Source organism: Lytechinus pictus, chromosome 3 (genome assembly GCF_037042905.1).
Source record: "Lytechinus pictus isolate F3 Inbred chromosome 3, Lp3.0, whole genome shotgun sequence".
NCBI lineage: Eukaryota > Metazoa > Echinodermata > Echinoidea > Temnopleuroida > Toxopneustidae > Lytechinus > Lytechinus pictus.
Genome location: NC_087247.1, coordinates 45587071 through 45731249, shown reverse-complemented (window position 1 = coordinate 45731249; position 144179 = coordinate 45587071). Strand labels below are relative to the sequence as shown.

General features: G+C 34.7%; 4 protein-coding genes across 4 annotated transcripts in view; 3 read left to right on the top strand and 1 right to left on the bottom strand.

Annotated features, from left to right (window-relative positions):
* Nucleotides 1–6947, top strand: part of LOC129257154 (beta-glucuronidase-like) — a 13918-nt gene extending 6971 nt beyond the window's left edge. The window contains exons 8-13 of the mRNA XM_054895415.2: nt 1–83; nt 1381–1468; nt 2079–2255; nt 2618–2753; nt 3241–3376; nt 3784–6947. The exon at nt 1–83 is cut by the window's left edge and continues 67 nt beyond it. Of these exons, the coding sequence (XP_054751390.2) occupies nt 1–83; nt 1381–1468; nt 2079–2255; nt 2618–2753; nt 3241–3359 (603 nt within the window). The 3' untranslated portion in view covers nt 3360–3376; nt 3784–6947. The remainder of the gene's footprint in view (nt 84–1380; nt 1469–2078; nt 2256–2617; nt 2754–3240; nt 3377–3783) is intronic.
* A 34394-nt stretch (nt 6948–41341) lies between these two features.
* LOC129257155 (uncharacterized) lies at nt 41342–46261 on the top strand. The gene is made up of 4 exons (XM_064095990.1): nt 41342–41361; nt 41810–41892; nt 43855–44052; nt 46134–46261. Exons 1-4 carry the CDS (start codon nt 41342–41344, stop codon nt 46259–46261), a joined length of 429 nt encoding a protein of 142 aa, XP_063952060.1.
* Nucleotides 46262–59324: 13063 nt separating this feature from the next.
* On the top strand, nt 59325–113542 carry LOC129257156 (bromodomain adjacent to zinc finger domain protein 2B-like). Its single transcript, XM_054895417.2, has 31 exons — nt 59325–59529; nt 65463–65767; nt 66061–66327; nt 67236–67331; nt 70652–70687; nt 76569–76934; nt 78152–78365; nt 78945–79103; nt 80723–81006; nt 81269–81440; nt 84333–84425; nt 89669–89796; nt 90995–91060; nt 91547–91591; nt 93845–93910; nt 94571–94714; nt 96378–96489; nt 97281–97432; nt 99491–99598; nt 99962–100146; nt 100463–100760; nt 101080–102571; nt 103115–103273; nt 104087–104250; nt 104719–104879; nt 105262–105297; nt 105613–106150; nt 107272–107418; nt 108653–108894; nt 110456–110599; nt 111105–113542. The coding sequence occupies exons 1-31, from the start codon at nt 59325–59327 to the stop codon at nt 111256–111258; spliced, it is 6738 nt and encodes a 2245-aa protein (XP_054751392.2). The 3' UTR covers nt 111259–113542.
* A 4090-nt stretch (nt 113543–117632) lies between these two features.
* LOC129257157 (acyl-CoA-binding domain-containing protein 5-like) lies at nt 117633–142606 on the bottom strand. Its single transcript, XM_054895421.2, has 10 exons — nt 142491–142606; nt 140350–140422; nt 138847–138894; nt 137555–137741; nt 136381–136605; nt 133498–133637; nt 125069–125195; nt 123999–124151; nt 123125–123387; nt 117633–122125 (listed from the first exon to the last, which is right to left on the bottom strand). The coding sequence occupies exons 1-10, from the start codon at nt 142583–142585 to the stop codon at nt 121910–121912; spliced, it is 1527 nt and encodes a 508-aa protein (XP_054751396.2). The 5' UTR covers nt 142586–142606; the 3' UTR covers nt 117633–121909.
* Between the last annotated feature and the right edge of the window lie 1573 nt (nt 142607–144179).

The window sequence follows — 144179 nt, the reverse complement described above, 5'->3', positions numbered from 1 at the left end:
GATAAAAACCGTCCATCAGTGGTCATGTGGTCAGTGGCTAATGAACCTTTCACAACTCTGGATGTTACTGGACCATACTTTGAGTAAGTCACAAATCATCTGTCTGAATTTACATTTAGATACCTGATATTGTTTTAAAGGCAGGCTGCTAATCATTTTTATCCTAAAACCATATAACCATTTAGGACTTGAGATGACATTGGGATGTTCTTTGTGCAAGTCCCAAATATTCCAGTGAATGAACACTTCAGGGTTGAAAATATACATGAGCGACATGCGATTTCTCTCTGGTCTGCTCGAAATTGCTCTTGTAAATGCCTAGGACTGATTGATAGCTAACATGTAAAATCAGTCCTGGAAAGTCGGTGACTCAGCTGGCCTGGTCCACTCCAATTATGCTGTAGATATAGAAATGAAACAGAGGATTATCTTTAATGATTATGAATGAATAATTAATATTTGAGAAAACTTGGAACATCCCTGTATTATGATGCACATTGCACACAGAGAGTAAAGAAAGGCTACCAAATTGTGTACATGATGTTATTGAATAAAATAACTTAGACAAAATGTAATGTTGGTAACAACACTTATTCCAAAAACAGTGTGGTTGCATCATTATGACTCACCCCCTTCTCCTACCCCTCATCTTAAAAGTCCTCTCAATTTAGATAACATGTTTTTGAGATAACTCTATAAGCCAATAATGATATATGTTGGGGGCAGAGACTAGCCTACTTTCCATTTTAGATTTTTTTTTTGCCATGTATGTTTGGCTGTCTAGAATCCAAACAGGATATATTAATGAAATAGCTTTGACTTTTAGTCAAATTGAGGCGGGATAAAAAGATGTCAAGTGAAGCATTTGAACTGAGTGTGAACATATTCCCTGTACGTGCGGTTGACTCAGAATTAAGGAGTAGAGGTGCTGTGGCTCAGTGGAAAAGTCTCTGGACTTTGAACCACAAAGTCTGGGGTTCAAGCCCCACCACAGCACTTTCGTCCATTGGCAAGGTGTTTATCTACATTTGCCACTCTCCACCCAGGTGTAGTGGGTAATTGGTAGGAAGAAATTCCTTGAATACTGGAGCATCCAATCATGGTAGCCTGCTAAAGCCATGGTAATAGTGCTGATGTATGAGGTTAGCATATAAATATAAATTATGGTTACATCTAGATTCATTTAAGAATGTCTTTACTGATTAATTTTTATATTTACAACCATGTCAGTCATAATTGATATCATTTGCCTTGCTTGTTTTGATTGACAAGTGAAATAATTTGATTATAATTCACAAAAATTTTGTAAGCAGGATATCCTATTGAATATCTTGAGCAATCAGAATATGTTAACATAACCCATATGTATTCTGTTTGCAGGAATGTGATTGCATACACAAGAAAATTGGATCCTCATCGACCTGTTACATTCGTTGCAAATGGACACCCACCAGAAAAAGATCATGCAGTATGTCTTCTTATTTTCTAAATAGTTTAAAGGGTTTATTTTGCTTTTACTTTAAATCAATGTCTTCTCTCATATTCACTATTTTTCTCAACAATTACAGATATTACATTTGAAATTTATAATATATGTATATGTGATCAAGCAAGGGACCAATCCCACTGTATACCAGCATTCTCAAGTAGATTATACACACAAATAGCAAGTACTTTGTGTTTTATGACTCTTTGTAGTAAATGTATATATGCAAGTTCGAATGATGTGCACTTTTAGTGATTTAATATTTGTTGGCTGAATAATGATAATATGTATGTCACTAGTCAGCATTGTATTTTCTTTGGTACACCCAATGATAGAAAGAAAATTCTGCAAATTTCCTAAGATGAAGGATGAACTTTCAAAGATTATTAGCACATCATTTCTTATATTCACACCTTAAGGCTACCACTTTTAGTGATTAATGATCAATTCAAACTCAAAATGCACAAACTAAAAATGCACAACTTGTTCGACAAAGAGTCGTAAAACACCATAAAAATGTTTGGACGTGCTATTTGAGTACAAAGTGAAACAAAGTCTCAATAAACTATCTTTTTTCTGTTTTGAACTATAGGCCAAGTTTGTGGATGTTTTGTGTCTGAATAGCTACTTCTCGTGGTACAGTCATCCAGGTCATCTAGAGGTCGTGACCCTTCAGGTCAATAATTACCTGTCCACCTGGCATGATTACTACAAGAAACCTGTTCTACAAACGGAATATGGAGCAGGAACCATTGCTGGATTTCATATGGTGAGTACATCAAATTTGAAAATTCAGAATGTAATTCATCAATTTTATCAAGAAATGAATCCATGTGGAAAAAGTACAGACTCATAAAGCTTTATTTGCCCCCACAAGCTATCAGGTTTAATATACTAAACAAAATGTAGACATAAATCATCTTGTACAGGTATATAATGCATGAGTATTTATCTGAGGTTTAGCCAATTTTCACATTCTTTTATCCATAATATATTTTGATCTGGGGGGAAATTTTTTAAGTATATCTGAGTTTGGCCTCTTGCATCTCATGAGATGGAAACAAACAAATGTGTTCACAAAACTGGACATTTATCTAATGAGAATATCATGGTTTATCTTCTTTAATGCAGTCTCCAGCAGTCATGTTCACAGAGGAATATCAGGTAGAGATGATGGGAAACTATCACATGTCTTTTGATAAGCTTCGACAGGACTTCTTTATTGGTGAATTGGTATGGAACTTTGCTGACTTCAATACACAACAAGGTGAGAAATCTCTTTGAAACGTGCACTTTTCTATGCATTAGACTAGTGCAAGGTATTATCAAAACATGTCAACAGCTGATTTTGTAGTTACTAAAATTGGAGGTCTCATTTTTAAGAATGAACCATGAAATAGTGTAAATTGTAGTAATTTGTTACCATGATTTGTTGTCAGGTGATTTCTCATCATATTCAACAGTCTGAATTATAAGATTCAAGCAGTTATGTGATCAGCTGGTCATATGTGGGTATAATTTCTGGCAATTTAATCATAATGAAACCCCCTTCTATGATTGATAATGTTTTTACTTTTACTTTTAAAGAATTCCATTTTACTTTGATAGCAGGCTCAACTATCTTAATGTAACATCTTAATATCTTAGATGTTTTTATATATTTGTAAGTTCATGGAAATGAAGTAAATCTTCTTTATTGGCTTTATTGGAAGAATGTAAAGACAATGATTCATTTGTTCCTTGGGTTTTTTTAGGCACAAAACGGGTAGTGGGAAACCGGAAGGGGATTTTCACTCGCCAACGGCAACCCAAAACAGAGGCACATATGTTGAGAAAGAGATACCATGATCTTATTGAGACATTGGGTTGCTGAGATGACATCAATGAAATGTGAGTACTATATTCTATGAAGCTGAACTCTTAAAGACAACTTACCTAAATTGGATATTCTTGATAGAAAAAATAACTGAGTTTATGAATTTTGAATTATAGGTCTGAAGAAAAATTGACTATTTTTTACTTCTATAATTTAATAAAGTCTAAACTTATGATTAAGAAAAATGGGAAATCAAAATACTGGTCTATACAAAACATTCATATCTTGTACTTTTAAATGTGATAATGGAGTCTGTCTCTAGGTTTATAATGTGTGTGCTTAGGACTTGTAAACATTGGATAACAGTAAGGTTAATACCGCTGTGTATATAATATGAGACTCCTCTATCATGAATGCCCCCACCATCTTCATACTTTGTCACTGTACATTAAAAAACATACTTCTTTTATCTTAAATCCAGATATTGACCTATACCAGGATGCATTGAACAGAAAGAGGATATGTACTCATCAGAGATGATGAAATTGCTTCTGCTGTCCTCAATAAACGTAACAAAATTGGCAACCTGCAGACGTTGTGAACACATCAATGGCTTCATCATAGTACTTGGCCCATGAATGATAGGGCAGGGAATGCCTCTGAATAACCGGTGTGAGCTAGGTGTTTTCTTTTCAGATACTGGGTTTGTATCCAAGAAGTATTCATGTTTACGTTCTGGAAGGATAAATTGAGGCCATTATCTTTGATGGAATAACAGGGTATTGATATGATAATGATCTTATATAAAGGGGTTTGCAAATAGTGAAGAACATGTTACAGCTGGTACCTTGCATAAATCAGTAAACACAGGCTTGATTTTCAGAAAAGAAAAATACTCCTGGTGGGTTTTTGTCTCACCTGCATAGCAGAGTGAGACTATAGGCGCCGCTTTTCCGACGGCGGCGGCGGCGTCAACACCAAATCTTAACCTGAGGTTAAGTTTTTGAAATGACAGCATAACTTAGAAAGTATATGGACCTAGTTCATGAAACTTGGCCATAAGGTTAATCAAGTATTACTGAACATCCTGCCTGAGTTTCATGTCACATGACCAAGGTCAAAGGTCATTTAGGGTCAATGAACTTAGACCATGTTGGGGGAATCAACATCAAAATCTTAACCTAAGGTTAAATTTTTGAAATGTCATCATAACTTAGAAAATATATGGACCTAGTTCATGAAACTTATACATAAGGTTAATCAAGTATCACTAAACATCCTGCATGAGTTTCACATCACATGACCAAGGTCAAAGGTCATTTAGGGTCAATGAACTTTGGCCGAATTGGGGGTATCTGTTGAATTACCATCATAACTTTGAAAGTTTATGGATCTGAAACATGAAACTTGGACATAATAGTAATCAAGTATTACTGAACATCCTGTGCAAGTTTCAGGTCACATGATCAAGGTCAAAGGTCATTTAGGGTCAATGAACTTTGGCCAAATTGGGGTATTTGTTGAATTACAGCCATAAATTTGAAAGTGTGTTGGTCTAGTTCATAAAACTTGGACATAATAGTAATCAAGTATCACTGAACATCCTGTGCGAGTTTCAGGTCACATGATCAAGGTCAAAGGTCATGTAAGGTCAAAGAACTTTGGCCACGTTGGGGGTATTTGTTGAATTGCCATCATATCTCTATAAGTGTATTGGTCTAGTTCATAAAACGTGGAAATAAGAGTAACCAAGTATCACTGAACATCTTGTGCGAGTTATAGTAGTTTTCAAAATCAGCACTGCTGCTATATTGAATCGTGTGATGCAGGTGAGACGGCCAGAGGCATTCCACTTGTTTCATAAAGCTGTTTGTTAGTTAAGAACGACTTTAAGAACGACTGGTGGTAAATGGTATTTTCATTGGCAATGCTTTAGCGCGTAAGAAAGGATCACCCGTCGTTCTTAAAGTCGCTCTTAACTTACGAACAACTTTATGAAACAGCTTTCTGATATATTATTGCTGACTATGCTCTAAGAAATTTTGTAACACTCTTCAAATGTGATACTGTAAACGCTGTTATTTTCCCGGGATCAATTTTCTGCTTGGCGGCTTCAAAACATATTCGCAGGTTCTTGAATATGTGCTGCACACTCCATAATCACAGTCACTTCCTTCTTCCCCATCTGTGAATGGTTTTGATTAACATTTCAGCAACCAAATTGCATTTTCTGATCATAATTCTAACTCTAAAGCGCCGTAATTCAGCATTGTTTTGAGCCAATCATGAGCTTTTGTTACATTTATTGTAACTTTTCTTTGCGGAGCGGACATTTGAGAAAGCCGATCCCATTCGTTTATAAGGCGGCGTGTGTCTTTGTTCAACCCCTCCTTCTGGGAAGTCATTGGATTTATTCCCCTCCAGAAGAATTCCAGAACTTTAGAATTTACTGGATCTTGACATTGTTCTCTCTCGAGATCCTCTGCTGAAATGCTTATCACTATTGGGTTCCCACGCAGGTCTACCTTAATTCCACAGACTTGGCCTTCTTACTCATCTTCCATGCTATCATACAGATATGCCCTGACGATGCTTTCATCCTGCGTTTCACATCCCCCTTTGGCTCCTAATGGGGCTCCAGACGGGAAAGAATGTCTTCATTTGTGTTGAGGCGTCCAGGTTTGTCGTGAATTGCTACCCATCTCTACTCTGTCACACTGAGAGATGCAATTTCCAGATGCACCAATGGGTTGTGATCAGTGAAATCATCTCCCACAGATCCAAGCAAATAATCCTTTAAAATTTTCTCATTTCAATGCCAGTAGCTCAAGCTTGAAAGCACTGTAGTTGACATTATTCCTCTCTGCTTTCCCAATTCCCTGACTTGCATATGCAATCATATGCTCCTTCCCATTGATCTGATGTGAGAGGACTGCCCCAGCCCTTTATTGCTGGCATCTAAGGTTTTGTGAAATCTAGGTATGCTAGTACTGGTGGATTGGTCAACCACTGATGAAGTTTGCAGCTTCTTAAAGCAGAGGGTAGGACTTTTAGTGGTAGGACTTGGTGGTGGTGTTTGTGACTGTATCTTGAAATCAGTATGCTGCATGTAACTTATTGAGACACGATCGACAGATGTAGTTGGCTGTGGTTAGACTTGGAGCTGGTGTATCTGGAGTTCCAGCATATACAGGCAGGCCTGACCCAGCGGCAGGGGCGGGAAGATTCAGTCGTAAGAGCTTTTCTTCAATATCTCGATCTACTTTCTTGTAATTCCTACAAGTTACAATATCTTTCTGACAAAGAAAATAGATCCTGGTGTTCAAAGTCATGATGTTTACTAGCTAGGTCTTTTCCATTGGGATCACATGTCGAGTTTCTCTCTCGTACCCCGGAACGAATTGTTGTGGTCCCTTGGAACAGATAGGCTAGAATAGTGCGTCATTATGCACATTTATAATTTGTAATAGCTATCAGGTACGCACGTCATGTATTATAACAGATAAGTAAATGGCTACAGACTTGCAGAAAGACTATATTCAGTAACTACTTCGAAGCGGATACAAGATGTGAGAGAAAACAAATAATTCTTCAATTAAACTCCAAATAAAGTAGATTGTTTGACACAAGAGCTTATTTATTCATAAAAAATTAAAAGAAATATAAGGAAACAAAAAATTTATTAAATTTTTGATCTTCTAAATCTACCCATGTATGATCTACCAATAAAATTGGAGCTTCGTGATAATATTTGATTGGTTGAATAAATACAGTTGATCGCCACATGAATCATGAACGATGCATAATAAGAAGTATGTCACGCATACGATAACCATATATGCATAATGATGACTTTACCAGTGATGATAGGTGCTCGGGCTTTGCCCTCGCCCGTCAGTCTCCTTCATGCGATAAGTAACTTGCCCACTAGCCGACGCATATCAGATAGGCTAGTCGATGGTTGAAAATTAACTATTTTCCCCCAATTTCCCCTATCTATACCTAGATTTATTCAAATGGACCTCTTGCCATTCCTGGCAACAATATGATATAAAATATAACATTATAAGGTGAAAGACCTTCCCTTTGAAACTAAAATTGACTCCTCAAATATTTACATCTCAGAAGGTCTCAAGCATCCCAACCCAAGGATGCTTCACCTAACTTCTGCTGACCAGTAAAAAAACATGATTCAAAATCTGGTCAGAACATAAGATGAAATATCAGCATGTAATTATAATTGTGACAGGTTGATAGCCTAGAATTGACATGGGACCTGTCATGTCAGAAAACAACAGGTGTCATGCACTACTCCCCACATTGCATGTGAAAGTAAAACCTTCTTGTATTATATACACAAGTGACATACTTTGTCACATTTCAGGTCAAACGGCAGTGAAGCCTTCAGCATCCAGTTAAACTGCTGCCACCAATTGCATACCTGCCAACATTTTGAAACCCAAAATCTGGACAACCACCGGCTGGGGGTCCAGGAGCAGCGCCCCTTGCGGGGGTTCAGGGGGCAGGCCCCTTGAAGCTGTTGGATTTTAGCAACTTTAAAGGCCAAGGGAACACAATTTTCATACTTGAAATGAATGTATTGAAGGTTGCAAAATCTTTTGAAATACACTGTGGTGTAATCAAAGTGGGCTTGTACATTTTTATCATTTGTAATTTATTTGTATTTATTTGTAATTTATTTGTAATACAACAGCAAGTCTCTTAATTTTGATGTCACCCAACATTTTGCACTATTTACACTACACATATACCTACCTTTCAACTGAACTTAAATATTATTATGTGGAACTTGAAGCACCTTCCTTCTGATGGAGTGCTTTGTACGTGGCTGTCTTTGCATTCTTGAGCACACTTACACTGTAAGAAGCGGCGTAGCATGTAATGTCTCTGTTTTGCATGGCAAGCTTGTGTGTCATAATTGAGCTAAGTGTGGCCGTGGTCATACTTGCTCGTTCCTTGTTTTTGTTCTTGGTCACCATGGAAAAGATTCTCTCACAGTCCAAGTTACTATGGTAGATAATCAGCACACTCTTCATTATCGAACGCAGTCCAAGTAGGTAGGATAAAACAAAATGGCGACTTGACGACAAACACAATAACATGTTCCGTGCGTGACGGCCAAGTCACTTTTTTTTTCGTAGTGCGGTTCAGCAAACCATACTACATGTATTACGGTAATACATGTAGTATGGTTTAATTTCTTTTGATGCCTCCTTTTCCTCCCAGATAGCCTTTATTAGGGAAAGAGGCCCATGCTTAGGCTTGCTCTAAACACTTCCCTATACAGATAAGAGACATGCAACCAATTTAATTCCCTTTTTCATTGTCCTTTGACAAATGTCACAGGAGATACAATATCAGCAGACATCTTCTTGAAAAGCTTTGCTGTTGGCAGAAATGATTTTGCTGTTAAAGGTGACCAGCCATGATGCCATCATTGGTCAGCGCCGGAAGTCCTTTTCTAAATGCTTGCATATTTTTTAGATATCCCCAGACCTCATCAAGATGGTTCGCTGCCATCCACCTATAAAGCTCTATACAGGAAGGTTTTCTTTATCAATATGGGAAGCCTTGTCATTCCAAGTAAAACTTTTTAGCTGTATAGATCAAGGTTTTCTCTATCAATGAAGGAAGCCTTGTGTTCCAAACAAATCTTTATAAAGCATATCTTTGAAATGATCAACATATCCTAGATGGTAAAATTAAAAAATGAATACAATGATGATGAGCATGATGTGAAAATTAGATGACCTAGCTATCCGCTCTTGATGCCAGCTTTCCGAGGTCATTGTTTTTTAATTGTGTTGCAACCAATTCTGGCTTGCCTACATGGGACACTATGTACAACCAATCCTGGCTTATGTCCATGGGACATGATATCCAACTATTCCTAGTTTGACTTCAAGGAACATATCTGACCCGTGCTGGCTTGCTATAAGAATCCTACTTCAAGATCAATCCAGTCAGGAGCTTTTATTCCTTTGAAGGAGGTTACTATCTTCTTCCTCTCATTTTTAATGAATTCAAATTGGCATATCTTGGTATGTCTTCTGAACTTCTTGCTGTCATATTGATATTTTTCTGAAGAATAATTTTTCCCACATTGTACTTCCTAATACTCATTACTACAAATATCTTTATTCAGGCTAAATAAATAGAAAGAAACACTGAGAAAGACTCACTTTGCATGGATCCATAATTTGTAAGAGCTGCTGAAGGTAAGACTTTTCATGAAAGAAAGAGGTAGATTGCATCACACAATCAGTTGTATGACAGCCTCTGTTATCTGACTTTGTTTCAGGTTGTTGGGACTGTACTTTACAACACACATCTGACTAGGCATAACAAAATTATCAATCTGAGCAGGGTTCAAATGTACCCTCTATCTGAAAAGCCTCATCAAGGAATCTGGAAATGCTTTTTTTTGGGGGGGGGGGTTGAAAACTACCCTTAATATCTTGTTTGGCTTGTGAGTTGTGATGGTGTTGAACTGAATGATTTTGTAAATAAAAACATTGGATTGGTAAAACCTCAAAGCTTATTAAACATCATCTGGAGTGTCTGCTCCCTTTTTGTGATATTAGGAAGTTTGATACATTGCAGATGTGGCCATTTCCTACTATCTGTGATGCAGGACTTGGATATGAGAAAATTTGCAACCGTCCATACCTAAGGCATGATTATGTTTTCAATGTCACAGACATTTTTCTCATAGATAAAGACTTACCGCCAGATCAGTCTTGGTGGAGCCTACATTGTCTATTGTGATAAACTGGAAGCTTCTCTTGCTTCCATGTATTCCTAGTAAGTTGACTTTATACTGGGCTCCAGGTAAACCCTTATCACTTTGTAATTTCCTGGCTATGCTTGAAAGTTTCCTGATTCATGCACATCTGAAAAATTTAATTTAAGTGCAAAAATACAACGTACCCTCTTTCTTGCATCTTTTTTTTTTATGTTGATGCCTCATCCTCCATGTCGATGTCCTCATCCGTCATGTCGCCATCAGAGTCATCCATAACCTGTCCCCTCATCAATCCTGGTTGTGTTTAGAAATTCTCTTTCTTTTTTTAGTACAATAGCTCATATTCTGTAAGGGACAGACACATGAAGAACAGACCTAAATATTTAGAGTAATTTCAGTGAGCCATTTATGAGATCTGTTATAAAATATAGTGTTTTAGCATTATCACTTACATGGTATCAAATCAGAATTCAGAAATTAGTTGTGAAGTTATAGACGTAAATAATTGTATCTGAATTCTGGTGATAGTATGTTTACACAACCTTAAATAATTACATATTGGGTACAAATCTAAATTTATTTACCACTGGCCACTAACACATTGGCTTTGTACACCTCCCAGCCATGCTCCAGACACTTCTCCTCAGTGTTCCTCAAGTCCACAAGCCCCTTGAGTTTCGAGTCCATCAACTCTTTTTGTTGGTCGCAGACTCGCTGGATGTCACAGTTATCTCATTCGTTTCAACCCAGTGAACCAAATTCAGCATGATTGATATCCTCTCCTTTAAATTATGATAAAATCAATTCATGAAGATCAAAGTGCAGTAAGATCATTTTAAACACATTCTAACATGTGTAGATATTGGATGAAGCTGTCAACGGTCAGCGAGTGATATGTGCAGCATGCCTCGCCCCTTGAGATTTGGGTCCACCAACAATTTTTTTGTTGGTAACAAACTCACTGGATGTCACAGTTATCTCATTCGTTTCAACCCAGTAAACCAAAACTAACATGATTGATATCCTTTTCTTCAAAATTATAATGAAATCAAAACAAGAAACAAGATGATTTCAAAATCAGCTCATCTTCATTTTCTTTATTTTTGTGACTGCTGTCAGAGTCACACTCCTTTTTCTTTCATTTGATGACCCACTCCTACTTTTTGACTCAGCATTGGTCTTTATCCGTCAGGTCCTCTTAATGCCGAACGCCACATGCAAGCTATTCATCCTTGAAGTGGTTATGGCTTAAAATAGCTCCAACTGCTCCAATTTGCTTTTGTCAACTTTACTTTCAAACTCCATATTCTCCTCAAATTTGGTTCTTTCGGAAACATACAAATGCTTTTAATATACCATTTTGGGTAGCATTACTTTAACTCCCAGCGATGCATCTTGCTGGCATCTTGGTATTTTTTTTTTTTAATAATAACTTAAATCCCTCAACAATCGCTATCTTACTGCATTACAGTACTAAAATATACTAGGATCAATATTTCAAAACTTTCGCACACAGTGCGTGAATTATAGAGTTTGCAGATTTCCTGTGATAACGTATAGTCACTTGACCTACAAGCTCTTGGGTTTTAGATTGTTTTCTGGAGGTGAGGCTTGAGAGTGTGGGAAAACATAAATTAGTTGGTTAAATCAGCTAAAACTAATACAAAGCAATTAATTAAATTATGTCAAGTGCTTTGAAAAACAATTCAAACTTAATAGATGTATTAAAGTGCTTAGTATAGTTGTATGACTCAGAGACCTACTCAGAACCTTTTCAGATATTTTTGTTTGTTATCATAATCTGTTACTTAGTTTTCATTTGCTCTGAAACTATAAATGTTGACTCCCCAAAATGTCAAAAAATTGCTTTGGTGTTTTCAGTACTTGTTCTATGGTATTCATACAATGTATGTGACCTGAATGTGAGTTAGTCAAACAAACCTTGACATAATGTGCCTTCTTTAGCTGATGATCCAGTGTTTTATTGCAATTATTCTTTCCATCTCTGTCATTAATGTCATTGTTCAATGTAATTGATTGTATATATATATGTATGTTTTTATCATTGTTATTTATACAGCTCTGATGCTGGACATAGTTGTACTAAGCAAACTCTTCTGTTATCAAACTCTTGTTAAAATCCCACTCATTTATGTTACATATTTTAAATGATATTGTACAAATTAATTGAACCATGCCTTCTTGAAAATTCTAAACTCAAAATGTAAAGTTTCTTGTGCAATCATTCATGCATTTATTTTGTATTATAGATAGGTAGCATAAGTGGCGATCATTCAGTTGATTAACAACTTTATTACATTGTCCTTGTAATGTAAAGAGGTATGATCAATCTAAGTCTACCTGTATTACATCTTTTACCATTGACATCAATTATTGAAATATTTGAATTGATTATATATCCTATATGTTACAGGGTATTGGCCTTGTTATTAGTAAAATCATACAGAGTAGTTTGATAATTCATTATGTATTTTTGTTGTCACCTATGGGTCTTGGAAGGATAGGTTTAGGAATTAGGGTGTCTCACTGAGGCCTATGCATTACAAATATCCAACAAACTACAGCAAAGAACAAGGAGTCCTGTTACCAATGTTTGAACCGTGCAATGAGACACTATCATTATAAATATTCCATAAATTATTTTCAGACTTATTTATTTCTGTAATTCATTTATCTAACTTTCTATCTGTGTTTGTTAGAGTACAGACTTCTGTATTGTCTACATTTAACTGTTATGGTTGCCTGTTCTTGCATTTGTTAGTGATTTTTTTTATTCATTCGGTGCTGTTGATATTCTTGCATTTTAGTTTTTATATCAAATGCTAATATTTACTTTTATATTCAACATACCATGTGATATGTCAGATACTGATAAGAAAATACAGAAATAAATCTTTATTTTGATTTAATGTGATATATCATCATGTTCTTTTCTTAATGAACATTGAGTGTGATTAAAAAAATTGTAAAATAATAAACACTATATCGTGATATACTGACCAAGTATAGAAAATGTGGGTCAGTACTTAAATGCATGTGGGGGCATTGTGGTCTAGTGGTTATGACTTGTCTTTCAATCTGAGGGATGTGGGTTCGTTTCCAAGCCATGGCGTGTTTTCCTTCAGTAAGACATTTACCCACATTGTGCTGCACTCGACCCAGGTGAGGTGAATGGGTACCCAGTATAGGAAGAAGTTCCTCAAATGCTCGAGTGCGTGATCAAGGTAGCTGTGCTAAAGCCCTGCATGGTAATAATAACATAATCATGTTAAGCAGGGCCTGATGGGAGAACAGTTTTTCGGAACTGAAGTGACTGCCCTGGGTAAAATATGATGTTATTTATTATTATTAACCGTATCAGACATCTGAGCAGGGCAACTTTAAAACATTGTTGCCTGCTTAAGACTGGGATCAAATGGCCGGTCAATAAAATTCCAATTGTTTATCCACGGGCCCAATTTATTGCCCGCTCAGGAAAGTCAATGAGAAAATGCGTGGAAATGTAGCGGGCAATAAAAGGCAGCGCTAATATCCGGGTATTCTACGCGTTTTTGCACGCGTCCTTGAACCGCGCAGTGCTATACGTCATAATGGTAATCAAGTTGAGACAACGCTGGATACTGCGTCCCTAGGCCAGGGACGCGTCATTTCAATTACGTCACGATGGTAAAGTTCAGAGGCCCAGTCTGCTCAACATGATAAACTAGATTCTCATTCTAAAAATTTAAAATATCTAAATTTTAACGATTTTTGCTCTAGATGTCTGATTTGGTTAATAATAGCAATATTGACTGGCCTGGGGGCGAAAGGACATATATCGCCCTCACTAAATTGATACCACCCTCGTCTACGACTCGGCCGATATAAATCTAGTTTGGGCGATATATGTCGTATCGCCCCGAGGCCAGTCAATATTGCTTTATTATTAACCATATCAGACATCTGAACAGGGCAACTTTAATACATTATTGCCTGCTTATGACTGTGATCAAACGGTCGGTCAATAAGTTTACAATTGTTTATCCATGGACCCAATTTATTGCCAGCTCAGGAAAGTCAATGAGAAAATATATGGAAATGTAGCGGTCAATAAGACAAAGCCAACATCCGGGTATTCTACGCGGGTTTTTTTACGCGTCCTTGAACCGTGCAGTGCTATACGTCACAATGTTAATCAAGTTGAGACAATGCTGGATACTGCACACCCTCGTCTACGACCCGGGCGATATAAATCTAGTTTGGGTGATATATGTCGTATCGCCCCGAGGCCAGTCAATATTGCTTTATTATTATTATTATCATCATTGTCGTCGTCATCATCATTGTTATTATGTGGCAAATTGATATGAAGTTGAACCAGTATTTATAGCCACAAGAACTTCTGTCAATACAACATTGTTTAATAATTTACAGTGTTGAGAGAGGGGGGAAGAGGCAAACCAGGATATAAAGAGTACATAACAGGTGAGAGAGTGGTGTTAGAAATATAGGTATGGGGAAAGAAAAAATACAAGGCAATTGGGGAGTAGGTGGGGGAGTGAAAAGTTCAAAGATATTTAGGTGGAGATTGAGATTACTTATAGAAGGCACATGTCCAACCCCCCTCCACTTCTCTAATGAAATGTCTTTACAGGAAAGATAATTGGATTGTCAGATATTTTGTTAGCAGATAAACACCATTTGTGTGAGTGATGCCTTTTCCCTTTTTAAGGGGGGCAGTTAGTTTTGCTGAGAATTTTCTTTGCATGTCAAAACTTTCAATTTACTTCAACTGAATTCAATGTTTATAATAATAATCTGCTTTTATATAGCGCTTAATACATCGGAACGACGTGTCTAAGAGCTTTACAGATATGTTATTACCCGGTCATGGGATTCAATCACTCATTCCCGCACACAATGTGTGCACATCCTCCACTCCCTAGGGAGTATTCCAGTCAGTCGCCGGTGAGACGCACACAGTACTGGGTACCTATTTAGCACCTGGGTCAAGATTAGCAAAGTGTGGAATAACGCCTTACCGAAGGACGCCAGACGGCAGTGGGATTCGAACACATGACCCTCTGTTTACAAGGCGAGAGTCAGAACCACTACGCCACGGCTCCTCCACATTATAGACAATTAGAGTCACACTGTAATGGCTGCACTGGTCATATTCCCAATTTTTCATTATTAAGCGCATTTGAGCACTTAATTATCTTACATTTGTAGTGATGATAAGTGATTGGATAATGGAAAACTACAGACAGAGTTTCTATGGATTTTTTTTGCCCATTCCATGATTCTGAAGTAGTTTCATATATGGAAAAAAAAGAAGAGACAATATGCACATATCTTATCAATATCAAACACCCGATGATAAAATGTTTAATGTAAAATCTTAAAGCACATTCTTTTATATCCTCCACATCATAAATGTTTTAAATATTTAATCGAGTTGGATTCACTTTTACAGGATTTATAAGTGTATATGCCAATAAATAAATTACCAAAACTTCATAAGAAACATATTTTGGAAAACATTTTTTTTAGATTTCAATTATATTTTGTCCCAAACTGATAAGCGTTAATAGGTCCCCGTAAAGGAGAAAGTTTTACCCGTTTCATTTGCTTGTCTGAATTTGCTTCGGGCTGTCTGCTTTCAAAATAAATGTTAGACAAACGTGCTTTTCATTTGCATTACTTTAACAAGAATATCAGCGCTTGATAGTACTTTGTAAATTCTGTTACATTTACAGATAATATTAATCAATGAAATGTTGAATAATCGGTTACATAAATGTTTAATGAACAAATCTTTTATATTGATTTTTTTTACCATCGTGAGGTGTTGTGAATCAGAACAAACTATAGGTGACGCTATATATACCTTAAGTCTTGCTCTGAGTCGGAACCAATGTCAGAGCCATACCTCTCGCAGTCTTCGCGAAATACCGGCTCTGAATAACATCACGCCGTCAAAACAAGAAATATTCATAGATTTATTATCTGAATGATTACAAATGCATGCCTGTGGTCAATGGATATTAATTAGAAACTTCTGAGGTTCTATCTCCTCCGTTTTCAGGGGAGGGGAACTTACATTATAAGATTTAATTAATCCTTTGTAATTTTCTTTCATTTTCTTTTGGCCCATCTTATTATAATTCTACTTCAAGTTCCTCTTCCTACTCTTCTTTTCAGTACTGATTTTTTGTTGAAGCTTTTTTTATTATCACATCACTTCAATTTCACTTTCCCTTCCTTGAAAAAGAAAAAAAAGCAATACAAAATAACAGGGATTTTTAAATCATTAACATATAACGAAATTTCAAATGATTTTAACACAAATCTTCCATACCAAATTCGTGATTTAACTGGTCACGATCCACAGCCGATATGGAATAATTTTAGTTAATTGAAATAAAATTCAGAAGGCAAAGTAATCAACTAAAGGGGAAAAAAAAAACCAGATTATTGCTCCCATATATCCGTGGTTTTGGAGCAATGACCTTTTTGTGTGTGCTTGTCACCTTTTTTTTCTAGGGGATGCTGCCTATGGTAAAAAACATACGCAGCACTCCCGCTTCCCAGGGCCATGCAAACCTCTTTATTCAGTCCCCAAATATCGATATTACAAAACATGATAATCTTGCGATGTGGTTTTTATTTTTCCTACTGCTTTACATTGTTCTATAACAGGGAAAGTTGACTATTCGTGTAATTGAAGTGTCATTTTGAATCTTAAATGATGACACACTAAATACTGTTTTGCCACCAATGAGAAACTTTAATGTCATAATGGATGTTTTCAACAACAAGTCGGATCATCATGATCATGTTATGTTTTGAAATATACTAAAAATATATGGACAAGCGGTGTTTGTGATTTTAAAGCAATTCTGATACGTTGGATCACGATGAAAAAATTGAAATCATTTGGAAAATAAGAATGCTAGAAAGATAATAAATACAGTATATAAATGAACAAACGATGTTTGTTTGATACCACGATACTTAAAAATGGTGCTGAGTGATAACTTGCTCAAAACATGAGCTCTGTTTTCTTTCATTTCAAATTGTCTTTGTTCATTCTCTCTTGTATTTGGTTTTGACATCGTAAAATTCGGAAAATTGAGAGCATTACTCCACTAAGCGCCAAAATAGATAGATTAATAAAGATACAAAGATGTATCATTCATTAAGATATGATAAATCTTCAATTCTCTTTTTATCTTTCAGTAAGGGATACACCATATAATGAACTTGGTTCTTATTTTCTTTATTGGTAAACTATATTAGATACAAGGCATACAGTTCTCATTTATATTGCATTCCTCTGCGTGTGATCCATGACTCATGCGATATTTGTAAGATGAATGCAACATAATAATGTACATGTAGACATAATTATACCACATTATGATAGCCAATATCATTCATATAAATATTACCTACATTATATTTTTCTTAGCCCCTCCCCCCCAAAAAAAAATAGATGAATAAATAAATAGATAAATAAATAAATAATTGAATGAATAAATAAATAAATAAATTGACCGTCAAGTTGGTATGCATATTTTTTTCTCTCATAGCGGAAGTATAGGGTATCTACTTAAAAGAAAATCCGAAGGGTGACGTTATAAGCCAGGCCCATTTTTCATGTTCCTCCGAAATATAATATTTCTATTTTACAAAATAAACATATCATGTTTGGTATCAAAATTATAGCTATTTTCAATGCAAATATATTGATCGCCAGGCACTCAAAACATGCAAAACATGTGTAAGTCATGCAAAGGTCAATTAAGGTCAAATTGGGGCACAAAATATATTTCAGAACATTCCGAAAATTTTCAAAATCGGACAATGATGATCATAATAGAAATGACTATGACCAGACGTTGACAGCAATGATGAGAACGATGGTAATTTGATCTGATGATTAAGATCCTGCATAGATATTAGTAGTGATAAAGGTGATGTGCTCATGATAAAATGGTGCATGACCGCGCATGGTGATGGTGATGCTGATCATGATATTAATAATGATGCTGAAGATGATGACAGTGTTATAGTGATAAGCGCGAACTGAAATGATTTTATATACTTACCTGGAAAATTGGAAAGGACATTTTAAAGGTCAAGTCCACCCCAGAAAAATGTTGATTTGAATCAATAGAGAAATATCAAACAAGCATAACACTGAAAATTTCATCAAAAGCGGATGTGAAATAAGAAAGTTATGACATGTTAAAGTTTTGCTTATTTTTCACATAACAGTTATATGCACATCCTGGTCGGAATGCAAATGAGAGAGTCAATAATCTCCCTCACTCACTATTTCCTTTGTTTTTATTGTTTGAATTACACATTATTTCAATTTAAACATTGACCAACTTGACTGACCATAAAATATTAAAACAATGGTGATACCACATTTAAAATTAAACTTTGTTTCAAAGGACAATGGGGAGAAAATTAGAATATTTCATATGTCATATAATAAAATACAAAAGAAATAGTGAGTGGGTGACGTTATCAGTCCCATTATGTGCATATAACTGTTTTGTGAAATTAAGCGAAATTTGAAAATGTAACTTTCTTATTTTACATCCGATTTTGATGAAATTTTCAGTGTTATATAATTTGATTTTTCTCTTTTTATTCACGTCAATTTTTTGTTTGGGTGGATTCGTCTTTTAACCCTTATGTAATCGTGAATATGATATACATGGCACTGAAGAAAAAAAAAAGACGCGTCTTTTAAAGAAAAAAATCAATGTTAAACAAAAATGCGAGCGCGACACGCGAGCGTAACTTTGTAATATTTATACCTGGGGAGTGTTTCATCAACATTTTCATCCGACAAGTTGTCAGATCTGACATCTTTCTCTGATGTTGATTGGCTGAGTTTAAGTGCCATGTAGGCCTAATAATGTATATGACTGGCCTCCCATACAATGACTATTATTATTTTACCATGAAATATTATTAATTCTTTTTATGTTGTACGTTCAATTGTTGCACGGAAATAAGATAATCCATCCACCAATCAATACTGGATGTATATCATGTTTGTATAGAGTCTGTGTGGGAAAGCGCAAGCGGATTTTTGGTTTTGTAAGTGATCTGACATTTTTGCTATTTGCCAATCATCCCTTCCTCTTATGTTTAAAAATACTTATATCACATATTAAAACTTTTAAAGTTTTCTTGTTTCTCTATTACTGCAACCTATACCTGTACCCTAATAATCCTTACTGCATATCTGATACAATCTTTATACACAAAGCTCACATTTTCGCTGAATTGACTTAATTTGTATTTCCAATTAAAATCATTAATTGATCTTCTTCTTGTATGTCCAATTTATAAGTTTTAGAATATCGATTGTAAATTCAAAAGGCAATTAAACCCTCAGACTGCAAGCGTCGAATAACAAAATCTTAATTTTTTGTTGTTTCAATATTACAAAGAAGCGTTTTCACACATGGTAAAAAGATGGCAGTACGTGGTGATGTTGCTGATGTATGACTGATGATCTACAACGGTGGTAGTAAATACGATTGTTGGCATGATGTAATGAATACCAAAAGTTAATTGATGAGCTTCATAAACGTCATTGTTCTATGTTTTGATTGCCTGATGATGGCAACGATGATGAAGATGAATAAAGTGATTATTAGGATGACTGTCTTGTACCTATACGTAATTATAGTTCATAATGTACATCTATTTTTGTGAATTCCACTTAATAATCTTATTCCGATTAACAAGTAAGCATCTGAAGCCATGATTACAACGTGTGTTTTTTTAAGACCGATCTTTTTTCTTTCTTTCAAGAAGGAATAAACAACGTCCGTGATCTTGATAGGTAAGTGCAATGCATTTTATCCCTCCGCCTGACCTGCGGGGACTATAATATGAAGCGCTTTTATGTCCTGTAAACGAATGAGATACAATCTTACCGGAAAAACAGGCATCTCCGAAATATCGCTATGAAAATGAGCCCTGCCCAATCTAGGTGTTTTTTACCTCCAGATATGCTAATGAGCTAAGCAAATGTATCATGACGTTTATTGATACTGCGGCGTGATTGGCTGAGAGGCGGTTGACAGCGGGCAATCCATGAAGATGATTCGAAGACTGTTGATCTCCGTGTAATCGCGTCATTTGTGTAATTTAGAGTTGCACACGACCCACTTGTACCGAACAGTTCGCACAAAGTGCACCTTTGTCTTCGGAGATATAATATTCTCTTTCTCTCTATTATCCCCTCCCTGTTTCCGATTGAGAATATAATTGACAGCGGTAGTAGATCGGAGTGTAAGACCCACGGCCGTCTCGTAAGGTGTGGAAACGGGAAGGGGGGGGGGGTCAAAGGGGACAATAATGATGACGATGATGATGATAATAATAATACTAATATTAATAATAATAATGATAATAATAATGATAATAATAATAATTATACTATACTACAACTACTACTGGGCGCGACAGCTCAGTCGGTTGAGCGGGAGTTTCCGGTGACCCGGGTTCGATTCCCACTTGGTGCACTAGTGCCCTTTGGTAAGGCATTAATCCTCATTACCAGGTCCCTCGAAGAGGAAATTTAGTCATTGGTCCTCTGATTGCTTACTTACAAGCATTCATGCTTTCTTAGCAATCATGTAAAATCATCACCATTTACTGATAATAATAATGAGGCGCTGCTTGTAACGCGCACAACACTCAAGTTAGTTTTATTATTTAGTATTGTTATTATTATCATTATTATTATTATTATTACTACTACTATATACTACTACTACTACTACTATACATGTAGTACTGCTACTATTACTTCTACTACTACACTATACTACTACTACTGCTGCTGCTACTACTACTACTACTACTACTACTACTACTACTACTACTACTACTACTACTACTACTACTACCACTACTACCACTACTACCAATTACTACCACTACTACTACTATTACTACTACTATTTCGGGAATTTGTTTACCCTTCATAATGCAATGTTATAATAAATATGACGAATACACTTAGTAGTGAAAAGGCTAGAATAAAATAGAATTTGAATCTGAAACTGCCCCTAAGTTTTCAATCTCACTTTCTGCGCTAGCTCGCATTTCCTCATCTTTTTTCCTAAAATCCCTAATTTTCCATTATATCTATAAGAAAAAAACGCTCCCCCCCCCCCCCCGCTTTCCCCACATGCTGCCGGATCTTATATCTTTCAACAAATATTATTCTTATGAGATGAACTTGACAATGTTAGAATGTTGATTTCAAATAAATATTTTTTTTGGTACAAAATGTCCACTGGAATATCAGAATTGTGGAGCTGCTGGGGCTTTGCTCCCTGGACCCAACCGCCGCGGGTTTTGCACTACGCGAAGAAGAAAAGGAAGGGGAAAACGGAAGAAGAGAAAAATTAGAGCAAGACAAGAAGAAAAATGTGAATGAAATAAGGGAAAAGGAATAATTGGAAAATGAAAAAAAAATCGGGTCATTACATAAAAATAAAACTTTCGCTCGCGGTTCGCGCTCGCATTCCGTGTTCAGGGAAATAATCTGCTCACGAGGATAACGAGCTTCAAATGTCTCGAGATTCGAGTTTTTATTATTTTGTTTGAAAAAGGTCTGCATTCTGTTCATGATTACCAAGAAGTACTGAATATAAAAAAAATCAGCTTGCGCTCCACGCTCACATTATTTGACATGCAAATTTAGTGAGATACGGATTCTCTTCATGAATTACAGCAAACAGTCCCCTTTCCAAATCAGTATAATCATACACGCTTAAGTCACATACGCTTCCTGTTAAATACTGCAGAGAATATTACACTTTATATGTCTATTTTGCCCCCCCCAAAAAAAAAAAAAAAAAAAAAATTCAGCTCGCGCTTCTCGCTCGCATTATTCATTTAGTAAGATATGTAAATATGTCTTTTTCACAATTAGATAGATGTTTAAAAGTGCTTAAAGGAAAATATTTAATCTATCGCTTTGCGCTTATATTTATTGTTTGTTAAGATACACAGTTTGTACTTAAATTTAAAAACGTGTTTGAGATTGGAATAATAATTAAAAAAATCAGCTCGCGCTTTGCGCTCGCATCATTTATTTAGGAAGATACTCGTCATTTCATGATTACAAAAAGTGTATAGAATTTCCGTTGTAAGGTCTTAATCTAAATAAATATCAGCTCGCGCTTAGCGCTCGCTATATACATAATGTTTATGATTACCAAAAGTGGTTAGAAATTCCGGTTTCAAGGTTTAAATCTGAAAGAATTCTCAGCTCGTGCTTCGCGTTCGTATACTTTGTTATTTATAAAAGCATGCTGAAACTGTCTAGGTTTTCATGTCAAAATATTATAAAAAATTCAGCTCTTCGTGATTGCCAAATGTGATTACCGTAGAATGTCCCTTTTAAGATCTACATTAAAAAAAATCTCAGATCACGCCTCGGGCTTGCATACTTAACTGTAAAAACGCTGTTTGAAATTTTTAAGCACGTTGTTTAAGCCCGTCATTCTAACAACTACTGTTTAAACTTTTAAGCAAGTTGTTTAAACTTTGTGTAATTGTTAAACTTTTTAAACAACTTGTTTAAAAAGTTTAGAATATTACGAAAAATTTTTAACAACTTGTTGTTCGAGTGTCAGGCTTAAACAACGTGTTTTTTTTAATTATTTTTTTTTTATAGTTTGTTTGTTCCTATCGAAAACTTGTTTAAACCTTTCCCCTTTTCAGGTCGAAATATCTAAAACTTCGCGCTTGCTATAATTCTTGATTTATATACATAATGACCCTGGGAAGCGGGGGTGCTGTGGCATTATTCTCCATAGGCAGCACCCCCAGGTATTCTGGAAGATGTGCAAAAATGATTTAAAAATGACCTTCATTTTGTAATGAACCCCCCTTTTTTTGCTTTTCAAATTTCTCGTTACTAATTTTACCCACATTTTGTAGTGAAAACTTTTTTTTTTGCTTTTCAAATGTCTCGGGACCAATTAAATCTTGATCTCCAGTTTGTGAAAACCGTTTTTTCTATTCAAATTTACATCAGCACCCCGAATAAATACATATCATGTTTATGATTACCAATAGTAAATAGGATGTTGTGTTTTAGGGTCTTAATGTGCTTAAAAGGTTCTCTATCGGATCAATTATCAGAAATTTCAGCTCTCACTTTGCACTCGAATTACTGTATTAATTGGTTATCAAGTTATACAGATTGTTATAAATTCAAAAACTTGTTTAAGATTAGCATATGATAATATTCAGGAAGATACATATCATTTTCATGATTACAAAAAGTGTATGGAATGTTCCGCCTGTCTTAAGTTATTAATCTAAAAAATGTCAGCTCGCGCTTTGCGCTCGCTATCTTATTACCAAAAGTGATAACAAAGTCCCGCTTCAAGGTCTAAATCTCAAAATAAAAGCTTAGCTCGCGCTTCGCGCTCGTATAAGCCCTATATTTTGTTCTTTATCAAAATCGTGCTTAAACCAGGAGCTGCGGAATCGGGGTGGTGGGGGAGGGGGCTGGACGGGCTTCAGCCCCCCCTTTTTTTTTTTAGAAAACCGTGTACAAAATTACCATCTGATTTTTATTTTTTTTGCAAATCGTTCCGCGGCCCCTGTAAACTGTTCATTTTTTAAGGTAAAATCATCAAAAACTTTCAGCTCGCGCTTCTCAATCGCATCATTAATTTAGGCTTTAGAAACATCTAATCTTGTTTGCAAGAAAAGAAAACAAAACAAACTAAGATGTACTTAAAATTTCGGACTTTAGTGGGGACTACCCCTTAATCAAAAAACAAAAAAAGCTTTTAGCAGCCGACTGGGAAAAATGTGGATGAAAATATTATTTCCCTCCCCCCTAAATTTTGATGCTCCCGCCGCCAATGATATTCAATGTGATTATATTACCTAACACTAAAAATGAGATGACATTATAACAGCCCAGCAACCAAATAAGCTTCTTGCAAAAAAAAAGGTGTAAATGAAAATAGTAAATAAAGAAAACTAATTGAAATAGCGTAGCCCCCAAAGAAAACTGCATAGACAGACTTTATAATCGATATGTGAGATTGCCCCCCCCCCCCACTTCTCCATTGGTATAATTGCCACTTTTCTCTCCCAAATCAATGCTTTTCGGTGGATATCACTATTTACACATACCTTCGTGCACCTATATGAATATCATATTGTGTATTACAAATTTTTGCGTGAAAAAAACAATGTTGTTCTGTATACTTTTCTCAGTTATTCTATGCAAGAAATGTGTACTATGTAATTATTTTTTTTAATTTTCTGTGGATATTAATAAATGCGAATTTCAAATGTAGTCTAAATACAGTAAAGGGGGAAAGAGGACTAAGATATGCCTGCCAAGAATCACCCATGTTCGAAATTTCTACATATTTCTATAAGCTGAGCGTGAGCGAAATTGCTGTAAACAAGGGAATATGACCCGCCCACTGATATTGTCCCGTCTATGGCCCCGCCTCTATTTATCCAGGGACCGCCCACAACAAGCGCATCCATAAAACGGCGCGCGCCCTTGCGAGGAGCGCGTATTGTTAGTACACAACAAACTGCACGTGCTTCAGGAGCACGTGTGCAAACCCCGCCCCGTTTCTTACAAAACGTAAACAAATGTCGTTGATTGTGATTAACTACTAAAACAATGCTGCACCCCAAAAGACGTGCACTGTAAAGAAATTAGCTCTTCATAAATAATTAATCTACATGTATATCCTTATTGTATATATTATAGAAATAAAGTAGATTGAGCTAGTCATTTCTGTTTATTTTTAATTGATTAATAGTTTGATTAATTAATTGATCTAGATTACCTATATGAGCGTTTATGTTATATCAGTTATTACTATCAATAAATGATGTCAATCACAAACTATGTATCGATCTATTGACAATCTAAAGAAAATCCACCATCCTCCAAAATTGTTAATTTATTCACAACTTCATCTTATTGCTTGTTCATGAAGAAAATTAATTTCCTTAAGAACCCTCACTCATTGTGTAATTCTGAAATAAAAAAACATCTGAAATTACCTATATGTACGTTTCTTTAGGTCGGTTTTCATGTTTACATCAAATTATATATGTATAGATTCGATTATGACCTCTGTAAACAATTCAATGTATTTTTTTGTTATTTACACTTACGAATGCAGTTCATTGAAATTGAAAATATATTTCTCATAACAGATCTTTTATTAAATATAACGCGAAAGGCGCGACACGTCCGAAATATCAAATTGATTATGGGGGGGGGGGGGCGTAATTTGTGCTTAAAACGACGAAAATAATGCACCCCATTGTCAGAGAACGCGCCACGCCATGTAATGCCTGACACATGCTCTCAATACGTCCACAAATTTTCATTCATGCCGATTTTTTTTTGTTATTGACTCACGAGCGTGACGTCACGCACATCCTACAAACCCACATGTAGTAGACAAAATATAATTCACTGCGAGAAATCCCCAATTCCTCGGATAGCCAACCCCACTCAATTGGTCCCCGAATTCATTGGACTTATATTGGAATAAATACTAAGGAAACCAAAGGGTTGACCTTTGGTATTATCAGGCTTCATGAATGAGTGAGTAAAATAGAGATATTAATTCAATATATTGTTTTATTTCAATCTAAAATGTTTGACTTTTTTGTTTCTCTCGCGACTTGACAGTCCTCTCGCGAATGATCGCAAGATTACTTTGTTCTGAATACCCCGGTGATTATATTGACTCTAAAAACCCTCACAGTAGGTGGATCAAACACATTGATGGCTTTATACCATTGTGTTGAATCTAAATAAAGAGAAACAAAACATATATCAAAATTTACACAAGTTCAATGATAAACTATGATGGAATAATAGGGTATAATTTGCTGCTAAATTGGTTCAATTCTAATTGTAATATCCGAATGTGTATACTTCTAATACAAAGAAATCTCGGGGTCATTATATCGATGTATTCTCCGTTAATAGAACCCCCGATTTCGTCGCAACATTTGCTAACGTTCTTGAGGTTTTTGTGTGAAATATTTGGACATTAATAACAACAAACACCATGATATACCAACTGTACTAGTGCCTAGATGATTGCGTAACTCTGGAGCCGTGATTTGGGTCGAATGTTGTGAAATTTGGACGTAAGTTTACCAAATTTTTCGTCAAGCCGCGGGGTGCGAAGCCGTCATGTTACGCGCAGCTGCCGTGTAGCTGTAGACGACTCATGCATAAATTGACTCCTCATATATCCTTTTACCTATTTATACGAAACAAGGGCAAACAAAAAAAATGGTGTCCGTTTCTTATACAAAATCGTTGCTCGATTTGTGACTGGATTTGACAGAATTTATCCCAAGTTTCCATCCATTCACTTCTCCACAGGCCCAGGTAAGTAACATACGAGTGTGTATGGGATACATCAATACACATTCAATCGGATTTATCTGTGTTTTCGTTGCATTTCCTTACGGCTTTATCTGACCTTCCAATATGTCGAGCTGGTGGAAATCTTTCGTTCTTTTATTAGAAAACAACCACAGGGATCTCTTTATTCTAAATTGCTATATCGACTGGCGTTTTCACCTACGATTTACGGTAAGATTTCATCCAAAAAAAAAATCGGAATTATCACATCGTGTCCGCATTGACCCCGAACACACGTGTGTGTGTTCACTGGGGGCTATCAGTGGTCAATTTGTACGAATTTCGGCCAAATTTTCATACTTGTTTGTCGGCGTTTCGGATCGTTCTAATTTATTACTGCTGTACTTGTTAAAATATGAAAGGTCGTTACACACTGGGTGTGGATTCACTATCGTTCGTCTGCCATCTTTATTCCCCTTCAATTGGCGATGATTTACTTGGCCGTTCTAATCGCATTGAGAAAATGTTCTGCTCAATGTTGTGAATTGCTTGCGCATTGCACATAGTGCAGTGTCTTTTGAAATGGGATTTAGGGGTCATTTTTGCAGCATCTTTCTACCGACTTCATCAATTTCACTTTCTTAAGTGACAGATGCCTTGAGCAGTTGTTGAAACGATTACCCAATTGCATTTGGCTTTGTTCTCAACACTTAGGCCTACCCAAGTAAAATGGTGGAATTATATTTTTGCCCCTGATCTTCATGATCTTCTCTTCCATTCCAGATTTAAAAAAAAATTGGAGAACCTAGAATCTAGATCTATAAAGTCCAAGACATCCCACTCCCAGGATAACTTGTCCATTGCCTGCCTTTTTTTTCTCGAAAATGTGACAATTTTAAGCAACTAACTAAAAGTTTTGCCTTGTTTTGCTTAGCCCCCCCCCCCATTTATCTAGGCTTAGAATGTTATGAATAATACTAGGCCTATAAATATCATTAATGATATAAACATGGACCTGTCTATAAATGTTAAATGATATATCAAAGAAACAGTTCTTGTTGACTATTTCATGATGCAATTTTTTGTAAGATTAGATCCATTAATTTGCTATTACTTCACAATCTTGACAATATACAATTACAATTTCTTGTGAGGCTACCATATTCCACTCCTAATACCAATGGGGTCAAAACATAACAGTATAACCTCATAGGCGGCAATAGCATATATACGGTGTGCTGCATTTGTAGAAAGTGGGCACCTGCGGTAACACACAAATGCACACAATTACGGCGACAGCGAAGTGAATTGTCTAATGATTTTTTTTTCGCTTATAGTTTTGAACTTTTTTGAATGAAATAAGTTATTGTTTATTGCAGTTTAGATATCACAAATGATATCTTAAGTGTAAATTTTGATTAAATGTCTGTGGATTTTGCACAATGCAATGGTTCTTAAAATTCTGGCTACTCTCAGTACTCTGGCAGCTTTTTAAAAATATTATTGAGGTCCCATTGCCCCATAGAGCGCCATATATTCTGATGTTAGTGCTACTTCTAGGTTCTTTAAAAAAAAAATTTGAATAGATTTTCACACATACTTGATTTATAAAAATTTCAGTTTTTTTAAATGAAACTGTTGACCATATCTCCTCCCAGTTCCTTAAGTTTGAGCCTTTATTGACATCAAGAGTTTACAAATGACACTTTTAGGTTTTGAAATACATGAAAGATAAAAACACTTGTTTTTGTTCAATTTGAAATTGATAGACCCTAACATACAGTTTGTTATTAAGAATTTGAGTATTGGCATGGTTCATTATGATAAGGGGAAAATTCAAAATGTCTGTTTAAAAATCCATTCAATCATCATAGTGCCCACGTATGAGATTTTACTGAAATTCTACTGAAAAAAAAACTTAAATAGCTATTAAGCCGGCCTATGACCCTGTTTTTTTTGTGGCATTTCATTGCTCAGTTGTATGTTATCAAAGTTGATTAAGAATTCCCCACCACAAGTATAAAGTACATGTAGGTATGTTTATGGGAGTAATTGAGTTTTTACAGACATGAATCAATCTGTTATCATTTTTTGTTATTGATGTCTGCAACTGACCTTTAACGTCATCATCCGAAGGTCAAGATATGATTTGGGAATCACTGCAGAAAGAGTACAAGTCATGTTTAAATGCAACTTTAGAAATATGTGTGTTTCATTGGTTGAAAATCAAGTTGCGTTTGATATTTGGAGTCGTGTTTGATCACAACTCTTTCTGGAACTGGCCTGAGACTCGAACCTCTCACTTCTGCATCAGTTGTAACTTCCATATGAAGCTTGGATTGCAGATGCATGCCACAATGAAAATGAAGCAAGTAGTCATTGTTGCTATAGTTGGATTTGAACCCAGGACCTTAAGGCTTGTGGTTTAATCTAAAACTACAATACCTGTACTGATGCAATTAGTGATATGTGTACTTGGCTATGCATCTTGAACTTGCCCCATTTGTGTTACGTCACCCAAATCTAATGATAGCGTATCTATAATCTATCAGTATAAAAATGGTCATAACTTTGAAAATATTCACCCTATCCATACAAAAGTGTACATTTTCTGATAGGAAATTTCATGAGGATTCCAAAAATGACATTAAAGTTAAGGTAGGTTGAACTCACATTTTATGAATAAAAATGTTCAAATTTTTAGGACCTCCAATATACAGGGGTGTGAGATTTCAGATTTTTTTGTTTTGATTTTCAGCTTAATTTCAGCTTATTTTTGGCCTTCCTCCGTACAAAAAGTATGGGAGCTCTTTCTATTTCAGACTTTTTCAACACTCTTCAGCTTTTTTTTAGATCTTTTTATTTGTGACCACTCACACCCCTGAATATACTTTATTTCAGACATCCATTTTTTGTTTTCTCTTTGCCCATCAAATTTATTAGTTATTAGATTTGTATTGCTCAAGAAATTCCCTTTCAAATGATATATAATTTTAGGGGATTCAATAATTTCATCAAGGTAATTTCTTAATAATTCAAATTCATGTTAATTTCAAATATTGAACACTAACATTAAATTAAATTTCTAATGAATCATAATGAATTGATAATTGTATGATATGTATAGAGGTGTATTATTATACCTGAAATATTTAGCTGTAAAATGAGACCAATTCAAAGGTCCAGCCCCTTGGAAACCAAACAACAATGCCATAGAGTTGAATGTCATATGTACCGCTTTCATGACCCCCCAACAACCCTTGTTTTCTTCATTTTATTGAGCAAAATTACTCAAATTGATATATGCATATATAAGCACTATCACCCCTAATACAACTTATACTCAGCTTTCAAATGACACCAATTTCATAATAACGGGTCTCCATTAAGCCAAAAATCACGTCATAAATTGTTCCTATGCGAGAATTTAAATTGTGTTTTTATGTTGAATTTTAAGTTTTTCAAAACTAAGTATTGCTAATTAAATTTACTTGCCGGTAATTGAAATAAGTTGTAAACGAGTGTTGTATAATTATTATACTACATATACTCACTTCAAGCTTTAAAATGAGACCAAAATGAGGTCTCTGGCCCCCTGTATATACCAAAGTTATTAATTTTAAAATCTGAAATGTGCCTTTCCCATAGACATTGTGTGTACCTCTTTTCCCCCTCCTCTCCCCCCCCCCCCACCACCCTCTCCACTTTTCGTTCTATCAATCGTGGTGTTGGAAATTTACATGGTATTGTGCTCATTTTATATATTTAGCTTTATAATGATACCAATTTCATGACAATATCTCTCCGTTCAACTGAGATATTGTATGTAAACCGCCTTTTTGTGGGGCGAGTTCAAGACGCATGGCCACTGATACATATGCCTTGTGTACTGATTTAATACATGTAGTTTCAACTTTCACCAAGAAATGTCTAATTAACCAATTCATTGGTGTTTATATTCTATAGAACAAGAGAAAGAAGAAGGAAAGGTAGGAAGAAAGAAAGATGTTTAAAGGAGAATGAAACTCTTGGAGCAAGTTAGCTTTTGTGAAAGCAGAAAAATCAAACAATAAGATCAACAAAAGTTTGAGTAAAATAGGACTAGCAATAGAAGAGTTATGAGCATTTGAATGTCGAGATCACTAATGCTATGGAGATCCTCCCATTGGCAATGCGACCAAGATCTTTGATGTCACAGATGAACAACTCTCCCCTTTCGGACATTGAAAATATACCCCAAAACATCTCTTTTTGCTCATTCTAATCATATGACAAATGATTCATCAATGATATAATGTTGTGAAACCTCTGTACTTGTCCTCTCATAAAGAGAACACCTCACCTTGTGATAGACTCTATAAAAGTGAGAATATAATTGAAATAAGTACTAAAGTAATGAGGGAGTTGTACGTGTGTGACATCACAGATCTTGGTCGCATTGCCAATGGGAGGATCTACATGGCATTAGTGATCTCAATATTCAAATGCTCATAACTTTCTTATTATTCATTCAATCTTCCTCAAACTTTCAACAATATGTTTCTTTGATTTTTCTCTTTGATATGGATTCAGCTGGTTTCAAGGGTTTCATTCTCCTTTAAGAACAATTGAATTCAAAAGATACCAGGTTATAAAGAAAGATAAGGAGGAAGAAAGCAAACATGCAAGGGTTGAAAGAAGGACAAGAGGAAGCAAAGGGGGAAAAGAAATGAAAAGAAAGAAGATTCAAATCAGATGCGTTTGTTTCACATCATTTTCTGATCCTGAAAATGACAGACAAACATTATTGAGCATCAGATGCTTCTTCCTCTTCTGTGAATTACCAGAAATTCCCCTTTTGTTTTTTCTTTTGCTTTTATGATAATAATTGTTTGATCCTGGCATATTATAAATACATGAAATTTGAGTTTTCAAATCTGCAGTATCTGGGCCAGTGAGTTGTGAATGGCATTTAAACTACATTTTGTGAGAATGGTGGAGAAATTCAGTTTGTGAATGGGAACCCAGCTGTTTCCCCCAGTGCAAAGGGTATGCTGTTCTTTCCCTGATCATTCACATTCATATAGAGTGTCTACTGGATACGTTTTATTATGGAAATCTTACACAGACTAGATTTCCTTTTTTCCACTGCAGGAGTCTGCAAATAACATGTAATTTGATTGGATTCTGCTGAAAGTCATGGCTACAGTATGTCAATTTGGGAGGGAAGGTCGAGGAAATTTGCAAAGAGACAGCTCAAATGCATTGATCCCTATCCTGCACAGACTCTAGAAAGTTGATAAATCATTTATTGGAAAAGATGGACAAAAATTTAGCTACATGTACATTGTATTTACATATTATTTTATTATATCAAATTGATTATGTAATGTGTGCATTTTAAACTGCAGGTTTTTGTTCTTAAATTGCTCCATTATAATAAGCACTACATACATGTAATTGTGTGATAGTGATGTGTTGTCACCTCATTTAATGTAGAACTTATGCATGAAAACATTAAAGGCAACACTATTTTCAGTTGCTTAGAGTTGCTTACTCTTGTGGAATATATTGTAAATGCTCAGTTTAGTTCAGTTCAGTTGAATCTATTTTCTCAGCATCAAAATGATACAATATGTAATTATGTACAGTAATAATAGAGCAAAACAGAAACCACAGAAAAGTAAAAAAAAATATGTGTAGTAATTTCCTATTTAACCAGGTTCATTTAACCAGAAACCTAGTATTATTGCACTTCGTGATTTACGTGTAGCATAGAACAATCATTAAAAGGCTTTTGAAAAGCAATAGGGCATGTGGATGGAGATTGCATTTTTGGCCTTGTCTGTACACCCGGATATTCATCTTATGAAATTCCTTTCGTATTTACTTTGTACTTTTATGAAACATTTTTGTAGCTTTACTACTCTTGTTAAATTTCAGATGACATGTCTTTCCTGCTGTTTTGATCTTTGTTATGTGTTGAAGGAATACATTTAATACCCATATATTGCATAACTACAGTATATACCCCTGAAATTGATCATGATTAATACTTACATGTACATGTAGAAGAAACATGATATGCAACTTGTAAATGTTTATACCTAAAAAGAAGTAAAACATTTGAAAACAAAAGTGCTTGTATGATACCAGCAGATTTTATAATACAAGTACTTAGTTCTTCGCCTCAGAAGATGTTGACAAAGATAAAAAGCCCAATCCATAATCTGCAGAAAAAACAAGATATATGCACACAGTTTAACTTGAATACCTTTTTAGTAATTTCAATATCCTGCCTCGGTTTCAGTTTCTAATTATTTTCCACCATGGCAAGTATAGCTTGTAGAAGGAGACAGAGTTAAAGAAAAAGTAGAAATAATACTGCACTTCCCTTTTATAGCCAGCATGTATGAAAGACATATGTCAGAATTCATTGGGCGTGCGAGAGAAAAGCAAGCAGTCTCAATTACCGCTGAATGGAATATTTTATGACCAGGTGAAAAAAACATGCAGAAAATTATTCTTGTTCAAGCTCTCTCTTTCCCAGCCCACAGTCTCACCCAAATATGAATAGATAAGCCAACATTTTGATGTGCATTCTTACGTTGTCGTGTGCGTTTTCTCCTGGAGTAGCTGTGATTATAATAAGCCATGACAATTGCTTTTCACTTTTAACCTCCATGGGCTGTGTTATTTCATGAGTGCATAACAACGTTCATTGCACAATTTCTTTTTTCAATATTGCCTATGGATACTCTTTTGCTTGACTTGACCTGACTAGCGTGTTCAATCATTTCTTCGCCATTATTCAGCAAGGAATGTGAGTATTCTTTTGATAATGATTTAACTACTGTATGACTGTTTATGAGTCAGTGTACATGATACAAAGATAGAGTTTCCGCTTTGTGGCATTAACAATTTTTCTTATATGACTGTAATGCATTGGATGATATATGTACAGTAGCTTTATATAGTGTTTAATGTTTTGTGTATGAAACCTTACTGTTCCAACAGTGAAGGGTTGATACATGTAGTTACGTATGAATTCATTTCCACAAGATCTTTTGGAGGGCTTTGCTCTAGACGATTGTTTATGGAGAAGAAACTTATTACAGGAATTTTTAACTTAATATGTTTGAAAATATGAGTAGCTCTTTTTGGGTAGATACTGTTGGAAATGTTGCACCCTACACAGTATACATGTAGGCCTACTTGTAGAACATTTCCAGATGTGTTGTAGTGTCTTTATGCATCTCCCTGGCTCCCCCTGTAGTGTAAGCTTATAGAAGTGACTGAAAGAGATGGAGGGACTGGCAGTAAAGTCTACCCACATGTTGAATGGACAAGTCCTGAAACTATAGACCAATGGGAGGAGAGACTGAGCCTAGGCTATTGTGTTAGTGTATTTCTTTGCTTAGGAGTTAGGATTGTACATGAAAGCTGGGTTTTATATTCTGTAAGTTCCCATTAAAACTATAACTTGCAGTATTTCATGTGCATTCCTTTTCAAAGAAAAGACATAAATTTATGATTAGTAAGTACTGTAGGCCTACTGATGACATTAACACAAACAGGTACATGTACTATGAGGGTAGTGAAGTGGCTATTTTGACTCTTTTATACTGTACTACAGTGTAGTTGCTTTTTGTGGTAAGAATCATAGAATTATATGTGTTGTAGGCTTTCCTTTTAATTAGTTATTCAAGTTATATAGATAGTTTAACAATCTGGGAAGTCTAAAGTAAATAGCAAATGGAAGAATTATGAATTTGTAAAATCTATTATTGCAAGCAGTGTTCTGTTTTGGTTTCATGGGCTTGCTAGCATATGGACATAATATTTCAAGCTGACTCTCAACTTGGGATTTAACTATAAGTGTAACAAAATGAGTATGTGAATATTTATGTCAAAGAATGATATAGGCCTATATATATACATGTATATACATATATATAATGTGCAGTAATGTTGGAGGGTGAAAGGATTAAGGATAAGATTTGATTAGAATTGATGTAAATGACATGGGGTGTGGGTGTAGATTGCTGTAGTGAAGCAATTGGATGCATTCAGGAGATGAGAAGACAAGGATTTGTGTGCTCAGATATCAGTCAAGTGAAGCGGAGAAAATACGCTGATGAATTATTACCAGAGCTCTCTCTGTTGAATGATATAAACATGCACTGGTGCGATTGGGGGAGCCTGTTTTATTGTGCATTGTGTATTTGATAATGTATAAAGCAAATTGGACTCGTCTATCGCTCTCTCCTAATTATGAACGTGTAGGGTATGGACAGATATATCTCATTATGCGCAAACTTACTGCATTCTGCCTATTATGTAAACATCAATTGGCATTCTTCTCAGGCTGTGGCTGCTTGCAGCATATTTCATGAATTACTTATTGCGGAAAAGGAGAGGGGTTATGGATTTGATGTATTTATTTGTGATCAAGGCTTCATAGATAATGCGTGCATAGAACTCTGTTTTTTTCTTGAATAACACCTGACCCCTAAGGCTCACAAAATGGTCTTGTATGGGGAATTTAGGGAATTATGTTTTGCTGCTGATTAAATTTAGAAGATTCAAAGCTGTATTTTAATATATATGAAACCTTTTGTGTAGGTGATACTATAGAACTAAGGCCATGGCTTGTGGTTGTGATCTTATTTGGCTACAGTGAGTGTTATCATGGAGCTAATAAATTGGCTACAGTGTAGGTCTTTATCATATTTCTTCAGTGTGCTTTATCAAGAGGCTAATTTTATGAGCCTTACTAGTTCTAGTTATTAAAAATTTAGTGTTGACTTCTTGTTTTTGATCTTTAGGGTTATTGACCAGATGTTTGATTATTGATAGGGTTGCTATTTTAATCCCTACAGAGTACAGATGTGTCTTAAATATGGGAGAAATGGTGGCAATCATGTAGTAAACAATCTGTATTTCATCTTCATGTAGCCCTAAACACATAATTAAGGACAATGAAGCTTATTCACAAACAGTGCTTACTAATCAAGCATTGTTGCATATTATGTGACTGTTAATGTTAGACTCGTAGATAACATCTATTGAGTCAAATCTATGGAGAATAAATATGTAAAAACTGTGCCAAATAATCATTGAACAACAAAGAAGTTATTGAATTAATTCTGCGCTCGCTTTTTTCATTGAATAAATTTACTGTTTCCTCCCTTGCTCTGCTGTGTAATCATTTATGCCTAAAGCTTCGTCTACAGGGTGCATGGCATAGCAAAGCAAATTATTTGGGCTGCAGCATTTTAACTCCCATTTATTTTAACATTGAAAGCAAGACACACACGGAATAACACACCATGGTAGGGTCTGTAAAGGGCAAAGTGGACTATCACATCCTACAAGATATAAGCTTTCCAGAATGTCTGTAATTTATATTCGCAAGGTTACCCCTTTGTGCTGTGTGTTCAAATCTCGACTCTAGCTCCATGTTTATTTTATGTGACCTCTCTGATCCCACATATACATAGTGCCTTAAAATAAAAACCTTCATTTTGTTCTTCAATGTTCCAAACATGCACCTTTCATGTGATAATATTAGTTCTGAGTGGTTGAATTGTAATATATCTGAAGGTTAATGTAGGAATGGTTGTTTTGTTATTTGTGTCAATACTCACTGAGCAGTTGTAGTCAATACTTGAGCTTGACTGTTTGTCTAATTTATGGAAAGTGCTTTCAAATGGAAATGACTTGCATTGCAGATCATCATGAATTGACCTTTTTTTGAAGGGAGGATTATATTTGATCGTTAGTCATTAAAGTATGGGTGTAAGTTGTTTTCTTAAATTCTTTGCATCATGGGTACTAAAGTGTGTGATATTTCTTAAAATCAAAATATAGGCCGACATGTTTTTTGGGGGATTGGAGCAATACTTTAACTTGAAAGTTTTTGGAAGCAAACTATACAAACTATACAAAAGATAGAGAGTTAAAAGAAAAGCTTAATATCCAGTTAGCAGTCATATTACAAGTATTATGTCGGCCTACATGTATGCTATAGTGAGACATTGTTCATATTGGAAAATTGTTTACATAATTTGGATCTACTGAGTAAAATTATGAAAAAAATGATATCGTTGGTCTATGAGTCATGGATAACAATACACACAAATAGGTTGGCATTATTCTGGAGTGCAATTTAAACAGAGATTTAGTTCACAAGAGGATGATATAGTAATTGGAAATATGGCAAACATATGGCATACATTTCAAATTATTTTGTACCCAAGTTTTACACATTTATTTACTACAGTACACTGCCCCTTTTAAGCTTAAAGAGAAATTCCAGTATTTGCAGTAAACACTGATTTCATGAGAAAGTCTGTAAAACAAGGCTTAATTGTCAGTATATCATCGAGGATCTAGATCTGGTACAGTTACATAAACTGAACTTTGTGAAATCTTGAAATCTACGCTGAAAAATGTTCACACTGAAGATCACCAACACAGATAGGCACACGTGGGACACTGTATTATTATTGCTAAAATAAAGACCCGACGGAAGTGACCGAATCCGCGCTTATTTTGCTTATTTCTCAGCAATTACACAATTTCTTCCAGAATCCTTTGGCACATATTTTTTATTCATACAAACAGACATTTAGGTGGTCATTATATTAGATTCTGTAAAAAGTCATTTTTAGATCGTTACCAAAACTGGAATTTATCTTTAATTACTAGAGGGATACATGATCAATTCTTTGATGAATGAAAACACCTATTATTTTCAGAACTGCAAAAACCTCCAGGTGGTGTGCAATGATATTTCATGATGATTCATTTGGGTTTTTTTCCCCCTTCTTTTTTTTGCCCTCTTACACATCATCATCTTTGTCTCTGTGTGAAGTTGAATCGAGAGGTTTCTTTCTTGAGTAAGATTGATTGCATGATGATGATTGTAGCCAGTAATATGCCTTAGTTACAATACAAGCATTTCCTATCATGAGTCATCCAGCCCCTTGCTTCTCTGTATAGGGTTTGTCTTAACACTGTAAAAGAAAAAAAATTCTACAAGTAACTTATGCAGTGTCACATACAATTTTAATTTGTTTGCAAATTCCAAGCTCGCAGGGATTATGTCGGCTTACTGCACACTCATACACATCACATGAAGTGTACTGAGAAAAATACTTTACTGTATATCGCACTTTAAGCCTTTTAGGTTTGCCTCGCTTGGATAATGTATAGCTGCACATATCTTGAAAAGTTCATGCTTGTCGAATAACATTCTTCCTTGTATTATAAACTTCTTGATTTCATTGTGCTTTTATGCTCATAACTGTGTCAAATATGTTGATAGGTCCTTTGATGTTGGTCCATACTACCCTCTATTATATCTTCAACCTTAATGCTTTGTAATTTTGTTTCAAGAGCTTTTTGAATGGATTTTTTAAACTGGGAAATTTGTTTATAAAGTTCTTTCATGTCAACAATTTTATAGAGTTTGGTGATGTGACTGCTCTCTTCAAATTTAATTTTTCATCTTATGTTTTTTACCAGATATAATGACAAATTAGATTTATCTATTGGACCTCAAGCTGCATAGATTCTGTCTGTTGACTTTAGCTGCACTAGCTTTTTGAAAAACTAATTCATAAAGAATTGATCAAAGTTCAAGTTTATAACGATCCTTATTCCATTCAAAATGTTTTTTCTTCAGATTATTACATGTAGAATAGGATTCAAGATTCTATATTATTTTTCTGTACTACATAGAGTTGTAAATTAATTGACTTTTCTGCTTTTGTGTTAACTATACGCCTATCGGTGCGAACTACTGACATCACTAGTTTCTATCAAAAGATGGATTGTAGTACTTTCAAATTATGAAGGTCTTTACAATGCAAAGAATGGGATTTGTGTCTCTAGCCACATCATTATCACAAGATCTGTGGGTAATGCTCCAGAAATTAGATTATTGTAGTCTGGGAAAAGTTGGATCAATATTAGATCTATTTGACTGAAATATGGACTGAAGAATGAATGAATGCTAACCTAATACATTTTTTTTCTGTGTAATACTGAACATGCACTTGACAGCTGCATCTTTGGCATGTATGAAATAGGAGAGGAGAGGGAGAGAATTATTCAAGTTTCTTTGTGCTAAGTGGTGTAGTTTAACCCTGGATGTAGATAGAGAGGTGTAGGACAACCTCATATACCATAGAGGACTGTTGAATATGGGAACAAAGGAACATGGCTTGGTAGTAGTGGTGACCTATACTCCACAATCATGAGTTCATTTCAGTTCACCACCCCATCTGATCATGGTTTCAATTTGCATGACACATTAGCAGAAAGAGAAATCCAACAATCTGATTCAAATAGGTTTGTCTCCCATAAAACAAGCGAGATCAGTTTAGAGAACCCCTTGCGCTTTTTTTGTTTCCTGACAGAGGTTGTATTGGAAGTAAAAAGAGCTTAATTCTTTTGATGTTTCAGAGCTATTACAGTGTATAAATGCAATCCTCTCTATCTCAATCGATACATGAAAATGTTTCCTGTTCACTTTTATAACACGCAAGAATAGAACAGGAGTGAAGTAAATCCCTGTGTTGCGCATGTATGAGATCAGATAGCTGGGGCAGAGGTGTAGCCATTTTTATTATCTCTCTTCACCGTCTCTATTTTTTTTCCTGTGTACAATCTACATACAATGTCAAAAATTTGTGTGTGTGTATATGAATACGATCACAGTAGGACATGCATATTATTCGGGAAGCCATCTGACTCATATTATACCGAGTCTTCTCTTTTTGCTATGTAATGAAACTCTTTGTGTGTTTAATGGCATTAGCAGATTTTTGTCCCTCTCTTTCTCTCGTTCTGTTTTTTTTTTTCCTCTCTTCATCCTCTCCTGTTCTCCGCACCATCAAGGAGAAGAAAAAAAAAATCTTTGGAGCATGCCATATGTGGGCTTCCAATACTGAGCGAGTTGCACATTTGCATAGCTGTGATTGATTCCTGCTCAGAGGTTGGACGACATTTTGCTATTAACCTACACCTTATATCCCATGTTGGAGCTGACATTAGATTACTGGTGCTCCACATCCTAAAGAAATGTGGCTTTATGAAGGCTGTGCGATGATGGCAGTGTCAAAGATTGTGTGTTTCTTGCTATTGATTGAATAATGTATTAACGATACCTGTGATTAAAATGAACCCATTGGATTCTTGTTGAACTTAAGATAAAGAGTTGATCAACTCTATTCTCTGTTAAAAACATACTCCAGGTAAATGTGGTATTAAACCTACCATCAAATCGAAACTCCACATACCATTCATTTGATTGGTTGTTGAATAAATGTCACCCATTCCCTATGAGACATGTAGAAAATTCAATGGCAAAGGCACTGTTAAAGGGTTTGGTAACTTTGTTGAAACGTGGCCGAATAAATTGTTAAATTTGGATATTTGTGCCATGTTATTATGTTCAGTTGTATTTTTGAATAAGTAGGAATATAAAGATAAACTATTGAAATGAATGAACATCATTCATATTATAGATACCGCCTACATGTGGATATCATTCAGGGCAGCGTTTCATCAACATTTTTGTCCGACAACTTTCACTGATTTTGATTGGCTGAGAAGCACTGTTACTATGGGAACAGTTGGATAAAATAGGACCTGTCAGATAAGTTGTCTGTCAGGTCCTTTCATGAAACACTCTCCAGGTCTCTATAATATTTTTACATTTCATGAAGCATATACATGTATGTACACTGGAAGACATCCTTTGAACTACAATTTTTTTCTGGGCTTCAATCCATTTTTAACCGTCATCAATGTTGATATAGCAATATAAGTCCATTCAGCTCATACATGTATATTACCAAACTTATTTGATAGTGGGTTTTATCAAGTGTGCATATATCTAAATGCAGTGGTTATGCATCATTGATTGATCATGAATTCTTGATGGCATCTAATGGTTTCTTCAGATTTTTTATTGTGAAAAATATCTATCATAATCTTATTAATTTGTGCCTAATGATGCTGTTTTCTCTTTTGTTTCATGCACAAATCGACCATTAATGTAAATTCATTATAATGATCCATAAAAATTTCAGCAACGGTAATGAATTCCATTAGGACTAGGAGTGCATGTCTATCTTGTCTTTCTTGCACTTCAACACCAGCAATTATTCAAATCAGAATAGAATTGCCCCAAGGCTTTGCTTACTAAAAGAATAAACAGTGGTCTATTGATATATGAAATTCTTTTTCTACAATTTATTGATGCTCTGAAATCAGTCAAATTAGATAGGTGATGGACTGATGGTTTGAAAGAAAATGATAGATGATTACAGAATCTACATGTAAATTATCCAATGATTGGGGATCTGCTTTCTGTGAAGGGAGAGTGCAATTAATTACATACATGTACATACACATGTAGTAAATGCTTCTTTTCAAACAAGTACTTCATTAATTATTTAAGTTGGTAGTATATGTATTGCAGGTAAAAAAACTAAGTGCAGAAGAGCTTGAGAAGGCAATGATATTGTTCTTATTTATCTTAACTGTATAAGAAAATAAAGATTTTGGGGCATAACACTGAAAATAGCATCATGATCATATGATTGTCTTTCAGTCTGACTGTTGTCTAATTTTATACACATCAAGATTGTCTCATAACCGTTATTTTGTTTAATTGCCACTTTATAGTCCAATTATGATTTTATCTAATTTTTAGTTACGTAATGATCATATTGTCCATTACCCACTTGATTTTTTGATACCACTAACAATATTTTGTCAGTCATACATGTATCAGATGTATTGATAATTTCCCAAAATTGATTGGCCCTCTTATATAACATGGGGAAAGAGTTTGGAAAGTAGATCAAATAATCATCATTAGAAAAAAAAAAATCACATGTTGGTATTAAACCAAGTGATGTTTGGTTTACTTATATAAAAATTAGATGATTTGGGAATTAGACAAACCAATCAGAATAGTGTTTTTTTAATTGCAGTGCAATGAGCTTATAAAATTTGATCTATCATATGATACTGAAACATGATGTTTATAGAAAATTTCAAGGAAAAACATAAAAACATACATTATTGAAAATGAAAGTAAGTTTAGAGTTAATGAATGTGGTTTTCTGCTGTCTATTTTTTTTTAATAATAAAATTTCATTAACATCAGGAACCAGAGCTTGTCTTCCTTCTAATATTAGACAATACTTCTCAATTTTTATGCCAATCACCAATCATAACTGTATATATATTTCATAAGAAATAATTTGTAAATCTATTTGTTTGTTTGCTTTTATATTCCAGTATGGAGCCAGCTGAGAGCTCTGCCCCTAAAAGTCCAGTTGGACTGGGGGCAGGTGGTTTCTTTGATTCCGCACATCTATTTGGTAAGTTTAATTCTTAATTTCCCTTTTTTTTTTAATCACTAATAAAACAAGTCTTGATTAGCTTGAAAATACAAATACAAGTAATCCCTTTCCAATGCTTTATTCAGTTAATGGATAAAATAAAACCCATTTTCAGTTCTTAACAATGAATTGCCCACTTTGTATCCAAACAGTTGCTAATGAATAAATAATATAATATAATGAAATAAATCTTGAACTATATTCTAGTGGATGTACATACATGTTGCTATGTTAGTAACTTATTCAAGATATATTACTTGACTTATTTGCTATTAACATTTCTAAGAATACTAAATTGGAATCAAATTAAATGTTATTTATTTCAGATTTGAAAAAGAAAATCATACTGATTTATGATAAAACACTTTCAAATATGTGACATATCATTTGACAATTCTTTGCATAGATCTCTAAGCATTTTCTTCCCCATCACCATTTCATATCAAATGCAATGTCATCAATATGTATGCTAATCCTTGAAAATATACTTGTCTGCAATCAACATCATGGGATGAGTCACTTTCTATCTGGAACAAATTACAAGGGATCAGAGAAGGAGTAGTTTTGCTTCTATTTTGTTATCAAGGTGATAAGAGAAGAAAAAAAAGGGGGGGGTACTATAGCAATGAAAGCATCATAATGTACATACTCTCAATACATTCCATGGAATTTGCAGGATACATGTAAGTTACACCTCTTCATTTTCTTAGTAAAGTATTTTGAAGTAAATCTAACTTTCCCCAATTTTGGTCCCATTATACATTGTATGATGACAATAAATGACCGACAAGCCATAAAATGAAGAGATAATTCAGACAGTAACAAAATTTTTGCAGTGCTTCTGTTAAAACAGTGATGTTGATGAATTTTGTATGATCTGTATGTTGAAATATTTCGAGAAGGAACAAAGGAATGAATCAGTGTCGATACACAATTGTTCTTCCCAGAATGAATTCCTGAATCATTACCGATGATAATCGCAACCCTTTTTCCTGCCTCCTCCCCTCCCGTATCATTATAAGCTATCAAGTGCAAAGGGTAGCTCATTCCAATCCAATCCTATTTCTCTGTCAGCTTTTATCTCTTTGTTGAAAGCTAAATGGCATTATGCGGAGCAACGTGTGACGCAAACCTTTGCATAGCAATAGCAATCGAAATGTCAAAGTGGTACACAATGTATTTGCAAGTACATATAGAATGCATTATTGAATTGAAGTAGATAAACAATTTGCTGATGTGATGCTAGTCGAGGCTCTTGCCTGTGTGTGTATGGGCGCAGGTAGACAGGATTTCGAGTGACACGACTGGAGATTCAATTTAGTATTCAGTCAACATTTATTAAGGATTTAAAGAAAGCATACATACATATGTATTCCAGGCTACATGTATATGGGTAATGAAATTCATATGCAAAGATGTTTATCTCTCAATCTCCCAATCAAGCAGATAGATGGTGAATCTTTCTTTCAATCATGTAAGCAGCAGAGGCCATTTGAATTGCCTGTCCTTTGTTATTTACTTTTACCTGTACTTTGCCCCTGTACAAAATAAATGGGGGAAAAGTTCAGCTGAATTCTCTAATTTCTTTCACGATCATGTCAACAGGGATGATGTACGAAGACAAATATATTTGTCTTTTATACTTTCATTAAAAATTACAACTGAAATATACATGTAAGTATGAATTTTCTTTGCCTTAGATTGGGATTTGGTTTGTACAATATACTGTGAATACATGTACTGGTACCTGCAGTATATGAATATATTTGTAAAATCTTTGACAGTTGATTTCCCTTGAATATTTTTGTTTGTGATAAAAATGTATCCCTCACATGCTTCTTTTTTTCCAGTCAACAATTCACATTTCCAAGAAAACCTTTTGTAATGAAATTGTCAAACGAATAAAATAAAGTGATTTCATGACCATTTTGCCTATTCCAGCACATCCCTTGTTTGCTGCCGCAGCAGCCGCCGCCCACCCGTCTACCAGTCAAGATCAGTTTTCCATGACACACATGCCCAGTGCCTTCTCCATGTTTGGGGCACACCCAGCCTTCTCCTCTCATCTCATGGGGGCAGAGTTTGGAGGACTTGGGTCGCTAAGGGCAACTGCTTCTTCCCTAGGTGCTTCCGCTTCAGGTTTGTTTAAATCACATCATTTTAGTGATTGTTTTTTAAATTTGTTTACCAGTGCTTTAATTTTTTTGTTCATGTCAGTGTTTTTTTTTTAAGTTGGTACCATCCTGTTTGTGATGTTGATAATAATCAAGATTATGATACTATTAACTGTTACAACATTGCTCTCAAGTAGTTATGTGACAGAAATGTAGAGAGAATTTTATAAAATGCTCTTAAATTTGCTCAGAATATTTGGTGAAAATGCATGCTTTTGATACTGTTCTGTCATTGGTTTAAAGTTTTTCACCAACAGAAATCCATCATGCATATTCATGATGTAATGTTACCCAATTGGCTCAGTGCCACAGTTATACCCGCCAATCAATGAGCCGGCTTCCCCTGGAACCATAGCAACTGGATAGTAGCTTGAAATAGCTTGCCTGTGAGCGTGGTACAGTTTGTGTGTGTTTGAATGTGTGGGTGGGTTCTAAGTTCAATGACCCATTTTTGCGTGGTGCCAGTGAGTGTGTGTGTGTATGTGTGTGAAAGAAAATAGTCTAGGGGGAAGCATGAATGAGTGAGTATGCTGGGGCACTTAACCCAAATGGAAGTCCTGCAGCTGATCGAACTAGTCTACTTCACAGACTCATCTGTGTTATACCAGGATTGGAGTAAGTATTAGACAGTGGATGTCGGCATCTAATATTGTAATAACCCACCTCCAGTGTTTGAAACAATGCCATATTCAACATTTTACATTATTCCCTGATAACGTTTATGACACTCAAACAAAGTTTAAGGAAGGATGCTCTATAGCCTTTCTTCAGTCAGTTTTTCTGACACTTTTCTTCTAGAATATCAATTTTAGCATGGGATTAATAAATAATATTTACACATTTATTTGAGATTATAATTTTTCCGCTCCTACGTTCATATGATAGGAATTATGAAAATTTGTCTCAATGTAAACTTACATGTATAGTAGGCCTATTCTTTCAAAGAAAACAGATACTTGTACATAATTTGAATGAAATGCCTGTAGATGTATTTTTAATAAGATATTGTAAGGTATCTGATAAAAACATTAATGTTGAGCTTTGCAGCAAGAACTAATTAATTAATTGGCTTAGCACTAGCTTGCAACTTTGCATTTACTCATTAACCATTTTATAGTGCATCTGCATTTTCATTATGACATATTTTATTATCTATAAAGAGACATTAAGCTGTGAATTTAATAATTTGTGTTTAATATTCTCAGAAATATTTTGAAAATATTTATCCACAAGTAATTTGCCCATTTCAAATATGAATTGTATTTCTAATATTCATCCTCTCCTTGAAAAGGAAGAATGCAAAATGGCTTACATTTATTTCAATTTATTCATTTATTCTTTAATGAAAGAAAGTGATGAAAATGCAGATGTCAAGTAGTAGTTATTGTGTATGATTTCTTCATGCCTGAGTTGCTGTTCATTGTTTTTTTATTTTATTAGTCCTTCAGCAGGTGAGATTGGTTGATTTGATTCAGCTAAAAAACAGGGGAGGGTTTTTCATTTGTATAGGTATTTGATGGGAGGGGGTCATAGGTATGCAGTAAACAACACCCAAATGAAAAGTGTTAGGCTCTGTTAGACTTCCCACATTATCAGATCTGTCTGTAGTGAATAAATTTGATAATCAAAATAATTTCCTCTACAATAATCATATACAGTTCTGTGTAACACTTACACAGATATTTTTGACATTGCAAATCTCCATACTTTTCAATTATGAAATGTACATTTGAAGCAAGATTATGTACAGCAATATATGCTTGCTGTGAAGTGAAAACACCCAGATGAATACAAGTTATTTGAATGTAAATAGTAAATACAACAATGAGACTACATTTAGAAACAAGTTATGCTATAAAATACTACACAACTTTGCATGATGCTAATTTGGTGTTTAGTGTATGTTACATGGACATTGTGATATTGGATATAATGGTAAATTAATCCACTCATAATTGCTAATCTTCGCATCTCATGCTTACTAAACCAGTGCAATTCATTCTAATACCTTTTTTTTTGTCTACTCATTGTTCTTTTTTTCTCCAGTCCCGGGATGGCCATTTGAGGCCAGTGCTCAGTTGTATAACCTGGCAAATTTAGGTGATTACTTCAACCATATTTCTACTGAAACTTCAACAATCATGCTTTCCTTTTTCTTTTTTGTAGCAAGCTGAAACTTTTCTTTTTGGAATGGCTGTAGTCTTGTTTTCCTGGTCAACTTGCATTCTTTCTTGAGTTTACTTTGATTTTTAAATTTATAGATGCAGATTTTTAGTTGTTGTTATTTGGTCACATTTTCCTTTTCTTTATTATACTGTTTCAAATGTGATGAATGTGAGGTTGGTACTGAAATGTAGTATTTGTCATTGTCTTCTGTAGATTAAAGCACTTTAATTTGCCAGTTTTTTTTTTTTTTTTTGTTCATGTTTTCTGTAGACGAGTGAAGAAAATGCAAGTAGTTTTATTTGATGATGTCTTTCACATTCATTGCATTTAATATCACATTTGATTTCAAATTACTTTTCAGTCTCTCCCCTCTCCCATTCCTCCTCCCCCTCCTACTTTTCCTTCACCTTCTCTGTCTCCATCTCCCCTTTTTTCCCTTCCAGTTCTTTAAAAAAAAATATATATAGTTCTATTTGTCCCTGTACTACTTTTCCATTGTCAACACATTTTTCTCTGTGTGCCTTTCCCATTCCCTGACTTTCTTTTTACACATCTCTCTTAAATATCTTTAAATCTTTATTGAAACTTACATTTCCCCCTTCTCTTTCCTCCATAGATTTCTTTTGTCCTTTTCTCTCTCTCTCTCACATTGTTATTTCTTATTCCCTCTTATCACTGGCTCGGTGTGTACTGTTGATGCTGTGTTTATCTTATTTTGCATTGTAATTATGTTTCCTCCATTATTTTTATAGCCCTTTACACGAGTACATGTATTTTGCTTTCACTGGAATCTTCAATTAAGCTTGGCTTATTTTTTTTTATGTGGAGAATGTAATTTGTGTAATTTTCGTGTGCATTTGATTCAGTCCAAACTCAAGTGCATTGTTGTGCATTATGCTTGTATGATTCAGGTATGGAGTAGATATTGACACTTTGTTTTTCTTGTTCTTGAATCTTGAGTGGTATTTTTTACTTCTCTACTCTGTAAAAGATAACTAGAATATTATGATGAATGACTGGTTATTTGTTAACCGATTGAACAGTTCTAATATTCTATGAAAAGTGGGTTTATTTACTACATGTGTGCAGCAGGGTGCCTTTAGTTAAACATAATTTTTATAGCAATCTTTTGCTGTTTAGTTGTAATGTTTGAAAGTCATGTAGGCATACATGTAAGTTAAAATATAATATGAAAATAATGAAATACTTCAAATTAGTATATTTGCAATGTAAAGTGCATTGAAAGCAGTCCCTGAACAATATCCTCATAAAGACTAAAGAAAATTCACATGCAATGGTAGTTTGCATTAATCTGCATGACATTGGTATATTTTGTTTCCTTGCATATTCATGAGTAGCCATATTTTTAGCAAAAGTGAAAAAATGTGTATCAATTTCTAATGGTCCAGAACTGCAATACAATCTGTTGTTGACAAAATGAAGTTCCATTTCTAACTTGAAATCACTCAATGATATACTATGTAACTTTTACACCAAATGATAAACTAATTAATGGCCTATCTAATAATAAATGCTGACAACTTTTTTTTTTTTTTTTTTTTTTTTTTTTGGGGGGGGGGGGGTGAGATTTGTCCTTTTTATACGCCCGTCCTACGGGACGTATTATTAATATATTAATTTTAAAATTATTAAAATAAATAATTGAAGGAAGAAAAACAACAACATTTGATTACTGTCACAGTGAGGAAAATTTAGATAATAAACCCAAGCAATGTTTCAATATAAAAAACTCTAATATCTCACTATCCATTAGGCTGATTTGAGACCTTACCAGTCATTCATCAGCAGATAATCATAATGGAAGTCCATCTTTAGAAATCCTTTAAGAGGGATCATAGATCACCCATCATTCATCAGACTTACTTGATTTATTCATTATTGACGACAATTGAAAAGAAAGTGAATTGAATTATGAATTATATATATGCAGTAATACCCTCATACTAAAATTAATTTGAATGTTTTGAATTCTTGGAGAATATTACAGTAGTCCACTTTCATGAATAGACTAGGGTTTGTTATAGAAAAAAACCATTAATGACGAAAAGTAATTGAGGGCCACATGTAGTTTTAGTATACTGAAATGGCATATTAAAGTAATGGTGTAACTTTAAGTCAATAAAGGAAGCAACATGTTGATAACTGTTTGTATTATTTGATATTATAATGAAGGAACAATATTCATCTATTGACTACACATTCATCTCATTGTACTTAGATATTGACTAACTATAAAAACCAGTGATCTATGAGAAGAAACTCTGAAATAGACCTCGAGATTATAGGATGAATTACATCGGATGACAGCCCCGAGTTACTGCTCTAATCTTGCTTGGTATTTTCTTCTTGGTGTCAGATCATTTTCAGAGATAACCATATTCTGATCAGTGCTTGAATATTTTAATGCATGCCTACTGAAGCTTTAGAAGATAGGCATGGAGAAATAAAATTATAAGGAAGCATAAGTAAAATATGAGAGTATTATGGACTGGCAGGATAAGAGAGAAACCTTATCCTGTGAGTCATGCCAGTAATATTTCCAATTTGCCATCTGTCACATATAAATATAGTTTCATCCGCCTCATTATACACACTTAGAATTCACATTTGTCTTTTGCTGTGTTAGGCGATAGCTGTTTTTCTGATACTCGTACTTGAAGCAATGATGCGGTCATGGTCCCATTCGCATGTATATGATACTTCTTCTTGAAACACTCATCTTCCCTCAGTGTCCAATCTTCCACAAATTATGTGGGCATGTACATGTATAAATGAGTTCTAAGACATTGTAGTTTGATGTTATCATGTTAGCTAGAAGGGATGCAGTGCTTGTCTTTGAATATTATTGGAAATGTCTCGGATGTTGTTTGCCAAGTATTTTCTCTAGCTGGAGTGCATATTTGCACCTTGTTCAGTTTCTTACAAAACGTCCCGTGACTAGCATGTCAAGAGCATAGATACCTTGCTTGTATCATGTGTAATGTAGAATTGGAAATGTCATAGATTTCATTGTACCTTTATTGGCACCCCTTGTTCATTGCTTTTATAATGCTGCAGTTTGTGCATGGATAGTTTGCTCTGATTTATCCACCAATTAACCATGCACTGATATTCATAGATTGACAATTTTCATAAAAATCCACTTATCATTGATGTATTGTAATGGGGCATTTAATTGAGATGCTTCAATCCATTAATTAACAGTTTATGTCAGTTATTGGCTCTTGTAGGTCAGGTTATGGACTAACTCCATGGTCGGGTAACCAGTCTGTAAAGTTGTCATAAGGATATTACAGGGGAGAAGGGAAAATGCTTGAAAAGATGGCTACATAGAAAATGTATTTCATATTGTTTTGAAAAGTTTTTTTTTTTTTTTTTGGGGGGGGGGGGGCTTAAGATATTTAGAAAAAAATGAAGGAAAGTCTTTTTAATGAACATGAATGTAAACATAAATTGTGACTTATGGAATATGAGCAAATGAATCACACCCGATAGAATAGAAAATACATTTTTAAAGAAATGAAATTTATACTTTGTGTGTCCTTGTCTTCATCATTTCATAGATATTTTAATCATTTTATTTTCTTTATGTTTTGGGGGATTTTTTTGCCACTGGAACTGATACATCTACTCAATATTCACCAGAAATTGAAAAGAATGAAAATTTGTATTCAAGAACCAATCAATGTGTCACATTCAAGTGAATTCCCTCAGGGGAGAGATTAGTTACCTGAATATTTACAAATTAATGCGACACATCAAGAACTTCATAGGTTTGTAAATGTAATTTGTTCTATTGAGAAGTGCTGTGTGTGAATATGGTGAATGTAAAATAGTCATCAGTATCATAGAGGCCTACCTTTCTTGAGGTTTGAAATAGGCCCATCTCTTATCTGGATTGTTAAAGCAATAAGGAGTTCATTGTTAACTCACCTTATTACAGTTTCATTATAGTCTTTAAAGGTAAAAGAAAGTAATTGCAGCAAAAAATTATTTCATGAGAAAGCTTTTAAAATCAAGGTTAATTACCACCATATTATTATAGATCTAGATCTGGTACATTGAAATCAACTTATCTTTGAGATATCATGAAATCTTAGCTGAAAACGGATAATTCTGATAATGACTAACACAAAAAGGTATATGTGGGACAATGTATTAATATTGCTTAGAAAAATACCCGACATTTTGTGGAATTCTGTGATTATTTTGCTCATTTCTCAGCAATTACACATTTTATTCCAGAGCCAATTGGCACATATTTTTTTATTAATATACTAGTATGCAAACACTTGGGTGGTCATTTTATTGGATTCTGTTCGAATTCATTGCGAGATCGTTGCCACAACTGGTATGAATTCCTGATACTTTGTTCCCTAACACCTTATTTTATAGGGTCCCCATCTTTGTCTAATTTGGGGTGGAGGTCTCAGAATGGACCTACATGTACTGGGCCTCCATGGTCTCAAGTTTTAGTTACCATACTGGAAAGAAAGAAATAGAAAATAGGCAAGAGAAAAGGAGTTGAGGTTGACAGGGGATTGAAAAAGCAAGTATGTCTGAGTATAAATAGAATGATAATATGCATGATTGAATGGCAATGTAGGATACATGTTTCATCTCTTGTTCAGCTGTAAAACAGCTTTAGGTGGTATAGGGCATGGCAAACCATGCTCAGTGCTTGGTAAGAGATGATCAATTTACATCTTTCCAATTGGCACCTGCAAGTGCTGCAATCTCTCTCAGGAACATTTTCTTTTCTTCTTCAATTTGGCGCAATAGAGGAAGAAAGAGCAAGAGAGAGAGTGAGGTGACCAGAAAAAAAGCAGCTACCATGCTGCTGATGGGCTGGAGAAGAAGACGCCAATGCCCTGAAAATGGAGTGAGCGCACTAAATAAACAAACTGGGATGTTACGGAGTTTGAGTTATTCCTGTAGTCTGTCTAATTTCCCCATACACAAGCCCTGTTAGGTGCCTTTTCTATCTCAAGGTGGTACTTCAGTTATCTTACACGACCGAAAAAAGAAAATGGAGGAGAGAAAGAAGAGAGGGGAATGATGATCATCATGGCTCATGACATACGGCATTGAGCCACTTGGATGAAAATGTAGCTGTGGTTGGTTGGGAGCTTCTAAACGAGAAATTTCCCCGCGGACGTGCCGAGGGAAGAATATTATTATTACTTTTGCTTTTGTGGCCTTTGCAGGGGTGGTGTAACATAGACGGATAAGCAATTAATATTGACATCAATGATGCAGCTAGCATGCTTTGTGGGCCTATGGTCTTGTTTTCCACTCCATTCAGGGTATGTTAATGATTGTCGATCTGTGAATCTAGGTTTGGGTTTGCGATGGATGAAATCAAGTGAAGGGTACCCTTGCTCCAGGAAGCTTCTTAGGAAGGGAGTAGCTTAAAATGTGATGTAGCAGATGAAATTGTCATCATTTTCTGTAATTCGTACTTTTTCTTTTGATGAATACATCCTTTTAAGCCTGCTCACCATTCTTTAAAAAAAAAAAATTCATGCTGCCCTTACAAAAGGTCTTTTCCTCTTCCATTTTAAACTACTACTTTGATGCGGGGTCATATTCCAGTACTTTCATTGAAATTTGATTTTGGTTTGTCTGACAGAGACAGTTAGTAAATTACAAAAGGCTTACTAGCGGACGTCATTTGCTTACGTAAAATATATCATGAAAATCCTCTAGATGAGTGATTGCATGTTTGGATGGGGGATAGATCTTGCAAAATCTTGGTGTAATTACAAAGATCTTGAAGAGCACTAAGAGCCCAACCACTGCTTATGGCACTCACCCTGAATAATAGGCTTATTCTGCCCCACTGAACTGCATCAATACAGCTACAGAGACAGAACACACTAAATTATAGTACATGCTCTAAAAAAAAGTAGAGGAATATTGATTTTATTGTTACATTTCACAATGAAAGGCAATCATTGACATTCACCCTTTTGGTCTTTATGAAAGGGGATAAATAATGTGCTAGGAAAAAAAAAGAAACATCTTGAATTCGTAGATAAATGATGTAACATGCTGTTGATGTTACATCTGGATGTTCAAAAGATCTTTTTTGTTGAAGCCAAACTGGTATTGTGTCAGTGGTTCGAATCAATCGAATAAACTAATCTTGAATAGTGACTTTTTTTTTCAATTCGAGGTTGTGAAGGCTGATCATATCACAAACTTGGGTTAGTGTTTTGTAGTTGCTAAAGTATACTGCCAAAATGTGTATTATTTTCTAAGGAACATTCCTTTTAAAAAACATACCCTAGATGCAAGGGACATTTTATCATAATTCATATTGCTCACTCACATTACTTGGAAATATAATGTACATTAACTTTGGATCATATTGCACAAGGAATTCAAATGTTTACAAAATTACCCCAAATTTGTTCCATCATATATTGTATCATACAAATTGACCACACCCATTCACCTTGGCATTGGGCAATCTTTGAAGTAATGAGCAAACAAATATTAAAGTATTTTCCATTGTCCTTCTTCAGCTGTATGGTGCTTGCAGTATGCTAGGGTATTGAGTAAATTACCAATACATAATTATTTTATTGGTGCTGTAATCCTTTCTTTATTCACTTGCTTTCTTTATATGAAGAAGGTTAGGACTTAAATGTTATTAAATACCCTTTTTGGATTTGGTGAAAGAAAGCTTTATATTTCTAAAATGGATGAAAAATAAGCATACTGATTTTTGCAATGGTTCTTTTTTAAACAATGTGCTTTCCATTAAGATAATTAACAAACTGGTTATAGCAAAAGCTCTAGCTGTCCTTGCATTTTATCAAGTAAGTTATCAAACTTCTTCACTTTGGAGCATACTTTGTTGGGTTAATTTGTTTGTTTGCTTTTATGGACTTGATTTTATCCTCTGTAATTATATGCCACCCTTTTTAACTGTTATTAATGCTTAGCAATGGTAGTGTGATACACAACGCTCATCTCTAGCCTTGTAGAATTTGCCAAGTTAATGTAATCCTCCATTTCTATCTTGTCAAGAGTGACACTTTTAATGTCATTGAGTTGTGACTCATTATACTGACATTACTCAGCAGGTTGATTTTACTGTGATCAAACGGTATCTATATTTCTGAAGAAAAAATTAGAGAAGTCATCATAGGAATCGATCACAGGAATAGCATGCCATTTGACTCTGAATTCTACTTCTCACATAAAAGAAAACATATTGGAAAAGGTTATGCTGTTTAAACTTTGGCAGTGGAAACTAGAAAGACTAACATAGAGCACCAGATGGCTTTGTTTGTGTAGGAGATCAATTTTGTATTCAAAACTAGATGTAAAGTGAAATAGCAGACAATAGTGTGTTTGCCTGTATATTCAGGTCCCCACATTAAACATGCATGCATGATTAAAGCTATATCCCCCTTTTCTTGCTCTTCTAACGTTCATGGCATGTGTATGTTCTATTATTAAGTTGTTTGCCAGCTATTTCAGTGTACTGAGATGTACAATTGATTGTGTGCGTGTAGATAATTTTATAATACATGCCTATATGTAGAGCCTATTATAATAGCAAGTTGGAATGGACTCTGTATTATTTGTGTAATAATGCACAATGCATATATTACTTCAAGGTCTTCTCAAAGCATTATTTTCATAATAATGGTGTGCATTGTGCACCTTCCATATTATATAGATATATATGCTCCCAAGCTCTTATTGTTAATGTTCAATTTAATTCAGTTGGCTTTTATTTCAATGCTTAAACTATACAGCACTATAAAAATAATTGAAATACACATATGAAGATGTTATTTTGTTTATAATAATGTTAAGTATATAAATAGAGAAAAATCAAACTGGCATAACACTGAAAATTTCATCAAAATCGGATGTAAAATAAGAAAGTTATGACATTTTAAAGATTCGCTATTTTTCACAAAACAGTGATATGCACAACTCAGTGACATGCAATTGACAGAGTCGATGATGTCCATCACTCACTATTTCTTTTGTTTTTTATTGTTTGAATTATACAATATTTCATTTTTTCACAGATTTGACAATGAGGACAAACTTGATTGAACCATATAGTATTAAACAATACTAATTCCACATGTCCAGGGAGGAATTAATTTGTTTTTCACTTGACAATGAGGAGAAAATTAGAATATTTCATATAACATAATAAAATACAAAGGAAATAGTGAGTGGATGACGTCATCAGTCTCCTCATTTGCATACCGACCAGGATGTGTATATAGCTGTTTTGTGAAATTAAGCGAAAATTTGAAATGTCATAACTTTCTTATTTTTCATCCAATTTTGATGAAATTTTCAGTATGCTTGTCGGATTTTTCTCTTTTTATTCAAAACAACTTTTTGTTGGGGTGGACTTGTCCTTTAATAACTTATTGACAAATGAATTCTCCAATGTCATCTTTTGCATCATTATCAAGAAGATTACATAATTGAACATATCAAACTTCTAGGTATTCTCTTAAAATTCATTAGAGAGTTGTTCTGCAATTCAATAGGGTACCATTATTCAGATCATATATGAAAGTGAATTCCTAATAATAGGAATATAGTGAAACTTCAAGAATCCTTGGAAGACTTTTTTAGACCTCTTTTCAAGGGTCGATGGCAAAATCATATTTTTATTCCATATTGTGGACAATAATGAATTGTTTACAGATGATTTAAAAAAAAGTTAGGTTGATCGCTTCATAGTTAATATTAAGGATAAAATTGAAAGATGTAAACTTGTGAGAAGCCACACTAATTGTTTATTGTTCATTTCATGTAGATTATTTTCTTTTGTGTTTCATCCACAAAGTTTGTAGTGATATCCTTGGATAACATCCTGACTACATTTATGTTCATGTTCAACTTATTTTCCATGAGTAATACTGAACATCAGAGATTTTTTGTACATGTACATAGTCCTTTAATTGTGCGTTTATTTCAGAGTAATACAATAATGAGTCTAGAGTTCTAAAGAGTAATAATAGAATTATTGATAGAAGATTGGCTTCTGTGGCAGTCCTGATAAAAAGACACAAAGGCTAGAATGATAAAGAAAAATATGAGAAGCTTAGCAAGAATGGATTTAGTAATGAAAAACGCAAAGATAATAATTAGGTTTAATTGGAAATAATATTTGGTGCCTAAGTGATTCGAGAGTTTGTGGTTAGTTTTTATGTCAATTATGTTGAAATTTTCATTTAAAAGAAAATACAACATGAATTTGTTAATGTGCATGTAATATGCATGAAGGAGTGGGGATTATGCCTGTTGGTACTTGTACCTATAGTATGTCCCTATAGGCCTTTACACTTATATTACCAAGCAGATGATCAAGATGTAATGCATTATTGAATTGTCTGAATATGTTTTCATTTAATTTGGTATACAACAAGGCTTGTGGTAGACGAAACATAATATTTATTGCTGTGTGTTGCATGAGTAAACCAACTTTGTTTTGCGATCAATATCGCCTCCCTGATTACTTTATACAATAGGATGAAGAAGAATTTGGACAGGATAGTTTGTAATGCATTGTACTGTCCACATGAAAGGGTTTGATATTCATGCTTTAATGATATGTGGCTTACACCAACATGCAAGCAACACATGTTATCTGGAAAAGAAAATGTGTTTTCATAGGGAAAGGCATGAGCCATATGACTCATTTGATATTAAGAAAGAGATGGAGAAAGAGAGAGTTAAAATACTCCCATCTGAAGTAGTACTCAAGATGACTGAAAAGCAGGCAGACTTGTAGGTTTGCGGAGTGCCTTTGTTTGTGGTATCCTCACACACAAGGTGTATAAAAAAGAAGTGGACTACACAGGCAGGACGCACCAAAAACTCTTTGTTCTTTAGCTTGTGGATAATGTATAAAGGGGGCAATAAGAAAATGATGTCTCCCTTTCATAGTTGTGAGCTACATGTAGCTTGATATATTGTGAGGAGTTTGGGGTTTGGGAACAAAGGGCATAGGGAGGTCAAATGCTTATGATTAGTTGGTTTGCTCAGTTGGATTTTTTCATTCTGTAAAGTCTTTTGTTAGATATTTATCAGCTATCTCGCTCTATGGTGTGTACATAAAATGTGAGCATGTGGAAGTCATTGTAGCCATGTGGTAGTGTCTAAATACAGCCATGTAGGCCTACAGACTATGGGCTTTATTTATACCATTTCCTGAAAGTGTAGTTGGACAAAATATCCGACATATTGACAAAACCAGACTAAATAAAAACATGAAGGCCTATAAAATGGGAACCATTCATTAGATGTAGTGTAATGGTAAGCCTTTAGGAGGTCAGTTGGTATGTTATCATGACAGAAAATTAAGTATTGCAGGATAATTAATTAAGTAAAACTGGAAATGTATGAGCCTCTACATGTAAATTTACATGAAAGACCGTGCCATTTTCCATTCAGCATTACAAATTTGTGAGAGGGGAGGCGTGCTCCAGAATTTGTGAGTCCAGGCACAGATCGGGGGGGGGGGGGGGGGTTCAGATTCAGAAGGGGCGGGCGCACCCCCAAAAATGTGAAAATATAATGGTGCACCCCATCATTGCGCACCTTGTAAAATGAGCGATGACCCTTAAAACAATTTTTTTTTTGCTTCTCAAACTCTCATACAAATTTGCACCCTGTAAAAGTCTGACTCTGGATCCGCGCCTGTAGTCACACGCATTTTCCCTTCCAGGGAACTACTTTCCCTCTTACTGAATGTTAACCATGATATGTTCTTTTGTCTTTACTATTGAAAGTCAGTCCTCATTAGTTTTCTGTCTACACAAAAACATTCCTCTTTGTCCATCTGAAGTTGACCGAGCTTTAGGGTCGATGGTGTGTTGGATCACTTGCACTCTGTGTGTATTCAAAGCTTTGGTTATATATTTTTGGGGTTATGGAAGAAATATGAAATGACCTTTGTGGTAACAGGAGGAGGTATGGGGGAAGGGTCATGGGGGAAAAGTATGCAGTTTCATTGCAATTCATATATACAGGCCCTATTTGTATTGGTGAATTGATTAGTGAAAGAATACACTTCGTAAAAAAAACCATGATCCATAAAATTGATAATCATAACCATTTCCTTGTTCATCAATCTGTAGGTCTTCCTTCTTTGGAGGCATTATTTGGTCAGGTCCCAGTGGTCAATGGCTAACAATACATGTAACTTGAAAAGGCTTGTTAAAATTGGCATCAAAATTATGAGTATAGGTGACAATCAATGAGGCCGTTCTCATTACGCTTTCTAAAACTAGTTTACTGGAAACCGATTCAGGAAACCACTTTGGAAGATCGCTTTGCTAGCATTCCCACTTGATCACACGAAAGTGGTTTTCAAGATCACTTCACGTAAAGCACTCTTGTTGCTATGGAAACGCTCTCAGTGGGGTGACACGTTTTGCGCGAAAATCGAAACTGCAGCATCTAGGCATTCTACACCTGTCGTGTGGAGTAGCGCGCTCAAAATGTGCGAAGATCGCTTCCCGAAGAACGGTTGTGTCCTCACTTACGCTAAAACCATTTTAACGAGGCAAAGGCAGAAAGCGATCTTGAAAACTACATTGCGAGGTGGTTTTCCAAACTGGTTTGGAAGATCGCTTCCAAGACCGCTTCGACCGTTCTCACTACGCGTCAAACTAGTTTCCACTAAACTAGTTTCCAGTAAACTAGTTTTAGGAACGTAGTGAGAACAGCCTCTATGATTCAAACCAAGTGTGATAAATGATTAGTTTTTAACCTGAGGATTTGAGCTTCAAGAAACGACCATTGCATTGCGCACTGTGATTTGATGATATTTCATATATTTCAGATAATATATTAAATTATGTCTTACATGGATATTTTCATGGAATCATTAGAATGTAATACAATATTAGACATTTTTTACTAGCCATGCCTTGCTTTACCTACCACTACTGTACTTTACATTTGTGGTAGGCCCAACATGTTCCATTAATATGTGCAATGTTGATAATATTGCCAAAAAAACCAGCTTTAAAATTACTTCGTAGATGTAGTAAGTTTGTACTACTATATGATTTTGATAAAGAGATACCCAGACAATCAGACACCGCAGAATCCTGAACAATCACCCATTGACCTTCTAATTACTTCCTGTATGTGAATATGTGACCTGTGAAGTGTTTCCTTAATTCTTGAGTTTTGCCATTTTCCCTCTGCAAATTACCTGCTTTGCTGATCTGAGATATCTTTGTTATGTATGATGTTTCCCAATTAATTACTACCATAAAGGATTTTTTTTTTTGGGGGGGGGAATGTCAGGAGTTGTTGAAATGGGGAAAAGGGTTTCAAAATTGACTATGGATTTGGGGCTTTAATGTTTTTATTTCTGATAGGATATGAAAGTGCCTGTGGTTGATTTGATAAGTTTGATGAAATTCTTTTCCTAATTTAGGCCCTACCTGTTCTTGAGAATTAATTGCAGTTATAGGCTTTTAGAGAAAAAGGAGGTCTAAACCCGATAGCTGTCTAAGTTTTTGGTACCCATTGTTGTAATCAATACAGAAATTTGTTGAATGTCATTCATAATCATTATCGTGTGGGATTTTTCAGTTTTTCAAGATGATTTTTACATACAAATTCGGTTGGTGTGTGATTTTTTCATTTGTATATATATTCATTTTCTCTGCCTGAGAAACTTCTTGCAAGATGATATGAAATATTGTGTGAATAATCTACCTTTTTGTGTTGTGAGCATGTTGGAATTTAAGTTCTACGTTCCAAGTAAATCAGTCGATGGAGAGCAGTAATAAAAAAATGTATTATAAGTTGTCAACATGATCTATATCATGAGATAAAAATTTGCTTATCTTTATTTTTTTAATCAAAATTTAAAAAATAAATATAATATTTGATGCTTATATGGGTATTGCATGACAATTTTAAGTTTATCTTTACCTTAGAATTAAAGAAATTCATAGTAAATATACAGTATTTTTATGATATTTACTTAGATTAATTAACTGTTGAATTCTATCTTCCCAATTAACTGATCATATGGCATTAGGAGTAGCAGGTAACTCATGGTGGCAGCAGACTCAAAATCTGGATCATGATCTCTTCGCATCCAACCTCGCCAACTCGGCTGCTGCTGCTCCTTCATTTACCTTCACACCCGATCCCGTAGGGGCCACGGCGGGTGCCCCAGCTCCCACCAGTCCGGCGTTCAACGCCCTCTTTTCAGACCCTCTCAAGCAACAACGTATGTTGTTTCATGTTCAATAGCAGCTTTTCTTTTTTTGTTTGACTTTTTAATTTTGCGTGTGAGGAATTTCTATTGAATGTGTTCCTGATGTGGAGTCGTACATACCCCTCCATATAGATCCTAAAAGTTGTAGATCCCCTTTCTTGTTTCTGTGTGAACCTAACTGCCTGGTAATGTCCAACCGGTAATTCATTGTACTTGTCTTCTTTCTGAATGTCAAATCATCTTAATCAAAGAGTTTAACTACAGATTATTATGTCAACATGGAATGAAAATAATGTGAGCTCTGTTTTTGCCTTCATGTTTAGATTACCTGCATTTTCTGTTGTATATTTTTCATTTTAACTCCACTTTATTTCCCTGCCAGTTCCCTCTTGCTCCTATAATAGAGAAATCATTACCACGTTATAAAAACAGTATTTGAAGCATGTTAGATTGGTTGTCTGTACATTGTACCATTCTGTAAATTGCTGTGTGTGTATGCTTTTAATTTCTCTTTCACATGGTAGAATTGTATCTCAGATAATAGCTGGATGAAATAAGAGAGATTTTCCACGCTGATTCACCAAACTGAAATTAATGAAATATTTGTAATTGATAAAAGGACTTTGATAAAAGATTGACCAAAAATATTTGAAATTTCAATCCCAAGTTCTTTTTTCTATACAACAGAAGAAGTGACATATATTTCTCATGATTTGAATAAATCATGCATTTCAAAGCTTGCTTGATGGCTTTTCATTTGGTTTATTAAATTCAGTTTCGATCTGAATAGTGTTAGTTAAGAGAATGATTTTGCATGAATTAAGTAGAAACAGTTTGACTGTGTGAGATTACAATATGATAATTGATACTTCCATCAGATGTACACGTCAGTGCAGTGTTTTGTGCTGCTGTTCAATGTTTTACTCCCGACAATTCATTTATTTTACCATTAGATTAAAACAATTTTTTGGGGAAAATACAAGCACTTGATGCAGATTCACCACGTTTAAAGTCCAAAACAATATATTCTGCATCTATTTATTTTTTGTGAAAACCTGAATAAAATACTATTTTGTGAAGGTCTTGAATTTTAGTGTTTTTAGGGCAGGGCCACTTTTCTATTGGGCACATTTCTGTGTTACAGCATGAATGGAAACAAATTAAAAAGGGCATACAAAATTTGAAAGTCCATAGACAAGGGTATCAACCTCTCAAGGTTGTCATTGCCTTGATGTTCTTGGACTAATTAAAGCTATGCTAATATGATTCTGTGGTGTGATAATTCATGTTAACTTGAAAAATAGCTGTTTTAATGCAGTGACCTACAGAGGATGACTATCAAATACCAGACAAATAACAAAGGATGCCTAAGATAGAAAAAGTGAACTGGAAGAACAGTATGTAATTGAATCGCAAAATTACTATTATAGTCATAAAGACCTTAATTTTTAATCCTTGTAGTTGAAAAAGAGTATGAAACAGTAACAAAATAAGGCCTGAGTTTGATTACCATTATGGGGTTGGTTAGAAGAGGGGAAACAATGATAAAGCTGCCAGCGCTGCAAGGTTACTATTTTCTTTTGTGCTAGTGACATCTGTCAAAACAGATTCATGAAAAATGAATAGCAAAACATATTGGTCATTGATTACCATTCAATTTTTTTGTTTGTTAAGAGATATCATTAGCTTTTAAGTTATGTTTTCACAGCTGATAAGAAATTAATTATGAATGATCCCTTAATAAATGAATGAAATGTTATTTCCACTTTTAATCTACTTGTTTATGCTGTTAATTTATGTATATGCTTATTTTTTTATTATAAGTGCAATAAATTTATGAAAAAAAAGTGCATGCTACATGTATATTTCAATTAAAATTGAAAAAATTGTAGCAATTAGTTCTTAATTTCAGAAAGATGTTGGACTTTGTTCAAAAGTTGTTCAAAAGAGTGGAACAGAAATGTGGGATGCTACCTATACAGTATAGACTGGTTTAACTAAGGTTTATGTATAGTTTAATTTGAAGGAGGTATCCATACCTAAAATAAACACTGAAACAGACTCTTTACCGTTTCAACCTGCAGTTTCCATCTCTACATGCTGGTCATATTTGTCCAGTGCCAGTATGTAATTGATCTTTTCCTGTTGAGATCCTACACTCTACCTTAACCTCTAAAATTCTTTCATATCTCTGCTGAAAATATACTCCAAGAAAGATAGATAGGGAGGGAGAGACAAGATTATTATTGAAAGAGGAAATGATAATGTGGTGGCGCAGTGAGTCACATGAAGGTGAAAATCACAGAATTTTTCACCTTGGTTTTTTTTTTATTTGCTGTTGTAGCGTTGCCCAAATTTTTAGCATGTCCGGAGATAAGATCATGCAGAGAATCGTTATTTATCTTTCTCTCCTATTCACCATACTTTACTGCTGTCGTTTAGTGCTTGTGTATATGGACTTGTATATCATACAAGATGAATCATCAAATGTAATGAACTGACCATATTTAGCTTTGTCTATGAAATTCTTTCATTTAACATCATTTGCAAGTAATTTCTGCCACATATTTCTAGATAATATATATGTTTTTTCTTTGTATTTTTTGTTCTCTTCATCAACAACCTCCCACAGTATACTTGCATCCTCTCTACTTTTACCCATTTTTCTTCATCCTCTTCTTTTAATCTTTTCCCAGTCCCTGCTACCTGGCATGAGCAAGATGATGTATAAAAATATTTTCATCATGTCTTGTGATGAAAGTCATTATGGGGCATCCCTTTTCTAAACTCCCTTCCTTGACATTGTATGTCTGTTAATGTATGTTTCATGTATGTACCTTTACATGTCCTTTTCAGTTTCTAGAATGACTATTTGTTGTATTGCAAACTCTTCCTCTCATGTAATAGATATGCCTAGGAATTTGATTTGGTGGAAATGCTTAAAACAATTTGAAAAACAGACAGAAAGATATATCTAGAAAATATCAGAATCAACCATTTTACAATATTTTTAAATATATGAAATTATACAATTTGAATTATTTTTCTCCAATATTGTTTGAGAGAATCTGAATCAATAGGAACTAGTGTACTCAAGTGCAGCTCTTTGATAATGATTACCAGCATCATGATTGCGCATTATTGGAAGCAGATATAAAACAATTTTAAACTGGCAATGCTTTCCCTTCAAAATCAAATCTAATGATTAACAATCTTCTGACAAAGCATAATTCAATTTTCAATCGTGATACAAAGATATTCTTTATATTGAGTGGTTTTGACAGATGAGGGAAGGCAACAAAGATATGGAACCGTGAATATGTGTATAGAGATCATTTGATGAGTTCAATAGAGAGGGAGAGAAATAGCTTGAACAAATTAATGGGCTTCCTACCTCTGAACTTATAAATCCATCCCAGTTTCACTATGAATCATGATGTATGCATTTCCTTGGTTAAATATCTCAATCTAAGAAAGTAGGGGAATCTTTAAACATTGAGGTTAACCCCTATAGACCTCCTCTTATTTCACTTTCCATCAGACCTTCAAGGTTTTTCACCTGTGCAGTACGTTGGTTTTTGGTTCTCTTATATGTAAGACTCCGTGATTGTATACAATCAAAATCCTGGATGAAAGAACAATGGGAAATGAGAAAAATCATCTAGTCATCGGTAGAGCCCTGGGTTTGTTACCTATACCAAGCTGGTACTTTGCATACATCTTGTTCTTAATTTATTCCCGAAATGAATTAAAATGAAGTAAAGACAATTTATAAGTCATTGATTGCAACTTCTGCTTTTAATCATAATTTGCCCTAATGTTCACTGGCTGTTTTGTTCAATTTTCTGATTCTGCTGCCCCCACCCCCATGAACTTGCCCTTTATTAATGTGTAGTTTATACTTAGCCCATTGAGTTTGTTGTTCATAATATACCTCTACAAGACATATTTACTTTTGATTATCTTGTGCACTGATAATGTAGTTCATAGCAGTATATGCTACATGTAGAATATATTTTCCTGCCCATTTTCACCTGCATGGATATCTACATTTCCATTATAAGTGGGAAATGTATTTCATTTCCTTCCTGCGATTGCAGGAAAGATAAATTATCATTTTTGTGTGAATGCCCAAGGAGTTGTGACTTTACAGTTTATGTGAATATAGATAATAGAAGGCTTGTTAGTTTCATGCATGTATTGAGTGATATTGTGCATGCAAATGAATTTGATTCCATGTAGTCACATTTTTATATTCAGAGTGAATCATTGGTGGCCCTTCTTTAGTGTGTCAAACTTGAAAGAGTTTGTAGATCCATACAATATTCTCAAAAAGCATTCAAGGGTACCTTGTTTCAAACTGTATTTACGTTGTTCCTCTGAAATTTATTTGTAGTTTAATAAAAGTAAAATTAACCATTTTCAAGTTCTGCAAACTTACAGGTATATTCATATGGGCTAATTGTAGTAGTGTTCATAGATTCAGGTTTTGCAGTTGGTGATATTAATTCAGAAATGCTGGATTTATTACATCCATATTTGTTGTAGCAATCACTTTTAAGTTGAGCTATATTTATATACAATTAAATATTTGACAGTACCTATTCATTTCTGTCCGTAACAAATCCATCACATTTCCCCATTCAATGTGAATATGATGCTTATCATAGGTATTCATACAAAAATAAGCCATTAATAACCCTAGAAAAACCTATCTAGGGGATTTTAGAAATTAGCTGGGATGGGGTAAAAGCTATGTCTAAAACATTAAAAGCAACTTTCTCAGAGCTCCTCGTAGATGTAAAGAATTATTTTTTCATTATTTAGATGGATGTTCTTATTATCATGAGCTCTTGTTTATTACCTAAACGTCAAACAGATTTCCAAGAATATTACTGTGTATTATCTTTCTCATTTTACAAATCATGCATTCTCATTATAATGACTGCCTTTTATCATGCAGAAGATAATGTAGAAAAGCATGAATTATGGGTGAAATTGAAATTATAGAACCAGGGTGCACATGAGGTTATGATTGTAGAACATCCTGGCAGGGAATAATATGCACAGAGATGATTCTTGAAATTTGATTCATCATTCAGGTAGGAAAGGATAAATGAAGATGATTTGAGCTCTTATTAATCATCAGAATCAGTGCTGTGATAAATATAGTTATGATCATGAGAGAACGAATTAATCAGGGATTCATATTATTGATTGTGCTTTGAAATGTATGATTACAGGCAGGAAGAAAAGCAAAGGTCAGCTTCAGAAGAATTGAGCCCATTCATTTACTTAATTTATTCAAATATTTTCAAAATCTGAAAGTACATGGAGGACATTACTTGTGCAAGCATTGCAAGAACTTTCTGTAAAATTTTGCAAACTATCGAGATGAAGAATGAATGTATTTCCACTTATATCTTTGTCAACTTTATTTTGAAAATGAAGTTTTGAAATTGTAGAGTTGTAACATCCAAATCATGCATATTCATTACATGTTTATATATTCTTTGTAGAATGAGTGATTATTTTCATTTTCTAGGCATAGACATGTTTTAAGAGCATGGTATTAGTTAAAATTTTAGTGCATAATTTTGTAGCAGATTTTTATATTCGCACTGAAAAAATGTAAGCTGTCTTTTTATCGGTTGCATCTCTTTCTGTACAAGTACGTTGGGATCATGGAATCACATTTGTAAAATCTGTATTTGAGTTTTTAAAAAATCAAGTTCTAGTTATCATGCTTCGATTAAGACAGTCATGTCATATATATGAAAGCAGATTTCCATACAAAGGTGAGAGAGATAGAGAGAGAGAAAATGTTGGGAAAGGAGAGGGGTGGGAATCGATCAGACATTTATGTGTGGTAAGCAGACATAAAAGCAGCTTAGACAAGACTACAATGCAAATCAGTGTTTTTTTTATTTCACTCGTACATGTAGGTGGTGCCAAGAGAGGAAGAGGTCGAGGAAGGGGAAGGGGGCGTGGAAGAGGGCGTGGCTCCTCCCTCCTGAACAGGAGCACCAGCAGTACCACCACCTCCACCACCAGTACAACCCCTACCAGGGGTAGGAGAGGTAGACCAAGGAGGGTAGACTATGCACCTCAATACCTCTTTGGGGACCCTGCTGCACTTATGATGGGGCTCAATGGCTCACCTGTCTCAGCTAGCACCAGTCTTGCTTCATCATCACCACTCTCTCTTCTTGGGACCAAAGATGCAGTCTCTGTCATCAAAGAATCTCCGGTGAGTTCTTGAAGGATATTAAGACAGATTCTAGGAGAAAAAAAACACAATAAGGGTGTTGAAGTACATCACTCCCTTATATGCATTGTTCAAGATAACAATGAATAGAAAAGAGGATGGGCTTACAAAATTCACATTGGATGTACAATTTCAATTCCAGTGGTTTTTCCCTTTCAATTTTGCTTAATGAGTGCATGATTAACTGATTATCTGTTTTTGTGTTGTTTGAAATTGTATAACTTAATGAATCTGATGATTTAAATCTAAAGTTGGCATCATCTCTCTTGCCACAGAGCATGGTATTGAAAACACCAACCCTATCCCTGAATCGGGATAAAGCCACCCCTTCACCTTCCTCCAAGCACAGCAATAGTCACAGAGAGAGGAGTGAAGGGATCGATGGGAGCAGGCTAGAGGAAGGAGGCCTTACAGACTCTGATGGGAGCCTTTCAGACCTGGAGGCAGGGATCCTGAGCTCAGGGAGCCACCTAGACAGTAGCAGTGGTGGATCAATCTCAGATTCAGAGTCAGAGGACAAGGAGATGGCAGCAATAATGGAGGTTGGTGATAGAGGCCATTGCATGGTGTGCCAGCATGGATGTTTGTGGCAGTCTTTGTGCTGTCGCAAGTGATTTTGTATGAATGAATGATATTGATATTGATATAGTTCTCCCATGAATGAGTAAAATAGCTCATAGGATGAGGCGATGTTCAAAGAAGATATGAATGACAGAGTAGAGGGTTTGGTTGGAGATGGAAGATGCATGGAGTGTGAAAAAAGTGGAAGGAGGGGTAAGGGCAATTGCTGCTAGTGTGAGGTAAATCTGACCAACCCATTAGACAGGGATAAAATAAAATCTTTTGATTAGTGTTACTTTTATATTCTATTTTTACATTACTATATGTACACTTGTTAACCTGATGGATAGACATGAAAATCAGAAAGACTATCTTGAAAATAACTGAAGAGTGTACTGGGGTAAACAATCATATTAAATTGAAACCTACCTTAAAGGACAAGTCCACCCCAACAAAAAAATGATTTGAATAAAAAGAGAAAAATTCAACAAGCATAACACTGAAAATTTCATCAAAATCGGATGTAAAATAAGACAGTTATGACATTTTAAAGTTTCCCTTAATTTCACAAAACAGTTATATGCACATCCTGGTCTGTGTGCAACTGAGGAGACTGATGACGTCATTTCTTTTGTATTTTATTATATGAAATATTCTAATTTTCTCCTGCATTATGTAAACTGCAATTTGACTTTAATTTCCTGGGTCAAACTCTTCCATCTATAATGTTCAATGTGTGGGTAAGCCTGAAAAGAGTTGATAGATGAAAAATCTTAAGTATCATGTGTTTGTCTTTTGATTCATGGTTTGTGTTTTCATCCTTGCATGAGAAAATTGTTTGAATGCACCCTTATATCCATTCTCATTGTCTCTTTGATTTCTACTGTAGACCAAGAAGCAGCTGGAGGCTAAGAAGAAGGAGCTTCTTCAACAGCAAATAGAGCTTAAAAAACAGCAGCACAAATCTCAACTGAAGAAATACAAGGTCAGTTATATGTCGCATCTCACATCTTTATCATTCCTGATCATTTATCCCTTCAATATTTTTGCATGTTTTTAATCCTCTCATTTCGATTGATTAGGAAAGAGCTCTTGATATATTTTCCATTGAATTTGGAATTGAATGGTCCCTTTGTGTAGCTTATAGGAATGAGGGAACTAATTTGCTGGTTAGTCAAGATGGTGGAATCAAGTATTGAGGAAGCTTGATTGTTGAATGATTCTGAAATAAATTTCATTAAGGTGATGGGGCTACTTGAAAATAAATTAACTAATAACAATTGTGTGGTATCTTTCACAATTATTCTTTCACATTTTTTTCCTTGCTGATAATTTACTTCCTATCGCTTCAATGAGGGATGTGCTTCCAGCTTTAGTCATATTTGGGTTTGAAATCTTTCATTTTCTTTAAAGGTCTCCCATAGTAACATTTTCAAGCATGATATATCATGAATTTAAGGAATACTTGCAGCTGTCTGCTCACTTTTTTCTTGATCTTCATTTGTTAACACCATGGCTTGAACATGAGACATGTATAGTCACATGTCCACAATATAGTTCCTTGTATATCAAAGTATCAGGTATAGCCTGTATTAGACAACGTTTAGATTTAGTGAGAAATTTAAGTAGAAAATGGAATATTGAGATTAAAAGGATTCAAGATCCAAGGGGACATATAAAAGTATATTCATATTTTCTAGATCATTTGTCAAATATAACAAGAGGAGTAATATTTTTGTGGGAAAGAGTATTACTAATAAAGAGAATACAGTATACAATCAGGGACTCTATTCTATTGCAAATGCTTTATATACCTGTATATAATGTATCCAACACCCATTCTCATACATTATCTAGTGTGTCTGGTTTCCTGTTCAATGTGTTGGAGTCGTTAGTTTCCATTTTTCTTTTGTTAATTCAACAACAGAATATGACCTATGGCCTATATCCTTTCAGGGAATTATATTTTAAATTTAGCACTGCAATACATTCAATATGTTCTTCATAACTAAAGACTTCCTGTTTTTTCTCTTTGTGCTGGTAATTGGCAGGGGAAATAAAACACAATTACTATGATATATGAAATAGAGAAAAAAAGTGAGAAATTGAGAGAAACCAGTTTGGTATGATTTCATTTTAGTCAGGATCATTCACCGCAGTTTAAATAAAATATTATCTTTTGTTTCAAACCAAAGTGGGTGATTAAAAATATTTGTCAGTAAGTCAGATTTTTTTATATTTAATAACACTTATAAATTATGATGGAACTTGCATTTCTCCAGGAAGTAATTTGCAAATTGTAGTTGAAAATTTTGATTGGCTTTAACAAAGCTGTATTCCTGATAATGTATTATGAGTATGTATTATTTATTTCCACAATTTAACAATATTTAGCCTATTAGTCATTAGAACATAACACCGTTTTAAGTTCCATGATGTAAGTTATATCATGGGAAATGACAGAATGTGATTTGAAATGGGGGGGGGGGGGGGGGGGGGAGGGAGTCCGCAAATATATGTCACATCACAGCAATATTCAAGTCATAGAACAGGTGTGGGTATGCTGGTAGAAAGCTAACTGTTTACCTATGAAGGGAATATCATAAAATCAGTCCCAGTCTATTTAGGCTCAGTGTTTTGGGTTAATGGATGAAAATTAATTAGGAAGTATGAATGAATCACAGAGGAGTTGTATGGCTTGGTTTATGAGAATGAAAGAGGAGAAATGGAGAGAGAATTTTATGTCTACAGGCTATATGGACCTGTGCAGTGTAGATACACCTGAATTCAGTGTGAGACAAGATTGCTGACCTGTTTCATGATCAAATTACATTTTAGATTAAAGTATTCCAGTGCAAAGTTCATATACATGTGGAGTGTATTTCAATAATGTCATTGTCCAATGGCAGTAAATGTTATAGATACCTGTGTTTCATCCAAAAATTATGTCAAATATCCAATGTTAACTCATTGTTGATTGTGTTCATGTGTTTGTCCTGAATCTTCTTTCCTGGGATGAAAGTGATGTTGAACCCCTCAAAATTCTGTGTGTTTTGTTATTTCTTGCATAATCATACTTTCTGTGTGCATTTCTATGTGATACATATGGATCTATTTTGTGCTTGAACTCTCTTGAAACCGTGTAATGAAAACACCTAAATTTGTAACTCTTTTAAACTCATAGGACATTGGGTACATGTAGTTTCATTCCCTAAATGTCCATATATTATGATTTCATCGCGTTTCTTTACTGGGATACTAGTTTCATTCCTTCTGATCCTTATTTTCATTATAGATATGTATTTAGCTAGATTTAGAAAACACATTAAACAGGTTTATTTTTGGCTCAATATCTGGGCATGATTTCATTAAAAGGTCAAGTCCATCCCAGAAAATTGTTGATTTGAATCGATAGAGAAAAATCAAACAAGTATAACACTGAAAATTTCATCAAAATTGGATGGAAAAGAAGAAAGTTATGACATTTTCAAGTTTTGCTTATTTTTTACATAAAAGTTATTTATATTCACAACTCAGTGATATGCAAATGAGACAGTCGATGAGGTCCCTTACTCACAATTTATTTTTTTTCATTTCAACTATACCTTATTTCAATTTTTACAGATGTGACAATAAGGACCACCTTTACTTCATCATAAACTGTTAGGATAATGGTAATTCCACTAGTTCAAGGTCAAATGAAGATCTGTTTCACAGGACAATGAGGAGAAAATTAGAATTTTCATATTTCATATAATAAAATACAAAAGAAATAGTGAGTGGGTAATGTCATCAGTCTGCTCATTTGCATACCGATTAGGATGTGCATATAACTGTTTTGTGAAATTCAGCGACTCTTTAAATTAAAAATGTTATAATTTACTTATTTTACATTCGACTTTGATGAAATTTTCAATGTTATGCTTGTTGGATTTTTCTCCTTTTATTCAAATCAGCTTTTTGTTGGGGTGGACTTGTCTGTCCTTTAATCAAATGACAGTAATTTTCACTGACTATTTAGCTGCAGCAAATAATCATATCTGATTGGCTGAGAGCAAATTAGTTTGCTGACAATATTTTCATTAAACCATCCCCATGTGTGCCAAAGTGGGTTTATGCGGAATATGATGTTTGTTCCCAAATACTTGGGATTGCTGTTGCACATTTAGGTGGATATTAGTCTCTGATATCATTGGTTTTCTAAGATTTAGATAGGATGAGATGAAGGATGGTAATTTTCTCTCTATTTTTTAAAAATCATTCCTATAACATCTGTATCTAACCACTGTCTAACCCCCTTCTTAGGATGGAGATGAAGAAAGTGATTCTGAAACGTCAGAGGTGATTTCACTGTTTGTGTTTTATTGGAAGTATTGTGACTAAAATAATGTAAAACAAGTGAAATGTGCTCGGTGTGTTTTGCATGAAATTTTGTGATGTTGTATGATCATTTACATGTATTTTATGTGTTGCTTGTTTTATGTGTTAGGAATAGAAACCTACCCTAATATTTTCAGGCTTTGTTCTGTATTTTATTTTGTATTCATGTTTGATATCCATTAACTAGGAAAAGCTCATTGCCAATTGACTCTTTAAAGAGGAAGTTCACCCTGAAGAAAAGTTTGTTGTAAAAATAGCAGAAAAAATTATGAAAAATATTGGTGAAGGTTTGAGGAGAATCCGTTGAAAATTAAGAAAGTTATTAGAATATTAAGTTTTGGAATTGTGGCGTCATAAACAAGTAGCTGCCCCATATGTTATGTGATATAAAATGCATGATTTTTTTTTAATGGTTCCTGATGACTTATTTTGGTGTTCTATTCATGATTGGGTGTGAAATGATTTGTCTATTGATATACAAAAGGTACAGTAAAAACCATTTTCAATTTTCTGAGAAAATGACATTTCATTGATTTTTTACCAATTTAGGAATGCTGCTTGCATATGACGTCACATCAAATAATTAAAATTCTAAAAACTTTTTGATTTTATGATGGATTTTTCTCAAACCTTCGGCAACATTTTAAAAATTATTTTCTCTGCTATTTTTTTGTCAGTGTGAACTTCCCCTTTAATGGAAGGGTTCAAGATTTTTGTGACAATTACAGTGATGGATATTGGATCAACAATTCAATTGACTTGTGGTCCAAGCCTGCAAGAATCTGAAGAAGAAATTACTCCATCAAATCTCCACACATCATAATAGGTCTTAAAAGATAGACTGATGTTTCAGAATTTATTTTTCATCAAAGAGGACTTTTACAGATCTGCCCTCAATCTTCTCAAAACAGCTCTGTTCTGTTGAGTAGCCGCATTTTTATGATTTTCTATGTGGTACTTTGGGGTAAACATCAGGATTTTACAGACAAGTTGCCATGGCAATGTCACTTCTTTGAAGTATTTTGATCGCATATGTTTTACCATATTTATGAGGCTGAAGTAATGCTTGGTAGAAATTTTTATCTTGATCTTTTGATCTTGATCATCAGCAAAATTCTGGAAGCGTGTACCGTATGCCAATAGTATTCTAGTTTTGATGTGAAAATTACCAACACAATTTTTCATTAGCTTTGTGAATAGTAAATCTTTTAGCATCAGATGAAAACTAAAAAAAATCCCCAAGCCAACCCTGCGAAGAATATCCATTCTTTTGTGTTCAATAAGTCTGCTTTATATACAGTTAAACATTAACAAGAATACAACACAAAAGGATTTCTTGGAGCAGTATATTTTTTGCAAATCAATTGTGCTACATACCTAACATAATATGTTGTGTTGCGATATTAAATGCAGACTGGATTGGAAACTTAATACAGCAATTTGTGTGTGTGTGTGTGTGTGACTCGTAATAATCTCTATGTACTGTGCATTTTTTTTTCTTCTTGTGTTGAGCTCTTTGCATTGTTAATATTATCAAGTCTCGTTGTTCGTTTACCAAATCCTCCATGTTTTAAAGCTTCCATTATAATGTCCTGCAAAATGCCCTTGAGCTTTATAGGTACATGTATGAGTGCATGTGCAATATGCCCTTTTCCATGTAACCTTTCTTGCATGCTTTTATTTGGTCTGAATTATCATAGATGGTTCTTCCATTGCTATGTTTGTCCTGATTATGTTGGCAACAAACACTGCACAAACAAGTTTACTGTTATGAGATATTAGAATTGTGGTATCATTATCACAGATGAACCATAATTGATTAGTGTGATATCTGCTGTAAGTGATAGTTCAAATCTAGGATAGTTTTGTAACAATAAACTCTTACAGTATCAATATGTGTTTGTAGGGTGACATGACATATGCTCCAGCGACATTTGCTCTGGTCTTAATATCTCAGAGGGTACAGGGTTAGAGTTAGAATTGCAATAGAGTTTTTGGTTCAGAATAAATGTAAAGATTAGAAATGAGGGTTTATTTATTTTTGGAGGTTAGATTTCAAGTTTGGCTTAACTTGGAGATTTTCCATCAGAGCAATCCTTACCGGAGCAAATGTCATGGAACCATTCTTGGGGCTGGTAATTAGTTATGTGGAAACTAATTCTTTATTTTTTTAAAATTCAAATACTGAACAATGAAGAAATCAAACTTCAAAGAATGATATGCAGGGTATTTAGAGTGTGATAAGTGAATCAGTGATAATCTCCACGTTTGCCAATGAAGAATTAAATGCTCTCAAAGATTCTGTTTGTTCGTGAAGATTGATAAATGAATAGTGTAAAAATTATAATATACTTCATATAAGGCTGTGTTCAAGATGTTTTAAAACTCAATCGTGTTCAATTTTGCATTCTGATCCTGAAGGTAATGAAATCTGAGCTGATTGTGTTTCCAAATGTATGTTTCGACGTGTAAATTTTCCTCCGAATCATGCTTCGAAAGACGTTTACTTTTATGACCGGGAATGGAGGACATTGAACACACCCTTTGTTTCTCATATCTGCATTCTGTAAGCATTTTTAGCATTTTCAATCATGATTCAAGTTTCTGATTGAATTTGGAAATCAACATTGAACACACCCTCAGTATCCCATGCACACAAGATACTTTGAAATTGTATTTTTAATAATCAAAACAACAAAGATATTCCCTGCAGCCCTTTTTACTGTAAAGGGTTTGATAGATTTGTATGAAGCTGATGCTAGCTCAATCTAAAATTATATAATCAAGAGTTATGAATTAAGATCAAGAATCTCAATTTGAGATTGATTTGAATCTTTCTCAACTCCGGTAAGATTGATACCCTGAATAATGTTCTACTACATGTACCTCTAAAGGACTACTTCATGATATAATACAAGAGCATAAACTGCCAATGTTATTATGTAGATCAGATTATCATTTCTATGTACATGTGCATGAAGGAAATGCAGGAAGTGAAACAGCAATAGATCTCTAATGCAAAACTCCAATTTCCAGGGTATATTGTGCCTATTAGTCATTTAAAAATAAGAACTCGACTATTGTGATAAATGATTATATTTCAGAATAATTCACAAGTGGGATCTGTTGTACGTGTATTACAACTTTTTTTTACAGAACATTCCAGACAAATTTTTTTTAAATACAGAATCTGTTACACAAACAATTTCCAAATGAGGCTTATTGATCTACATGTATGTATATTTGTCAAATGAATTTTTGTCTCACCTGCATAGCAGAGAGAGACTATAGGTGCCGCTTTTCCGATGGTGGCGGCGTCAACATCAAACCAAAGGTTAAGTTTTTGAAATTACATCATAACTGTATATGGACCTAGTTCATGAAACTAGGACATTAGGTTAATCAAGTATTACTGAACATCCTGCCTGAGTTTCCGGTCACATGACCAAGGTCAAAGGTTATTTAGGGTCAATGAACTTAGACCATGTCGGGGGAATCAACATAAAAATCTTAACCTAAGGTTAAGTTTTTGAAATCTCATAACTTTGAAAGTATATGTACCTAGTTCATTTAGGGTCAATGAACTTTGACCAAGTTGGGGGTAGTTGTTGAATTACCATCATAACTTTGAAAGTTTATGGATCTGATTCACTGAACATCCTGTGCAAGTTTCAGGTCACATGACCAAGGTCAAAGGTCATTTAAGGTCTATGAACTTTGGTCATGTTGGAGGTAATTATTAATTTACTGTCATAACTTTCAAAGTTTATGGATATGAAATGTGGTCAACATAACTTTGAAAGTTTATGGATCTGATTCACTGAACATCCTGTGCGAGTTTCAGGTCACATGACCAAGGTCAAAGGTCAATGAACTTTGGCCATGTTGGGTGTATTTGTTGAATTACCATCATAATTGTTTATTGATCAGATTCATAAAAAACTTGGACATAAGAGTCATCAAGTATCACTGAACATATTATGCGAGTTTCAGGTCCATGACCAAGTCAAAGGTCATTTAAGGTCTATGAACTTTGGCCATGTTGGAGGTACATGTAATTATTAAATTACTGTCATAACTTTCAAAGTTTATGGATATGACATGTGGACATAGGGGTAATCTAGTATCACTGACAAGTTTTAGGTCACATGATCAAGGCCAAATATCTTTTAGGGTCAATGAACATAGTATTTTATCATTATATGAAGGTGTTTTTTGTGAATAATTATTGTATAGTAGTTTTCAAAGTCAGCACTGCTGCTATATTGAATCTTGTAATGCAGGTGAGACTGCCAGAGGCGCTCCACTTGTTAGGAATATTAATTAGGCTTGTAACTTATTTGTTGGTTTGGTTGCTGGCACTCAACTAAAACAGACAATCATGTTAAAACAAATGAATCAGAAACCTAATATATACTTGTATGTTGCCTTTAAAAAGTAACATTTGTGGAACAGAACAGGATACTAAGAAGTACTTTGTAGGGTATGGAATATTTATTGATCACATGTTTAAGTTGTAAATTATGTTTTACATTTACAATTGTAGATTTTCATTGAAAACTCTGGATATGTTTGTCATTCACTTCATATTTTCTGCTGAAAAGGAAAGTTTATTTATCATTGAACACCCCTTCAAGACCTGGAGAAAGGAGTAAAAGGCATTTTACATCAGAATATTTATTGTACATGTATATATGAAACAAATTAAAAAGAAAATAATCAGTAAATGGTCGAGAAAATGTGGTTTATTGTTGTCAAGTTTATAACCACCTCCCCCTCAAAAAAAGAAGAAAAAAAAAGAAAAAGGAATAATAAACCTGGAGCTAGTTTATTGTCATCAGTTTTGAACAAATCTGTGGGATGGGAATGACATAAGTAATATTCATATCTAGTAATTAGCATAATTGTGGAAAATTGCAGATCATGCTCAGTGTAATTTATTTTTTGTATGAATACATGTTCGGTACATGTACTTTGATATCATGTGTGATGTGTTTTGACTATAGGATATATAATAGATTGGTTGCTGTCTTGTATTCCAAGGTCTATTATGATATTTCATCATTGTATGCAAATAGGAGATAAAGACGGTTATAATTCTTTGTGTAGTTCACAACTTCCCTTGTGTGTATGAAGTAGACAAAAACCCTCATGCATGTATGACTGCCATTTGAATTTTTATTAGGTACATGTATGAACAAACTGATAGAGTAATGTTTGCAGGTACATTAGTTTGGGCCTTTAATTAGAATCTGCTTTTTATTTGAATGCATGGTAGTGAGAACTAGTAGTTGAGAGTCAAAGCATTGCAGTAATGCCCATATCATTACTGATCCATTGGAAATTGTAATGACTAATAAATATAAGTGTACAACTTATAATTTGAGTATTTTATATTCAATTTCCCTTTACATGAAGCCCCTCCCCCTCTTCCACTTTTGTATCTATTTCTGATATCTCTTTATCTGTAGCCTCTTTGTAACTATACTGTTCCCTTTATGTTTTTGAGTAAAAAAAGTGGGGAAGGTGGTGCTTTGCACTGCTGGCCCACCACCAAGAGGGAGTATTGTTTCTAACGGGCCAAAACTCCCAGTGACTGGTGGAAAACAACTGAGGATTCCCCCTGGTAATGCATGAGGCAGCGTTCTCGTGTTTGTGTAACCTTAAAGATATATTAGTTCCTATCGTTACCTAAGGACTTTAATAGGATCTGTAAAATAACTTATATGAATATATGTGCTACATTTATTTCATTTTTAAACACTCATTTTGTAAATGCAAATTCACTTTGTAGCATGGGTAAAATCAAATTCCATTTTTCCCCACATTTTCACTTGGTCAGGAGCGAGCCCTGAAAGAACAGCATGTCCGTGAGCAGCATGTGCACGAGGAGGAACAGCGCCGCCGAGTGTTGGCGCTCACTCAGCAGTTTGAGCAACAGATCAAAGCACAACAGCAGCAACTACGCCTTCAGAAAAGGGCCAGGGCAGAGCGGCATGCAGCCTGCCAACGAGAGAAAGAATTCCGCAGCACCGCTTCACAGGCAGCAGCTGCTGCAGCCGCAAGCGCAGCGGCCAGAATGGCAGCCCAGAAGGCACAGACCCCTAGGGGCTCGGACCTACTTGACCAACCTCAGGATCTCAGTGTAAATAGTTCTCGGAGATACGAGAGGAGTGAAGCCGAACAGACCAAAGAAAGGAAAAAGAGGGTATGTGCCCTGCTGACTACTTCCCCTTTCTTAAAAGTTGATCAGCATCAATATCGAAAAATAACTTGGTTTCATGGTACATGTACAATCAAGTATCCTAATGAAATGTATGTAAATTGGATGCTTACTTCAACAGAATGGGTGTGATACTGAGCCACTTTGCTCATGGAACACTCGATAAAGATATTTTTTTAGAATAAGCTCTCAAACAATTTGCACTTAAAGTGACATTTTTTTCACGATGTTGGGTGTGGCTCATTTGATCACTCTTTTATCGCTTCAATATGGCACGCTTTTATCAATGTTTGTCTTGTGTTTTTGACAATTTATTGCACCTTCTCTTTAATTGCAGCAATTTCAAGGTATTGGCATGAGTTCCATAAATGCGCAATTTGAGGCAAAATGTTGCGAGGTTTATTCACAATTTCACTTGCACGCATCCAGTATACATGTATTTTTTTTTCATATTTTGATATTGACTGTTTTAAGCTAATTTAATAGTTGTTTTGTGATTACGACTTTCATTTTTCACTATCGAAAAGGGTAATTTCAAATCAATCATTGTCTCTGATATTGGAATCCTGAACCTAAATGCCTGTTCAACAACACATAAGAAACATTTCATCTGAAAGTTACATGTATCTTGACCAACGTTGCCTGAACGGAAAATCCTGCAAGTAGGAATGGAAAACAAATCTTTTTATCTGTTCTTATTATTCATGATATTCATAATTACATTTGTTAATTTTAGAATGAAGAGTCAAAGTTTTATTATTAATTAGTATAGTCCTCCTCCCATTCCTATATCAACCTTGTTAATAAGACTGATCCATAGTTTATCCTTTGATGATATAAGTATCAGACACTTCAGTGTCCCTTGATATGACTATTGATTCATACAAGTAAGCAATGTTACTTGTAAGAAATAGTAAATATTTTCATTATTTTCATCTATTTATTGAAATGAAATTGTCATTGTCCAGTTGCATAAAACAAATCGATCTAGAAAAAAATCCATGGTGAATACCAAATGGGTAGAAGAATGTCTATAATAGTAACTCTGCCATCCATTTGGTAAATGGCAAAATTTAATGGAAAAAATAATTGCAATTTCAACTTCTATATCCATTTTGCAATGGGACCCGGATGTTAGCGCACCTATTGATCAGTTACCAGCCATCGACATCTCTCTCTTTCATCCTCATCTATCCTTACAGAAGAAACTTGCAGCTATCATCAACAACCTTGCCCAATCCACCAGTCACTCTTCATCCTCCTCCAATCCCATCTCAGCCTTGGATGCGGTCTCCACGGCAACCATGCTAGATAATGGGCTAGTAGACAGTGAGCAGGGCTCACTCAGGGGTGATGGTAGTGATAGGGGTACACCATCATCATTTATTAATGGCATGGATGAAGCTGATTTCAGAGGTTTGTAAAAAAATATGTAGGACATATTAAAAATTGTATTACTTGTTTTATTGGAATCTTTGTTCTCTCAAAGTTTGCATTACATTGGATGGATATTTCTAAATGTTACAATGAAAAATATTCCATTTCCCCCTATAAAATATATAAATTTATGTACAGTCAATTAGATATAGAGAGGTCATGTATAAAAAATATCCTTGTTTATTAGTTCAATCTCATTTTCTTGTGACTCACAATCTGTGCAGAAATATATAAAAGATATATATTCTGTTTGTATGTTTTCTATAATTTATGCAAAATCAAACTGATTGGAAAGAAAACAAGATGGACCACACAAAGCAGCACTTCCATAAACATAGTCCATTTATTTTTGTCAAGGGTAACAAGCTATGGATATGAGCTACTCCAATTGTGCTATTTGATTGGCAGAGAAAAAAAATGTGTCATTGAAAATTTAACATTTCAATATAAGTTTTGTGAAACTGGGCTCAGGAGCCATGACAGAACCAATATTAAATTTATGCCAAAGTACAAAGATATGCTATTGATTTGTTTATATTGATTGGAATCACATTCCAGGTTCTTCTGTATCAGCTGCCAGCGATGATGACATAGACTGTAACAGTAGTAATGTTGATAGTGAATCCATGACAGTTGACTCAGGAAGTAGTACTCCCATACCCATCAGAATGACCCTCAAACGACCTGCTGACATGGTTCCACTCTTCACTCAAATGCGTAAGTTTCTCTCTTCCCTGTAGATTCACTTTCAGTTTCATTTTATATCTCTTTTCTCTTTATAAAACAAAATACATGTCAATCACATTCATATAACAGAATACAATTCAGCATAGACAATACACAATACATATTTCAGAATCAGGTGGAATCTTATCAGAGGCAGAAGGGAGGTAAAGATATTAGGGGAATTTAGCCCAAAAAGCATAGCTTGAAAGTGGTGGTTGACACACTGTATCAATCAGCAACTGTCAGCACAAATAGCAAAAGATATAAAGTGATATCAGTTTAGTAGATCTTTTATTGAACAGAATATTATTGAAATGATTTATAGGAAAAACAAATAGCAAGTAAGAATACTGGAGGGTAATTCACTTACTGGGAGTACTATCATTCCTAAAAGCAATTTGTAGATGTGAAATTTTTCCTAGCCTGATTCCAATCCTAACTCCTTGCTTCACTTTGACAGGATGAGCTGGAGGCGCGCATTCAGTCCTAACCTCAGCAGCGTATAGGATGGGCAGGCGGTAGTGCAGCGTAGGGGCCGTTTGTGACTTGTTGGATTGTTTGTAGCTTTGAAAGTGATTACAAGGCTCGTATTGATCATAAGTACCATATTGACTTGGTTCCTAAAAGTGATATTGCTGTTAGGAATGACATAAAGCCCAATTGCGATTTTGTCCTACTCAGTGAATCCAGCCACTTGTCAGATAAAAATAATGATGGCTAAAATGTCATGTTTCCATATGTATTCTTTTCATGTCCAATGGAATTGGTGAACATGTATGTTTCTCTCTGAATTGTATTACACATCCTAGTGCAATTTCAATATTTCTTGATTCATGTCGAAGTGAAACTAGCTTCTTTGTTCTCTTTTTCCTTATAATATTTTGAAGCATTTCCTTATTGATGTTATTTTGTAATAAAATAGAGAGACGTTTAGGTAATGATTTATATAATGTACATGATTATGGAAAGGAAATATGACAAAGTACAACTACATAACAGGAAATGGGCATGATTAGGTTTTGATTAATTTATGGTAAACTGTTACTTTATATTTTAGAATTTGGTTTCCTCATTATGATTCAATAGGAGACTATTCATTTATGGGAAATGTACATACTTGCTAGCAAGTGATATAGGGTTTCTTAGCATGCATACCTTTTGGGAAGAGCATGTGAAGCAGTATCAACATAAATCTACTGTTTTGAATACAGTGCATTTATTTCAGTTTTAATTGAATGTTTATATCTAATAAATATTTCATTTTTAGCTTTACTCTATGCACAGTAGATTAAATTATTGGAATTTTGAATTGACTTCTTTCTAAATAAATGTATTATTAATCAGTGAAAACTGAGAATTCTCTTTCATTTATAAATCCTTCCGAATATTCACATTTCAGCAATAAATCTTTTGAAAACATTCTTCAAACCTTCTTGAATGTATATTTTAGACAATTGCTCATAAATAAGGTGGCATGGAAAGGTGTTTTTTTTAATATAGAGGAAATGACCAAGGTATGAAGGTCAGGTGTTAAACATACCTTTTCTACTACTTTACCATGTAAGCTGCCACAGTGAAGAATGTAATGCTTTTTTCCCCCTAACGAATAGCAATTAAGAGGAAACGTCTTCGTGTAACAGACGAGCGTGCAGTAAGATGGCCCCTAGCTAATGGTTGGCGTCGGCAGACCATTATCAGGCAGCTTGGTCCTGGCGATAGAATCAAAGGCGATGTCATCTACTATGCTCCTTGTGGTAAGAAGCTCCGGACCTACCCAGAGGTTGTAAGGTACATTGAGAGGCGGGGTATCACAAGCGTTGCTAGAGAACACTTCAGCTACAGTGCAAAGATGAGAATTGGAGAGTTCCTCAATCCCAAGCCTGATGGAGATGGGGTAAGGTGTAATATGTCTTCTATTTTTGTGGTTCTTGCTATTTCTCAGGTGTCTTTATATCGACTTCTTTTTTTTATGGTAAATAAAAGGGGTAGTTTGTTCAGGACACGAATAGAAATTGTGTTATGTAGGGAATATTGAATGGAATTTGGTTTTATAAATCCTGCATGCATTTTGTATTAATTTTGTTGTGTGTTACTTCACCATAATTGCAATTATGCTTATTTTGTTGAAGTTTGATGATTTTGATTTGATTATTTAGGGAATTATCTTTGAGAAGCTGTCTGAGGATGAGCTGTATGATCGAATGCACTATGGACATCGTCGCAGCAAGGCGGCTCGTATGCAACGCCAAGCCGAAAAGAGGCGCATCGCTCAGGAACTTGCCAGACGTGCCAGTGAAGCAAAGGAACGAAGACGTCTTGAACAGCAAGGTAGGTCACATAATACAAACTCTTTGATTCTCATACTTTGTACCCGACAGAAAAATGTGTGCTTTCAAACCTCACAAGCAATGTCTATATTTTTAAGATTGATTCTTGAGTTCTTGCTTTGTACCCATTCTAGTGCTCCATGTGAATATATCGGTATCCTCACATGCTTAAATTGACTGATAGAATCAATGTACTGTGTTGTAAATCAGCATTACTTGTGCTATTGTTATCTTGCACTTTAAAAATATTTGTCTTTCACCAACATGATGTACATGTAATGTAATTAGTATGCTGAACAACTTGTAGAAAAGAATTTCCAAGTGAAGCAAAGTATTGTTGTCTTCCATGTTTTTCTATGGCCAAACTCAGTTTGAGATATATATTTTTGATGGGGTTTATTCAATTTCATATACAGCATATTGCTGTATTGGAAACGTAAGTAAACAATACAATAAAGCTTATTGCCTCACATTCATCCATCCTAATGCCAAAATGATATAGTTCCTGGTAGAATATGTTGACTTTACATTACAATTAGCAAACCAGCAAGGCAGCAACCTTGACCTAGTAAAAGTATAATCCATCCATTCTTTATCCCAAATGATATGTTGAGTATAATATGATCAGAGCCATTTATGGGTGTAAGGAATGGAAAACGTCTTCCAACAAATATTGACATTTATAGATAAACTCTTCCTATGTGCATTTATTCATTTAATCCTTTGTGAGTGAAAATGTCCTGATTGAAAGTTAATATACACCATGATTTTTTTTGTGTGTAAAAATACATGAAGAGTATTGCCCCCCTTGTCACTTTACGTAATTGGAACTTAACATTTCCCTCCCTTTACTGGTCGTTGTTGTAATGTACATTGTTGTTATTCCCTTTTTGGACAGTAAGGCTTTATATCCATGATTTTTTTTTTCTTAATCACTACCCACATATTCACATCTGAGTGATAAACATAAATGTACATGTACATTTACAAACTATTACGTTAGAGAGAAAGAGAGAGAGAGAGAGAGCAGGTTGGTGAATAGACCAGCATTTAATTAATACCATCATGTTGTATTAATATTTCAAGAAGGCAGTGTCAAAGTCCACAATATCTTCATTTTGCATTAGAACTTACTAACTGGTAACTTTTCCTTTATGGCAGTTATTATAGAAACCTTACTTGTGATTGGCTTTTGAGCCATGTTACCATGGTTATGACTGATGAGTCAATGTGCGACAATAGTATTCAAATACATGGTCAAAACGGTCTGGTTGCAAAATGTGGTACCCAAAGGAACATGAATACAAACCTTATCTTAGTGAAATGGTGAGATTCATACCATTGAGGGTATCGTATTTTAACCAGTCCTTGTAGTTCATATATATTTGGTTTTTAGCTCTAAAGCAGACTCTAGACTAGTATAAATTACACTTCGATGCTGAAGGCTATATCTTACAATTCTTATGTGATCTCAATGTGATAATGACTTTTCTCATCATGCATCTACATGTACAGCTATAGATGCTTTAAATAATTGTGTGTGATGCGTATGCTGTAAAAATTATCTGGAAATAGTTGGTCCAAGATACCACAAATCATGATGTCAGAGGTGACCCACTATCAGTTGCGTTTATTTTTCATTGATGGGTGTGATAAGTCGGCTTTAACACTATTAATTTTGATATGAGATGGATAACAGTTAACAGGTGATGTGAAAAAAAAAATTCTTGCCAGTATTTATAGAAATAATGGAAATAAATTATTTGTGGACACTGCTCATGTTCTATATCAAGAGCCAGTGGTTTAGATTATCATTCATTATCTGTAGAATATTGTACAGTTGTAAATTGACATCTGGATAACATTTTATAAAAACACAACCAGACTATTTACAATGGAAAGAGAAATAATAGGAAATACATATTTGCATTATAGACACTTTGAGCTAGAACGTACTCTGAAAATTGAGATTTACATTTGAGGTTATTCTTAGCCAATTTATAGCCTTTGCTCTTTCTCATCAAGTCTGTTCATCTATCATACTTCATATATACTAGTATTAGACCAATATAATTTCTTTGTAGGCATATAGTTCTTATTATTATTTTGGAATTCTGTAACCTTTCATGAATATCCCACTTTTGCGATTACCAGTAACTGTATGTGAAACTTCATAAAATAATACTCCGAAATCATAAAATTTGAATAAATTAAACATCTTTGATTTTCATTAGATTATGACTTTATCCCACTCTCATTACAAAAGGCATTGTGGTCTGTTCATTGTGTGAAGATTAGATGTACATGCACATTGATTTTTAAATGTAACCTGTATATTTTTATACTATTCTATAGAATATATATATAGCTATAGAAATCACCTCCCTTACAATGAAATAATTGAAAAAAAATGTTTCTGTTCCAAGTGTGTGCTTGTTTTTTTTTCATTGTGTGTGTAATTATGCAAGTACATGTATCATGTATATCATTTGTAAGCAAGTATTTGTTTGATCGGAATTTCAAAACATTAGTCACATGTATAATTTATATGAATTTCATCTGATATTTCCATACTAGATCTAAATATAAGTAATAAGATATTGTTTGCTTCACCTTAATTTCAAGATCCTATGTATAGAATAGAGATGGGCATTTATACTTAATTTAAGCCTGTTATTGTTTTGCAAGATCATATGTTAGTCTTACATAGCAATTATAATACTTGTAGGATAGTGGGATTAGTTTAGAGGAGGATTTGTTGTATACATGTAGTAATGAGGATGAAGTCACTTTGTATTTTCATAATAAGAAAATAACTGGGCGGTTCCCGGGGAGATATAGTTTTTTTTATGAGATCAAACTGGGATGGTATTCCTTCATGTTTAAATGGCAGAAATGGCGAGGAGGGTAAATGAGGCTAAATTGAGGCGCAAGCTGGAGCGGCAGAACCAACAGGAAGAAATACGGGAGTCACGGCGCCACCAGGGTAAGTCCCGTGGTTCGTTCGTCTGTCTGTGTGTCAGTTTGAACATGGGACAAGCATCGTTTTCAAGGGGGGACGATGGCTAGTATTTATTTTAATGTTAGCATTTTCTTGTGAGAAAACGCGTAATGCAAAAGAAATAAGGCAGAATTATTCTCATTTATGGTCAACCTCTTTTGCTCTCGGTCATTAAAGATTAATATTATTGATATTGATGTTTAAAAAAGTATTACTTTACCCTGATAATTTATTTGGTTTATACTGGTTTTGCAAACAATTGATTTTTGAGGAAAGTTGTAGTATTCATAATCTTTGATATTTGGCAAGATTTGATGGATTCAAATAAAACTACAGTTGCAGATATTTTAGGAACATAACAAAATGAGATGATATTCTAATTTTTGTTTATTAAATAAACACCATTGAAGGTTGTCCCAAATAAAGGAATACTGCTGATATATTCTTTACAATTGAAAAAAAAAGGGAACTCATCCTATTTTAATATGGTACTTAGAACTCACCAGGGGTGATTCACAAAGAGTTAAATGTAAATTAGAGTAGCACTTGAATTCCTGTTGCATAAGGTATAAAATGCATAACTGCATTGATCAAATCATGCTTAGATGATGTGTACTACTGTGTATTAATCAATAAGATTGCATGTTACATATCATGTGCACATCAGCATTTTAGCATTACTCTAATTCAAACTTAACTCTAAATTGTTGAACACCCCTTAGTACATTTAAATTAGTTAATTTTGTTCTTGGGAGGAGTATATTAGTGTTAGTATGTTGTGTCTGTTATTATGCCTTTTGTTTGCATGCTGTGTTATTGTTGCTGCGCACAAATTACCTCAGGGGATGTTCACATTTTTATTAAGATAATTGTTATCATTAATTATATTTGTATTTCAGAAATCATAATTAATTCTTACACACTTTAACTGCTTTGACAGGAAATTTATCAAAACAAGTTAAAAAATTAAATGTTTGTATTTCAGTGAGCTTTTTAGAGATGGTCTTGCATGACATACTCTTTTGTTTTTTTATGTTATGCACTTGTTTGTTTTTAAATGTAATCAGTGTGTGTTGTTTCGTTTAGTTATTTTTCACTGTTTGATAAATGAAAGTCGGGATATGCACCAGCACAAGAGTGAAGTATATTGTTAAGTTTTATCTTGCACTCAATTATGTTTGCTGTGATTTCTATGAAGTATAAGACAGTGTGAAAGTGTAATTTAAAGATCAAGTCCACCTCAGGAAAATGTTGATTTGAATAAAAAGAGAAAGAGCCAACAAGCATAATGCTGAACATTTCATCGAAATCGTATGTGAAATAAGAAAGTTATGACATTTACAAGTTTCGCTTATTTTTCACAAAATAGTTATATGCACAATTTAGTCACATGCAAAATATGAGAGAATCGATGATGTCCCTCACTCACTATTTCTTTTGTTTTTTATTGTTTGAATCATACACTATTTAAATTTTTACAGATTTGACAACAAGAACCAACTTGAATGAACCATAAAATGTTAAATAGTGGTAATTCCACATGTTCAGTGAGAAATCAAACTTTGTTTCACAGGACAATGAGGAGAAAATTAGAATATTTCATATCATAAAATACAAAATAAATAGTGAGTGATGTCATCATTTCCCTCATTTGCATACCGACCGGGTTGTGCATATAACTGTTTTGTGAAAATAAGCAAAATGTAAAAATGTCATAACTTTCTTAGTTTACATCCAACTTTGATGAATTTTTCAGTGTTATGCTTGTTGGATTTTTCTCTTTTCATTCAAATCAACTTTTTGTTGGGGTGGACTTGTTAAACCTTTATCTTCAGTCTTTGCCCAAACTCTCTTTGGTTAGAGTTAAGTGTGAATAATAGTCACGATTCTCACACGTAAATTCATGTGTAATCTTGATAAACATGTAGTAGTGCATCCTGAGCCTTAGCTGAGTGAGGCATTATCAGAATTGAAGTGCGACCTAAAGTCAAATCTGACCTTTTTTGGTATATAGGACAACAATCATCTATGATTGAATTCAAGTACAAAATCATTTCTCACATTGTTTTCTATGCAATTTTTGTATGCAGCAGACCCCATTTGATATGCAGAATAATATCTTAACCATCCAATCAATGCTCATGTATGTGCTTATCATGTGTATTATCTGTGAAATGTTTTTTGAATTTATATCAAGCCATAATATCTACCTGATTGTAGCCGGAAGGGCATTGAAATTTTGTTAAGAATAGTAATAGATGCATTTTCTTTCTTTAAGAGAATGTAGTCTACAAATCATATGTAGTGACACATAATTTCAATATATTGCCTACTTCCACTTTATATCACCAGGAGGATCTAGTTTAAAACCCCACAAAATTCACTTTTGAAAGTTTTAACAACAAAATGGGTAGTGAAAATGAACAAACCCAGTCTTACTCTTGATAGTGAAAATTAATTTGGAAACAAAACTCTATAGGAAATCAAACAGATTATTGATCCAAAACACAACATCCCTATTTTTGCTTTGTTTGTACTAACTTGCAATGTCCATTAGTCAATGTTAATATTATGGAATAATGATTTATATAATTTCTCTTCTTTTTCTTAGCATAGCTACTTTTGGCATTTCATGTGATTTTATATTCCAAATTAAGATAATGGTATTTTTAACTAATTAATCAAACTGAATGCAGGTGAGTGTGGAATTGTTTGGGGATTAAATGATTAGTGTAGATCTTCATGTTGGTGTCTATTACAAACAAAAATCTCAGCAATGCTTTATAAAGAAAGGTTCATACATGTATGCATTGGTACAGAAATGAATTTTACTCTTTTGTTTATGCTGAAAATAAGGCATTTGCAAGAATGGCATTTTTTTTAAATTAAGTATCCAGGAATCTGAGAAAAAATGAAAATGCACTTTTTTCCCCCTTCAAATCAGTATTGCAAATATATGGAGTAAAGAATAATTCAATAAAAATTATTGAGGTTGGCTGATTACCATGCAGTTTTGATTATATCAATACTAAGCACACAAAAACTAGGTAATTTTCATATTGTTTTTCAAGCATTCAAATATGCTAGCTCTATAATACACTACAGTGCGTCCCAAAAAAAATATACACTTTTGAAACGGCTGCCAAATAAAAAATATAGCACTTTCGGGAAAAACACTTACATAATATGGAAGCCAATTAAGTCAACTTTCAAATGACACCAAAAAGTTGGAAAACTATTTATACTTGAGCGAGCACTTCCCACGGAAACAAAGGGTATGAAAATTAGGGTGGGCTGGAATTAGCCTTCCAATTTATGTCAGTTTTTGAGAGGCAATCCTTTGGAACTTGCAAAGTTAAGGGCGTTGTGATAAATTAATGATCAACCGTGACCAGTTTTGGTTGTTTAAGCAGATTTCATAGATTATTAAATTGAACTTTTAATGCATGAGTGAACACAAATTGCACTTTTTGGGCAGCATTTCAACTTTATCATTTGGATCTCTTTTTGGGCAGCATTTCAACTTTATCATGTGGATCTCAGCAATGTGTTCATGGGAGTCGGGAGAATAGGGGGTGAGATAGGGCTTAAGTGGGAGAAGTAGGTTGATGGAATAAGGGTCAACAGAACATTCTGCCCCCGCCCCCTCCCTATTTCCCGCCCTCCCCTCCTGTTGAGAGACTGATGGCTATTGTCATGTACGTGTGAAGTCCAGAGCAGAATGTTGATTTAATGATAAATTCTGAATTTGGGCATCATTTTTTTCCGATCAATCATTAATTTTAATCAACAATTAATTATCAGTAAATCAACTCATTCAATGTGCAATGTGATAAATCAAACTTTCAGTTTTTATCAATAAATTATTTCATTAATCATCATAATCAGTAAATTTCTTGGTAATCATTCAATAAAAAAAAAACCTGACCATCAGTCACCGGTCACTTGGCAGTTAAGTTTTGAATAGGCTACAATCCAGGAAGTGAGACAGTGAGAGAGAGAGAGAGAGAGAGGGGGGGGGGCTGGGAAATGGAGGTGGAGGGGGAGGGTACATATGATATTTAGTTTGTAAAAGGACATAAAAAAGAGGAATACCCTTTTAACTAAGTCTTAGCATATCTCGCCCTCTTGCTTGTAACAGGTACCATCACATTACTCTGACTCTCACGAACACACTTCTGAGGTCCACAAGATGAATATGCTACACTGAAATTACAATTCCTGTTCACTCATGCATCAAATTTCAATTTAGTAACTCATGAAATTTGCCTAAGAAACCAAAACTTATCTCACTCATTAATTTAGCTTAACACCCTTAGCTTTGCAAGTTCCAAAGGTCTAACCAATCAAAAAAAATGTAAGGCTAATTCCTGCCCAGCCTAGCTGAGCTTAGTCTCTCAGGAGGAGAGAAGGGGGGGGGGTAGAGATGGAGGGAGGGGCTGCTAATTGTTCTGTTGACCTTTATCCCATCAACGTATACTTCACCTACTCAAGTCATATCTTACCCCCTATTCTCGTGATTCTCATGAACACATTGCTGAGATCCGTCATAATAAAGTCAAAATGCTGCACTAAAAATTGCAATTCATGATCACTCATGCATTAAATTTTAATTTAATAACGCATGAAATGTTCCAAACAACAAACTGATCACAACTGATCATTAATTCACCAAATAACCCTCAACTTTGCAAGTACCAAACAAAAAACCTGAAAGAAATTGGAAGGCTAATTCTGGCCCACCCTAATTTTCATACCCTTTGTTTCAGTGGGCAGTGCTCAAAGGAAGAATAGTTCTCCAACTTTTTGGTGTCATTTGAAAGTTGACTTTATTGGCTTTCCATATATATATATATAAGTCTTTTCCCCAAAAATGATACATTTTTTATTTGGCAGAATTTTCAAAAGTGAATAGTTTTTTTTGGGACGCACTGTAGAAATAATGTAACAATCCCAGAAGAATATGTAATGTAATGATAATGTGAACTTTGATATATATAATAACATTTTATAACTTCTTGCTTTGCTGTGAGACATTTTATTCTAGCATCATTTGCATAGATGATGTATGATTAAAATACATTTTCTCAAAGAATTTGATGCCTTTGCTACTCATCACTCAAACAGTTGGACTAAAAGAACTTCATAACAAGGACACATAAATTAATCAAAACTTGTTGAAGTGTTAACAAATAACAAAAATGGGCATCATTTGTTGATTCTTTCAGCTCTCCAGTTGGCGGAGGAGAAACGTCGGGACAAGGAACAGCGTCTTTTCATGAGACAGCAGCAGAAGATAGCTCGTTTACAACAAATGAGAATGGAACGAGAGGTCCGCACCCAACAGCTTATTGAGGTATGGCTTCCCTCTGACCCTTTCTTTATTACTTTAACTCCTTGATGTAGTCCCTTTTTCTTGGGCTGGGTTTTTATGAAAAAAATCATGTCCTGAACTTTCATAAAATGAGATTGCTCATTCTCTAAATATAACATATAATCCATGCATTTCTTTGCCTAAAATGGAAGGAGAGCATGTTAGATATTTTTAGAGGAACCAGATATTGAAAATAACAAATAATAATAAAAAAAGAATGTTTTGACGATTTTCAAAAAAGTGTGAAGTCTGTATATGCATTTGTTGCTATTCATGTTAGTTTGACATTGTAGGGACAAATTCCCTATATCAGATATAATGATATGTTCCTTTGTAATTCAAGCTGTTTTGAAGGAAAGGAGAGGAATTTGCAATTAAAATCACTTGTGTTTGGGATGGTCTAATATATATCAAGGAAACACTAAAAATTGTGAAAATTATACTGATAACATCCTGAAAAGGGATTTACCCATTTTGTCTATATAGCAAATGTATTCATTATACATTCTCTGTCCTAACTTCCTAACTCTATTTTGGGCCAAAAATATTTTTCGCCTATGAAATGAAAAGGAACTTCTTGATAACAATCAAAAGACTCTTATTTTATTTACTTCCTGCATGCTATAACTAAGAAAGGAAATCATAACTTTGATTATAGGACCTAGTAATTCTAGTAATGAGATTATCATGACCACAAACTTTCTCTATATGAAATGAGCTGTTTATCTACTGCATGCCTGCAAGCTTTTGCATTACTTTGCACGCTGCCCGCTTTGTAGCTGTAACCTTTACATGTATGCTAGACTCACAATAAGACTAATACATTCTACCCAAATAATTCAATGCAAATTTACTTTAGATTACATGAACTGTTTATTTTTAAATCACAAACATTTCAATGAATGATTATTATTTTATCCCACCCATTGTCACAGTGTGCGCACAGTATTAAGACAATAACAAATAAATCTCAATGTAAATTTAAATCAAAGAAAGGTACAAACACGGTTAAACATACCTCGTCAACTTGTTCTTATAGTTGCATTGTAATTTGTATATGTACTCCTGCTTGACTCTCTTGTGCAGTGAATAGTCTTTTACTTTCTCTATAGTTCAAATTGTTAAATGGTATCTTGAAGAATAGAAAAGGCATGAATGTTCCATGTTTTTGTACTACCAGGAGCGCAGAAAACGAAAAGAGGTGGAAGCAAATCAGAAAACCATGGATACACTAAGGCGTGCTAAGGTTGGTTAATACAATGGAATATTGTTCAAAACAGTTAGCCACTTACAAAATCTTAATTATAATAATTTCATTTTAAATTTATATAAATGATTTTACATTCACATGGATAGGTTCTTAATCAGCAAATGAGCTATTTTTTCTTTTTTCTTTTATAATTTCTGATAATGGAGAAATAGGTTTTCATGTTGCAAATATTTCAATAGAAATTGATAAATTGCATTAATGAGTAAATTGTACTTTAAACTTGTGTTATTTTGAACCCAATTTGATTTGTTAGGTAACTGTTCAATTTGAAAAAAAAAATCAACAGAACAAGCATAGCTGTCAGATATATTTACATATCTTTTATAGTGAATTTGCTTATCCATCAGCATAACGGGTATGTGGAAAATATGCCATGTTACAAAAAATCTTGGATGTATTACCATGCCTCAAAGAATTACCCACTTGCTAATATAACACTGAATATATACCCTTTTACTTCAGGAGAGAGAAATAAAGAGACAACATGCTGTACTTCAAAAACATCAGGTCAGTTCAAACAGCTGGTCTTGGATAACTTTTTTTCCTTGGTTTTGTTTTTTTGAGGTGGAGGAAAATTTTGTATTCTCTTTTGATGTGCCTGTGGTCAAACTATTGTATTTCTAGCATCCAGCTCAACAGCATCTATATCTTCATTCATTGTTAGAGATTGAGGACCCTGGCAGTCTCAACATGGTTCTATGGTGATGGAGAAGACATGGGGGAAGGGGAAAGAATCGGCCTTATGCTTTGTTCACATTTTTGCGTATAATGGTGTCTTCTGCTATGCTGTCAATTTGCAGTTGTACATTTTACAGGTTGTTTTATATTTTATTTTACAGGTAGCAGTCACATTACCTTTGTCCTGATATAATTGAATGAATCTACCTGTTATACTAGATTTCCCTAAATCTTACCAAACATGATGTATCCCATTAGAAAATGCATGCATGCACCCAACTATCGTCTTCACCCGCATATTTAGGATATATCACTCCTAGAATGCACCAAGCATTCAAGCTGGTTTTGCAGTGAAACATGCAGCAATTCAAACAGATCTTGCAGCTGTGATTGGTGTTTGAGGTTTGATGCAACAATAACTGCAATCATGAAAATGAACATGAGCTCAAGGAAGAGGCCATTTTAATACCTTGCGTATTATTATTATAGTTAAAAAAGCTCAAAGTAGCAAGCGATGAGCATTTTACTAATAGTAAGCACATTTTAATGGGATATATTTGGGATGTCTGCATACATCTGCATTCGCAAGCCAAATACGCAAATGTGTGAATGTAGAATTTAATGAGCCTCCGATTCAAAATAATTATGGGCAGGTCAGAGGTCACAAAGGTTAGAAGTTAGTTGTGAAATATATTTCTGGGGCCCGTTTGATATTTAAGAGTTACAACTGTGGTAACTTTGCCGTTATGGCAACTATCATGGCAATGGGGCTCATCAGCCAATCAAAATCAAGGTTACCATGGTTAGTTGCCATAATGGCAAAGTTACAACAATTTTAACTCTGTATGAAACGGGCCCCTGATCTAGCAACAGCTAGAATATGACTGCATGCAGTCAAGAGTCCATTTTTGATTGGGTGGATTGTATCACTATAAGAATTTCACTTCTCATGCAGAGTATTTTTTTTAAATAGATAATTGAATCAGATGAAAAGGAATTGGATTAGTAATAGTCAAAATGAGTTGGTCCTAACAGCTCGCTTAAAAAAGGCAGTTTGCTTAGTTTGCATGTTTTTTTTTTTGTTTTTTTGTAATAGGAAGGAGTAGGGAGAGATTCATTCAGGATCTGGATTGTTGTTTTGGTTCACTATAGGATTGACAGTCAGTTTCCCAATGCTTTATTACTAGTATTACATATCCCCTTTGGCCATCTGTTTATTTGGCCTCTGTTTGACCCCCCAAAAAAAATCAAGGGATATTTTATCAGGTTTACTTGATACTAAGTTTATTTAATCATTGAGGTTTTGTATTCATGTGATCTGGTTTAAGTCATTATTTTTGTCCATTGCCATGGTTTTATATAATGGTAACATTCATTCATCTCTCCATCTCTAGTCCTTGAGTATTTTCATCTTTCCAGAAAAGATTGTTTTTCATCATTTTTTTCATTAAATTTTCAATGGTCTTATTCCTATTTCTATTAATTTACACAATTTCTCTCTTCCTTACAAGTGGCCTTCATGAATATGATTGTAAAATATTATAACAATACATTGTTTGGTTTAGACTTCAAATATACATGTACTTCAATATCAGTCAGCGATACATGTAGAAATAGAATGAACAGTTAAATATGATACACATGCATTTCCATTACATTTTCATGTCCATAAAAATTAATATTGCATTCAACTTATTTTCATACTCCTTGGTATGTTAATCCTTTCTTGTGATGTAAGTGAATTGTCATTTATATAAAAAAAAATCATCCTTTGTCTTCAAGTTAGTGTATTTTTTTTTTTTTCACCATTTCATTGTAATTTTTGCATGTTTTTGCGATTTTAATACCTTTGCACCATAATAGTGACATCCTCTTGTAGTTATTGGCGATATTATTTGTCTGTGTTATAACGTCAATAATAAACACAACCAGCTTGCAATCACTAAACATGCCTAACCCTTTTCTGCTTGATTTTCCTTCAACTTTTCCATGCATCTCACAAAACTAGATTAATTCTAATCAAATTGAATTGTCTGTGAGATTTTCTTTTGAACATGATTAATATTCCCATTTTTCATCCAGGAACGAGAGAGAAGAAAGCAACACATGCTCCTTGTGAGAGCACTTGAGGCTCGAAAGAAGGCAGAGGTAATCAGTCACTTTATTAGTCCGACTACCTGTCTTTCTTTCAAATGTCACTTTACATATATTTTTGTTTGTTAAAATTAAAAATGATATCCAACGGAAAACAAATTTCTGCGATGTAGATGCTAATAAATTCAGTTCAATTAAATCAGTATTTGTCTTTCAATCTATCATCAATGAAACTCCCATCCATCTGTATCTACATGTGTATTTTTCTTACCTGCCTACTTGTCTTTTTTGTCTTACTGTAGATAAGTTAATAAGTTCCTTTTAAATCTCATACTATGTTTTATTGTAACTATCCAACTATATGTTGATTAGTTTGTCAGTTTATAGCTGAATAGGCAAGTATTTACATACATGACCACCTGTCTTTTAGTCCACATCTGTGATCTATTTCCCTACCTCCAGGACTACATGTGTAAGATGAAAGGTATCTGACTATCTGTTTGCATGTATCTTTGCTCTACAAGTAGACACTTAGGAAGCTTCAAAAAAGAAGTTGACATGTGGCTTGACTTTTAGATACCAATGTACCTTTTAAAAAATAGTTAATAGATGGTTCTACCAATATAAATTCAGAAAGCAAATATGCATATTCTTGCCCAACTTCTTCATAAATCCAAACTGCTACGTTAGTATCTTATGTGTTGTAATCCTCAGGAGAAAGAGCGAGAAAAGCAGGCAAAGAAGACAGAGAAGTACAACCGAAGAGAGAGAAGAATGCAACAAAGGATATTAGAGAGAGATATGGCCAGAGAAATTAAGAAACCAGTGGAAGATATGAAGCTTGTTCCTGAAGCTCCTGTAAGAAAAAAAATATATTATTAGCATTCCATAGACATAAAGAAATGAATAATTTCAAATTATGTATTCTACCAAATTAAGCAATTACAAAGTAAATGCAAGTGTATAGTTAGGTGTGCACCTATATTTTCAAGCCCAATACTGTTTGTCATTATATGACAAAATGAATACTGTCCAGGCCTCTACAAAATTTTTTTTCGTCACTTGCCCTGTCGGGCAAGTGATGAAAAAATTTGCTTGCCCAATTGGTTTTATAATTTTATTATGACGGCAACTATTATTTTTAAAGGTCATACAAAATAACAGCAATTGAGAATCATGTATAGTAAAAGAACACACATTTAAAAGTTTACTCAGCAACGTAGGCCTGATCGAGTCATTACGTTTAATTTGAAAAATCTTTTCGCTCTTTATAAATGGGCGTTTAAGGTTTAAAAAAAAAAAACCAAAAGTTGCTAAAATTTCATATTTTGCATCTTTAAATCCATGGAATGTTTATCTGTTTGCCATATTTCCTTAGAATTGTTTTGGTTTAGTTGGAAACCATGAAGAAAGCCAATGAAAAATATTCAGCTCTTTATTGACTCTGAAAAAGATCGTTTTATGATGTTTAAATTTTTTTTTTTTTAATCATCCAAAAAAAAAAGTGGAGTGGCTAAAATTTCACATTTTACATCTTTAAATCCATGAAATGGTCATTTATTTTCCATATTTCATTGAATTTTTGTTTTAATTAGTTGGAAACTATCAAGAAAATTAAGAATATTCACCTCTCTCTTGGTCTTTTCTTCATCATTTTATGATGTTACACTCTGTCAATATTTTTTTATTGTAGTCCCACATGTAGACTTTCATGTTTTTTTTCCATGCAGCATGAAAGTCTACATGTGAGACTACAATAACAAAAAACATTTACTGAGTGTAAGCATCATCATAAATCAGAGTCAAGAAAGAGCTGAATAATCTTCATTTTTTCGGTATTTTTTAAGTAAATCAAAACAATTTCAAGGTAATATGGAAAATAGATGGCCATTTCATGGATTTTTGCAAAATGTAAAATTTTAGCCACTTTTGGTGGTTTTTTTTTTGGTTTGCATCGGCAAAACGCACAAGATAGTAGCGCATGCGCAGTCATTGCACACATAGAACGTAAGATGCGATGGCACGGTTTTTCGAACGAGGTACTTGGCGATAAATTATCTGTAATTGGCGCTGATTTTACATCAGTTTCCACTGTTTTTTTTTACTGGTTTGGCATAATATGAGAGATAGTTGTGATTATCCGAAAGATATTGAAATTTAGATGGTCTACTGATATTTTATTTCCAAAACAACCACTTGCCCGATCGGGCAATTGACTTTGAAAAATGCTTGCCCGCATGTCATTATCACTTGCCCCGGGCAAGCGGGTTTGTCGTGCCCTGCTGTCAATCTTTTTTTATTTTATGTCAGTGAATATTAAATGAATCATAAGTCCTACAATTCCAAAAATTAGAATATTAATTGGATATGAAAGTGGAGAAATTTTCTCTTTCTTTCTGCTTGTGTTTTAGTGTTGCCTTGGCTGGAACAGTTTTTGCAGTCATTTTTACCGACAATTCATGTTGAAATGGATCACCAATAATTTCAGTATGATTTTGTTTTGTTTTGTGTCATTGTGTAGGCATTGCCTGAGCTAGAACGTGTGAAGGGTGTTACTATCTCTGGAGCTGCCTTTGCTGATTGTCTCATGGTCATTGAGTTTCTACACACCTTTGGCGATGCACTAGGATTAGGTAAGCTAACTTCTTCAGTGGTATAATATCTTACACCAGCACACAAGTAGTTTGATTCTCAAACCTTTAATATGTTTCTCTCATCTGTGTTCCAATCCACGTTGGCAGTTTTTCCATAATTAGATATATTGCAAGTTCAGCAAGATCCAAAACTCTTAAAGTCATTGAATATTAAACGTAGATGGTCTTTATGCCAATGTATATTATTTCTAATATGTTTCATTTCATAGAAAAATCTGATTGCATTGAAATCTTGCTTTTGAATATCTGTACTTCTTTCCTGTATAAGGGCAATTCAAATATATTCACACTTCCTCACAAAGGAGATTCCATCATAATGTTCACTTATATCAAATCATAGATATGAAGTCCTGATGGGAAAAAATGTAACTTCATGGACCTAAATTTTTACCAGGGATCAACACCAATGAATTCTATTAAAAAAATATTATTTCCAAATTCTAACATCAAATGAGTGAAGCTTGTTTCTTGCACTTCTACTCAAAATGATGCATGCCAGCTCCGACACTGTCCATTCTTCAAACAACATCATGGCTATGATTTATTTAACTACCATAGTCATAATTCCAGCAACTTAATTTAATTCTCAAAACTTGTTTTTCACCAAGAAAAAAACACTTTAAAACCCCCCCCACTTTTCATATTGTTCAGCTGAACCCCATATATGACAGCCATTTATGCATGAAAAATAAAAATATAACATTAATTGAATTTTCTTGAGGCCTCTATTTTAAACCCACTTCCATTCTTATTATCTTTTTCTTCCTTAGATGATGATGATGACATCCCGACCATGTCTGTTCTCCAGGCCAGTCTGCTAAGTGAAGAAGAACATGTTCCTGTCCTTGTTACCTTGGCGATGAGACTTGTCAACAGTGCAATGGAAGACCCAGGTCTACCAGATGATGATAAAACACCAGATGTAAGAAGATTAAATCTTGTTTCTGTGGGCATTAAGTCTTTCACTGACTCTTTGGATAGTGCTGATTGTTTGTCAGAAGTTGATTGTATTTTTTTACACAATTATTCATTGAACTATGGCATTAGAACACAACCTTTATTGAATTACTAGAATTGAAAAAGTAACTGAACGATAGGCATGAGAATGAATTATAATATAAGTATTACAATTTGTGAAAGATGTATTTGATAGAGAATTTATGATAATGTATACTATGTAGGTCCTTATATCTTTTAATACTGAATATATTGAGGTTAGGTTCTGGGTTTATGATTAAGAGTTGAAGTTTGAAGAAATAATAAAATGGGATCTCAATCTTCCTTGCTCGGTCAAGAGATGAGGGCCTAGTTGCCCAAACAGTTTGTTATCAATTGAAATTCTCATATGTTAATTCTATTTAAGTTTGTAGTAGATACGTTGAACAATATGTGCATGGAACAAGGCTTGTGCTTGGTCATTGCTATATCCAGACCTGCCAACCAATACGTTTTAGCAGTATTTAGTACGTTTTTGCAACCAAAATACGGCAGTACGTTTTTTCTTTGAAAAATCTTTTTTTCTTTAATTTTTTTTTAACTAAATCGTAATTTATTGAGAAAAATAATCTCTATATGTCTCTATAGAGATATGTCTCTATAGAAAAATAATCTCTATATTTCATAAAACGTGCACAAATATGCTTATTAGATCAATGTAATTTCAGGTATCTTGTTTTTTTTTTTTCAATCATTTTGTTCAAACCAGGGTGAAGATATACACATGTTTTAATGTTTTTTTTTTCATCTGCAAGAGCAGTGCGCATTTTAGCTTGCATGCAGCTTGAGCGCTGCGATGAGCGAGTTCGCCAAGCATTTTATTATGAAATACCCTTTTTTATGGGAAAAATACAGTTTTTTGTCTCACCTGCATAGCAGAGTGAGACTATAGGCGCCGCTTTTCCGACGGCGGCGGCGACGGCGACGTCAACACCAAATCTTAACCTGAGGTTAAGTTTTTGAAATGACAGCATAACTTAGAAAGTATATGGACCTAGTTCATGAAACTTGGCCATAAGGTTATTCAAGTATTACTGAACATCCTGCCTGAGTTTCATGTCACATGACCAAGGTCAAAGGTCATTTAGGGTCAATGAACTTAGACCATGTTGGGGGAATCAACATCAAAATCTTAACCTAAGGTTAAGTTTTTGAAATGTCATCATAACTTAGAAAATATATGGACCTAGTTCATGAAACTTATACATAAGGTCAATCAAGTATCACTGAACATCCTGCAAGAGTTTCACATCACATGACCAAGGTCAAAGGTCATTTAGGGTCAATGAACTTTGGCCGAATTGGGGGTATCTGTTGAATTACCATCATAACTTTGAAAGTTTATGGATCTGATTCATGAAACTTGGACATAATAGTAATCAAGTATTACTGAACATCCTGTGCAAGTTTCAGGTCATATGATCAAGGTCAAAGGTCATTTAGGGTCAATGAACTTTGGCCAAATTGGGGTATTTGTTGAATTACAGCCATAAATTTGAAAGTGTGTTGGTCTAGTTCATAAAACTTGGACATAATAGTAATCAAGTATCACTGAACATCCTGTGCGAGTTTCAGGTCACATGATCAAGGTCAAAGGTCATGTAAGGTCAAAGAACTTTGGCCACGTTGGGGGTATTTGTTGAATTGCCATCATATCTCTATAAGTGTATTGGTCTAGTTCATAAAACGTGGAAATAAGAGTAACCAAGTATCACTGAACATCTTGTGCGAGTTATAGTAGTTTTCAAAATCAGCACTGCTGCTATATTGAATCGCGTGATGCAGGTGAGACGGCCAGAGGCATTCCACTTGTTTAATCACAGAATACAGTTTTTCATTCCCAGAGGTTGGCAGGTCTGTATATCACACTAATGCAAATATTTGTGTGATTTCTGTGATTGGTTGTATTGGGCAGTATTTCATTAAAATGTCCAAGTAAAGATGTTCATCATTGCCAATTTGAATTGTTTTTGACATACTACAGGCAATGACAGCCGGTGGACAACGTTTATTAGAGATTGATGTAACTCAGGAGAACCTATCTGAAGTACTCAGCTGCTACCTCAAGGCTATGAAAGGCCCAACTGATGAGGTGAGTGTGATGAGAAGGTCAAAGGTCAACATTTAATCACATGATTATCTAAATCAACATTTAAAGAAAAATGTACATTTTGATTCATATTCATTAAGCCATAAAAAAACAAAATCCTTAAAAAGTTGTTTTTACATAAAATATAATTTTTTTTGTTTTGTTTGGATGGCATTGAATATATAGAAAGGTTGACTTCATTGTTTGTTGATAAGCTAGAAAGTTATTTTCTATGATGTATCAAGATATGCACCTCGGAGAATGAAAGTCAAACATTTTGCAATCAAGGCATTCATAGATATTTTTCTTACTTTGTGGTCATGTATGTTAACAGTTTGAATTCTTTTTCTGGGGTATTAATTTTAGCTTGCTGTCAAGCTCCAGACAGTGCCATTCTTGGCCCTCAATCCCACCCACAAGGCCAGTATTCTGGGCTACCTGGTCAATCAGCTGGTCTGTAGTGATCGAGTAGTAGCCTGTATTGACAGCAGCATGGAAAACCTATCCAATCTACGAAGGGACAAGTGGGTTGTCGAGGGAAAGATTCGCAAGTAAGTTACAAGTGTTGTTTTGTTGCTCAATAAGTTTTAGGAGGAATGTTCCTCAGACTACAACTGATATTATGTCAGTCTACAATCTGAGTTGTTCAAGTGATTTATTATTAGTGTCTATTGCGAGCAAGAATTTGGTTATAGTTATAAGTAGATTTTACTCTTCAAAACATTAATTGGAACATATTCAGTGATGGGCTTAATTGCATTGAATTTTATAGCTTGTGGAAATTTCCAGAGCGCTAAGACTTTCCCTGTATTTTTTTTTTATATTGAGATGCGACATCCATATCAAGTTTGCACTTTATATTCACAGACTGAGAATCCAACAGGAGAAGAAATTTGGCAAACTCAACGACTCTGTAAAGCGCAAGCGAGGACGCCCTCCAAAGAACCTAGAAGATCCAGAAGCTGTAGACGAGTACAAGTTTGAAGACGAGAGCAAAGATGGAGGAGAGAAAGATCTGGAACATGTACCATCAAAAGAAGATGGAGAAGAGGAGGAAGAAAAAACAGTGGAAGTTGAAGAAGTAGAGGAAAAAGAGAAAGAGAAGGATGGAAAACAGAGTCCTACAAAAGAACAGATGGAGAAGAAAATTGAGAAACTTTCAAAGGTATGGTATGACAAGTGATAGGACTTCATTGTTTGAGAGAGGCTAGGATGATTGGGAACAGTCAAGTAACAATTTTGTTTTCAGAAATATTAAGCAACTGTATATCATTTGAATATTTTTATTTGAATTTAAATCATATATTTACTAGAGAGTAATGAATGTGCAAATATTTTATATAAACAAATCAGCATCCAAGTGAGAAAGAATTAAAGGAAATATTGGGGTGTAGTAATATATCATTTTTCTTGTGTATAAGATATTGGTAGTTTTTACAACCGAAGGCTGAAAATTATGTGATATATCATCATTTCCATTACAGCAACATGGCCAATTCAGAAACAAGATATTTGAAGCATCACATTCTCTGCGTGCCATGTCTTTTGGTATGGACCGTTACAAGCGTCGCTACTGGGTGCTTCCTCACTCTGGTGGGGTCTTAGTTGAAGGAATGGAGAGTGCCATACCTGACGAATTTGCTGCCCTTTTGAATTCAAACTGTGATGAGGCCACAGAGCCTGTTGATACCAAAGAAAATATTAAAATCGAAACCCAAGACAGTACAGTGCCGACAGAACCTGCAATAAAACAAGAAGCTGAAGAGCAAATAAAGCAAGAAAGCGAAAGGACGCTTGAAAATAATCCTGAAGTTAAAATGGAAGTTGAAGAAGGGAAAGCAGAGGAAACAAAGTCACATGAAGTGAAGTTGGAAAATGCAGTTGAAGAAGCCTTAGATTTCAGTGGAATGAAGGAGAGAGACACTGAGCAGGCTTTGGATTTGAGCGATAAGACTGGTGCTATAAAGAGTGATGAAATTTCAAAACAGGCAGAGCAACCAGACAAAATGGATGTCTGTAATGGAACAACTGCAGAAGAGAGCAGAGAAGAGAAAGTTGAAAACAATTATGTCATTGAGAAAGCTGAGAATCTGTCAATGTCAAACACCTTCCATAATGATGATAAGAATAGGAATAAAGATGAGGAGGATAGTGAAGCAGTTGTCAAGGAGATCATTAATGATGTTGTAAATGCTGCTGCTAATGGAGTTGATAACTATGCTGCTGATGTTGCAAAAAGTGCAAACAGTCATTCCCAGATGAATGGAGAGTGTGATAAGGACATTGAAGAGGACGGGAGATCCAGTACCAAAGGAAAATCTTTTGAGGAGAACCAAGATCCTAAACAAGGATTCATGAACCTTGAGGGACTGGTCCCTAGGTCGGATTCTTCGTCTCCGCTGATTAAACCTTACAATGGTGGTGAACTCATCACAGCTGATCAACTCAGTAAACTCCCAGGATCCAAACTCAATGGAGTGTCAGACTCATCCAACACATGGTTTAGTATCTTGCCTCGCCTTCCTTGTGATGAGAACTCGATCACCAAGTCAGAAAGCGCTGCCTCTGTGGACTCCACTTCCCAGGTGGAGACACCCACATCACAGACAACTACTGATGGCAGCCAGGTCTCTGCTGCTACGGCCGCTGCGTTTCCAGCCGCATTCGCCTTCAATCCCTATATATACCACATGCCAATCCCTTTGATGCCTGTGGGCCAGATGAACTCTTTCCTGGGGACGTACACTGCCTTCCCCCAGATGGCTGCCATTCCCATGCAGCCAATGGGTCCTACCATGAACGAAAACGGGACAGAGGAACAAGCTGTGCCCATAGACCAATCTCTTATTCAACATCTGTTCAAGCAGGAGAAGTCTGAAGAGACAGAAGAAGAAGAGGAGGAGAACAAGGCCATTGCACAGATGAAAGCTGTTCTTGCTAAGATTGAGGCTGCCAAGATTGAACCTATCCCAAAGAGTAAGTTGCAAAAATAGTATGTTTTCCTACATTGTTTAACAAGCACATAGAACGCTTTTCTGTTTGTAAATCCAGTACACAATTTTTCCTCAGTTGCTAGAATTGAAATATTAATATGGCCATTGTTTTAACTGAAAATTTGTACTGTTATTCTTAATTACCATCCATTACTCTCTCTTTTTTTATATTTCTAGTACATTTTAAATCAGTTTTTACTGTTTTATATACGATACTCATAGTGCAAAAAATTAGTCAAGGAGGACCATTCAGGTTAAAATGAATGAGTTTGGTCTCTCTTTCCCAGGCAACCAGGTTTTGCACTTACGGAGTCACTACAAAAGTTCTTACACCAGACATGTAAGATCATTAAGACCTGAGAATTTTTTAGCATCCGTTCCAATTATTGACATTCACTGTTTACAACTAGCGTGAATGGCTGAGGTGTACCACACTTCCATAATAGTTGATCAGGAAGTCAAATTTTTAGTATGAATATTCATGTAAAGAGATAATCATTCAGTATGCTTGGTCTGTTTGTTGCAGATCTTCAACATGGTTGGTGGTATGTGAGTAACGCAGAGAAGATGGCCGAGATCACTCGTAACCTCTACCCCCGGGGTTTCAGAGAAAGAAGCCTGCAGAAGAGCCTTCAAAAATACACAGAATTCTGCAACAAATCCTGCACTAAAGGACTTCATAAGAGTGAGTAACAAGAAATTAGAAATGAATCTATAAAGTTTCAAAGTACAATCAGTAAACCATATATGTGAAGTCAGTGACAACCAATGTTCACAAGGTTACATTCAAAATTGTAAATGTTAAGTTGTATCCTTTTATGTACACCCCCTCTTCGAAGTAATTTGTACCTATTAAGATTTTGAATTGAGGTATAGCTTGAAAATAAAGGTTTTTTGTCAAACAGCTGAAAGTTTGAATTTGTATTATTCACTTATATTTAATTGATTGAAATTTTGAATTTATTGAAATTAATATATATACCGAAATTATTCCAGATCCATATTTGTTTAATTAACAGGTGGCTTTCAAGGAAATTGAAAATCCAGAGTAATGTCAAATACAGTTCGAAAATAAAAATGCAAGTCACTCTAATTATTTTAATGAAATGTAATTAGAATCATATGGGAAGTATATCTCACTTTTTAGCCTCATTGGATAGAGAGCATATTGACACATTCTACATGTATGATATTATTTCTGTATCCAGTATCAGTGTTGTAGGCCTTAAATTGCAGTATTTTAATGCAAAGCCACTTTCCAATTGGGCATATTTCTATATTACAGCACAAAAAAGGAACAATTCAAAGGGCTCAAAAAATAATTTTCAGTCAGAGGAACATTGAGGATGATCATCAGGGCCAGGGCGTTTGGGCCATATGTATAGGTTCTCGGTACTCTTTATTGTAAGTTAGCCCACTCGGAAGAAGAACACTGGCAAGCATTAAATCCCTTATGTAATTGTCTGCTTTATATTTCTGCACTATTTCTTGGAAACAGCCCTGAAAATGGCACCTAATCCCAACATAAAGGAAGGAGGCTATGTAGATCCAGACCCCTCTCATAGTTGGGATGAGGAGCTTGCCTTCAACATTGAGAAGCAGATGATCATTGCTATTGAAACTATGGAGGAGAAACTTACCCAAGGATTCATGCAAACCAAGGTAATAATACAATGATATGTGAAAGTCAATAAAAGTCATATTATTTCAAAGAAAAAGTCTGTATGATAAATCCATGTTAACAAAAATCAAACTCAAGTTTTTGTTCTCAAGTGAAGCATTTATCAAGAGGAACCTACACACCATTCATTCACACAGTGTGGTGGGACATTGGTTCATGACATAATGTTTTGATGTAATTGGTCATTCCTGTTTAATTTTGATTTTGTTTTAGTTTAAAGAATCGTCATCATCATTCAGTTTTATTCAAACAGGGTGTCTTTCTGAATGACATCACCATTTTCTCTTAAGGAATCCAATCAACAGTTTATTGATAACTGATCATTGATAGATACAAAATAGAGTGATTGCATTCTAACACTAGCAGCGTATAGTTTATCTTATGTTTTATAACCTTACTTTACAAAATGATATACATCACGCTGATTGTCTTCATTATTTATCATCAAGGGTTGGGTGATACCTGATAGGGCTACAGAGAGTCCTGAGCTGGCTTCATGTCAAACAGCCAAAGAATATGATATCGACTTGGTAGACTTTGCCATCCAGAGGTTACAGTCCTTTGAGAAAGCAGTTGAGAGGAGATATCTTAGACCACCTCTTGGGTTTAGGTAAGTTCTTCAAGAGAAAATGACCTGTTTCTGTGTAGTTGATGTTGCATCCAACAACCTGTGTAACCATAATATAATAGCAAGAATCTGCCAAATTGGATTTATAGGCAAATACAACTTAGAATGACTAGCATCTTTCTAGTGAATATCCCAATTTGTTAGAAGTGATGTTGTTTGGTAACCAATCATTCAATCTAGATTTTTTTTCAGTAAGTAGACTTGGGGTTTCTATGTCTCTTCCATTGTAGCTAGGAAAATGAATTAGGGAAAGTCCATGCGGTAATTTAAAACAAACAGAAAAAAATGAAAATATATACCAACAGTGTCTTTGATTTAATCTAGTTGTTTTTTTTACAAATTTTATCTTTTTCCTTTGAAATAGGGATCACACCACCTTCTCTGTGGATGCAGCAATAAGGTAAATACATATTCTTTCTTAACATAATATAATATTTGACAACCACAATGAGTGTACATGATGATTTGTAATAAATGATGGAAAGTAAATATTTTGTTCTACGCATCAGTAGGATAATTCTGAATCTGAAACCAAATGTTAAAGAATATGTAAGACAGGTGACGCTTTGGTACTGACATTGACATATGTGTTCTGTTACACGATTTGTCTACATTAAGTGATTATCAGATAAACATATTTGAATTTATTATCTAGAAGTTTATTCAACTGATCATTTATAATTCAGCAATTCATTTTGAATAATCTTTTAAACAGTAAAGAGGAAAAGAAAAAGGAGAGGGAAAGGAAAGAGAGAGAGAAGAAGGAGCGAGACAGAAGAGAAAAGCTGAGAGAAGAAGCTCGCATCAAGCGAGACGAGGAGGAACTTCAGCTTCGTCTTCAGCGTCAGGCTGGCATCATCCTCAACTTCACCGACGATTCCAATACCACTGAGGGTGCCGCTGATAAAGATGATGAAGAGAAGATGGCTGCAGAAAGGATGGAGGATGACGATGACGACAGAACAATGGGCATCGATGAGACTTCCTTGGATGTCTCCAAGTCTGTTCAGGATGAGGACGAGGAGAAAGTGGAGGTCGATGGAGAGGAAAAGGAGATGGAGGAAGGAGAGGACATTGATAAACATGTTAATTTAGATGATGAAGAGGGAGATGGTTTCATCCGGTCTGATGTTCCTAGAGGAATGTCTAGATGGAGGAGATGTGTTGCTGATTGTTCCTCAGCAGCTCAGCTTTACATCTGTATCACCATGCTAGATAGATGCATTGCCTGGGATAAGTCCATCATGAAAGCTGTGAGTATTTCTTCATCTAATACTTATTAACTGTATTATTTGGTTGATAACTTTACCTTTTTTGTTTAATGTAGGTAAGAAAACTCTTGATATTGACAGAAAGTTCATTTGGTTGAATGAATTAGGAATTTAATGATACTGTCTAGGTAATGGTTCTTTACCAGTACGCCACCCCCCCCCCCCCCATCCCACAAACCTAACTCAATTGGCAACATTGCAATCTAATGGTACATGTATCTACCATGATAATGATACTCAGCAGTCAGCAGCCAATCAAAATTAAGTATATTCAAGTTGATTATAGTAAGTAACTTATCTGCCACATAAACCTGTGCAATTAGTCACGAAAAACTCAAATTGCCTACTTGTCTCCTATAAAGTTCTGAATAATAAGTTAACATCTAGCATGAATAATTAATATGTGCAAAAAAGAAAAGACAATACTGCACCAGGCGACTAGAAGTCGGTCATATGGAAATGAGAGGGGTTTGTTTGACCTGTATGGCTTTGTTTATTTGCATGCTACTGTGGGTGCTTTAGGCTCATTCTGCTCTCCTATCATCGAGTAGATTTCAAATATCATTTCTCCAATTTGTTTCTATAGTGTAAATATTACTATGCCTTATGAATGTTCATATCTTATAGGTGTTTTTTTTTTAAGTTAAATTTGGATGATAGGAGTAGATGTGTGTTTTAGTAGATATTTAGGGTAGATTGCAATAGTAGCTGTTGATGTAGAAGTTCAGTGGTCAAAATCAATTCTGTCTCATAATAGTATGATATGTATAATGAGTTGTTTGTGTATTTATATTAAAGTTCCTAATTATGTATTAGAAGCACTTTCATTTTGAAGTACTCTCAGTCCTCATGCAAAGGTTGATGATGAAATTCATGCTTATCCTTGCATTGGTCAACATGAAGTAGTTATTAGTAGAGTACTTTAGTTGATATGTACCATCCATCCTCCCATACAGGCATTCATTCATTGGGTTGTAAGATGATAAAGTGTAGTAGAATCAGTGCATGCATGAATGATTTCATCCCTTAAGATTAGTCTTGAATACCCAGCCTCTTTGATGAAACCCAAGCCTCCCTCTCCCCCTCCTTCCCCCTGCATGCAGTCTTGTAAGGTGTGTCGGCGCTCCTGCGATGAGGCTAAGTTGCTGCTCTGTGACTGGTGCGACAGAGGCTACCATATGTATTGCCTCAAACCCAAATTATCTGAAGTGCCCGAGGGAGACTGGTATTGCGACAATTGCACCCAAAAGGTAGAACTATGACAGCAAAAATTACAAATTACTTGCAATGTTCACATTTTTTGGTTGTTTATTTTTTTATTGGATTGAAAAGTAAACCAGTGAAATTAACACAAACAGGAGCAACTGACTCTTCAATTACACCAGCTCACCAAGAGAAACTAAAATGGCATTTAATGTTTTGGCCTCGTTTGATGTGACTGCTAATGCCCATGTGGAAAAACGGTTGTGTTTGCCTCTATCCAATATCTGCTATTTCTCAATATTCCATATCAACACTACAAATATATTCACTCATGTCATATAAAAATATTATAATTCAAATACATTTGTATCATTTAGAATCACTTAGTGATTATAATTATCTTTTCTTCTATATCTTCCCATTTCATGACTAATAATGTTTGAATTAACACATTCATTAAGCAGTTTCCTATCATCTACGTACATTCCTTTCCATACTTCATTCTAACATCTAACTTTCTAATCTTTTGGTCAATTCAATGTAAACTATACTCTTCCATAACATTTAGAATGAATTGGAAATGGTGGGATTATTATTTATTATTCATTTATTTACTTATTGGCAATATTTTACAGTGATGAGTGGCATTATGTTCAATGTTCATTTATGTAATGATTTCTCTCAAATTTTGAAACAGATATTGTTCTTTTGTTAGCTGCATGGTGCATGACATAGGAATTAGTTTTTTTTTAAGACTGCATGGGAGCATTTATGTAAATATGCTGTGTATTTGTGTGATATTCAAATATATTGTTGTTTATACTGTGTACAAGTAAGACAGAAAGGGTAATAAATTACATGTATGTGTGTTATTCTTACAAGATAAGATAAAGCAGATGGAAGAATTGCTGAAAGAAAAATTTGCAGATGAAAATAATGAAATAAAGTTTGATCCATTTGCTTATTATTCATATCATGATACATATCATTAAACAATTGTGTAGACTTTCATAATCTTATTCATTGGCATGGTATTAGACTTCAAGTTGATTTATCATCCTGTTGTTTGAAGAAACCAAACTTACGAAATTGCTCATTTCCATTCAAGACCGTTTATGATTTTGACAGAATAGAGGGAATATGCCCTGTATTTCAATAATATGACGAACTTATTTTTTAAATCCCATTCATAATCTAGCTTTTGTGCAAAACCTGTACAATCAATTTTGCTCTATTGAATATAGCTCTTTTAAAATTGACTTATATTTTTTAATCTCACAGCAAGCCAAAAAGAAGACACCCAATGAGAAGAAGAAGAAGAGCAGTAAATCTAAGAAATCTGAATCTGGTCGCAACACACCAGTCATGGATGGTGCTAGCAGCCCAGCATCAGCCTCGAGGGATGAAACAGACAAATCAGAAAAGAAATCAGAGAGAAAATCTGAGAAGAAGTCAGAGAAGAAGTCGGATAAGAAATCTTCCAAGAAGATGTCTTCAGTTCCAAAGGAACTCCAACCTTGCAAGTAAGATGCCCTAAACTTTGTTTCTTTTCAAGTAGGTTTACTTTGGATGTATAAAAACAAAATCTAATCATGTTTGTGCTATTATGATATGACAGACAACCAAAATAGTTTAAACTTTGAAAAATTTTGCAATTTATTTAAAACTTTCTACATCACGAAATCTAAAAGATGACAATACAAGAATTGGGGCCTGAAATTTGAAGACTCGTGCATTTTTGTTGTTGCAGTTTTTTTGTCTCGCCTGCATAGCAGAGCGAGACTATAGGCGCCGCTTTTCCGACGGCGGTGGCGACGGCGGCGGCGGCGGCGTCAACATCAAATCTTAACCTAAGGTTAAGTTTTTGAAATGACATCATAACTTAGAAAGTATATGGACCTAGTTCATGAAACTTGGACAATAAGGTTAATCAAGTATTACTGAACATCCTGCCTGAGTTTCAGGTCACATGACCAAGGTCAAAGGTTATTTAGGGTCAATGAACTTAGACCATGTTGGGAAAATTATTTTCAAAATCGTAACCGAAGGTTAAGTTTTTGAAATGACATCATAACTTAGAAAGTATATGGACCTAGTTCATGAAACTTGGGCATAAGGTTAATCAAGTATTAGTGAACATCCTGCTTGAGTTTCAGGTCACGTGGCCAAGGTCAAAGGTCATTTAGGGTCAATGAACTTTGGTCAAGTTGGGGGTATTTGTTGAATTACTATCATAACTTTGAAAATTTATGGATCTAGTCCATGAAACTTGGATATAATGTTAATCAAGTATTAGTAAACATTTTGCCTGAGTTTCAGGTCACATGACCAAGGTCAAAGGTAATTTAGGGTCAATGAACTTTGGCCGTGTTTGGGGTATTTGTTGAATTACCATCATAACTTTGAAAATTTATGGATCTAGTTCATAAAACTTGGACATAAGAGTAATCAAGTATTACTGAACATCCTGTACGAGTTTCAGGTCACATGACCATGGTCAAAGGTCATTAAAGGTCAATGAACTTTGGCCGTGTTGGGGGTATTTGTTGAATTACCATCCTAACTCTGAAAGTTTATTGATCTAGTTCATAAAACTTGGAATATAAGAGTAATCAAGCATCACTGAACATCCCCTGTGAGTTTCAGGTCACAAAAACATGTCAAAGGTCAGTTAAGGTCAATAAACTTAGGCCATGTTGGGGTAATTGTTGAATTGCCATCATAACTTTGAAAGTTTATGGATAGAGTGAATGAAATGTGGACATGGGTGTAGTTGAAGTTTCCGTTCAAGTGTCATTTATGGTCAATGAACGTGGTATTATGTCATTATATGAATGGTGTTTTTGTGAATGATTATTTTTCAGTAGTTTTCAAAGTTAGCACTGCTGCTATATTAAATTGCGTAATGCAGGCGAGACTGCCAGAGGCGTTCCACTTGTTGCCTATTTGTTCTCCTTGTGTGTATTATTTGGTATCTTAAATGTGTATTAAGCATTTGAAAACACAAAGATCGCCTGTGAGAGCTCAAGACAGTGTCCACGAGTTTGTATTTTATTACATATAACTGAATTCTTTTTTTCTTAGGCAAATCCTGTCTGAGATTGAGAAAGAGCACTGTTCATGGCCTTTCATGGCTCCTGTCAATACGAAACAGATTCCTCAATACCGCAAGATCATCAAACAACCTATGGACTTCAGCACTATGAAGAACAAACTCAAGGAGAAGAAGTAAGCTATTCATTTGACTGTGATATTATTTTTTTCATTGTTAGAGACATTACCATTATCACAGTCATTATCTTCAATGTGGTCTTGAACCAGTTTCGTTCTTATCACCATTGTCTTCCTCATCGTCACCGTCATCACTGTCATCACCATAATCACTATCATCACTACCGTCGCCATCATCATCATCACCATCTAACCAAATTAAAAGTTGATTAGATATGGATGAATCAAGAGAAATATTACAATATCATTATGTGCAACATTCATATGAAATAATAATGGTCTACTGAATTGTTAAAAAGACTTGAAAAAACGGATGCAAGCGTTAAATGCTGTTTGCTCAGCAGTTTGATTGACGTGGCGACTCATTGCTGGAATAATCACAAATGAAGGCGTTGGCTTGGAGTGGAGATAGTGCATACATTGTTTTATTTAAGTATTTATGTATTTTCTCTTTGAAAAGAAACTTTATTATATTTGTTTTCCCTCTCTCTTTTCATTCCAGATACAAGACACTTGATGATTTTGCAGTGGATGCACGCCTGATTTTTGATAACTGTGAAACCTTTAATGAGGATGAATCTGAAGTTGGCCGAGCTGGGCATGCGATGCGTTCTTTCTTTGAGACAAGATGGATGGAACTCACCGAAATGTCATAATACTTCTCATTCAAGCAATCAAAAATTAATATTAATTGCAATGTCCTCCACATACAAAACAAAGTTCTTAAATTATTGTATTTCTGAAGAGTTAGTTTGAAGAAAAGTTATTTTGGAATAATCTATGCTTGATAAATAAGATGTTCATGTATTCAATGTTTGTTCTTTTTTGTGACCGATGTTTTCATCATTATTGGTATGGTGTCCACCTGTACATAGCTAAATGTAGTGTGTCTGTTAGTCATTGAGTGAATTGTTTTTGATTGGCAGCTGCCCTTGTAAATTGATCAGTTTCTGGTAAATTTTCCTTCACATCAGCTTCCGCAACTAGATGAATGAACTGTAAATGAAGCCTTGCTGATTGATTTCTGTTTCAAGCTCAGTTGGTGGTGTTGATATAGATTTGGATGCATGATGTTGGTTTTAGTCTAGACTGTAGTGAATAATAAATCCTACCTCATAAACTCTTTGACTCTCAATCATAATTAGCTTTAGAGACGATCTGTGCAGTCATCAGACTTTTGACTCAAGTATTAGTTTCCGTCTATACAGTGGATGATCCATTCAGATCGAATGACCTTATAGGCATCTATTGCTCTAGCATCAAAATCACAGGATATACTCAAATTATGCAGCTATTTTCCAATTTATTTATTTTAGTATTGTGGAAAGGTGTATGCAGTTTGAAAACATGTTACAAAATAGAGAGTGGGAGATGATTATAAAGAATGTCATTAACTAACCTCACAGACTAGGGCATTGTGTATGAACATATCATTCTCTTTTCATAATAGTAATCATAATTTGCAGGAAGCTTGTTTTTAAATGGTTGTTTGATACTTATGTCGACCAAGCAGATTACGCCAAAAGTAAAGTATTTATTCATCTATTTTTCTGAATGTGCTGGTAACCCTATTAGATAAATCTAATTTATTTACATGAACTCCTTCCAATGTATCAAATGAATAATAATTTTATTTATTTATCAGCTGTAGAGCAATTGAATGCTCCTATGTAGAAGTTGGTCTCCTGATGAAGTGGTCATGTTACTGCAGTATAATCATGTGTTTGTATCAACATAGATTGAATTTTCATTGGAAAATTCCAAGCAAAATTCTGATCATCTCTTAGTTTCATAGCAGCTTCTTCCTTTACTGTTTGCAAATGTTTTGATATCTGTATATGCTTTGCCACCATCCTTTTCGGATACACAATATCCCAATCTCCTCCTCCCCTTCTATAAAACCCTGTAGGATTGTATTATACCATTTTTGCTCAGTTTTCTACATCCTAAGATAATCTATTACAAATTTTTTTTAATGCATCCCATATCGATAAAATCACTTATACCTTGAGAATTTCCAATGTTTAGTTTTAATTCTATGGAATTCCTTTGAAAATGCAATATTTAAACAAATTAGGTCTAGGAAAAAAGGGGGCAATACCTTGTGATAAGCTTGCCAGAGGAATGTGGTGAGAAGGCTTCAATTTAATTTTTGGTAGGGGAGGGGCAATTTTGGATGTGAACTTCTAGCTCCCAAAATCTTCCTCCTTTTTGCGTGGTATTTCTTTTTCAAATGGGATGCAGGACTCGGTTTAAGACATAATATGTATAAATACAATTTTGGATATAAAGATCTACTCAATTTCTTTTTACTTGTTGCAAACTCCACTATCGTGATGAAATCATTCACCAGTGATATTGAAAGGCTTTCTGAATTTGCTTGCACCATAATGGAAATAATATAAATGATAGAGACAAAAGTGATGTTGAATCCATTGAATGCAAACTCACGTAAGCCTTACAGTCCATTTGAGAAAGATTCCAAACTTAGCTATCATCTTTGGTGGCCTTTCATCAACTTTGTATGTAGTCTTTCATGATTTCCATCTCACCTTTTCAAATATTGCAAGAATACGTGGAGGAAAAAGAGAGTGATAATGTAATGTTGTGTTTGTAATTTTGTAGCTTCCTTTTTCATCTCTCTCTTCCTGACAAAGCAAAAGGAAGATGAATATTCTATAAAGACTTTTATTCTCATATTATGAGTCGATCAGTGAAATGAGTGAGTACTTTTGCACATGCTGTGTTAGATGAATTATTTTTTTGTGTTTCGTATGTGATGAAAAAGCTTAAACATTGGACCAAGTATCATTATGTGATATCTCAGATATTTACATTGAATCCATGATTGTGTTGTGAGTAAAGTGTAGTGTGTTTTATATCTCCATTAAGTGCAACAGGTATTTTGTTCAATAAAGTTTGTAAGGGTTTAGAACTTGATATGAATGAGGTTAACATGTCTTTAGGATCTACTTTAAAGAAGTTGTAAATTGGTACTAGCCAGCAGTACACAGTTGTATGTGTTATGGAAGTGTATTTTTAGCCAAGCCTTGTCTATGGAGAATGATATTTGTGATAAGTGTGGATATTTACTTCCTTGACAATGATGTAAACATGACAGTAGCGAGTCTAAATCATGCGTTGCTTAGTAACAGGAATCATGGATGATTGGTAAAGATTTTATACAAGGCAGCAATTTTCATAATTGCATCACAAAATAGACGATAAATACTGTATCTTAACATGTGACCTGTTTGAATATGTTCTTATCCATATGATATATTCTTGATATTTCTGTGTCTTGCCCAGGTTATTTATGAAAATCAATTGTATATGTATTCAAACTGCGGCAAGATGACATGCAATCAAATGCCATATGGAGGCCTCTCTACAATAATTATCTCTATGTCATTCTCAATCAAAGAAAGGCCTTTGCATCTACACAATAGTTTATTAATCATGTGGTTTTGATGTCTTCAGTATATATAAATACATAAATCATCTTTGTACAGGTTGTTACATGTTCCTATAAACAGAAGATTCGAAGTATTTTTCTCCATCAGTGTTATCAGTGGAAACATTGTATGTAGACTTTCCAATGTGTTTTGAATGTACTACTGAACAATATGTATCATGCAGATAGCAAATCTCTCCTGGTCTATAACAATTTGGTTAAATGCTTTGGTCAAAGCTTGATGAACTGCATCATCTAAACATTGCTGAAAAACCATCTTCATTTTGTAGCTTGATTAACAAACCTACCATTACATTCTTGTAAGACCTTTATCACACTATTCAACACCCAGTTTGTGAACTTCACCCCATGAATGATAATAGAATGAAAGCCAACCAGTCCCAGGGGGGGGGGGGCAGTCAAATATATTTCTGTACACACGTGTGACCCCAAAAATGCTTTTAAAGGGGTGTTTTTTCAGTTTTGGACGTGGTCCAAGCGTGGACTCGTTAAGGGTATCAAAAACACTGATTTTCAAGAAAAAGGGTGGTTTTGAAAGACTGATCAATGGTAAATCAAATGTATTTAGGGTATGTTTTTTCCCCAAAGCTTTGTTTTTTAAGGACTAGCCACACGTGTTTTGGTTGTTTTTTCCCAAAGCTTTTCCCCCCCGAGGTCATATTTTGGCGACTTGTTTAGGGGCCAAATTGTGTAAATAAAGCCCGCAAAAAAACTTGTTCAGGGGGTTGTTTTGCACACAGAGAAAAACTCTTTAGGGGGTGTTTGGAAATTACATGGTCATGCGTGTGTACAGCAATATATTTGACTGCCCCCCCCCCCCTGGGCAACCAGTGCACAAATCATTTAATTTTGAACACGGCTACTTTACATCTATGTTGCTATCCCATCACAAAAGGAAGCAACTCTGATGTGGGTTTTTTTTCCTTCTTTTTTTTGGAAAGTCAAAAAGGGGCCTAAGCTTTCGATCCTAGCAGAATCTTCGTCGGAGGCAAAATTCTCTTTTTTTTGGTCAAAAGCAAGGAACTTTATTTTACATATAAAACAGCAACAATATTCTCATTTACAATGAAACTCCTTCCAGAGTTGTTCCTTTTGTCATTGGACAGCAGTATGCATATACACCTTTGATAATTGAACTTGATCAATACAGAGATCTATAATAGTGCCTCTAGGAAAGCATCCATTCCAATTACAAACTAAAGTGCCATGATATCATTTGATTTTAAATGCCTAGGGGGTATTTCACAAAGAGTTAAGTATGACTTAGTCGCACTTAAATGCGGTATAAAAGTTATGACTGTATTGGTCAGATCATACCAAGAGGATGCACACTACTGCATATTTATCAATAAGATTGCATGTTGCATATCATGTATTTAAGTGCGACTCTAAAGGCCACCGCACACCTTACGACCCGACTGGTCTACGACTGGCTTGCGACTGAGTGAGGGGAGATGTGACATCACAGCTCGTCAGCTCAAGGGTCGCAGATCGGTCGGAGACAAGTCGCAAGGAAAATAGTAAGGATTTGACATGTGGAATCTTTATGACTGGATCGCTAGCTCATCCAACTTCTAGCCAATCAAACAGCAGATTTGCACGACGCGTATATGATATACAACGCACATACGCAGTAGTATTGCGTCATTTTCTCAGTTGCTATGGCAAAATGCAAAAAGCATGCGAGTCGCAGACAGCTGCATGGTAGTCGGATTGCAAGGTGTGCGGTGTCGAGGCTTATGACTTTCGATTCATCTCTACTCAGTCGCAAGCCAGTCGTAGACCAGTTGGGTCGTAAGGTGTGCGATGGCCTTAAGTCATGCTTAATTCTTTGTCTAACACTCCCTTATGTGTTGATAATGATTTGCTGAAATCAAATTTACTATACAGCTATAATGTTAAGACTCTGCAATCATTTATAATGAAAGTAGTATGTCATGGTTTCCAAGAGGAGATACAGAAAGGTGACGTAAAGTAAACACACTCTTTAAAAAAAAGTTTAAATCACAAGTAGTAAATTACTGCTCTAAGAAAGTGGCTGTGATGTAGACAGGGTCATCTAAAATGTGTTTTTCTGTACATGTACATCAATTCCTACATAGATGGATGTGTAATAATCTTGATAAAAGAATTGTTTGCTTGATAAACACAGATCCTTAATGATATAGTGATTTTATACATTAGATTCAATCCCTTGCAGCAACTTCTACCATACTTTACAGCCTATAATCCAAAAATTGATTCAATCTTATTTCATTCATACTCAGCACACTCTTTCTCTCAAGAGACTACTACAATCACAATGGTGTCTTTGAATAGTTTATTTCCCCCAGAAGTAACAACATAAACCTGTATTGGTTGGAACTTGTTTACTATAGAACCCAGCACTTCAATTCTCATTGAGTAGTTCATCCTCAATCTCTCTGTCATGGCTGTTTTTATCATTTCTGTTGCATACAGAAATAAAATAAATGTAACTGAATCTTCTAATGTACACTTCCTTGGATTATACTGAACTATGTAGTTTGTGAAGCAGAAATTTACTATACCAGTTTTGATGTTCAAAGAAAAATAGAGCCTTGATTTTATTTTGTCGTAGCTTTATTTTGCTTCTGTGAGAATCGGTGTCGTGTCATAGGTGCAAGAGCTATGTTTCAAATTGCCCATTATTTTATTTTTTTCGTCCTTTGTTTATTTTCAATTAATGTTGTACATTATGAGTAGTAGATGTGATTGTCTAGGAATAGTGAACAGTTTTGTAGCTGGAAGAAAGAAAAAAATCATTTGATTGAAAAGTGTCTTGTGAGAAAAAAATAAAATGTTAGACTGAGACCAAAAACATGTTTTGTTATCCTCTTTTGTTACCTTGCTTAAAGTGATCATGTGAATTTAAGTGACTGTATTGACCTCCACAAAGATAATACATTTACTACATTCATGTATGTGTGTGTGTGGGGGGGGGGGGGGGGTCTTGAAAACTTTTTATCAACATTTCTGATCTGACAACTTTCCTTGATTTTGATTGGCCGAGAAGCAGTGTTACTATAAAAGTCAAATAAAATATCTTGATAAATCCTTTCATACTCCGATCCCCATTTCTTCCCATGTAGTGCTACTTCCAAGTAACTTAATTTGTAATGACCATGCATATTATGTAATGTATACCAGGCCACCCCTCTAATATTTTTCACTAATGGAAGAAAATCCACTTGTAGTATACAGTGTACTCCAGTTTGAGTTATTTCTCTTAAATTACTGTGTGCATCAAAGGAATCAAAATGTCAGATTTTGGTCATTTTGGTAGGCACTTTATAAGAAGTAGTTATTATTTATAAAAATGAATTCTGATATTAAGAATATGAAAGTTCTTTAGTTTTCAAAAATAAATTTACCTCCGACACCATACATGACTACGTTTATCTATGTTAAAAAAGACAATGGATATGAATTCCATTTTTGCAACTTTAAACTTGAGATCAGGAAGAAAATTTCACTAATGAGGAAGCAGCGAGTTCTGTGTCACAGAACATGGTCACTTTCAATAGGTCTTTGATAGGCTTTTTAACACTGAAAAGAGCGTTTCTTTATTCATTTAAGCCATTTCACAAAATTTTTCAAAAGAAAGGAATTTTTACCTCTTATTTTCCAGTTTAATTTATTAATTCTTGTGGTACACTTATACTTGCAGTATCAATGAAAAATGCTGAATTTTTTAAGTATCCAAGTAAATTCAAAATGACCATCTTAATTCTAAATGTTTTCAATTTAACTATCAACAATGTACATACACACAATCAATTTATCAGCACAGAGGATTATCCTTTGTTCATGGATGTTGCGTCTCCCCCCCCCCACCCCATACAAAAGATAATCCTCTACTCTGACGCCCCATGACTTGTTTGAATTTACATGTACTGAATGGCTGAATGATTATTAGAAGGGCAAACAGGTTCTAATACATTTGTCCTTGCGACAGCGCAGCTCAATCCCCTTTAAAATATTCTTTAGCAAATCATATCTGACACTTGAGTCTCCTCCAAAAATTAAAAATCAAGAGCAAATGCTGCAAGAGCCAACAATGTATCACCATTATAATGTATAGATACCAGTAGTTGAATAACGAGTTGATATTAAGGGGAAGAAAGACAAACCATACAAAATATATCTAATCAGCAAATTTACTTTCATGATACACAAAAGGCATATAATAAAATTTGAATTCTTTTCAAAATTTACATATTTGCATATATGTACAATTATAACATCATGTTAAGATACAAATTCAATTTGTAATGATACATGTAATAGCGATATGTATGAACAAATATGTATGAACAAATGATTTGTGACCATGGACAAAATACACACATTAATACATAATTCCAAAATTTCCCCTAACACCAAATAACTTAACCTTACACCATCAGAGTAACATAATTGAATCTGTTGTATAACAACAAATATTTTAAGAACAAATAACATCATGACAAGGCATAGTGAGCTTTGATCAAGGGGGTGAGGGATAATATTTTATGACATGAGTTTCATAAACTGACATACAGTATGTTTAAGTTCAACTAATTCTCTATCAAAACTATTAAAATCTCTTGAAGATAATGTAAATGTGATATTTGTGCAAATGTCAATTTGGAAAGTGTGGAATTCCATCAGATAATCAACCTTCTTGTGCATTAGACCATACATGTAGCTTTTCTTCAGGTTTACTTCAATTATTTCATCACTCCAGTCAAGATTATTAGAGAGAAATGCACCTTTTCATATAAACTAAACAGCAGAGATAAATTGGAACGAGTTTTTGGGGATTGAACAAGATTAGAGAATTTCAAAGGGGCCCATTTCGAACGACAAGTACAGTTATAGCCAATTTGACAAGGTATTCTACCGTGGTGACTGGGCTGCTCAGCTACCTTAATGTAAGAGTTATCATAATTGCAAGTCTTTATGTAACAACTCCTAGGTCTAAATAATTCATTCTGCATAGAATCGTATTGTACAGTATGAGGGAGGGGACTGATAATTTTTTTTTTTTAAATACACAGTTAATACCAATCTATTAAAGACGACCCTTGGATAAGTAATTCATCTACATGTATACTTTAAATAGCAGATGTGGACAGGGATGTGCATTTAGATTGTCAAAATATATTATTTTTAGCAAATAGTATCTACATAGTGAGATTTGGCAAACATTATAAGAGGAATGTATCACAAGATTCATAATAAATAAATCCAGAACCTTATGTAATATCATAATGGTAAAATTCTAAAATTGATGCACTTCACAAATTTAAAGTGATGGTAATTTAGCAAAAAAATTTTTTACAAAGGATACAAAGTATCACAAAACACATAATTCAAATAATATGCATGCACAATTTACCTTCCCCTCCCCCCCCCCCTGAATTCATTCATAGGATATAAGGCATGAACTGAAGAGAAAAAAATAAGACAAATAAATTCATGTAAATTCTGTGGTTGCAGAATATTATTAATTCTGCTCTTATCATGATAGTACTGATGTGATTAAAAAACAAGTGGAGTGCCTCTTGCAGTCTCGCCTGCATTACTAAATTCAATAAAGCAGCCGTGCTGACTTTGAAAACGGCGAAATTGAATAATTATTCACAAAAAAATACCATTCATATGATAAAAAAACACTAAATTCGGTTACCCTATAAGACCTTTGACCTTGATCATGTGTCCTAAGACTCATGCAAAACAATAAGTGATACTCGATTACTTTTATCCTTGTTTCATGAACAAGACTGAAGAGCCATAAATTTTCAGTTATGATGGCAATCAAGAATACTAGACGCCATCGGCGCCTATAGTCTTGCTTTGCTCTGTATGTATTTATTATAAAAAAATTCCTATGTAGTTCTTTTTTGTTCTTCCAACTCATGTTTTCATTTTAAATCATTACAAACCATTCAACAAAAAATTAATCCAAATTACTCGTGAAGCAAACTAACTAGAAAAAAATTATCACCCGATAATGAATGTCATTTTCCAGTGAATTTGCACACAAATCTCTAACATGAGCCATTTTGGGTATGACATGGTCTCAAAAAAATTTTGTGACTCAAAAGCTCAAAGCTATACCCATGTGTCACGAATTCGGTCCCCCCCCCCAAAAAAAAAAAAAAAAAAAACATGCAAGACTTTGAAGCTTTGTTTTGTACTTTTCAGAAAATTTGCACAAAACATTAAGGGGCCCCAATCCTTTTAGAGTTAAGAGATTGTAAGAACTGATGAAAGCAACGTACTATTTCAGTTGGCATTGTAGGGACTCTGGCATTCATTGGGTAATTAATATGTTAATTAACATGGCAGTTTCGTTAAAATTATTTACCTTGTGAGCTGGGAGATACACTTACAATTACAGATTTTTTTTGAAAGTTTCAGAAGTAAAACTTAGAGGATGAGTGGTCAAATGATCTTCCCCCCCTCCCAGATTTTTTTTAACATACAGTCATAACTTCATACTTGCTTACAATTTCAGGTTAATTTACAAAAGATTTTATGAACTATATTAAGTATCAAAATCAACTTTAAAAAAGACTTCAAATATTGCACAATTTTACACATGGTGGTGTAATTACTTGAAAGCATATTGCAATCTCAAATTAAATTGGCTAAATGAAAATATAAATGAAAATTCAATTTCTTCATCATGCTTGATAAGAGACAAAACAAATTATCAAAATCAAGTCAATACCAACAACATTTTCAGAAAATTGTTGGCTATTACAATTTCTTCTAATTATTGCAGTTCTGAGAGTAATACAAAAATAATGGTACAAGTAAGTCTGTACAAACTTGATTTGTGAGCAAAAATCATATCGTTTGTTGAATGAATGCTAGATCTTACTTTAGATGATCTAATTCATTGGCAGCTAAAGAAGTGTTTACTAACATATATAAACTCTGACTTCACCTTTCAGTTCAAGTGGGGTGGTTTCATAAAGCTGTTTGTAAAGATATGCATGACTTTACAAACTACTCTTACATGTTCTTGTGTGCTGAATTATATTCTCAATTATTTCAACGCAATCAGCTAATGTTCAAATATGGTTCTTGCAGAATAAAATTGTCAACATGTACTTGAATGCAAAGTTCAATATTTTTAAAAATTTGATAAGGATCATAAGACATTGATTCTAAAACCAGGAATACATGGGGTATCTCTTAGAGTATCAGAACATGTTACAGTCATTTGTAAGGTCATGTGTAAATTACAAACATCTTTATGCTATGAAGAAACCAATTTGTGAGCTGTAACATGACACAAATACTCCACTTTAACCCTTAACATGCCTAAGTAGTAAAATCATGTGACCTGATAAACAGCCAGCAGCCATCATTCATGATAAACTTGACCAAACCCTTATCTGGCCAGAATCAACCACATCTAGCTTTGCAGCTCATCGCGAGCACAATGTTTTCCTTTATTGTGTTATTGAAAATATGTTAATTCACTACAGGAACAGCAAGAATATGAGGCAGACATATGAATGAGCCACATTGCACCTCAAAGGTTATAATGCAATTCAAACTAAGTGTACAATAAAATGATTGAATTCCAATGAGTTCATTCATCACAAGCCATGTGCCTTTCTATGGAATTTTTAGCTTCGCATCCATATAGCCCTAGTACCAGAAATTACCTTTCCAAAGTTTTCACATTGACCCCTGCAATTAAGCAGTATCAGGTGAGCAGGTGGCATGAATTGCAATCACATGATACAAATAAACCATAAATGTTGATATCCCTCAGGCATGTTAAAAGCGTAGTTGTTTCGTTGGACTCCTCATCGAGGTGGTGGACGAGCCCTCCGGTGCCTTGCAAGGAACCTTAGGATCCATTGTACAATGAAAGGCCAGACTAGAAGGATGAAGACTGTTCTCATGGGAAGGGTAGGGAAAGGCCACCAGGAGGGTGTGGTTCGTTGGGGTGGAGTCCTGATGGGTGTACCATCCTTAGCTAGGGGATTCCCCTCTCTCATGTATGCTTGCTGAGTCTCAAGCTAAAGAGGTAAGACAAATCAATCAATTGTATCACTGAAAAAAATGATCATGTAGTGGAAACTCATTCAGAGATCCAGAGCAATTCAGAGCAATCTATAGAAAGCCAACTATGCCATAATTTGTCATTTACATTGAAAAACCTTGCTCCTGGTGACAGGTCCGTATATGGGTCATTTTGACATGTCAGAATGATCCATCTTCTTCACAAATGAACAGAGCATATACCTTGCATATGATTACATATTGTGTTACTGACTTCCTTTGTGGACCAAATATGATGTCACTGTCTTTCCATTTTTGAAGTCACTTCAAATCAGTCAAAAGTTATTAAAACAAGTTATAATAATCCAGATATGACATAAAATTTGTTTTCATTTAATTTAAATACTATGGTGACAAGTATATTGATTGGTACAGTACAAGGAACTTTATAACAAATGTTCACTGTGATTTATCCATTTTGCCAACTACAAATATATACATGGCAAACATTTTTTCTAAGAGAGCCAATCTGTGAATTATGTTGGGGGGAGGGGAAGAGTATAGTTTTAAATTCAGGGTTTAAGAAAGTTTTTTGCTACTTATATAAAGTGTTTGGAATTTATACCAGAGCTATAAAATGACATGGAATCACTGCTAGGTTGATAATATGTGCCACTTTAGAAAAGAGTTTTAGTCTGGTGAATAGGAAACAGGACAACGTTCAAAGACATATACAAAAACCACACATAAGTGTTAAAAAGATACAACTCAAGTGTTGTTGTGAAAGAAAGATATCAAAAGAACCTGTGTCTGGAAAAGTCTAGACTCAGAAGCAACCTAAAAAAAACAAAAACATTATGGGCAATTCCAAAAAAAAAATGAATTAATTAGATATTAGACAATCATATCATATCAAATTTCTAATGACATAAGTCAAGGGTGAAGGTTGCCTTTAGTTTCCCAAACTTGCCTTTATTGTAGATATCCTCCATTTAGATTTATGTGTGTATACATACCTGATGCCTTGATATTGCAATGGTCTCCAGTGTGTTTAGTCTGACTAGAACACTATTCATATCCCTCTGAAGTCTCTCTAAAGATATTGTAATCTGCTCCACCATGCCATCCGGTAAGGGTGATCTTAGGGGACTACTCTCACCTCCTGGTGTCCTCCTATCACCTCCCCCACCCCTCCTCTCTTTCCTTCTACTACTCCCATCAGGAGAGTCTTGTGATCCAGAGGGTCTGAAGCTATGGAAACTATCTGATGATTGGTAACCTGAGAACACAATGACAGGAGGGGGTCAGAGCTACATAAAATTGATTGCTTTCCGATTTTCTTTCATCTGATTTTTCTTCAATAACTGTAAAAGCTCTATTGCTTTATTTATTTCTTGGTTTATCTCGTGAAGCAGAGAAAAATGAGTTGCAGCATAAACCAGAATGCAATTTATTATACATAGACATAACATAAAATTAACCATTTATATATTCATTATGTTTTCTTCTAGAAATTTCAAATTGAAAGAATGTTTTTGAAGAATTATATATATATTATCATGAATCTTTACAAATGCTTTTAACCCTATTGGATTATAAAACCATATTCACCATATTCAGTAAGTTTCTTTCTAATCACCATGACATTACTAATCCCGGCGGGTGTTTCATAAAGCTGTTCGTAAGTTAAAAGCGACTTTAAGAACGACTGGCCATCCTTTCTTGTGGTAAATGGTACATTCATTGGCGATTGTTTAGCGCGTAAGAAATGTTCACCAGTTGTTCTTAAAGTTGCTCTTAACTTACGAACAGCTTTATGAAATGGCCCCCAGACTTTATATTCAAGCCATATTCTTTTGAATAGATCATACAATTAGGCACCACTTTTACCTTTATGGGATTGATTTGTTGCAATGTCTTGACCTTGTTGACCATTTGACCCCTTTGTCACCTCTCCACCACCTCGCATGGAAGGTGTAGACATGGTAGGGGCTGAAGTAGAACTTGAAGTATACCTAGGCTGGATGATGGCATCAACATTGTCTGAAAGAGAAAAATACAAGTCAGACAGAGTGTATTACAAACATAAAAATAGAAACAAGGTTTAACAATATTTTGAATTAGGCAGCCTGCAATGATATCAAGGCAAGCACACAACCTCTCTTAACAAAGAAACATCTGTGATCATAAGCCTATCATAACCTTTCCTGTATCATATTTGGATCCTGGAACAAATTATGATTCAAGTGGGTAAACAATACTACAACTTTTCTTGGTTCCAAAAGTGACACATTGAAAGTAAACATTTCAGTGACTGTATGGGTAATTGGTGCTCTCCAAAGTACCTGTCGCCATGCTATTATGCCCTACATCAGTAGTGAGAAATCCTACGATGAAATTTTCACTGGAAATGCACAATTTTGAGCAACAGCTTCAGCTTGAACTTTAAATGTTAGTTGTTTGGTACCGACCCCATCTGAATTTCTGTGCAAGAGTAGAGTTCATTATGGTTGGATGTTAGTGTTACCAGATGGCGAGCTGGTGGGTGTTACATTAAACTGTTTGTAAGGTAAGAGAGACTTTAAGAACAGCTGGTAAACCTTTCTTATGCAGTAAATAATCACCAATGATAAGTTAATGGTGAATATAATTCACCACAAGAAAGGATCACCAGTCACTCTTAACTTACAAACAGCTATATTCAACATCCCCCCAGGGTTGTGAACAATGACCACTAACGTCTGTGTTTCTGAATTGAAAAAAATAGCCCTTTAAAACCATGAATTGCTTCTCACAAACCATTTATTCTTTCCTGTTCATACCTTTGTATGTTTGATTTTATGACCAATATACTTCCAATATTTTAAGGAAGTGAAGTCCTAAAAAGAAGCGTAAATGTTGCACTGAGTATACAAATAGTAATAGACACAGGACTAAGTGCCACTGAATAGAATTCTTACTATGGATTTCTGCCTTGGTAACTACTGCATGATCTCCATTAAATGGGGTTGATGTGAGTTGTTTTCTTTCTTCCTCCTCAATAACAGATGGCAGAGATTCAGTCTTTGGTGTGTGAGCTACACTTATCTGTATTGAAACAAAATGTCATTATCAAATTCAAACATGATCAAGAATAAAACTCGCAAAGCAGTAATGTACGACTAAATACACACAATAACCATTTTTAGAAATTGTATATCATACACAAACAAAATGAAGTAATCTCAATGAATGCATTACGGTTCCCTTTTTCACAAATCATTGAACAATTGATAGACAGAGAATGGAATCACTCTGCCACCTTTGCATGAGAATGGTCTTAGTAAATTATCATATTAATTGAAATATGAAATTTTCCTTGGAGAAAGTTGTCATTTTGTTGCTTCCCAATATAACCCAATTCAAAGAAAACACTTATTTCTCAACAACTAATAGTTGCATGAAAGAAAGCAGATTATCTTCTTCTCTGCCTCATATATCAACGTTAAGCACAAAACCAATCAGTCACCAAACTAGATTATATGTTTTATTAGTCAAAATCATTTTGAGCTTCCAAATTCACAAGACTGAGTAAATCTTTCTGTGCTACATGTCAAAATTTGAAAACATACTGAAACCCAAAACCAAGATAAAAACATTCTGTAAAGACATTTTTCCCCAGACTGTTCGGAGTTTCAATAGATCTTGCTCAGTATGCAAATCTCATGCTTTGGATCTTGTTTTCTCATTAGTGTGAGAATCTCTCTTAATTTTTTTTTTTTACAATGAATGCAGATGTTATATGGGTTCCAGTGTATCAAGTTTTCTATTTCATATGCTAATGCTAAGTTCACACCAACGGCGCTTTAAAGCGGTGGCAAAGCATAACAAAGCTTAATTAAAGCGTAAAGACCGTAATAGAGCATGAGAAAGCTTTGAGCAATTCGGGACATTCGGCAAGAGCGCCAAAAATTTTGAAACTGTTTAAAAATTTGAAGCGATCTGTCACGGATTGCGTAAAGCGGGGAGAGCGTATTAAAGCTTATCAAAGCGTCACAAAGCTTAACAAAGTCGTAGGAAAGCTTAACAGAGTTTAAGAGAGCTTGGTTCAAAGCGGTGACCCCACTTTGTACGCTCTTTCACCAATTGACATGCTTTGTTGGGACTCGTGTTCTTATAATTCCAATTGTCCAAATCTGGTGAACCCTAAATCTACTTTAAAGTAAAAATATGGGACCCAAGAGAGGTCGAGACACAACCAGGAAGAACCAGAGAGGGGGACGCAGAGGCCATGTCGTTGGGCTAGATCTCCAACTCCACCGCAGCCACAAGAAGACATACTGGTGCCAGAGCAGCCACAGCCTGTCATAGAGTCAGGGGAAGATCAGCCTATCATAGAGTCTGGGGAAGATCACCCAGAAATCCCACCAGTTCCAGCAGCCTGAAAAAGCGTAAGAATAAGCCATATTATTATGCCCAGCTGACAGAGGCTCAGAAGGAAGAGTTGATTGATTGGTTAAAACAGAACCCGTGCATCTACTCCAAGAGGCTGACTGAGTACAAAGACGCACCCCAAAAAGAGAAGCTATGGGAAGACAAAGCCAAAGCGATGGGTTTGGAGGTGGCAGCCCTGCAAACCTTCTACAAATCAAACAGAACCCAACTGAGCCGCCTGAAGAAGAGTGTTGGGAAGTCTGGTGATGGTACAGATGTTCTAGAGGACCTGTCTGCTACTTGATCGATTGATCTGGGTAAACTTCTCATTTCTGAAGGATCACATCGAGACAGTTGAGCACAGAAACGTTGTCAGCATCCATGGCACAACTGGGAGGGTAGCAGGCAGGACAGCACCAACATCCACATCTACTGGGTCAGCAGCAGCAGTACCACCTACAGCAGCCTCCAACATCCAGTCAAACTTACCAAGATCATCCACTCCCTTCACTGCTACCAGCTCCTAAGGGTATGGTGCTGCTGCTACTGCCGCTGCTGACAAGACTACCGACTCCCTGAATCTGACTGTAATGGTAAACAGAGCCATTACCGCTGCAGGTATCTCCACAAGACCACCATCTCCTGTGACTCCTCTGGGAACTCCTCCAGGACCGGAAGATGACACCACCAAGAAGTGAATTCAGTAACTTTTTTAAATTGACACGGGAGATTTTTCGATGTTTTTATGCTACATGTACTTTTGATATTTTGATGTTATAATATTTGTCTGTACATTGTGTTATGTATGATAAGACAAAGAAGGATTTTTGTTTGTTACAATGATTTGGAAACATTAATAATGTTTGCTTTGAAAGTTGTATATGTGTTATATCAAGTTGGATATATTATTATTATGTTTTGGAAACATTAATAATGATGTTTGCTTTGAAAGTTGTATATGTGTTATATCAAGTTGGATATATCATTATAATGAATTGGAAACAATGATTTGGAAACAGTGATTATAATGTTTGCTTTGAAAAGTTTAAATGTATCATATTAATGGTTCTAAACGACTAAATATGTACAATTCAGTGAAATACTTGTCGCAATAGTTTTACCAAAGAAAAAATAAAGCAATGACCGATTATCGAAAGTTGCCGATAAAAAAGTCTTCTTTATTATATTGTTAACTTGAACTGCCGAAAATTGAACATCAAATTATGATTATTTCGGAAGTTACCCATTCATCAGACCCAACAAAAACAGAATGTCGCAAATCAATAAGTTTGCCGATATGTTTATGCAATGCAAATTAAAGCACGATCTTTTCTTACTAAAACTTGTTCTAAAACGAATTAAGCCATAAGCCTACATGTTAAAATAAAAACACATATAATTGAAAACTATTCAATTTAATTATTTTACAAATCAAATTTGTCGCAAAAGCATGTGAAACATACGTAACCATGATTTCAAGTCTTCCTTTAAATAATTCCCCGGGCATCCAAAGCCTTCTTGTAATTATTACTGTTGTGTTTATAGAGTAGTGTGTCATGCGTTAGTTTTACTCTCTATCTAAAATCGTGAGAAGGCTGTCTATATACGTAACTTCATTTGAATTGTTCATAATTCTGTATTTTGTTAATAAATTGCCCAAATCATACATCATTTTTGCTTAAAACGTACAGATTTCTTGGCACATTATTGGTTAATTAATAAAACTCGTAATAGCCATGAGTAATAATCATAAAGCACTGTGCTGATGTTTGCATTTTGAACATTTTATAGGCTTGCGGTGATTTCTTTCAATATTTTTCACACTTGTGCCTGATACCTTATTGATAAAAACTTTAATATGCTGAACACTATAACTTCTGAACAGTTTGTGCACTAACATTGTCTGCTATTGTTTTAGCGATGTATCATTCCTTTTTAATGCCCTTTTGAATGCATCTCCACTTTCTAGTGCACTAATATTTCAACCTGGAAACATATACGTTACCATTGTTTATATAGCACACACTGATACATTTTTTGAGGTATTGATAATTCTTTTTGTGACTCTTATGTAAATGCATTCCTTTGATTTTAAACCTGTTTAAAACCAAAGGAATGCTTTTACATAACAGTCACCTTAACAGATAATTTTGCGGTGAAAATAATTATATTTAGACAAAATACACTTTTAAAATTTAAAGATTTTATTCCAATTTTCGATTTTAGGCTTAATGTATACACTGTAAAGACAATGACAATGACATCAGACAACAATTCTACTTTCAGAAGTACTGAAGGTCCTGCAACGTTGATACTCTTGTTATTTATTAGAAGTCTTAAAATTTATCTTCTTTTTAGAGTTTAATATATGCAACATACGTGACTCATATGAGTAACAAACGTTACCAAGGTTTAAACAGTCACTATTTCTTTTGTCATATGGTGACAGAGATTCTTTGAGAATATGTGTAAGACAAATCCATCTAAAAGCATTTGGCAGTTATCTGTAAGTTTTATGTGTATGAATCAAAATAATAATAGGAACAGTCTAACTTTACATAGTTAACAACCTCCATCATATCTATCAATATCTTAATTCACGGTTACATTAACTCATCAAATGAATGAAAAATATAGTAGAAAAATTGAAATAAGAATAGTCATATCTTCGAAACTATCCAACAAACGAAGGATAGTTTCATTATCCATCCCTTAACAGAATGATTATGGTCAAAGAAAAATAAGCGCAGTAACGTAAGTTACAGAGGTAAAATGTGCATGTTCAGCTTTAAATTTCAGAAAAATTAACAGTTTGCAACATTTCTTGCCCAAATTTTTTTTAGTTGAAATTCAGTGTATTCTCTTGCATTTTTTCGTTGTCAGAATGGTTTTGAAAAAAATCACATTTTTAATGGTTTTGGGCCTAAAGTTGGATGCATTATTTTGAAAAAAAATGTAAAAACTGATAAATATTTTGTTTTGTTAAGTTTGATGCTTTTTGTACATAGTGATAACATGTTCCATTTAATAGTAAAAGAGAATATGTCAAATAAAAAAAAAGCATTTTATAATAAAATGTAATAAAAAAAATTGAAGATATTAAACTAAAATTATGAGAACAATACAAAATACACACAAATCCCCCAACCAAAAAAGAGAAAAAAAAATTAAACAAAAGAAATAAAAATACAGAGTGTCCTACAAAAAAACGCCCGTCACACTTCCGGTCCGGAATGCGCAACAATTTCGATATCATTGGAAAGAGCCGCATTTTATAAGTAACTGACCAAAACATCACGAAATATGATTTGGTAGTTTTTATTTTATTACACTTTTTGCAAAGGGATGCAAGCAGTAAAATCATGTACTTTTGATAATTTGCCCATAGGCCCTACAGTTAAGGATTCGTTCAGCCTCATTTTTACCCCTTACAGACCTTTGCAAGAAGTATTATAACACAAAAACCACTGAACATGATTTTGGAATTTTTGGATCAGTTACTAAATGAAGAGTTGGTCTCTTCAATGAAACAAAAAATAAGGAAACAAAAAATAATGAAACAAAAAAACGACCGGAAGTGTACCTGGCATTTTTTTTATGGGACACCCTGTATAAAACATAATGAAATAGAAAAGGCAATAGAATAAAAAAATAAATAGAAAAACTCTGTTGAAAACTCTGAGTTTTCTACAAAGTTTTTTATATTTTTTTTTTTTTTCATTTATGTTCCATCACTGACATGATGCTACAGGGCATTGAATCTTTAGGTACCCGTCCTGACTCGGTCCGTACTAGCAGAGAGAAGTTCTGGATGAGACGACTTCGCACCACCCAACCTCATGGCCTGAACATCCAAGAGGGGAACGACTGATTATTCTTTCCTATCCACTTTCAATTTATAATTATATACATATATTTTTTCCCCTCAGCTCTTTTGCATAGTTCCATTATAGTTTCTTCCTCTACTTTCCTCCCATATCTCATACAAGCTCAGCTCCAATTTTTCCTTCCTTAAATTATTCAGGCGATATATAATAATTATTATATATATATATATATTTTTCTCCACTCACCACTTTTAGATTTACCACATTTGCTTATTTACATGTATACTATGGTTTCTTCATAATACACCCCCTCTCTTCTATATTTGCTTTTACCTTTTTAGGCAATTTGCTTCCTCTTTTTCACATATACAGGTTTTTTTTTTTTTCCTACTATATAGTCTTATGTTTTTTTTCCCGTCACACCTATATAGCGGATTACAATATCAGTTACACCATATGTGTATTTATATATTTTCATATACATTTCCTTTTTGGATATATGTATATACATATCACTCATAGATACATCTTTACACTTACATTCTTCTCTTAGTTTGTTTAATGCTTAATCATATACACTTATATGTCTTTTGCACATTATCAGTTGTTCCCCATTCTTTTCCTTTTTTTCCCCCACTCTTATGCACCAGTTTATTATGCCTTTCTTTGTAACCTGTTTGACCCACCTCTCACTAATTCTCTTGTTATTCATCTCTTCCTCATATCCTCTATCACTGTTTTGTTCCAGATCCTGTTTGATGTTGCCTGCCTCATTATCTTAATCCCTCTTGGCTTGAGGTCTTTTACTGGCCTTAACTTCCCTTTGTGTCTGCCTACTACTTTTCTTTCATCCCCTTCATTAACCTGATTGGTCTTCTCTACTCACTAATGCTCCTTGTTTCTAGCGTTGCTGTAGCTTGTCTGTGGTCTATATTATGGTTGTTCCACTTTATATGTTTGTCATTTTGCCTCCGACGAAGATTCTGCTAGGATCGAAAGCTTAGGCCCCTTTTGACTTTCTATTTATTTTTTATTATATTTCATTTTTTAATTTTATAATGTTTTATATTTTATTTCCTTTGTTCTATTTTCTCTGTTACAATAAGGGTTACTTATCTCACATATAAAATTGATTTTCTTACTAATTTTTTAATTAGTAAAAAAATCAATTTGTAATAATTTGTAATAATCAATTTAACAAAAATTGCGGATTTAAAGATCTTTTATCGCACATATCTAAATTTCAAATTCTGCAACTTGATTCGTTTAATTTTTCACACCTGATTTACAATAGTAGTATTATCTGATTTGTCATGGGTAAAAAATAAATAAAGTCTGTATTTATATTTTTTACAAGCAGATGAAATACATAACACCAACAATAACAGAGGGCATGGTGGACCCATCTTCTAGGCATTCAAAGAGCTCAGAGTCTGTGAATATATGGGAGTCAGACATGAGACATGTGTCCTTTACCTCCCAGCTCAATCCAGATGAACTTGTACTCTGCATCTACCAATTCCAGCAGTGGTATAGAGAAGAACTCCTTGTAGTTGTGGTAGAGACTGCCTGTGTTTGCTGGCTTCTTAATGGCTATGTGCTTTCCATCCAAGGCACTAATTGCATGGGGGATATTCCATCTCTGTTCAAACTGCTGGGCAAGGGTGCTCCATGCTTCAGGGGTGGTAGGTATGTTGAAGACCTCATCTTTATATGCCTCTACAATGGCCCTGCACACTCCTGGAATCAACTCTGATATGGTTGAGATACCACATCTGAAACCATATGCCAGTGATCTGTAGTTGTCCCCAGTGGCCAGATGTCTCAAGGTGATTGCCAGTTTGAGGCCAGCTGACAAAGGGTGCCTGTAGTTAGTCTCTTGCTTCTGGATGACTGGTGCCACTCTCGCAAGGATCTCATCGAACACCATGTCTACATCATAAGATGGTTCATACTCTGGTACATATTGAACTTCCATATCTTGTTCTTCTGCCAAAGATGCAATGATTTCGTGTATCTGCTGCATCTTTATATATACTCTGGATCAGAGGCAGGATGCAATCAGAATCTCGAATTTTGTCATTGCATAATAGAGCTTAACAGAGCCTATCAATGCACAAGAGAGCTTGATAATCGTATCAGAGCGTTATTTAAAGCGTGATAAGCGCATCAAAGCTTATCAAAGAGTAATAAAGCATATCAAAGCGTAATTTAAAGCGTAATAAATCCTGATCAATCGGCATCAAAGCCTGAGAAGCCGTAGCAATTCGGGAAATAATTTGTCGCCCAAAGCGGGAACGAACTTCGTGTCAGAGCGTATCAGAGCATAACATATCTTAGGAGATCGTGAGATTTTTTGAAAAGTAAACAAAAATGATGCCGATTTAAAGCGCGGCATTCGCCTTTGGTGTGAACTTAGCATAAAGAAAATCTTTAAATTCAGTTTGGTTGACTTATGAACTGGTTGGCAACAAACCAGGAACTTGTATAATAAACAAATATATCAGGCTTTGAGAAAGTATAGTGGAATTATTTATCCAAGGTTGGTCTGGCAAGTACTATTTTTCCCGAGGGGCTTCGCCCCTCGGGAAATATAGTAGTTTTGCCAGTCCAACCGAGGATTAATAATTCCCACTATGCTTTCGAATGAAACGCCTGATATATTTGTTTTATATCCTACTTTTAATAATTCATAACAAAAATCTATGTGCTGAGCTTGCAAAGTCCGGTTACTTGAGTTGAATTACCTACTTTTCTCCGAGCCATATCGCGCTCAGCGGAACACAGATTAGAGCCTGCGCCGACGCATTGCTGGACTTGCCCGGGAGAGAGAGCGCGCTGGCCGGTACGCCCGAGAGTTTAGCTCATAGGTTTAGCTAGATATCCAGTTTTATGAAATAATGACGTCAGACCTCGATATATCCAAAAATATATCGAGGTCTGACGTCACGCAACATCATAGTTGAAATATATTCGGTCACATGATGCTACTTGAACCAATCACTATACAGGATTTACTCAATTTAGGATATAAAACTTACTATTTTGTGGTATCGGATGGACTTCATTATCTACCAGAGTGACAAATATACCATAATATCAAGATTGAAGTAACAATGACTAACGAAGGAGTTCCATGTGTTTCTTACCCTACTAATGATTGGTTCATCAACAGAATCACAGAACTCATCTCCATCAGATTCACTCTCACTGGTTGAGGATAGGTGATCTGTACCCGCTTCAAGCTGACTCTTAGATACCAAGATAGGATGACTGAGCTCCGCAGAATCTAAAGAGTTCAATATATTAACTTAATGAAAGGTTGTCAATGGATGGATGAAGAGAGGAGAGGAGCACTCAAATTATAATCTGAAGAGGATGTGCCTCACTAAAGAGAGAAAAACAGGGTCTAGGGAACAACATTTAAATTCATACGTTATTATTTCTAACCTCTTGGTTTATCTACAATCATTGGCTTTAGTTGATTCCTGACTGAAATGCTGTATTATCAGTGCATATACCGCCAGCACCCCCACTGCTACCCACTCTGAGTGGCTAGCAAGCTAGATCGCATGAATTACAGGTAGATGAAAAGACCATTGCCTCCTCACTCTCTCTTGGTATGCAAATGGAAAGGGGGGGTCTTTCTTATATATTTTTTTATTCCTATATTCTGTGTAACTAGGTCCTCCCATGTGCCTTTGTTGGGGGATGGGGGGAACTCTTGCATAATTTGACGAACCCTTTTTTCAGACCTTGATTTCAGTTCTCTAGATAAGGGGGGGGGTCTTTCAAAAAAATGAAAGTTTTTTTTTGTTTTGGAGCACGGCTGAGCAGCTTCTTTTTCAGAAACTGCTCAGCCAGGTCCTGAAAGACCCCCCCCCCTTATCTAGAGAACTGAAATCAAGGTCTGAAAATAAGGGTTCGTCAAATTATGCAAGAGTTCCCCCCCATCCCCCAACGAAGACACATGGGAGGACCTAGTTAAACAGAATGTAGGAATAAAAACAGGGATGCCACTTGGTGTCCTCCAAAAATACTGAAACTTATCGCGGGCAGGGACAGTGTCCAAGTACAGTAAATTGGGGCATTGGGGGCGGAAGCCAAAAAAATTTGGGATGGACACAGCCTCACACAGGTAAAAAATTGGACAAGAAAAAAAAAAAAAAAAGTTATCAACAGAAATTTTAGGGGGTGGGGGGGGGGGGGGGGTCCATCGCCCCACCTCAAATTTAGGGGGGGAAGGACCAAGTGGCTTCTTATCTTGTTGTGATCGATGACTTTGAAGTCAAGGTTTGAAAAACTGATGGTAGTTAGTTGTGTGTTGCTCCTAGAACGCTAGACCAAAAGCTTCAGTCTCTGTATTTTGGTTGTTAAATCACGTTGGCTCCACTCACCAATACATAGACTGAAGAGTTGTTGGCCCGTACGTAAAGACAACGTATCAGCTAAACCAGGGAGCTCTGGCCCGCGAAGCGGGCCGGAGCTCCCTGAGTTAGCTGATACGTAACCCAAGGGAGCTCCCTGGGTTACGTATCGGCAGAGCTGCCAAGTTGTATTTTGCATTTTCAGTATTCTTATCCCCCAAAATCAGTATTTTGACCAAAAAAATCAGTATTTTTACCGTGTGAGATAAATATGCAGACCTGCCAACCTCTGGGAATGAAAAACTGTATTCTGTGAAAAAAAAAAATGTATTTTTCCCCAAAAAAGTGTATTTCATAATAAAATGCTTGGCGCACTCGCTCATCGCGGCGCTCAAGCTGCATGCAAGCTAAAATGCGCACTGCTCTTGCAGATGAAAAAAAACAAACATTAAAACATGTGTATATCTTCACCCTGGTTTTAACAAAATGATTGAAAAAAAATAAGTTACCTGAAATTACATTGATCTAATAACCATATATTTTTTTTTTACAAAAAACGTATTTTTCAAAGAAAAAACGTACTGCCGTATTTTGGTTGTAAAAACGTACTTAATACGGCTAAAACGTACTGGTTGGCAGGTCTGTATCGGCATGCAGCAGTAACGTTAGATCTAACATTCGTCGGAAACCAATTTTCGGATCGTTTTTTTTATATAAAATGTCACATTATAAAAAAATAATTACATCCAAATTTACAAGAAAATATATAAAATTCAGAAACATCGTACCTTAGACCGGAGTTACCGCTAATTCCTTTCAAATGATGATCAAAACATAGTCATCCTCGACCCTTTCGTTGGTCATCGTAAGTTGCCATCTTGGATGACGTAATCATCCTTACAGACATATTTACCAGTCGCTATTTTATCGTGATTCGTGCCGCTGCTTTGCGCTTGTCTATGTGCGTGCGTTCGGAACTTGTCGCTCGCATTGATTGGCCAGGATATCGAGAATTTTAATCGGAAAGCCTTGATAAAAGTATAACTCAATGAACGTAGTGGGTAGTGCGCGCGTTTATAAATTATGTACTGTATAATAGCAAATATCTCTCACTGCATGCATCGCAATCGAGAGAGAGAGGGGGAAAAAGGAGGACTTTCCGATTTTTTTAATACACAGAAAACAGGAAAAGTCGGGAAATAAGACATATAGCAGGGAAAAAGACGGAATTCCGTATAAAGATGGAAAAGTGGCATCCCTGATAAAAAAATATATAACATTACTGATTGATTTTATTGATTATGTGATAAGTATGAAAGGTGTCCATCTGCAGCTTCCAGTTGGCTTAAAAGAGATCAGGATGGGATGAATCACTTCTCTAAAATCAGCATGTGAACAATACATACAAAATTTCATTTCGAAGTATCTAACTGCACTCCACAAGTCTCTTTCCCATTTCAAACAAATTTACATGTAAATTAATCATCTTCATAAACTACTCAAGTTTGCTACTTTGAAACATCATGCAGCAAATATTAACCTGCTAAATAAAGAGAATATGAACTGATCAAAGGACATCTTTTTCAACATCTTTATAAAGTTTGCACCTGGTGGAACCATGCAACCATCATTCATGTCTGAACCATGACAGGATTTTATACTTACTCTCTCCTAAGTGTGAAGTTACAATTCTTTCATATCTGCTTTCCTCCTCATTGACCATTCCCTCCTCCATATGACCATTGACCTTCAGATCAGTACCAGAGCTTTCAGGTGACCCTGATTTGTCCTTTGACCTCTCGTCAGGTTCAAGGTCACCTTCCAAGAAACCATTGGTGTAATCCGAGACATCACTCACATCTCCATTTTGAAGGCTTTTGGCTTGGTCACCTTTTAAGGTAGAGGTGAAGGATAAATGTTCATTATCAAAAGAAAAAAATATGATCATGACTTACTATGTAAACAATGGGTACCAGACCTCATCTTTTCTCTTTTTTTTTGGGGGGGGGGAGGGTTTTGGTTTTGGTTTGGTTGTGATAAAATGTTAGCAAGCTCATGTTATCACCGATTTACAAGGTTAAATGCAGGCCAACATGTCATATTTTTACTTACATTCAACTAAAATCAATTTTAAAATTGAGCTTGAAATTTATGAAACAGCACCAAGAGGAACCAAACGAGTGGCTCACAAAAAGATTAACTATTGTAACTTTGCTATTATGGTAACTGCCATGGTAACAGGGCTCAGCAACAAATCACAATCAAGGTTTCCATGGTAGTTATAATGGCAAAATTTACTATAATTGCAAATCTTTATGAAATGGGCCACAGGTATCAAATAATAAAAGATAATTAAAAGATATGGAATTGGTAATAACTACTACTGATTTAAAATTTAAGATGAGATGTCTTATCTTAAAATCTGCAATAGGCTTTACATCAAAACATCTAAGCATAGTATAAGGAACAGATATGTTTTTATTGCAGACACTGGGCAAACAATTGTGAACATTTTTAGTATCATAGTTCATTGGATCAGATAACAAAGACATTCATTCAATTTGATGTATTCATACTCTGTTTATTGAATTTTACATTTTCTAAATCAATATGAGATATATTTTTGATATTTATTTTTTCATTGCTGCATGGAAGACTCTAAGCTTCATTAAATGGGCAATCCACAAGAAATTTTAATAGATCTATGGAAATAATTAATCAATTACTATTGAAGGTAAAATGAAGGTAAAAAACCCAAGAAAAGTCCTTAAAAAAAAATATAGTTTCTCTATCTTACAGACAAGTTTCAATGAATTCCAAAGCAGTGAGATTGCCTTACCACTCTTATCAACTTTAGTCTCTTTCATCTTGACCCCTCCATTAATATGACCATTGACCTTTGTGACCTGTGGAGAAGATGACACTGAGACCTCCTCCAATTCTTCCTCATGAACAAGTTCAAAGAAAGGTCCCATGACCTTGAGAAAGGTCACCACGTCTTCTGTCTGTGGCATGGTTTCTATTATCTAAGTAAATGAATCACAAGAAAATGTTTTGAATCAATGTTATTTCAATTATCCTTATAAAAGCAGAAAAACAAATAAAATGGACAGAAAAAGTTGATTGTTTCCACATTTATATTGAATATCTGTAATATGCCAAAAATTTTATAAAACATGTACATGCATGTATCAAACCTCTTTTAATCATTTAATTGATTTTGTACAAGGAATACCAAACACTTTTAGATGCAAAAAAGATTAATCATGCAATAACAAGATAACATATTACATGCACACATTTCAAATGAGAAAATAATAACTTGGCTACATGCACACGGGACAGCAAGGAACAATCAAAGAAAAAATTCCATAAGAGGAAAATTTTACATGTCACTAGTTTATGGTAAGAAAATCAGGATCAAGCTTCAAAACCACAGACAGACAATTCCATAAAATGATCAACCTTTTTGTATGTCTGACCCCCATTTTTCTCAAGTCTTACTTCACTTTATACACTGACCAAGTCATGGTCCTTTAAGAACATTTCAGACTGTTAAAAGAACCAGAAATCAAAGAAAATTTCATGAAGGTCCCCACATATTGGGGGTCAGACAAACATATTTGATGGAATTGCCCAGATGCTGCCTCTACAAGCACTTACATGTAACCATAATTCATATCCCTTCTACATGTAGATTTTTGTCAAAGCTCTAGAATTCTGTTTCATCTCTAGTTTAATGATACACAGAAGTTCTTTTCATGCAAACAAATTGCAGAAGAATTAAGAAACTGTCTCAAATTGATTGGGATACATTAATTGTAAGAAATCAGTGCATGCTTCAAGTCATAGAATCCCCACAATGATCAGAAATTTAACAGTGCTGTGAATCATATGCATTACACACAAAAAGGCAAGTATGAAGTTGCATACAAAGATTTGGCCCAAACATCTTAGCCGAGAGTTGTTGTTTTTTGGTCATAACAAAGTCAGGGCAATTTAAGAAACAATTTTTTGCAGTGGACCTTTTAACTTTAATACTTTACCTAAATAACTCCCAAAAAGATGACCAAGTTACCCCCCCCCCCCCGAAAAACAGTTTATATCACTATTTCAAAGAAAACAACTCACTTTGTACATGTGAGGAATATCCCGAGCTTTAGAATTATCCAAGATAGTCTAAAGTAAAAGCAGAAAACAAACATGCAATATCTAAAAATAAGTCAAGATAAATGACATAATGCAAACTTCATAGCACAATGTGAATAAAAAAAATCACCTTTTCTTCTCAAATAAACCTGTGACCAATGATATTTTCTTTTCACATCATTACTATATAGGCCTTCTGATTTCAATATGCTTTCCAGGTTAATCAAGCTATGACTGCATGTGCAGTACATAAAGAATCATCAGTAATTTGAGATCCTTCCAGTAAGAATGTTAGCTCTAACTTCATTAAATACTACATTTTCCCAAATTCCCAAGTAAACATGTATTATAAATAAATTTGAGCACTTTTTGATAGGCACTCTACCCAATACACTATGAATAATTTTCTATATCTACATAGCTTCTACACATGGATGCTTGCAAGTGATGCTAGATTTCATACCATCAGAACAAATAGGGGAAGGCGGGGTAAGTTGTGACACTTTTTGCTTTATGCATGTTAGAATTGATATGATTAATAATCTTGTAGAAATAAGTACCTTTCCTTAAAAATTTGATTCTTCTGAAATATTTTTCACCTATATATAACTCTCTACCCCCACACTGAAACTCATTGTCACCTTTGTAAAAATAGATGTCAAATGGCTCAACTTGCCCCATCTGTGGGGTAAGTTGAGCCACAAAAACTATGTACAAAATGTATGGGAGAAGAACCAGCATGTCATTTTTTAAATTTAAAGTCTTTTCACTTGCTAATTCTCTATACATTGTAAACTAACTTTCTCTAAAAGGAGCCATGTAAATTTGCTTCTTTCTGCCTATATATCAATGTTTTTTTTAGTTTTTTTATATATATATACATTACCACAAGAATTACCATGGCTCAACTTGCCCCATGTTAGCTGGCTCAACTTGCCCCATGTTAGCTGGCTCAACTTACCCCAGTCCGAACTTAAGGCGACAATTTCGCATCCTCACATTTCTTATGTATCCATCATGTAAAAGACTATGACAAGAATGAAGACACATACCTAGACTAACAATATTGTTCTTATGTCTTTATTATATTTCAAGACGTATGTGTGTAAAAAGCACTTATCTATTTCACACCCTTTTTTTACTTTTTTGGCTGAAATTTGTATTTCTCCCTTTAAAAAAGTACTTTTTGTTTCAAAGGTTAAAACAATGTGGTGTGGTTAGGGGTTATGCAGTGGGTCATCAATACATGACACCACCACAATGTCTGACTCATTCATTATTGGCCTAGGGCTGGTGGCTCAACTGGCCCCTATGCTCAACTTACCCCGCCTTCCCCTACCGATATACAGACTTTACAGCTGAAAAACAATAAGATTACAAGAAAAAATATGAAAGGGGATACACCTGTACATAAAACAAAATATTACAGACTAGAACAAAATCAAAATGCCACAATATAATGATGATAATACAGTTGGCTCTTACCTGTAATAGTTCTTCAACATACAATCTCTTTGCCTCATCACTCCCCATCTCACCTAAAACAGACCATGCTTGCCTGTGAGAAAGAAAGAGGACAGGGGTAATAAGGAGTCAGAGAGAAGAGGGAAGGAGGAGAAAGAGAATAAATAATTAGTAAGAATGAGAGAGAGAGCAAAATTATGAAAATGAAAACAATTATAATGTAATTATCGATTTTCTTGTTCATTTTATAACTTGATTATATTTTAAAATCAATTTGAATATTTGCATACACCAAAAACCTACAATACCACATATTGTGTCATGCATAGATATATGCACACTGCATACACATTGTTTCAATTTTAGGGGGTGGGAACTCTGGGGAGTATCCCTCTGAACAAATATTCTTAGATCATTCCATGTGCAAAAAAGGGGGGAATGAGGGAAGAAGTGTTATAGAAAAAAAGAGGAGGACAGTGAAAGAAAAGTATCCACCACCTCTCAAAAAACATATGTATGATTTGCCCCTCCCCCACCAAATTAAATGAATTAATAAATGGAAAATAACAAATAACAGAAAATAAAACGATTAAAAAAATAAAAAATAGAAAAAGAAAAAATAATAAAATAACTAGAAAATCTTTTTATCGAAATAAAAAACAATATAAATGAAAGGTTGATTTTATGTTCCTATTCATAGCATTCTCTTTTTATAACACCAAATGCACATTTGAACCATAAATACAAGAACCTAATCTGACATAGCTAAAACTTTTTTGTACTTTACCTCTTCTTCTACTCCAGGCCAACTAGATCATTGAATAAATATTTGATGTTTAACAATAATAATTCCAGCAGATATCTTAAGAATAACTTGTACTTTGTCCATTACAGTGATTCCAATTGGCGTTCATACTGTGTAAACACTTTGTGATACTATTAATATAGATTCTTGCCGAAATCAGCAAAAACACAATTTTGTAGCCTTTGATTCTTAAGATACTTTGATTATTTATCATTCACTTTTGCACCTTTCCAAACACTACATGTACTTTGGTTTTCCATGGATAAATGAACATAATTCAGGGAAATTTTCAGATTTCAGTCATACTTAATTCAAAATCACTAAATCAATCCATATTATCAGAAAAAAAAAGGAATTCAAAACAGATGTTGTCAAATGCTATATAATCTCAAGATTGTTTTCAATGTCAAGGTTGAGTGAGGTTATTCAATGTATTTAATGACAAGAAATGCTAAAATTTACTCTTAAAAATATCTCCTGTAATCTTTTATAAGTAAAAACTTAATGGTCACTCATGTATGACTTGATGAATAGATTTTCGTCAAGGAACAATTCAGCCAAATTATTTTGCTAAGTCCATTCTTAATTCATGTGCTGTGTTTACAGGGGTACCGGTACTCCAAGCTGTAAATATAAACAAAGTATTATTCATAGAGCAAAACACTGACAATTTCAAAACTGAGTATTGAATTTTCAAGGTTAGCAATGTTTTGTGAAAATAGTCTATTGCACACAATCATGAATATTCATTAGATGGGCTGATGATGCCATGTCTCCACTTTCCTTTTTCTTATGGTATTACATGAAATCATAATCATTTCATATTTATATATATTGTGTGTATGGTATGTCTCCCTTGTAACAAAATGAATATGTTATGCATTTAATCAGTTGTCACTACAATTCTTTTTCATTCTTGGTGGACAAAATTTGATTACATGTAAATGTAATTTCATATGATAAAATAATGATGTAATTTACTTGCTCATTGCATATTCTTTACTTATCGGCTTTACTTTTAATTGCAAAAACTTTAACATTATTCTGGAGAATTTCCCTTCTATTTGATGGTTTCTTATGCAATTTTGTATATCTATGCATGTGATATATCTAATATGTAATGATTTATTACAAATGTTTATGTGAGTAAAACAATTTCCCATGTGGACAATAGAATGAAGTTGAATGAAGACATGCATATAACTCGAAATAATGTAGTTTTGAAATGTCATAGATTTGTTATCCCTTGTCCAATTTCGATGAAATTTTCAGTGTTCTATTTGTCTGTTAAAATCATATCAATTTCAGCCAGGTCTACCCAATCTGGACTTGGTCAAGTCTTACACCATGTACTCACCACTTCTGTGTCTGTACAACGTTCCAAAATGCAGGCTTGGCCTGATGGCATGGACCCTCAGTAGCTTGTTTATAGAGTCCATAGAAACGTTTCATCAGCTCGTAAGAGGGCTGAAATGGACCTGTTGAAAGAGAGATTAAATATACTTTGAGTTTAGCCAGAGCCACATGCAGTCATATATACATGTATGTAATAATAATAATAATAATAGTAATAATCTAAGATTTATATAGCGCATGTATCTGTCAATAATGACCCTAAGTTGGAAATCAAATTAAAAACTAACTCCACAATAGTTAGGCAAATGCTAGCTTTGTAAGGTGACTCTTAAATTTGATGTGGAAGAGTTGTGGTGAATTGCAAGTCTTCATGTCTGATGGGAGTGAATTTCACAAACGAGGGCCTGCAACAGAAAAAAGATCTGTCACCCAACCTCTTCACTCAAACTGGTTGACATTTCCTGAACAAAGATCAGGGGCCTGTCTTACAAAGACTTGCGATTGATCCAATAAATCGCAACTATGGAAAGCCAGCAAAATCAACATATATAATGCATGTTTGTTCAAATTTTCTTCTAGATATAGTAGTATAGTTTAGTATAGTATAGTATTCAAACCAAATCAAACACAAACAGTGGTACAAAGCATAACATCATTTGATGTCTATTCATAAATTCATTGACTTCTTTACCATTTGGTGTGTTCTCCTTTGTTTACAAAGAAAATATTGCAAATTTCCTGTTGAAAAAATAGTGACAGTGATAGATTTCAATAGATACGATTGATTGGATCAATCGTAACTCTTTGAAAGACGGGGCCCTGGTCCACATGATCTCTTCACCTCCAGAAGATATGATAGGTACAATGGTGTCTGGTTTGTTTTAAGTTTAAAGACAAAGAAAAGAACTTTGTATTTAAGTCTTTGCTTAAGAGGCAGCCAGTGTAATGCCTTGAGAACTGGAGTGATATGATCCGACAGCTCTGAACCCTATACAAGTCGTGCGGTAGAATTCTGGACCTTCTGTAATCGTTTTGTGTGAGACAAGAGCATGAACTGCCTGGTTCGTTGCACGGGGATTCAGGTAATCCCGGATCTGATGAATCTGCCTAATGTCATAAAATAATGATCTGATGTAAGACTATATGTGATGAAATTTCAGATGACTTTCCAAAACGAGCTATCAATTTTAGAAATACTTGTAGCTTAGCAGTTACATGATAAGAAATCAACCTTTTAATGGGTTGTACATGCTAAAAAGGTCACACCTTTAGTTAAGTATTTTTGGCTGTTAATATGGTCAAATTCATTAGAATATTTTTCTCCACTTATTTGGCATGATGTTGATTCCTCAACGTGGTATAAGTTCATTAATGCTAAATGACCTTTGAACCTGGTCATGTGACCTGAAACTCAAGCAGGATGTTCAGTGATACTTGATTACTCTTATGTCAAGTTTCATGAAAGAGGCCCATACACTTCAAAGTTATGATAATAAACCCCTCAAAAAAAGTTTAGAAATCATTTAATTCTCTTTAAAATGATACCATGCTCGTTATGATCATGCCATCACAAAAAGAGCAGGATTCAAAAGTGTTGGATGAGGTCTGAATTGAAAAGCTGCAAAACGAGCAAAAAAAGTTTGGAAATCTGAGTTTGGCCATTAATTTCTCCCAATTTCCAATTTTACAC

What these genes read in the sequence shown, in the direction of transcription:
- LOC129257155 (XM_064095990.1), top strand. Translation starts at nt 41,342, where the DNA reads ATGGGGAAAGAGTTTGGAAA. An exon ending in TGATTCCGCACATCTATTTG is followed by an intron (nt 41,893 to 43,854) that starts GTAAGTTTAATT and finishes TGCCTATTCCAG; the next exon opens with CACATCCCTTGTTTGCTGCC. An exon ending in CCTAGGTGCTTCCGCTTCAG is followed by an intron (nt 44,053 to 46,133) that starts GTTTGTTTAAAT and finishes TTTTTTCTCCAG; the next exon opens with TCCCGGGATGGCCATTTGAG.
- LOC129257156 (XM_054895417.2), top strand. Translation starts at nt 59,325, where the DNA reads ATGGCATTAGGAGTAGCAGGTAACTCATGGTGGCAGCAGACTCAAAAT. An exon ending in AGCTTGTTCCTGAAGCTCCT is followed by an intron (nt 94,715 to 96,377) that starts GTAAGAAAAAAA and finishes GTCATTGTGTAG; the next exon opens with GCATTGCCTGAGCTAGAACG. An exon ending in TCTGTGGATGCAGCAATAAG is followed by an intron (nt 105,298 to 105,612) that starts GTAAATACATAT and finishes TCTTTTAAACAG; the next exon opens with TAAAGAGGAAAAGAAAAAGG.
- LOC129257157 (XM_054895421.2), bottom strand. Translation starts at nt 142,585, where the DNA reads ATGAAACGTTTCTATGGACTCTATAAACAAGCTACTGAGGGTCCATGC. An exon ending in ATGTTGAAGAACTATTACAG is followed by an intron (nt 138,895 to 140,349) that starts GTAAGAGCCAAC and finishes CTTTTACTTTAG; the next exon opens with ACTATCTTGGATAATTCTAA. An exon ending in GACTAAAGTTGATAAGAGTG is followed by an intron (nt 136,606 to 137,554) that starts GTAAGGCAATCT and finishes CTACCTTAAAAG; the next exon opens with GTGACCAAGCCAAAAGCCTT.